Source organism: Pantherophis guttatus, chromosome 11, assembly GCF_059756535.1.
Source record: "Pantherophis guttatus breed Tessera chromosome 11, ASM5975653v1, whole genome shotgun sequence".
NCBI lineage: Eukaryota > Metazoa > Chordata > Lepidosauria > Squamata > Colubridae > Pantherophis > Pantherophis guttatus.
In genome coordinates this window covers 18,644,487-18,766,757 of record NC_142073.1, presented here as the reverse complement: position 1 = coordinate 18,766,757, position 122,271 = coordinate 18,644,487, and the positions used below count along the sequence as shown (strand labels likewise).

At 42.7% G+C, this 122,271-nt stretch overlaps 2 protein-coding genes across 2 annotated transcripts in view; both read left to right on the top strand.

Moving 5' to 3' along the window:
- The first annotated feature begins 35,248 nt into the window (after positions 1-35,248).
- PKD1L3 (polycystin 1 like 3, transient receptor potential channel interacting) lies at positions 35,249-113,075 on the top strand. The gene is made up of 44 exons (XM_087877318.1): positions 35,249-35,285; positions 42,042-42,290; positions 43,632-43,796; positions 47,843-48,028; positions 49,363-49,473; positions 51,333-51,480; positions 52,434-52,663; positions 53,784-54,188; positions 56,186-56,281; positions 57,497-57,546; positions 58,296-58,416; positions 59,957-60,164; positions 61,702-61,822; positions 64,642-64,783; positions 66,542-66,742; positions 68,271-68,416; positions 69,525-69,719; positions 70,598-70,723; positions 72,891-73,070; positions 73,895-74,019; positions 75,142-75,268; positions 75,519-75,722; positions 76,477-76,699; positions 77,665-77,858; positions 79,773-80,003; positions 81,013-81,114; positions 82,010-82,188; positions 84,750-84,896; positions 85,235-85,434; positions 86,447-86,667; positions 89,257-89,473; positions 90,647-90,875; positions 91,851-92,082; positions 92,665-92,761; positions 94,754-94,894; positions 97,032-97,217; positions 98,671-99,001; positions 101,123-101,256; positions 103,159-103,286; positions 105,474-105,634; positions 107,430-107,640; positions 109,755-109,856; positions 112,091-112,222; positions 112,660-113,075. The coding sequence occupies exons 1-44, from the start codon at positions 35,249-35,251 to the stop codon at positions 112,786-112,788; spliced, it is 7,500 nt and encodes a 2,499-aa protein (XP_087733444.1). The 3' UTR covers positions 112,789-113,075.
- Positions 113,076-115,607: 2,532 nt separating this feature from the next.
- Positions 115,608-122,271, top strand: part of GCSH (glycine cleavage system protein H) — an 11,022-nt gene continuing 4,358 nt past the window's right edge. Inside the window, exons 1-3 of the mRNA XM_034425424.3 lie at positions 115,608-116,072; positions 118,767-118,846; positions 121,506-121,569. Of these exons, the coding sequence (XP_034281315.2) occupies positions 115,901-116,072; positions 118,767-118,846; positions 121,506-121,569 (316 nt within the window). The 5' untranslated portion in view covers positions 115,608-115,900. The remainder of the gene's footprint in view (positions 116,073-118,766; positions 118,847-121,505; positions 121,570-122,271) is intronic.

Genomic DNA, 122,271 nt, shown 5'->3' with positions numbered 1-122,271 from the left:
CACCAGGCTTAAAGGAATTCTGGGAGTTGAAGTCCACCGGGCTTAAAGGAATTCTGGGAGTTGAAGTCCACAGGCTTAAATCAATTCTGGGAGTTGAAGTCCGCCAGGCTTAAAGGAATTCTGGGAGTTGAAGTCCGCCAGGCTTAAAGGAATTCTGGGAGTTGGAAGTCCACCAGGCTTGAAGGAATTCTGGGAGTTGAAGTCCGCCGGGCTTAAAGGAATTCTGGGAGTTGAAGTCCGCCGGGCTTAAAGGAGTTCTGGGAGTTGAAGTCCGCCAGGCTTAAAGTTGCCAAGGTTGGAGACCCCTGCTCTGGAGGACGCCCAATTAGGGAAGACTGACAGGGTGCAAAGGAGCAGCGATGTTCTGTGCGCAAGACAGATATGATAAATCACACCAAAATATGGATTTTTTTTCAGGCTAAAATGCCCAGTGTTGGAATTTTGTTAATCTTCTCAAGGAGGACCCAATGGCTCAGTGATTAAAGACCCTGAGCTTTTCAGCTTGGAGATCTGACAGCCTTGGGTTCAAGATCCCATCTCCATTTCTGCCCACCTAGCAAATTCGAAAGCAAGCAAAGTGCAAGGAGATAAATAGGTAGCACTTCCGATGGGAAGGTAACAGCGTTCCATGGGCCTTTGGGGAAATAACCATGATAGCTACATGACGATAGTCATTGTCTTCGGACAATGTTGACTCTGTTGGCTAAGAAACGGAGATGAGCACCATGCCCTAGAGTCGAATATGATGGGGACACCTTTAACCTTTTCATTCTTCTCAAGGAGTTCCTGTCCAGGAAGATGGGCATTATTACACCACCACTTAACTTACAGCAGGGACTTCTGGGAAGACTCTTTGGCCACAGGTGGAGAAGAAAATAATATGTCACAACACTAAACCCAAATTAAACATCCTCCTGGTTCGGATTTATTCCAGTATTTAGAACATTTGAACCAAGGGCAGTCTTGGGTAGCACCGACGCTTGCAAATGTCTTCACAAAAATCAGAATGAGCCCCATTACTCCATGCATTCCACAAAACGGGCACCAGGCCCAGAAATCTGTTATCGCTAAGTGTCACAAAAGTCTCTGGCAGCATAGTTGCAACAGACTATTGCAACAGACAATAATCAGCCTATATAAGATACTAAAGTTTCCAGATTTGCATTCTTGAGAAGAGTCCAATATCCAGAATTGGGCAATGCTTTTATTGGGGTCAAATTAGTTGGGTTTGGAGATTTCCAGATCTTTTCAGTAGTCATGTTTGGTGTGTACTGTTCATTCACCTACTTGATGAAATCTCAAAACTGAATGACATCTCGCTGAGTCAGCTCCCATCTATTTAAGCCAATCTCTTCTCCTGATAGCAGAAACTTGCAATCTTTTATTGCTTTTCCCTTTTTTGATGAAATTTATAGAGAGATCCCAAACACACTTTGTTCATCATCATCATCTTTTAATCACCCCATAATCCCTTGCGGGGTGGAGTTTGGGCAACTGATGGAGCCGAGTGTTTCCTGGCCAGATGCCTTTCCTGTCGCCAATGCGGAGTTATATTCAGCAGATATATTCTCATCGTGCCCAGATGTGTCTCTACCTAGGATTGAACTCACAGTCTCCTGATTGTTAGGTGAGAGTTCCACCACTAAGCCACTGCACCGTTCTCCCAAAAACACTTTGTTGCCCCTAAGAAAAGTATTGGCTGGTCATGGATATATATATATATTTAATGGAATAAACTTGACTACAGTTTCTGGTAATCTCCTCCAGCAAAGCTTTTGTTGTTGTACTCATTCATTAAATTTGTGTGACATCTATCTCACTATCAAGTGATTGGGTGGTTTACAGTGCTATGATAGCATAATAAAACAAAAAATTAAAAACACTAAATCATTGGGACCTTAAAGTTAAAACATTAATATTCAAGCGGATAAAAAGAATCAATGCATAGATGAGGTGGAGTTGAGATCTATTAACCAGCCCTCTAAAATGGGATTCCTCCAAGCCAGTTAGGGTAGTTGTATGCCAATCTTCCAACTTTCTATTTTATTCTCTCTAATTTTAGTTTGATAAGGCTCTCTTTTCGTGGGGGGGGGGGGGGGCGCGGAGGAAGCATTCAGAGTGGTTTAGAAGTAAACAAACAGAATGTCCTTAAATAAAACTGTCAACAATAATAAACCAATTTTTCTAAAATAAACGCAAAAGAAGACTGGCTATTTAAAAGAAAAAAAAACCAGTGTAATAAAAAAAAGAGAAAATCATCCTTGAGTTTAGTGCTTAAATGGACAGTATGATTTTCTTAGCAATCTCGTCTTGTCTTGTGGTCAGAAATGCAGGAACTACCGTAGAAAGGGGGGAAATATTAATTTAATTTTTAAGAAATTAAAAACTTTCATAAAAACATAAATGTATATAATTCTAGCCCAAAGCTGGGCCATATTGATGGCAGGGATATTTCTGATCAGCAAGTCATTGTGTCTGTGTGTTTGTCCCAGGGGACACTGTAAAATATGGATAATTGTTGGAATAGTGTCATATTTACAACAATATATTGGCAATAATATAATAGTTGGCCAGGATTCTCTTCTCCAGAAGATTTTTCAATTTCACATCTTGTTTACGCCCTGGGTTTGCCAATGGCCTCTCATAAGGTACAAGCATGTTTATGTTCCAAGCCCAAACAAAGCTGACATCATAAAAGTATTTATTTTATTAAACATGTAAGGCTTTCCAACTCTAGATTGACTCCAGGTGACATATATAATAAAACCATTACTAAAACACAGAAGCTATCTGAAAACAATATATTGCATAGAATCCATTGACCTTCAACTCGTGTTTTTCAAACGTGGCAACTTGAAGATGTGTGGATTTTAATTCCCACAATTCTCCAGCTAGCTATGTTTGAAAATGCTTGAACCAGGGTTTGAAAATAAAACACTAGTTTAAAGTGAAGCCGGAGAGATGAGCCTAATTTTCAGAATATAGACCGCTTCTGGACTGCTAAATCTTGAATAATTTTGAGAGATTGGATAGTTGCCTTTTTCCCCCTCGATTTATTTTTTCAATCTTACTTTTACTTGTTTTCTTCCTCTCCCTTATGTGTTTATGGCTTTGACTTACGTTTTTTTTTTAATGTGTATTATCTTAACTGGCCATCATTGTTATGTTGTTGTTAGTTGCAAAGTCGTGTCCGACCCATTGTGACCCCATGGACAACGTTCCTCCAGGCCTTCCTGTCCTCTACCATCCTCTGGAGTCCATTTAAGCTCACGCCGACTGCTTCAGTGACTCCATCCAGCCACCTCATTCTCTGTCGTCCCCTTCTTCTTTTGCCCTCAATCGTTCCCAGCATTAGGCTCTTCTCCAGTGAGTCCTTCCTTCTCATTAGGTGGCCAAAGTATTTGAGTTTCATCTTCAGGATCTGGCCTTCTAAAGAGCAGTCAGGGTTGATCTCCTCTAGGACTGACCGGTTTGATCGCCTTGCAGACCAAGGGACTCTCAGGAACATCATCTTATACCTTCTACATAAATTTGTGACCAGTTGTAAAGCCTTTACAAAACGAGTAATTTTAACAGCGGCTTCTTCGGAAAACCTCTGCCACCCGGAGCCTTGCAGAAAACAATATTCGGACAAAAACAATCTTGGAGGTGACAAACTGGCTTGTGAGATTTGTGAAGCTAAAAGCGCAAGCTCTGTTGATCAACACTATCTGAAAACATAGGCGTCTGTAGTGAATAGGGGAAAGTGTACCAGGTAAGCATGAAATAATTGCAGAGGACGTGAGTTATGCAAATGTTGTCAATCATCACACAATTTGCCTGATGATATCATGGCACATGTGACTTTATCTTGGCTTCTTTGCCCAGAAGCAAGACTCTGTATTCTTTCTTTGCTGTGTTATTAGTGTTCATTTGAGGTACGTTCTAGCAAATCTCGAATTACGAGGGAATGTCTGATTCAATGCTTGGCTTAGGAATTGTTTTCAGCATCAAAGGGGGAATTCACAATTGATCCAACACCACCTCCACATCCTCCTCCAGGTGTCCAGCTGTGGCTTCATAAGATAGGCTGACAACTTCTCCCACATCCCACTGCTATAATAAACTGCTGAGTCAGACAAGGCTCACTTGTATTATGCCAGAATGGGTGAAGCTTAGCACACTGGGTGAATGCAGCTACGGCTTACAGCTTATGGTTTCCTACCATAACTTGTTTGTTCAACCACGAGAAGCCCAACTCATGGCTTGGTGCAAAGCGAGAACCGTTCCTAGTCCTTCGGCCAATTTCTTAGCCTGAGATTTTTTTTTCAATAGTTCCATTTGTGACCAAGAATAGAATAAATTAATTCTTTAAAATGGTCCGAGATTAGTTTAGAGTGGTGTTTTCCCAACCGTAGCCATTTTAAGGTGTGTGGACTTCAAATCCCAGAATATCCCAGACAGTGTTGTTGGCTGAGGTATTCCTGGGAGTTGAAGTCAACGCATTTTAAAATGGTTCAGGCAGTGGTGAAATTCTCCAAGTTCGTTGTGCGCGCTTGTGCAGTGCATGCCAAACACATGCTGTGTGCACTGCCTGCTCAGTGCGTGCCAAATGCACGCTTTGCACGCATGTGTGGTGCATGCCAGATGCACACTGCACACTCAGATGCACCGCAGGCGCTACTGCGCAGCACGGAAAAAGGAGGCTTAAGTAGGTAAGTAGAACAGCGGATGGGAGAACAGCTGCGCCGCGCGATTTAGATTTCCTGCTTTCTAGCGAATCTAAATCGCGCGGCACAGCTGATAGTTGGAAAAACTGGTTTGGATGGACTGGTAGCATTTTTTTACTACCGGTTCGCTTGAACTGGTAGCTTTACTACCAGTTCGCCCGAACTGGTGAGAACCGGTAGCATTTCACCCCTGGGTTAAGGTAACATTGCTCTAGATTTTGTGGTATTTTGGAAGAAAAGAACCAGATGATGCAATCAGGACCAGCAATAAGCAAACATTGGGGTGGAGCATTATCATGGCCGCCATCTTGATTTTTTTTGACACACCTTTGTTGAAGAAAATGGGAATAGTCCAAGAATTTAGGGAGAATTCCTGAGGCATTCTGCCTTTCCATCTGTTCTCTCCCTCCCCCACCTTCATCAGCAATGGTTACAGATTCATCCTCTTCTCTGTCTAATGTTAGGGCCAACCTGGAAAATAACAGCCGGGAAAAAAGGAAAGACAAATAAGATTTGGTAATCCATTCTGCACCCCTGCTTCAGGCCTAAGAGTTACATGTTGATTTGACTTAAAGCTATACTCAAGCACTTAGCTTGGATTTGAGCTTCTCGCTTTAATAAAGAGGTGGCCGAACTGGAAAAGTTGCCTTGGTGTGAAAGAAGATTGTTCAGCTGGTGGAATATATCTGGATATATATATATCTGAATACACCGCAGCTTTAAATTGAGAAGCCTCCCAACTGATCGACTAGAACCGATCTGCTCCTTGTAAACCGCTCGGTGGTGGTAGATTGGCATTTGAGGCCAAGCTGCCTGAAAGCAGTTTCCAATGCTCTCGGTGGTGGCAGAGCGGCCAAAAACTGTTTAAACTCTTGCCACGGCGCTTCAAAGGGCTGCCCTACAGCTGATCAGCGGTAAAAGGCAGTGTGGTAGTAGACCAGTGCGCTCCAAAAACAAATGGGTAGACCGGTCCAGCTCTGCAAGCAGTTAAAAGCCTGGTAGATCAGTACCTCTGCTAAATCCTAAAGAATTGTTTGTCACATGACCATTAAACCACCCCCACAAAATAAGCCACGCCCATAGAACCAGTAGTAAAAAAAATTTAGAACCCACCCCTGGTCAAGGACTACCTGTATGTTGATAAAAACCATTTCATTGTTGCCAGTGGTGGGTTTCACATTATGCTACTACCAGTTCGCCGCATGTGCACGCTCCCTTCCACACATGCGCCCAGCCTCAAAAACGTGCCTAAATAAGATGCCATTGAGCTGGAGCAGGGGAGCGGGGGGGGGGCAGGCTCACCCACGATTTCTGCTACCGGTTCGGGTAAACCGGTTCAAACCAGCTGATTGTTGCCCTGGTCACTTCCTGTTTCACCCTGTGAAGTTATTTTGAACATCAGCAAGAAGAGAACAAAAACAGCGATGGTGAAAGATGGCTGGAATTCAGTCCAATGTGTCTGGATTTGCTAAGCAGAACCTGGTGTTTTTGATGTCGCAATTATTTGTTGCACGACCCATTTCTGTAAAAATATGGTTGGCCGCATCATTCTAGGTCAGTGTTTTTCACAACCTTGGCAAACTTTAAGACGTGTGGACTTCAATTCCCAGAATTCTCCAGCCAGCCTGACTGGCTAGGGAATTCTGGGATTTGAAATTCACACGTCTTACGGTTGTCAAAGTTGAGAAACACTGTTCTACGTGTTGATTATTGTCTAGACGAAGGATAGGGAGCCCAATGTATTTTTGTACGTACTTCCCTTGGCACAAATTGTAGTATTTTTTTAATTAATACACGGGGAAGTGCCATGTTGAAAAGTAAAGCACCAGTAATCAACATTGATTTTTGTCTCCAGCGATGCCTCTGGGCCTTGTGTAGGATCCATAGGCAATATTGCAAATTAAAATACCTGTGACTTGTTGCCTTCCAGTGCAGAAGACAAAATTTGGGGCTTTGCAACCAGCCATTGTGGCTATTTGTTTTAAGAATGAATTCAGCCCAGTGTCTGGAAACCTTTTGTGGACTTTGGGCTGAAGACACATACACAAAAAATAACTTGTGATTGATGAGTTCGGTGATTAGAAAAAGTAGAATAGGGCAGTGGTGGAATTCAATTTTTTTTACTACCGGTTCTGTGGGCGTGGCTTGGTGGACATGGCTTGGTGGGCATGGCAGGGGAACGATACTGCAAAATCTCCATTCCCACCCCACTCCAGGGGAAGGATACTGCAAAATCCCCATTCTCTTCCCATTCCTGGGGGAAGGACATTGCAAAATTTCCATTCCCACCCCACTCTGGGGCCAGCCAGTGGTGGTATTTGCTGGTTCTCTGAACTACTCAAAATTTCTGCTACCGGTTCTCCAGAATATGTCAGAACCGGCTGCATAGCACCCCTGGAATATGGGGGGGGGGGAAGGAATCAAAATGTAAGCCTAGAGTGAGAGGGGATAAAATAAAAGGATAAAAGCGAAACTAAGTACTACAAAATCTGGGAACAATTTTATGATTGGATAGATAACAAGAGGGTAGCCAAGAGAAATGTATAATGTTAGAACAAAAATATAGATGTTATTATAGATAAATGTATGTTTAAGAGATGAATAAATATACAGAAATAAGGGGAAAAGTATTAACATCATATTATGTTTAAAAAATGAACAAAGCTTAAGAACTATATGTTTATATGAGTACTAATATTATTGTAAAGTGACGCAAGATATTTGGAACCAGTGATGTCATATATATGTCCAATGTTTTTTTAATTTTGTATTATTAATAAAAAACTTTATATATATGTGTGTGTGTGTGTGTGTGTGTGTGTGTGTGTGTGTGTGTTTTTCTTCTAGCCAGGTTTTCCCTACGTAACCAAGGTTTTTCTGCAGCACCAGCTCAATAGAATCACATCCACTCGATTCTGGGCTTTTTTCTTTTCTAACACAAAAAGAAAAACACACATAAACCCTACGAAGAAGTAAGAAAATTGATACTGTACCTTTACAGGAAGGATACATAAGATATGGGTGTGTCCTACTGATGAAAGCAAACGAGCTAGAAATAGATCTATTTAGGTCTCCCACCTAGCAGGAAGAGCTTGCTGGCTGTTAGAAAAGAAAAAAGCCCAGAATCGAATGGATGTGATTCTACTGAGCTGGTGCTGCAGAAAAACCTTAGTTACGTAGGGATAACCTGGCTAGAAGAAAAACACACATAAACCCTACAAAGAAGTACTACTGGTTCTATAGAACCAGTGCGAACCGGGGACAACCCACCACTGAGCCAAAGCATATATCAGAGGACTGGCAATAACATATGTGGGAAATAAAAAGAAAAGGCAAGCTCATAAAAAACTAGAGGAGGAGTATAAGAAGTTAGAGATGGAATCGCAAAAAGATCCACAAAAAAAGAATATAAGAAATCAAATGGATTTGGGAAGGACTCAATATGTGGACAAAAGTGCTAAATCCGATCAGAACATCTACTGGTAGTTGACTTTATGACCAACTATAATAATAAACGAGGGACCCAAATTGCCCCATCCGTTCTGGCAGAAGGGGCAAACTCTGGGGTCCACCTACGAAAAAGTGTCATCAAGCAGGACCCAGGTCTTTTGGAATACCTTCCCACTCAAGTTTAGACTGTCCCCGACTCTATTGGTCTCCTGAAAAGTTCTCCCTGGCTTGGAGGTCAAGAGGTTAGCTGAGCAGAACTAGGAATTGGAACGATGAACAAGATGGGGAAAAATGAGTCTATCACAAAAGCAAGAACTATTTCTATGTGCTTTTACACATTCTGAACTTCTGAATAAAGGACAGGTATACAATTCTCAGAAAGAGACGTGGTGGCTCAGTGGCTAAGACGCTGAGCTTGTCAATCGAAAGGTCAGCAGTTCAGCGGTTCAAATCCCTAGTGCCGCTTAACGGGGTGAGCTCCCATTACTTGTCCCAGCTTCTGCCAACCTAGCAGTTCGAAAGCACGTATAAAAAAAATGCAAGTAGAAAAATAGGGACCACCTTTGGTGGGAAGGTCCCCCTAGAATCGGGAACGACTAGCACATATGTGCGAAGGGAACCTTTACCTTTACCTATACAGCTCTCAAGGTCAGCTCCAATAGGTGAAGTCTGCTAATCATACACAAGGAAAATTCTATTGCCCAGGATTGGGTAGACTCCAGCTATTATGATCTTTTAGAGATCCAATGACCAGTCAGTCTAGAATCTAGAAAGTTTGGTTAGAGGTCAATGTTGTGTAGCATAACCCAGAAAAATGGGTTCACTCCGTCATCAGATTGGGCGTGTTTGTGTCAACACAGACTTTCAGGATAGTCTATTTCCAGCTGATCCGAAGGAGTGAAAAAAGTAATTTTATAGCCAGAACTCTCTTGGTTGCTGAGAACGTGCAGCAAAAAAGCACTCAGTGCATTTGGCCTGTTCTTACAGTGGCTTCGTGGCCAAGGGAAATGCTCTTTAACTCTAAAAATCATGTGAAAACCAATAATTAAGTGACTCAATTATTTCAAGAGGAGTAATTGGCTTGCTTTTGCCGCCATCTGCGCATGGACACGGTGCAGAGAAAGAGAAATGTCATTTTAGTTTGGCCTTGCAAACAATGACTCCGTTTCCGCAAACAGCCTATTCAGGTCAATAGAAGCAGCAACAAATGATGTAATAGACCAAACCAGGAAGGGCAGGCTCGAACGCAGAAAAGTTGAAAGCCATCTGCTGAAACTAAAACAGGAAATGGCACCATCTCTCTTTTTCCCCGTCTGACTTCTGGCTCTTGTCCCAATGGGGAAAAACAGAATAGCAAGTCAATCTTCCTTAACCTTTTCCAACCTTATTTATCCCCCAATTTTAAACACAACAGAGTCTTTGTTGTTCAAACTTGATGACTTGAAGAGATGTGTGGATTTCAACTCCCAGGATTCCCCAGCCAACTGTGCTTCAACTTGTCAAGTTTGAAAAACACTGCAATAGAGCAGGAGTCTCCAACCTTGGCAACTTTACGACTTGTGGACTTCAACTCCCAGAATTCCTCAGCCAGTGCCAGTGAGGAATTCTGGGAGTTGAGGTCCACAAGTCGTAAAGTTGCCAAGGTTGGAGACCCCTGCAATAGACAATCCATCTTTGTTACCAAATCTCTATTTATCCCAAAGGAAGGTGAATTGAAAACAACCCCCCCCCCCACACACACACAATATTAGACTAATAAAATAGGGTTGTTTTATTAAAACAGACCCACACATGTAGTCTACATAATGTTTTTCTGCCTTATTAACAACATTGGCTAATTCCCACCGAAAACAATACTGGAGATTTTTGTTTTGTTTTCCTAAAATTGTGTGCATATGACAAGCAAAATTGCACAAATGCATTCTGTGTATTTATATATAGACGTACTGGCCAGAAGCTACATTCCACTAAAGGGCAGTGCCACAAGAAACACATAAATTAATATTAATTGCTTTTAATGACAACTGACTCAAATTGACTTTCCAAATTAGCACCCCATTTGCAAAATTAATTCCTCCTCCATTTGCATAGGTACACATACAAACCAGTCGTTCACACACAAGGACACAAACAGACTCCAGAGAAATCTAACCCCATTCCAGCTCAAGATGGGGATGCCTCCTCATTACGTGTGGCCCATTGAGTTCAATGGCTTTTACTTCTAAGAACGTATAAACAGCAGCTATCTTGGCTTGCCTGGTTTATCCTGTATAAGTCATGGTGGAACCTGCGAGGAGATCATTGGGACATTGAGCAGTTTGCAAAATGGGGTGTTTAACAGAGAATTTTTTTTGCTGGGTTAGAATCTATGGATGCTTCTAATGTCATAAGCCATACTCTTCCTACCAGGTAGGTATGCTTAGAACTTCTAGTCTTCTATGAAGATTCTGTCATCTAGGTAGAGTTGTCTGAAAGTTGACTCAAGTCAACTGGACCTCTTTTCTTTTTGGTTTGGGCAGAATATGCCTCAAGCCAAAAGGAAAAGAAGTCCAGTTGCCATGATTCAACTTCCAGACTACGTTAGCCTCAGTTTTCTCTTATTTTTTTTCTATACATCACTTGCGTTTAAGAAGGATCCTGGCTACTCATGGATTGAAGAACTGAATGAATGAACTGATGAATTGAAGGAGCATCTTAGATGGGAAGCAAATCGTTTTCAAAGGAAAAAAAACCAAGAAAGTCTGGTTGTCTTTTGGAAAAAGCACCTTTTGGGCAACCAATATCATCATCATCTTCATTTAACGACCCTTACGGGGGTGGAGTCTGGGCAACTGAGTGCAGCTAGCAGAATGTTTACTGGCCAGATGCCCTTCCTATCGCCAATGCGGAGTTTTGTTCAGCAGGCATATTCTCATTGTGCCCAGAGAGAGAAATATCTGCCTCTACCTAGGATCGAACTCACAGCCCCCTAATTGCGAGGCGAGAACTCCACCTCTAGGCCACCGCACCACTCACCTTTGGGGCAACCATGACTTGGATAATTGAGAATCTCCATAGATACTACTCACAGAGATTCCATAGATAGAAAAGGATTTCCAATGCAAACACCATAATTTTTTCAGCAAGATGGCAGCCCTACAAGGCAGACCAGACCAAGAAACAGACACCATGTAGACCTACGGCTACTTTTAGTAAAATGGTTACAAGTCTGGATGTGTCAGAACCTTTTAAGACCAAATGTGCTTTCCCACCCTTTCTGTCTTCATATGAACAGGGAGAGGAGAGGGGCATCTGAAGCATTTTCATTAGTCTCTTTTTCGGTTAGGACTCAAACCATGTTCATCTGATCATTGCCTTGTTAATGGATCTTCTCTCTGTCTTTTAAGGCCACCCGCTGAACTCCCCACTGTTGGATCAGATGGTTCAAATTCAAAGGAGGCATTTTGAGCTTGAAATGCTTCGAATTCAAAACATTTCAAACTCAGCCTGTTTGCAGACCTCTGGTAAATAGACCATCACATATCATATCCACATCAGCAGTGAAATGCACTTACCTTCGCTACCGGTTTGGGAGTGTGAGTGCATGTGCGCGCTATGCTTGCGTGCACCTTTTTTGCGCATGCGCGGAGGGTCAATAACGGGACGTAATGATGTCCTGGAGGGTGGGTGGAGGCTCCTGCTGCCGGCGCTACCAGTTCGCGCGACTCAGATTGATCCGGCCAGATTTTACCGCTGATCCACATATCCACATATCAAGACACCACATATCCAGTTCTGTCCTTATTGGGACTCCTTGGATTTGGGTAGCCAGATGTTGTTCTGTGAGGTTCAAGATACACCAAGGAATAAACTTTTTTTAAAAAATATCATTTTAGTTTAGTTCACATGTATATCCTGTTTTTCCTCCAGAGCTCTTAAGAATAGAATAGAATAGAATAGAATAGAATAGAATAGAATAGAATAGAATAGAATAGAATAGAATAGACGGAATGGAATGGAATGGAATGGAATGGAATGGAATGGAATGGAATAGAATAGAATAGAATAGAATAGAATAGAATAGAATAGAATAGAATAGAATAGAATAGAATAGAATAGAATTCTTTATTGGCCAAGTGTGATTGGACACACAAGGAATTTGTCTTTGGTGCATATGCTCTCAGTGTACATAAAAAGAGAAGATACATTCGTCAAGAATCATAAGGTACAACACTTAGTGATAGTCAAGGTTACTAATAAGCTATCAAATCGTACTAGGAAACAAAAACAATATAAATTGAAAAATACAAACAACGCGGTTATAATAATAAGTGGGAAGAGATAGGTACTAGTAAGGAAGAGAAGAATAATAGTAATACAGTCTTAGTAAATTATTTGACAATCTTGTGGGAATCAGTTGTTAAGCAGAGAGATGGCATTCGGGAAAAAACTGTCCTTGCGTCTAGTTGTTTTGGTGTTTATTATTAACATTTTGCAAAGTTTTAGCTGGCAGGGCCAAGAATTCCAGTTTACCATTACACACAAAACAGAGCCAATGTCCATTATAAACACAGGCATCACATGTGGAACAGGTTGTTGGTTGTGTTTTTGTTTTCACAGAACTGAAAAACATCACACATCAAATTACTTCTAATGGAAAGGCAGGCTGGTATTTGGGTCAGGAGGAGAATCAAATCTTCCTGTTTTATTCATGCAGGTTAATGGCTGTGTTACTGACTGGCTCAGTCATCACAATAGCACAGATGTGGGGTTAAGCAGATTAACCCAACAGGGAAATTAGAGAGGCTTGCCTTGCCTCACAAACACACCTACACCCTTTTATACAAGTGACAGTGCGTTGCCAACTTCACCCTGATTGTAATCTGCAGTCAATTTCTTCCAGGATATTGGTGTCTGGTACAACTTCATTGATTTGAATTCAGGCCACATCCTGACTTTGAAGCTTAAGGCACTTGGCCCCGAAACTTAGGAGGGGGCAATGGAAATGGAAACAACGTGCCAAAACTGATCCAAATCAAGATGGCCAGACATAAATGTCCAGGAGAAACAGGGTGTTCCTGAAAGAAGGCATTTTGACGTGACTCAGATGGTTGCTGGGAATTTCTTCAGGATAATCATAATCCCAGGACAGGATCTTGCACTGAATCTGTTTTATGTTAATAAGGTTGCCGGCGGAGAGCTGACATTGTAATTTCCCACAGTACACCACTATGTAGCACATTTGAGCATTAACTTTGTTGAACAGTGTTTCTCACACATGGCCACTTTAAGTTGGGTGGACTTCAGCATCCAGAATTCCCGGTTCAGAGTTGAGGTCTTAAAAGCGGCCAAATTGTGAGAAACACTGAAAACGTTCCCACCAAACCGATTCTAATGATGAAGGAAATGATTAAGCAGGTGGGAAAGCATGTTCAGTGAAATTAATGCCATCTTAATTAATGTTAAATCAAATGTATATTTATTCCTGAGCTTGCTGACTTTTTTAATCCAGCCCCATCTACTTTTTGAAGTTTATTTATTTATTTATTTATTATATTTCTATACCACCTTTCTCCCGTAGGACTCAAGGCGGTGTACAGTCAAGAAAAATATAGATACATAAACATCATAAAATTGCTAATTAAAATTATTATTAGAACATAGTTTGGCCCAATTAAATAGAACCTACAATTAGATAACATTTTTAAAACATTCACATGTTCATATGTTTAGCCCCGCCTGTTGGAACATCAGGGTTTGAGGGCACGGCGGAAAGCACGGAGATCAGGGATATTCCGTATCTCAACTGGTTCCCTTCTCAAAGGCCAAAGATGGTTGATTTGGAAAAAAAAAAGTTATGTATTCTTTGTTTATGGTTTACTTTTATTAGGGTTATACTAATCTAATTTTCTAACATTCAAAATAATGTCAAAATAAAGTAGAGTGTAGGGGCAATAAGCAAGTTTAGCCAACATGCTGCTATTGATAACCTTCATATTTAATGAACATGGTATTTAAGCAGTGATGAAATTCAGATTTTTTTTTTACTACCGGTTCTGTGGGCATGGCTTGGTGGGCGTGGTGTGGCTTGGTGGGCGTGGCTTGGTGGATGTGGCAGGGGAAGGATACTGCAAAATCTCCATTCCCTTCCCACTCCAGGGGAAGGATACTGCAAAATCTCCATTCCCACCCCACTCCTGGGGAAAGGATATTGCAAAATCTCCATTCCCACCCCACTCTGGGGCCAGCCAGAGGAGGTATTTACCGGTTCTCCGAACTACTCAAAATTTCCGCTACCGGTTCTCCAGAACCTGTCAGAACCTGCTGGATTTCACCCCTGTATTTAAGGATGAATATCTTTTCAACAATGTTACCATGGACAAGCTTTTAAAATACAACTCAGCATGTGTTGACCGGAGACTAAGTTGATTCTAGGTTGGTTGATCATCTCAAAGGCAAATCTGGTGCCTTTCAAGTGTATTCAGCTCCTGTAACCTCAACCAGCCTGGCCCAACTGGTTGAAGGATTTCTACTCCCAAACATCTGGAGATGATCAAGTTGAGGAGGCTGATCTAAAAGAAACAGGAAGGCTTGTGGTAAACCTAGATGGATTTTTATTCCACCCCACCCCTGAGAGTCTCTGTAGCAGATATATATTAGACGTTTTCAAATTCATCAAAATAATTGAGGAGGCAAATGAAAATTGATAAACATGACAGCAGTTTTCAAGACACTTTCCCTTCAAGCATTAAGTCAAAAATCATTTATGGAGTTCTAGATGAAGCAGAACACAAAGCAAAATTAAAATCAAAAGGAAGGATTAAGCTCTGACAGGCTGATTATAATCTCTTTGCATTATATCAAGTTCCTTGTCAAGGGAAAAACCAGGTATGATATCAAAATATTAGCTGAATTCAGACAGAGTCATAAAAGAGGCTTTTATATCACAATGAGCTATAAAAACAGGATTTATAAAGCATGATGACTGGCCTCACACACAACAGCAAGCAACATTCAAAATAAACAAACATTTAATATGAATCAGAACCATCCTTAGATTATTTTAGCAAACCCTTCTAAACTGTAACCACTGTAAACAGATCCATGCAACAGGTATAGGGCAGCCTACATCCTGGTTGAGTTCCTGTGAATCAAATCTTAGGATAAACCCCAAAATTTACAATTTACTTGCAATAGAAATGCAATGAATTTCAGTGGGTCTATTCATTGGTAAGAGATAAGCAATGATGATGCTTGTGAATACAGGATGCTACTCTAACCCATCCAATTTTTTTTTAAAATACAGGAAGTTGAAATGCTCTAAAGCAGTGTTTGTCAACCTTTGGCATGCTGGCTGGGGAATTGTGGGAATTAAAAGTCCACACAATTTAAAGTTGCTAGGGTTGTGAAACACCACTCTAAAGGAATTCACCATCATATATATATATATATATATATATATATATATATATATATATATGTATGTATGTATGTATGTATGTATGTATGTAAGTTTTCACGGGTATATATGTGTGTACAGTTAATATTTCGGGTTTCTTCCCGTGTAATTGTGAACATATCCCTAAAAGGGTAGAAGCGACGTTTCGACAGAATCTCATCTGCCATCATCAGGCTTATGTGAGGGGTCTTTTACAGTAACAGTTTTGCAGTTACTGCAAAAGACCCCTCACATAAGCCTGATGATGGCAGATGAGATTCTGTCGAAACGTCGCTTCTACCCTTTTAGGGATATGTTCACAATTACACGGGAAGAAACCCGAAATATTAACTGTACACACACACACACACACACACACACACACACACACATATATGCAAAAAAACTTTTAAAGTCACTGGTAGGATTTTAGCTGAGGTTTTAAAGGACCTTGCAGAGTGCTCTGTAAGGATTTTTAGAAGATTTTAAGCTGGGATTTTAACCAGGATTTTAAATATTTTAACCAACTTATTTATAATGACGCGGGAAAACACCCGAGATTTTAATTTCCACTCGATTCTGGGCTTTTTTTTCTTTTGGCAGCCAGCAGGCCTGATGCTGCCCTATACTGCCTAGTGAGAGACTTATATAGATCTATTTCTGGCTTGTTAGCCATCATCAGTAAGCCACACCCACATCTCATGTATCCTCCCTGTAAAGGTACAATATCTATTTTCTTACTTTTTCGTAGGTTTTATGTGTGTTTTTCTTTTAGCCAGGTTTTTCCTACGTAACCAAGATTTTTCTACAGCCCTAGCTCAGTGGAGTCACATCCACTCGATTCTGGGCTTTTTTTTCTTCTGGCAGCCAGTATATATATAAATATATATATAAAGTGTTTTTCTATCGAGGCACCTGGTCTACCTCAACATGTGGGAGGGAGCATCCTGCTTCCCTTTCGCCTTTCAACTCCAAGCCAGGAGCCCTCAAGCAGTCGCGTTCACAACAAACCATTTTTATATCAAATTTATATTTCGCTGATAAAGAAATAAAGGGAGACTAGTATAGATCTATTTCAAGCTATTTAGCTCTCATCAGCTAGCCATACCCTTATTCGGATTCGAACTATATCAAATTTATATTTGCTGATAAAGAAAGGCGAAAGGAGCTGAAAGGCGAAAGGGAAGCAGTATGCTCCCTCCCATATTGGGGTAGACCAGGTGCTTCGACAGAAAAACACTATATATATAAAAAAAAGGGAAGAGATGCTGAGAGTGCCTGCGTTTTATACCCTCTCTGGGCTTTTGAATGTGAGCTTGTATTCTGATTGGTTGTCAGACTCCTATGGGGCCACGCAGGGGCAACTCTGTAGGGTGTCCTGTGTCCCAGGCTTGGTTGAGCCTTGCCAGGTGATGTAATTTTCCCAGGTGCCATGTGGCGAGTTCTGTTGCTAGATGGGTAGAGGGCTAATCCTACCTTTGTTGGATCTTAGGTGAGAGCATTTGCCTATGGATAGATCTAGCTATCTCTTTATCTCTTAAGTGCGGACATCTGCTGTGGGCTATTGAGGAGGGTGGGGGTTATTAAGAGTGAGTCTGTTTCCTGCCTAAAAACATGTTTCTCCATTTCTCATCCATATTTATAAAATCCCATTATATCAGGGGTGAAATGCTTCTGGTTCGGACTGGCTCGGGTGAGTAGGTAGCGATTATGGCTGGTGGTTCAGAGAACCGGTAGCAATGGCAGCTGGAGGCTCCGCCCACCTGCCCCATTCCCCAGAGTTAGGGAATGCACCATTCCCCGACTCCGGCCTTGCCGCAGAGCTGCTGCCTGCTCGCCCTTCGCCACGCGGTGTATCCTACACCTCACCTTTCTCCCGCGGCTGGCTGTCAAAGAAGGCAAGCGCCCAAATGTTACTGGAGTCGCTTACTCTCCTTCTTGAATGAGCCGCTCTGGTCCACGCACCGGCTGCACAAGCGCACACCATTTATTTAATTCAGCCGCAGGTTGGGTATGCGCTTGCGAGCCTGTGCATGGACCAGAGTAGCTCATTCAAGAAGGAGAGTGAGCGACTCCGGTATCTTTCAGGCGCTTGCCTTCCCTGACAGCCAGCCGCGGGAGAAAGGTGAGCAGTAGGAGTCGGGGAATGGTGCATTGATGGAAGGGGATCTTGTGACTGAGTGGGCGTGGCTGTAAGTGACATCGAGTTGGCCACGCCCACTCAGTCACAGAACACCCCCCCACCAAGCCACGCCCATAGAACTGGTAGGGAAAAATTTTAGATTTCACCCCTTCATTTTATATATAATGGGATATTATATATATATATAATATCCCATTGAACCAATATTTGACATTCCTGAACATAGGTAGGTACAGTTGAAAGAAAACAAATTTGTTGGAAATAAGAAGAAAATAGCATTTGAAACAATGTACTGAATTCTACTGAATTTGAAATGATCGTTAACAATTCTGTTTAGAAAGAGAACAGACTTGGGGGAAAATGTGATGTCACGATTTTTTTTTTAAAAAAAATCTGTTGATAAATCTGTGTACGCATGTATTAAAAGTATTTCAATATTTTTAATGTTTCACTTTGGTTATCAGATTTAGGAAGTTAAGCACCAACATAATAAACAGATAACACGAATTGCAATTCTGACAGATCATATAAAGATACGGGTTGTTTGGCTGATTGCACACAGTTCTGTGATCATTTGTGTTGATTACATAAAGTGTTGTGCAAAGGCTGAGTGAACAGACTTGCTCAACACTACCTATTAACTCTCTCCAGTTCCTGGATGTTGTTGATGTTGGTTGTTGACTTCTGGCCACAAGAGAAGCAATTTGGCTGCAGCACACTTTTGAAAAGATACTTCATCAAACTCCTGTTGGGTTTTAAGTGCTTCTGATTGGAGGCTGTTTATGGGGCATTTGACTTCAACAACAGGATGCCATTATATGCTTTTTATTTTATTTTAACTCTTCCCCTCAAGTGCAGTTTAGAAGGGAAAACACTGTTCTAAAACCACGGAAGATCTTAGCGCTTCCTTAAGAGCTTCGGAGGAAAAACAGGATATACATCTGAACTAAACTAAAAAAAAATGTTTCTTCCTTGGCGTAGAGGCTAAACCCATAAGGGTGAACCGATGGCATGCGTGCCATAGGTGGCACATGGAGCCATATTGGTGGGCACATGAGCATTGCCCTAGCTCAGCTCCAGCACGCGCCAGCTGGTTTTTGGGCCTTCTGGGCCCACCGGAAGTCAGCAAATGGGCTGTTTCCGACCTTCAGAGGGCCTCCTGGGGGGTGGGGGGAAGGCTGTTTTCACCCTCCCCAGGCTCCTAGAAAGCCTCTGGAACCTGGGGAGGGCAAAAAACAGGCCTACTGTTTTTTATGAGCATGGGGGGGGGGTTGCGTATGGATGCATGGGAGGGCAGGGCGCATAGAATTATGGGTGTGGGCACGCATGCGCGCAACCACCCCGCACTCCCCCAGCTTTTGGCACGCGATGGCAAAAAGGTTAGCCATCACTGGGCTAAACCATACGATGAAAGGTTGTGGGTATTAGTGTTGGAAGAAACGTCCATCTGGGTTCAGTTCCAAGTGGGGAAAAAGACACTGGAAACATGGAGACGGCTTGGAAAGATGGTTTTTAATGGTGGGCAGGATCGCATGCCTTGGTGATGTTGGGTGAAGGAGAAAAAAAAGGGAAGAGATGCTGAGAGTGCCTGCGTTTTATACCCTCTCTGGGCTTTTGAATGTGAGCTTGTTTTCTGATTGGTTGTCAGACTCCCATGGGGCCAAGCAGGGTTAACTTTGTAGGTTGTCCTTTGAGTCCCAGGCTTGGTTGAGCCTTGCTGGGTGATGTAATCTTCCCAGGTGCCATGTGGCGAGTTCTGTTGCTAGATGGGTAGAGGGCTAATCCTACCTTTGTTGGATCTTGGGTGAGGGCTCTTGGGTGAGGGTGAGGGATCTTGGGTGAGGGATAGACCTAGCTATCTCTTTATCTCTTAAGTGCGGACATCTGCTGAAGGCTATTGAGGATGGTGGGGGCTATTAAGAGTGCGTCTGTTTCCTGCCTAAAAACATGTTTCTCCATTTCTCATCCAGAGAAATATAATATTCTGCCTTTTTAATATTTCCTAGAATATTTCATTTTCCTAGGGGAGAGATGGGTGCTAACTTCCTGCACTAGTATGTCTAGTCCAGGGGTCTCCAACCTTGGCAACTTTAAGACTTGTGGACTTCAACTCCCAGAATTCCTCAGCCAGCTTTGGGAGTTGAAGTCCACAAGTCTTAAAGTTGCCAAGGTTGGAGACCCCTGGACTAGTCTAATGGAGAGAAGGACTAGGGTTGGTACGATAGCTGTCTTCCAATATTTGAGGGAAGGTGATAGACAAGACAGAGTCCAAAGCACCAGATGGCAGAATCGGAAGTAACCGGTAGAAGATTGCTAAAGAGAGATCCAACTTAGAACTGAAGAGAAATTTCATGGTTTGTGATAATCCATAATATAAATGGCTTTAGCTTTAATTATATGTCAGCTCAATGAGATTTACTAAATCCCAATGATGCCAACGATTATTGGTTAGGGCAGTACCATGATCTCTTCTGCTGGCCTGTTTCATATTGCAAAATTGGTGCACCTGTTAGTGTTTCTATGCAGGTAGCTTTCGATAGAAACGAATCTTGATTTCTGTGGACTGTCCACTTTTCTAATATAACAAAATGTTATGTTGGTAAATTATATTTACCCTTATCCCAACGTAATTGTGATAAGTATGCCTTTATTATTTCATACACCCATGTCAGTTTGTATCTTTCACATAGTGTGATATTTTGACTCTATTGCTTACCACTTTTCTTTATAAACACAGGTAATAAATAGCAATTATAGCTAGGACCAGTGTTGGGATTCAAATAATTTAACAACCGCTTCTCTGCACAGAAGGCTCTTCTCCTTGACTCTGCTAGCCAAAATTCCTTGATCAACAGGATCTGAAGAAGGCCTCTTCTGCTTCAGCGAGTGGGAGAGGCCAATCTCATTGGAGCAAGGCTACGCCTTTGGTTTGGTGGACAGTCTTGGAATATTTATTCAACTTGCAGTTACCAAATCCCCAAAGATTATCAGCAACTAATGGTATTGTGCAGACCCAGGGTTAATTTCAATAACAAGAAACAGAACATCTCCACTATGGTTATGGCTTTCCCAGTTGCAATGTATGGCTGTGAAAGCTGGAACATAAGGAAGGCTGAGCATCAAAGTGAGCCTTGGTAGTACAGGGGTTTAAGGCACCCTGTTATTAAGCTTATTAAGACCAGCTGCCTGCAATTACTGCAGGGTTCGAATCTCGCCAAGGCTCAAGGTTGACTCAGCCTTCCATCCTTTCTAAGGTAGGTGAAATGAGGACCCAGTTTGTGGGGGCAATAAGCTGACTTTGTATAAATATACAAAAGGATGAAGGCTATTGCTGAGCACATTGTAAGCCGCCCTGAGTCTTCGGAGAAGGGTGGCATATAAATCAAATTTAAAAAAAAAAGAAAAAGAATTGAGGCCTTTGAACTCTGGTGCTGGAGAAGACTCCTGAAAATCCCTTGGACTGCAAGGCGATCAAACTGGTCGGTCCTAGAGGAGATCAACCCTGACTGCTCTTTAGAAGGCCAGATCCTGAAGATGGAACTCAAATGCTTTGGTCAACTAATGAGAAGGAAGGACTCACTGGAGAAGAGCCTAATGCAGGGAATGATTGAGGGCAAAAGAAGAAGGGGACGGCAGAGAACGAGGTGGCTGGATGGAGTCACTGAAGCAGTAGGCATGAGCTTAAATGGACTCTGGGGGATGGTAGAGGACAGGGAGGCCTGGAGGAACATTGTCCATGGGGTCGCGATGGGTCGGACATGACTTCACAACTAACAACAACAACAAAGATGGTGCTAATGGTTGGTGCTTAATTTTATGCACGTGCTCTTCCTTTTTTGAGAAAGGCATTACAAAGGATTATGTTAAGAGTCCTGTGCTGCATCAGCTATAATTGAGGAAACCGCCTACCTTCTCTTGCCTAAATCTTAGACATTCTTACTCTTCCTCGTCTAACTTACATCGCCCAAAGAATTGTTATAGCTGAGATAAAACATGAGTAACAACACCCAGATATTCTTTTCTTTTCTTTTTTCTTTTTTCAGAAGGAGATTAGGACACAGTTGTGGTAAATTGATGCAACAGGACTTCATGACAAAAGAAAGTGACACACGTCTAAAGATAAAATGTAAAGATGGCAACACCTCCAACCCACACTACTTAACAGGAGAAACAGTCACAGGTGTGCAAAGATTACGCGCATCCTGAGCTAAGAATGTGGCCTGGTCTATAAACAGATTCAGGACTTTCCCCTCATGTCAACAGCATACAAAAATGTCACAGCATCTATTGTTGTGTCCTTGTGATGTCTAACCTGCTTCATCTGTGAAGGCAGGCTAGATTCTGTAGTTGTTTTGCTGTTGAAATTGAGTTTTGCCTCTATACATCTTGCTGTATAGATGCTCTACGACATGGGTGTCAAACTGGCCGCATCACGTTGGTGTCACATGACGTTTTGTGATGTTTTCCCCATTCACGGAGTTGGGGTGGGCGTGGCCTGCGCATTGACGCATCCGGCCCGCAGGCCGCCAGATTGACACCCCTGCTCTATGACATCTTGTCAATGGCTGTCAGGAGCTGGGTGTTCCAATTAGCTACTTAATAGAGTAACAAAGTTGGAAGGGGATTTGGAGGTCTTCCAGTACAACCTCCTGCTCAAGATCCTCCGAAAAATGGCTGTCCAATGTCTCCTTAAAAATCTCCAGTGATGCATGCTGGCATTGTTTCCTTTAGTTCCTCTTCTTCCATTTTAATGCTCAATAGGTAGTTACACATTTTTTAAATTAGTTTTTCATCTGTCCCTGTTAATATCTGGTCCAGTTCTGTTGGTCCTTTATAGAAGCCATACATTTTAACATCTTTTTCATATCTTGATTGTATTTGCACATGTGGCCACCATGCCAAATCAGTCCCTTGACTATTCAGTTCTTGCTTAGTTTTAAGTTCCCCTTTTTCATTCAAGATGTCCTGATATCTTATAATGTTTTCCGTGTTAACCACATTCAGATGTCTCAGTTGCCTCCATTGTGGAGAGCCAGACTGGCATTTTCAAATAGTGTTTTTCTTTCATTTTTGCCCACATTAACAGTAATGCATTTCTAGCATAATGTCTTTGAAAATATCCATGTGTTTTATTTTTGCCATACCATAAAAAGGCGTGTCACCCCAGTTGCAGATCATGCCCCTCCAGGGTTAATAATCGTCTATGCCTCAAATTTATCCATTGTTTTCCTTAGTTCTAAGTTGGATCTCTCTTTGATTAGTTTCCATCCATTGCCTCTTGTCTGCCTTCAGGTGCTTCGGAGAAAAGGTTGATCCTGTCTTGTTTGTGGCAGCCACTCTAATATTGAAAGACTGCTATCATGTCACCCCTAGTCCTTCTTTTCATTAGATTAGGTAAAGGTAAAGGTTCCCCTCTCACATATGTGCTAGTTGTTCCCGATTCTAGGAAGCGGTGCTCATCTCCGTTTCAAAGCCGAAGAGCCAGCACTGTCCGAAGATGTCTCCGTGGTCGTGTGGCCGGCATGACTCAACACCAAAGGCGCCCGGAACGCTGTTACCTTTCCACCAAAGGTGGTCCCTATTTTTCTAATTGCATTTTTTATGTGCTTTCAAACTGCTAGGTTGGGCAGAAGCTGGGATAAGTAACGGGAGCTCACCCTGTTACGCGGTATTAGGGATTCAAACCTCTGAACTGCCGACCTTTCAACCGACAAACTCAGCGTCTTAGCCATTGAGCCACTACGTCCCTTTCATTAGACTACACATACCCAATTCCAGCAACTGTTCTTTTCACCTCCAGTCCTCTAATCATCTTTGTTTTTTCTTCTCTGCATTCTTTTTAGAGTCATATGTTTTTATATCACAGCAAAACTGGAGACATATTCCGAGTGTGGTTTTACCAATGCATTATAAAGCAGTACATTGTAAAGTAGTACTTCAGCGTGTTCAGGGACAAAAGAATAAGATCTTTTTTTAAAAAAAACTGGAAACTTTTTATGGACATTTTGCTGAAAATAGAGAGAAATGAAATGATATTTTCGATTTCCTTGAGGTTCTTAAGCTTCTGTTGTTTGAAGTTTGAAGTTTATTAGATTTCTATACCGCCCTTCTCCCGAAGGACTCAGGGCAGTGTACAGCCATATTAAAACACATAGATTTATAAAATTTAAAACCAATTAAAATCGAATATATAAAATTTGACCCACGAATTAAAACACACATACACCCATAATAAAATTCGTACTAGGCCAGTTGTGATTCTGCAATAATATTCTAAGAACTCCCAGCTGGCCTATCCTAAAATATTTTGTAGTTTACAATGAGCCAGAAAAAAACACCTTTTCTCCCAGCTGAGATACAAAGAACTTCCAAAAATTTCTTCCTGCAAGGAATGATAATTAAACTAACAATTTGTTGTCATTTTACAACATCTAAGGCATCTAAAAATCAGGGTTTTGTATATTAGCGTTGCTAGGACTACGGCATCTTATCTTATTTTCCAGCTCCTGAGGGCCATCGCGAAAACAGCCATGTCAAAAAAAATGACATCTTGTCACATTTTGGGTTTTTTTCCTCTGATTTTAAAATAATTTTCACATTAATAGAAACTTCACATGGGTGCCTTATTTATTCTAACTATGCAGATGGCATCTCGAAATCTTCCAACATGTTAAAATAATGCTAAAGTTGTAGAAGATCTTGAGATGCCATCAACATATTTGCAATTAAGAACACACCTGTGTCGAGGTTCTCTTAACGTAAAGATATTCATCAATAGGTTGAAAAGTAGTTATTAAATCAATTAAAATGCATCTCCTAAATTAAGTCCCAATCATACCACATACATCTTCATTTGACTTCTGTAGCTCTGCCAACTCTTAAAAAAAACCCAAAACAACAGGTGGCAAATCTTGAAATGTAGAGTGTGCTGATTCTGCATCTTTGCTTTGATAAAACTCTTCATCTCAAGGGCTCTATTAAACTTCTAGTACGGACTCTTTGAAGATAAGCAAAAGATCTAAAAAGCAGGAGTAGCTTTGCTTGGTTTTTGGCCTGGCATTGTCATTTACCAAACAGTGACGCCTGCATCTTTTCGTGCTGTTTCCAAAGGAAGCGTTACAGCAAGTTAGTCAATAAAAACCCAGCAGAAATTATCTTCCAACGCTGCTGATAATGGTTGGGTTTTGCATCTCAGCTAATAACAGAGCAGGGGTGGGTTCTACTTACCTTTACTACTGGTTCGCAACAGGGCCGCGCGCATTTGCTTTGTGCGCGCACTCGCTTCGTGCATGCGCAGAGGCATCCTGATAACATCGGGGTCGGTGGGTGGAGCCTCCCGCCGGTTTTACAACCGGTTCTATAGAACCGGTTCGAACCGAGGGCAGCCCACCACTGTAAGAGAGGCTGTAATCTAAACCCAGATGGTACAATTACAAATGCATGCTGACTTTAGACTAAGACCTCATCAAGTTTGCTGTGTCTGGTTTGAGTATGTACCTACCATTGGAGTTTGCAAACGGTGGTTGTTGGCTTAGGGCAGGGGTGTCAAACTCTATTTCATTGAGGGCCGAATCGGGATTGTGTTTGACCTCGGGGGCCGGGGAGAGCGTGGCCAGGGTGAGCGTGGCCAGCTTGATGTCACTTGTGTCGGGGGCACTTGTGGTGGCCCAAGCGCTCGGCCAGCGAAAACGGGCTCCTGGTCTCCATTTTCGGCCACAACAGCCTCCTGCAGCCCTCTGACAGTGAAAATAGCTGGCAGGAGGCCATCATAGCCAAAAACAGGGCCTGCGTCCGGCCCTCCCAAGCTCCATTTTCACTGGAGAGGCACCACAGGCCGATCTTTTGCTGTTTGCAGGGCAGCCCGATGGGCCAGATCTGGCCCATGGGTCTTGAATTTGATACCCCTGGCTTAGGGTGACATGGGCTATGAGCAGAGGTAGGTTTCAGCAGGTTCTGACCAGTTCTGTACAACCGGTAGCGGAAATTTTGAGTAGTTTGGAGAACCGGTAGTAAAAATTTTGACTGGCCCCACCCCCATCTATTCTCTGCCTCCCAAGTCCCAGCTGATTGGGAGGAAATGGGGATTTTGCAGTAACCTTCCCCTGTCACACCCACCAAGCCACGTCCACCAAGCCATGCCACACCCACCAAGCCACACCCACAGAACCGGTAGTAAAAAATTTTGAAACCCACCACTGGCTACGAGTGTCTTCATTAAACTATAGATTAGAGTACAAGAAACATGTCTTCAATAAAGCTAAACTGATTAATATTTCCAGTTTCCAGGCTTATCCCCCATGATGAAGTCCTTCAGATATTCAGCTTTTAAATTATACACAGCCAAAAGTTTGGATTGCAAATTGCAGGTCTAAATTTATTCCACCATGTTGTCTCTTATTTAAGAATAGGCAAATTTCTTTTCAGTTCAGAAAGTCCTATTTTCTCAGGGTCATCAACTCCATTGATAGGTGCGCCCCCTCTTAATTGCAACCCTCCCTTTGTGCCTCCCAGTAGTAAGCCACCAGAGAAGGTAATTAATTCTAACTTATCCCTGGTATGTTTCAAGGTATTGTTTGGGCCACACATAACTCTTGGGCTGAAAGCAACCACTCAACCTTAACATGAACCTAATAATACAAGAGATTATTTGTTGCTCAGGGTTGAACTGTAGGCTCCTTGGTGCTCTGTAAGCTTGGTTGCTTCCTTGTAGACGTTTCATTACCCACCTAGGTAACACCATCAATGCTAGAAGTTCCATTCCTTTCTAGCATGGATGGTGTTAACTAGTTGGGTAATGAAACATCTGCAAGAAAACGATTAAGCTCACAGAGCATCAAGGACCCCACATAAACCTAGTATGTTTACCTGGCCCACCCATCCTTCCCTCTAGGTCATGATTTGCTGAACAAGCCATAATAGGCCTTTTAAGCTAGAATTAGATAACACTGGAGAATCAACATCTGCAGCTTAGACTCCCATTCTTTTGAACAACTGTAGCAGGTTTCCAGAGGTGCAGCAACATCATTGAAAGAGATAGTATGGTTATTTTTTTTAAAAAAAATATATGGTTGGCAAGATGTTTATGAAGAAGGAAGAGCAGCATCCCCTCCCCTCCCCCAGGAAAACTGCTCCTATTCCCACACGGTGTATTCCCACATTGAGCGGTGGCTCAGTGGCTAAGATGCTGAGCTTGTCGATCGAAAGGTCAGCAGTTCAGCGGTTCGAGTCCCTAGTGCCGTGTAACGGGGTGAGCTCCTGTGACTTGTCCCAGCTTCTGCAAAGCTAGTAGTTCGAAAGCACGTAAAAAATGCAAGTAGAAAAATAGGGACCACCTTTGGTGGGAAGGTAACAACATTCCATGCGCCTTTGGTGTTGAGTCATGCCAGCCACATGACCATGGAGACGTCTTCAGACAGCGCTGGTTCTTCAGCTTTGAAACGGAGATGAGCACCGCCCCCTAGAGTCGGGAACGACTAGCACATTACCTTTACCTTTTTAAGCCGTCTAATCTCCGAAAAATAGGCTGATAATTTTCAGTCCTATGAACTTGGGGTATCAGAGGATTACAAATTGCTTGTGTTTAATTTAACCTATAAACACAAAGTTGGCATTCTTGTCCATAGCCTGTCTACCTCCTGTCTGAATGAGACTATTGGTTGGTCTGTAAATCAAACACCACTGAGTTGTTGATCTGCAGATGCAAATCCCTGGCACATACAGAATTATGTAAGGTTGTCACTGCACATCTTCTCAATTCTTATTTCGCTTGAGCACTCAGACAATAGAATCAGATTTTGCAGAATCCTATAATAAACCTGTCAAGCTTGTTGTGCCAGTGAGTAATATAATAAATGATGTACATCATAAACAATGCCTCTATTATGCTGCTTTTCAGTCTCGCAGACTGTAGTCTGCTTCTAAACTTAGTTAGCAGCCACTGCTGTGTTTTCTAGTTCGCTTCGCCAACCAGAATATGCTAATCACTTTCCTGTCTACAGGATGATGGTTCCTATCAGGATCTTCTTCTTGATGGAAGGGCTAGGAAAAAGAAACGATGCCAGCCGTTTCAGCTTTGCAATGAATTTTTTGTTCTTTTTATCAGAAACTCAAATTTAACAGCTAGGGAAAGTTTGCTTCCTATGTTTGCCCATACCATAGTCAGTGGAAGGGAGTTGTGGAATTGAAAAATGTATGTATGTGTACATATGGGCAGGGGTGGGGGTCTGCAGGGGTTTGGGAGAACCTCTAGCTAAGATTCTGTGGAGTTCGGAGAATCCCCAAATCCCACTCCTGGCTGGCCCCACCCCTCGCGCCCTTCCCAGGAGTCCCACACGGCCTGTTTTGGATGCAGGTAAATGCAGGGCGAGCATGGAAGCTTGGAGAGGGTGAAAAACAGGCCTACTGGAAGTTCAGAAAGCCAATTTCCGGACTCCAGAGGGCCTCTGGAGCCTGGGGAGGCTGTTTTCAAAGCCTCCAGAGCCCAGGGAGGGCAAAAACACCCCCCCCCGCCATGGTGCAGGAGGCCAACTAGGCCATGCCCACCATGGCCACGCTGTCCCAGCAACTGGGCAGAGAACCCCTTGCTAAAATTTTTGAAGCCCACCCGGACACAGACATATACACATACACACACACAGACACAACATACATCCAAATTTTTCAATTCCAGGAACAGAACTCCCTTCCACTGACTATGACAAGGGCAAATGAATATCTCATACACACACACCTTGGATGCAAAGAGACTAACAATAAATATGATTGACCAAATATTAATTTAAGTAGAATTATTGCCTATGGGATCCTTCTAAATTGAATAGAAGCTGCCCAAATGGAAGATTACATAGAAATTATGGTGTTCGGGGGATCCTGCTTCAATTGCTATTCAACCATAGACCCCACTGGTCTTGCTTTTATAACAAGTAGGAAAGTTCAGTGTAATGGGCATAAAAAGGGTTAAATGACTCAGCCTACTAATCCAATGCTGTTCTATTTAACCTCCAGGAAATCCATTCAGGGTTAAATTAACTCTACTCAACTATCTTGTAGGAAGGCTAAACTTAGTCATAACTAGGTTATGTAAACTTAAGTCAGCTATCATTCCTAGTCCTCTAAGTAAAAGGACTGAAATGGAAGGGTGACTGATCAGCAAGGAGATGTAAGACTGGGTTAATGGAAGACCGGGTTCTCCCAACACCCTACTTCCTCAACATAGTCTATATGTTCACATTACATTGCTTCACTACAAACTATCATGGATTAACATGATCAGATAGTAATTCACACTACATCTTAGGTCTAGAGCTGAATTCCTAGAATGTACTGCCCAATTCCACTGTAGCAGGGGTGGGTTCTACTTACCTTTGCTACCAGTTTGCAGCTGGGCCGCTCGCGCAGAAGCTTCTGCACATGCGCAGAAGCGTTTTGATGACGTCGGGGTCAGGGGACGGAGCCTCCTGCCGGTTTTACTACCGGTTCTATAGAACCGGTGCAAACCGGGGGCAACCCACCACTGCCCTGTAGCCTAGCTGGTTGTGTGAATCTAACCAGGTATTAGAAAGAGTAATCTGTAGTCTTTCCTATAACAAGTTGGTCCACAGAGTTTTTTCCTTCCTATAATAGTTCTGGCTATTTCTTTTATTTTGAAGGTCAGAGGGCAGCAAAGGACCCTGCAGATTTTAATCATTTAGATGCAAATATTAGTGAAACCAGTACAGAAAATTTCCAAGCAAAGAAAGTTAACTGTGAGCCAATGAAACAGAAAAATTTGGAGAAACACAATGACCAACAGGATAGAAAGCCATTTCTCTGCACTACCCTAAAAGTATCACACACGGAAGAGGAGCAAAACCTCAACGTTCTCCAGATGCCCAATAAGGCAAGACAGGCAGAGGTTTTGGCCTCGACAACATTGGCACCGCCTGTCTGCAAAATCCCATTGATTCCTCTTGGCAGTCGACAGAGATTTTTTTTTTTTCATTCTGCCAAGATCTTTAACAGCACTTTGATGTCATTTCTTCATGCCATTTATATTGTCAAATCGGGATGCTGCTCATAAATTTCCTCTGTTCTGTTGTGCTGTTCCCTATGTATGTTGCAAGGCCTCCCCCCCACCCCCAGTTCTACATCGCTTTTAGATAGCTGTATTTGTTTACAATTTTTTCCTGACTCTACACTGACCTGGAAAGCTTCTGTTAATGCCAAGACTAAAAGCACAGCGGGAGAAGTGGAAAATTGCCTTTGTCTCCTTGAAAATGCCTCCTGATTGTGCATCCCTGAACTCTTAAAACCGCTCAATCTGGAAAGGAGAAAATGAGACAGGAGGAGCCGGTCAGTGCAATTTCTGCAAATTCATTCCAAGCTACGTTACATTTAATGGATAAAACACCCAGACACAAACTGGGCAATATGATATACGCAGTACAGTGCAGTGAGACGTATGCAATAGCAATTGCACTTAGACTTATATACCACTTTACAGTGCTTTATAGCTCTCTCTAAGCGGTTTTACAGAATCAGCATATTGCCCCCAACAATTTGGGTCCTCATTTTGCCCACCTCAGAAGGATGGAGTCAACCTTGAGCCTGGTGAGATTGGAACTACCAAAATTGCAGGCAGCCGGCAGTCAGCAGAAGTAGCTTGCAGTACTGCACTCTAACCACTGCGCCACTGTGGCTCATGAAGATCTGTATATTGGAGAAACAAAACAACCACTTCACAAACGCATGGCGCAGCATAGGAGAACAAAACCCATCAGGAGAAGATTCAAGGGTCCATCTGCATTTGAAAGACAAAAGTCACTCTTTGGAAGACAGCAAAGTCCACATTTTGGTTTGAAAGAGGGGTAAAAGAGGCCATTTATGTTAACACTGAGCAGCCCTCTCTCAACAAAGGGGGGAAGGGATAAGACACCCCTATCTCCTATATACAATGCAGTCCTTTCAGCAGTTCCAAGAAGATTCCACTCCCATTTGCACTCTGATTCAGGTGACCCTGAGGACACAGATAAATCTCCAAGGGCCTCAATGGCCCTCAGACAGAGCACTAACGACAAGATGACTGCAAAGAAATACAATCTCTCCCATCCCATCCTTTCAGAAACCGCCCCCCCCAATCCAATTATAACTGATGAAACCCCTTGGATAAGAAGTGAAACATCTTCCCATTCTTTTTCAAATAAAAAACAGTCCAGTTGTTTTTTGAAAGACAAAAGAAAAGCATCTTTGAGATAACTATGACCTGAATAGTTTGTCATGCTTTCAAAATAATGATTTATGAATTCATTGAAGAGACGTTCAATGCATTCATAAATCATTATTTCGAAAGCATGGCAAACATCGCAGCATGGCAGGCTTAAACTTGTTAGACGGCTAAAAGGCCGAAATCTAGGTAAATAAATCCCACCCTTTTAACAACAATGTAAAATAAGCCAGAACAGGGCAACTTCGAAACCATAAATGTTTTCAACTTGCATCAGACACCTTTGTTAAAAGAGTCCCGCCCTACCAACCTTGTATAACAGTTGGCCTTTTTTATAGGATTGGATTGGAAAGTCCTTGGTTCAAAACTCAACTCGGGCCTAGACATCATATAATGGCTACTTCATCCTAGGATAGTGAGCAGGGGTGGATTGTTGGGAGTTTGCAGGGGTTCGGGAGAACCTCTAGCTAAGATTCTGTGCAGTTCGGAGAACCCCCAATCCCACTCCTGGCTGGCCCCTCCCACCCCACCCCTAAGCTTCCACGCGGCCCGTTTTTGGATCCAGGAAAGCGCAGGGCAAACAGGGAGGCTCGGAAAGGGCGAAAAACAGGCCTACCGGAAGTTCAGGAAGGGCCTCCAGAGCCTAGGGAGGCTGTTTTTGCCCTCCCTGAGGCTCAAGGAACGCCTCCGGAGCCTCCAGGAGGGCAAAAATGCCCCCCCACATTGGTGCAGGAAGCTGACTAGGCCACACCCAACATGGCCATGCCCACCCAACAATTGGGCAGAGAACCTCTTGCTAAAATTTTTGAAGCCTACTCCTGATGGTGAACCTCATTCTACTCCTGGGAACACATTTAAAATGGAAGAGGGGAAGGACCTCAGTAGGAGGATGCAAAGTTAAGGCAATACCATGAATGTAGACAGGGCTATGATTGTATGGTCCTCCAGTGTTTCCTAGAGTTGCCCAAATTTTTGTTCATTGCATCAGTGACACTATGTACCAATCTCACCCTCTGTTGTCCCCTTCTTCTTTTGCCTTCCATCTTTCCCAACATCAGGGTCACTTCCAATGAGCCCTCTCTTCTCATTAGGTAGCCAAATTATTTGAGCTTCAGCTTCAGGATCTGTCCTTCCAAAGGACAGTCAGGATTGATTTTTTTCCCCAGGATTGACTGATTGGATCTCCTTGCAGTCCAAAGGAATCTCATGATCTTCTCCAGCACCACAATTCGAAAGCATCAATTCTTTGGCATTCAGCCTTTCTTATGGTCCAAACTCTCACAGCCATACACGACTACTGGGAAAACCAAAGCTTTGACTATATGGACTTTTGTCAGCAGAAAAAGCAGAGACATCATCCTGCCAACAAAAGTGTGTATAGTCAAGGCGATGGTTTTCCCAGTTGCAATGTATGGCTGTGAAAGTTGGACCATAAGGCTGAGCACCAAAGAATTGAGGCCTTTGAACTCTGGTGCTGGAGAAGACTCCTGCGAGTCCCTTGGATTGCAAGGCGATCAAACCGGTCAGTCCTAGAGGAGATTAACCCTGACTGTTCTTTAGAAGTCCTGATCCTGAAGATGAAACTCAAATACTTTGGCCACCTAATGAGAAGCAAAGACTCACTGGAGAAGAGCCTAATGCTGGGAAAGATTGAGGGCAAAAGAAGAAGGGGACAACAGAGAACGAGGTGGCTGGATGGAGTCACTGAAGCAGTAGACGTGAGCTTAAATGGACTCCAGAGGATGGTAGAGGACAGGAAGGCCAGAAGGAACGTTGTCCATGGGGTCGCGGTGGGTCGGACATGACTTCGCAACTAACAACACTTTTGTCAGCAAGATGATGTCTGCTTTTTAATAGGCTTAGATTTGCAATAGCTTTCCTCCCAAGAAGCAAGCTTCTTTTAATTTCATGGCTGCAGTCATTGTCTGCAATTATCTTGGAGCTCAATAAAATAAAATGTGTCTCTGCTTCCATTTTCTTCTCTTTCTATTTGCCCCGAAGTGATGGGACCAAGATCTTACTGTATTCAAGTACATGAAGCCTATTTCCACTGCAGCTTTTGTAAGTTTCCTGCTGCAGTTTCCTGCTGCAAGATGGCGAGAAGCCATGCTGCTAACTCTACCATAGCTAAAGGATATTGGTGTCAACCCTGAAGCTGACCTGACCAAAGCCATCTTGACAGCTTTGGTGTTGCCACACTGGAGTTGAGGGATAGGGGATGGGGGGGGGATTTGAGATAGTTGGGATTTTGTAGCCAAAACAAAATACTTTCTCTTGGGAACCAAGGACATTCTCACACCTGGTCAGAGGAAGGCGGATTCATGTCACCAGGCAACCAGGCAGCAACGTGATTGGACCATGTTTTGAGAAAGTGACAAACTTTTACTTTTAATTAGGTGAAAACCGTAGGAACCTTCAGAGTCAGTTTTCACCAGATCTGTGCCAATATGATATGTCCAATAAAACTATTCTTTAAGGAATCTACCTGCCTTGGAATTTTGCTAGCTATGTGTCTATTACTTGGAATCCTGACATTTGGCCTTTGGGGCTCAGCCAAAGAGGTCTAGTCCCTACATCAGTAATGGCGAACATCACCGAGTGCCAAAAAGGTTGTGTGGAAACGTTGTGTGCATGTCTGTGCACTTGTCGGGACTGCGCTTCGGAAAAGCCGAATTTTGGGGTTCTCGCGCGCATGCGCGCCCAACGATCAGCTGGCTGGCATGCATGCACATACCGGTTTTCGGCACTGCCATGTGCGCAAAGGACAGCTGATCATTGCACGCGCATGCACGCCAGAAACCTGGAAGAGAAACAGGCAAGGCTGAGTGTGCCGGGCGACATGGCTTCGTGTACCATTTTGGGCACGCGTGATTTGCCATCACGGCCCTACATGTTGAGCTTGGATAGGATCACTTGTGATATGGGCATTCTTCTAGCACTTTCCATTTGGTGGAATTGTTGCATCCATTTCAAACTATTCCTAAGATACAGAAAGATCTTCGTTCAAAAGGAGTTGCCTACCTATCTGTGCATCACTCTCAAAAATAAAACAGAGTCCAGAAGAAATATTCATGCAGATATGCAGATATGCAGAAAATATGGGAGGCATTGTACAATTAAACCTTTGGCTGTATACATAGTGAATTTAAAATTCAATTTAAAGTCCAGATAACAAAGATCTTCTTAGTTAAATCCTATGGAGTTCCTGTGCAAGGAAGATAAAGCCATAAGTTGCAACCCACTTCAACGTTGCTTTTAACTTGTGCAAAGCTCCCAGTGAACTGGAGTTTGGTTGAAAAAGTGCTGAATTAGGGAATAAAGAGAAAGACCGGAGCAGTAGGAAGGATTTGAGGATCTGGTGTTAATCTTGCGATAGCCAGAAACAGTTTTTTAAAAAATCCATAATAGTAGAGTTGGATCTAATATACAGGAAGGTAAGCATCAGAGCAGTCAACCTGAGATACAGAAAGAAGTTCATTCAAGATCAAAGTGATCGAATTGTCTACCCAGTCCAATATGGAACTTACTTAAGAATGAGGGGAAAAAATGATGATTTAATGTACTTGGGTAGTGCCCAAGACATCCAGATAACCAGAATACAAAAACCAAGTTGGAAGAGACCTTGGAGGTCTTCTAGTCCAACCCCTTGCTCAAGCAGGAGACCCTATACCATTTCAGACAAATCATTGTCCCATCTTTTCTTTAAAATCTCAAGTGACGGAGCGCCCACCATCGTCTATCAGACTAGTTCTTGCTGGTAAATGCAAACATAAAAATACTCATCTGGGGGATTGAGCTAAAAAAACATAGCAAATCCATCACAGAAGCAGAATGAATAGCAAAGAGGTGTTTTTTTTTTTCCTGGTTCTATAACCGACTCGTAAAAATTTAGAGGCATCTATACCAAGAATTCGCTTGCAAAATCAGAACGTGCCATTTCTCCGTGTAATTTGCTCATACGAATATATTTTCCAGCAGAAAATCTCAGTTTTTCTTCTTCTTTTCCCTTCTGATCTTCATGAGGATGGGACAATGCAGAGCTTATCTTCAGCCCTAAGATTAGGTACAAGGCAGCAATGATCTTACGTGACTGGTCTTGATCATCACAGAAGGCCAGAAAGTCAATAAGTAGCTACAAATCCTTGTGATTTTTTTAGACCACAATGCTGCAGCTGCTATTGAAAAACTGAACCATATTGCTTTGGTTCTTTGATCACAACTATTGCTTCAGTGCAAACAAAAGATAAACTATATTTGTTCGGGCCAATAAAACAGACATGCAAACATTTCCATACCCTGCACAGTAAACATTTCATGTTTTGGTCAAAATGAACCTGCTTTGCCAGGAGTTCATTGGAGAGCATGGTAAAAACTACTAGCAAAGTCTTATGAACCAACCTTTAAATTATAAACAATCATATTTAGGTTAGACCAGAGGTGGGTTTCAGCAGGTTCTGACCAGTTCTGGGGAACCGGTAGCAGAAATTTTGAGTAGTTCGTAGAACCGGTAGTAAAAATTCTGACTGGCCCCGCCCCCATCTATTCTCTGCCTCCCGAGTCCCAGCTGATCAGGAGGAAATGGGGATTTTGCAGTATCCTTCCCCTGGAGTGGTAGTGGGAATGGAGAGTTTACAGTATCCTTCCCCTGCCGCGCCCACCAAGCCACGCCCACCAAGCCATGCCACGCCCACCAAGCCACACCCACAGAACCGGTAGTAAAAAAATTTGAAACCCACCCCTGGGTTAGACGCACGAAATTTAAATAGACGGTATGAAATTTGAAAGGAAATGATCAAGTAAATAATTATGTACACGGGGAACCAAATAAGAGTGCCATAATCAGCAGTTGCAGAAAATTCACAATACTTAGCCAAAATACCCTAGGCCAAGGGTGTCAAACTCAAGGCCTGCAGGCTGCATCCAGCGGGGCTGACCTGGAAACAGCGAAGGACCAGCCTGTGGTGCTTCTCTCAGCGAAGCTTGGAAGGGCCGCACGTGCTCCGTTTTTAATGGCAGAACATTCGGGCCACCACAGGTGCTCCCGACACGAGTGACATTGAGCTAGCCACACCCACCCACCCTCCAAGGTCAAACATAACCCTGATGAGGCCCTCAATGAAATGGAGTTTGATACCCCTGCCTCAGACCTATATCTTGCCATTTTTATAGAAGATGAGAGACAAAAGACCAGCTCATCCCATAGCTAGAGGCTACTGCCCTCTTGAGTATTTGCATTGTGGATGGATTTTTTTTTTTAAATTTATTTATAAGGATGCAATTTTTCAAACTGCTGCTGTGATAAAAGCTTGGATCATATCTCAGATCATCATATTTCCAAGCTTTCCGTGCACTTGGAGAGAGATAACGAGAAAAGTAGAGGTTACATCACTTTAAAATCGTTTTGGGCAAAAAAGATGGTTTCTGAAAAAAAAAGGGGGAAGAAAATTATTTGAGAGATTGTCAGGCTTCCAAGTAACACCCCCAATGAAAGAAGACTCCGAGGCTAGAAGTTCCTCAAAGTTCCATTTTATTAGAGATGTCCTATTGGCACATCTGGGGCAGGGGTAAAATGCACTTACTACTGGATCGGAAATGTGAGTGCGCACGCTCCTCTTCTGTGCATGCACAGAGGGTCAAAAACGGGACGTGATGACGTCCCGGCAGATGGGCAGAACCTCCCACCGCTGGCCCTACCGAAGAGGGGTGGGTTCTACTTACCTTTACTACCAGTTCGCATAGCGCCTGTGCACGCTCTCCTGTGAATGCGCAGAAGCTTCTTCGCATGTGCAGATTAACTTTGATGACGTCTGGGTCAGTGGGTGGAGCCGCTCGCCGGTTTTACTACCGGTTCTTGTGAACCGGTCCAAACCGGGGGCAACCCTCCACTGCTACCAGATCGCGCGAGCTGGATAGATCCGGCCGGATTTCACCGCTGATCTGGGAATACCTGAATCTGAAAGCTTCCAGATTTTCCCCACCCAAAAGAAAGTCCAAATCCCTTCCCCTGCACCCACATGTCCATCACATGGTCCAATCAAAGCCCCATCCCAACTGGAGATGTGTTCTGCCCCAACTACAGACCCCAAAGAATGCAGCACACACAAAGTCCATACAAATCTTAGTTTACTAATTAAGGACTACTAATGAGCTTCCTTAGTAGCTGTTCGAATACAAGTACAGTTTAAATCAGTCTTTTCTGAACAAGGGCTGTTAATTTAACTTCATTAACAGCCAACAAGAATCCAAAGAATAATAACTCAATTCTGAGGCACAGTATTTCAGATAACCGTAATCTTACTGTGGTTGGCAGAATACCCAGAAGCAATTTGCAGGAAAACTGATAAGAGAAACAAGAGCCAAATCAAATGTTTCTGGAATCAAGACACAAAGGAATATGAATGAAGTTGTTCCCTGCAAATTGCTTCAGTCGGCATTCCTCCTTAAATAGGCTAAGGGAGTGGCCAATTAGCCCCAAGCCTTACTCTCAAGGAGACCTCCTCCTGAGGAGCCACTCCTGCCTTTTAACAGCTCTGCGCGCTCGTGCATCGAGAAGAGGCTCCTCCTCTTCTTCCACCATACCAGCCTCCTTGCTGTCAGAATCAGCTACTAACTGCACAGGTCGCTGACGGGCCACAACAAGATGCCTCCCAGTCATGCCACTCCAGATGCAGGCGCGAATGTCCTTGACTCTCAGAGAAAGGAATGTTATTATGGCTTAACTATCTCCACTATGCAATCCCTATGCTCTATGCAATTCCCCCTTCCCAATTTCCCACAGCACTAAGTGTGGCAGCCCTGAAGACCCAAAGAAAAAGATAGCCTCCGGGGCTGACAGAGATGTTGAAGCAAAGAGCCAGGCCCAGGTTTTTCCAAGCATTTTAATCTATGGCAGGGGTCAGCAACCCGTGGCTCTGGAGCCGCAGGTGTCCCTTTCATCCCTCTGCTGCGGCTCCCTATCGCCAGTCGGCTCCACAATTGATAGGGCTTTCCATTAGGACAGGTAGAGGAAAAAGGATGCCGTGCTAGGAGGAGACTCTATGGTGGGGGAACCGGACTTCTGGTCAGCTCCAGAATTGAACAGGGGGCTTCCGGTTAGGACCTTTGTGGCTCTTTGAGTTTTTAAGGTTGCCGACCCCTGATCTATGGCAAAGTTCGGAAGTAAAGTATTGGAGGAAGCATCATATGAATTTTCTGCCCCAGGCGGATCCTGAAGCTGTTTATAGTCCTCAACTGAGGCCATTCCAAGAAACTGGGTAAAACCTGTTCCACAGGCCTACCCATCTCAGTGGCCTAGTTTTCATCCTGGCTTCAAACCGAAACCTTGGAGTCTTCCTTAGAGAAAAGGAGCGTTTGTTGAAATCAGTGCTGGGATTGATGCAAATGATCTCTTGTTAGGAAGAAATACCAAAGGAAAAGCAATAACGTCAATAACAAGCTGACATTCCCAAAATAAATGAAAAAAAAAACCCACCAATCCTGAGGATTAGTCTTCATTTATTTGGCTTCTTCTGGAAAAAAAAATGATTTAATTTTAATTCTTTCTGACAAATTTTTTTTTACAAATGGAGTTATTTTTATAAGTACAAAGTAAGGTGAATTTGAGAGAACGTTGGTGGGTTTATGGACTTCTCTAAGCCATAAATAGATCTGTTTTGCTCTGTCTTGGCATAACCAGCTCATTCTGGTCTTTAAGCCATCATTTATGACTTGGGAATAAACCTAGAACAGATGGGATGAAGCAGTGGTGAAATCCAAACTTTTTTACTACCGGTTCTACCCATAATTACTAGGTTAATAACTAATCTGGCTGAAGATGTTCTTTGGATACAGCTGGATGAATTGGAAGAAAATAGAACAGAATTCTTCATTGGCCAAATAAACATTGGATTGGACACCCAAGGAATTTGTCTCCGGTGCATAAGTTCTCAGTTTACATGCAAACATACACTGTATATACAAACATAAGTTCCCAGTGTACATACAAACAGCAAAGTGATAAATCATAAAATATAAACAACAAAGTGATAAATCATAAGGTACCAATAGGCGATGAGAATAGGAAAGACGAGAAGGATAGGAACAAAATCAATAATAGCAAAATTTGAAATGGTTTGACGGATAACTAAAATGGTTAAAAGAAACAAATGCCATAAAAAGAACTTTTTCCTGAACATTCAACAGTTGCCACCTTCAGTCATATCCAAAGCCAGACCTAAATCTTAATCCCAGATGAACCAAATCCAGACAGTCATATCTACAGCCAAGTATTTTGTCTCCAGTATTCAGGTGAGTGCCTTTGGCATAAACATAAAGACCAGAACAGAGATAGTAGTAAATAACACTAGCATGTAAATGCTTAGGTCAGCCACTCACAAACAGGTGCCATTAACTGGTGTTGAATTTCCACACACAAACCTACTAACCTGCCATCTAGTGGGAGTAAGTTTCTATTCTTTTTTTGAAGGCATGCTACTCAACCCATCCCTAATGATCTCTCTCCATCTTGTGGTCATTGAAGGTATTCCAAGCTTTCTCAACTATCATCCCTGTAGTCCGTACGCCCAACATTATCCAGATTTTACAACCTAGCAAAGCTCTTCAAGAATATTCAGACTAATAATCAAACTCACAATCATATTGCGAATAAAGCAGTAAGTCAAGAGCTGGTTTTTCTTGGGTTGAAGGAAGTCAGCAACAGCTGTTCATCAGCCTGAGAATCAACAACAATAGAATACTTTTATTGGCCAAGTGTGATTGGACACACAAGGAAGTTTTCTCCGGTTGCATAAGCTCTCAGTGTACATACAAACAACAAAGTAATATAAGATATTATATATATAAATCGCAATAAATAAATAAATAAATAAATAAATAAATAAATAAATAAATAAATAAATAAGATACCAATAAGAGAAGGTAGTAGAAAAGATAAGGATAATAGTAATATAACCTGGTAATACAAGGAGCCTTGGTAGTACAGTGGTTTAATGCACCCTGTTATTAACACAGCTGCCTGCAATTTCTGCAGGTTCGAATCTTACCAGGCTCAAGGTTGACTCAGCCTTCCATCCTTTCTAAGGTAGGTTAAATGAGGACCCAGTTTGTGAGGGCAATAAGCTGACTTTGTATAAATATACAAAAGTATGAAGGCTATTGCTTAACGCATTGTAAGCCGCCCTGAGTCTCTGGAGAAGAGCGGCATATAAATCAAATTAAAAAAAAAAAACCTACTACATGAGCAAATAGCCTTAGATATAAGACAATACTGTGATAATTTGGTGTTCAGGAGGGTGATGGCATGGAGGGAAAAACTGTCTTTGTGTCTAGTTAGAATATAATAGAATACAATTCTTTATTGGCCAAGTGTGATTGGACACACAAGGAATTTGTCTTTTGTGCATATGCTCTCAGTGTATATAAAAAGACAAGATACGTTCATCAAGAATCATAAGATACAACACTTAATGATAGTCAAAGGGCAGAAATAAGCAATCAAATCATACTAATTGTTTTGGCATGCAATGCTCAATAGTGCCATCCTGAGGGGAACAGTTGAAATAGTTTATGTTCAGGATGTGTGGGGTCTGTAGATACTTTCTCAGCCCTCTTTCTGATCCATGTAGTATATAGGTCCTCAATGAACTTGTTTACTGCGTGGGTCATAGCTGAGAATCTGTGTAATGCAGCGTATAGGTTTTCAAGTAAATGTTGTTGCTGTTGTTAGTTGCGAAGTTGTGTCTGACCCATTGCAACCTCATGGACAATGTTCCTCCAGGCCTTCCTGTCCTCTACCATCCTCTGGAGTTCATTTAAGCTCAAAATGATGTAGGCTTCAGTATTGGATAAAGGATCATTGCAGATACACACCACCATAGGAGACGTCTATCTTCAAGCTGTCTCAGAAAGGAAATACCTTTCCCCAGGAGCTTTATATAGCCAATCCAAGGCCCCTACTCCCTACCCACTATGTACAGCTGAAGCTAAACAGCTTTGGTTTGCTAAGGTCAGATTCTACCCCCTTCTGTCAAGGACTTCTTCTAAAGCTTGGTTCTTCAGCACCTGAATTGAGAGACGTACAAGCTCAGTCCTCTTCTGGATATGTCAGAAAGGCCACAAGCAAGATAGTTTGTAGTTTTCCTAGAGCAGGGCAATAGGACGATGATAGAATCAGAGAGGACCAGAATGGTCTTGGGTGAAAACTGTCATGTCACCCAAAATATCATGGTCATCACCTTTGACATATGTGTCATAGATTTACCACCACTGGACTAGATCTTACTGAAAGGTTTTTTTAACCAGTCTTGAGATAATACTCCTATTATTCAAAACGTCCATGTCTTTCACCCCAGCAATCCTTAGACTGGTTAATGCATTTGCTGCTTGAAGAGATGCAAGGAAGTGACAAAGAAGATTTCTTCTTATTCCTCAACTCTCCAGAAAGTTGATGTGTACTGTTTCTTTCTACGGATATACAACTAATTTCCACATACCTTCTTTGTTCACAGTTTATAAGGATTGCTGAAATTGTCACATATATCCCTCAGATGATACACATAATGTATCCCAACATGTCACTACGGATACTGAATTTTTGGCTGATTACCGTGATAAATCAAACGTTCAAGGTTTTTAAATTCTTATTTTGGAATAAAAGGGCCAACAGCTAAAAAATACAATAGCCCCTTTTACCGCCTCTTTTATCTGTGGTTCCCATACAGCTACGTGTGCTTATTTATCAATGTAATCTTCTCCGCTCACATGGAAATTTGTCCATTAAAGCTTGCTGTTTATTCTTCTTGATTTGTAACAGACATTTGCACAATGGCCCTTTTTCAAAAGCCATTGGTACATCAATAGCACCAGGTCGTGCTTTTTAAAAAAATGATGGTTCAAGAAGCTTCTTCTTCTTTTTTTTAATTGGAAGCAAAAGGTTTAGTAGGCTGTCACGGACAATAGGAGAAGAGGTAGAAAAGAGAAATAGGTTTACAAAACCAAGTCAGAAAGTGTAGAGAATTGGTGATGGGCTCACTGTCTCTCTCAATGTAGGAGCTGCATCAACTGTTGATCCAGTCATGCATTTCCTTAGTATAATTTTTATACTCCTAGTTTCCTGGTCTACAGAAGAGGACTTATCCTTGGCAGAAGAGATCCCATGTTCAAAGTATCAAGTGGCTTTCAATCACTCGTGCTATGAATTTGTGAAACTCCAACGCACATTCACGAGTGCCCAGAGTTGGTGTGAGAGAGGAGGGGGCCATTTGGCCTTTATTTGGAACGAAGAGACTCAAACGTTCTTGGAGGAACACATCTCTGAGGAGAAGGAGTGGTGGATCGGGATAACCTACACCTCTTCAAATGAAACTAACGAAGGTAAGAAAAATTGAGGACAGTTGTGTGAGCAGCAAGTTGTGATTAGAATCCTAGATACAAATGTGAGAGGTAAATTGTAAAGGGAATGAGAAGCTCAGCTTCTGGTGCATTTATGAACATATCTAGGTAATTTTCTTGACAGTGCTACAAAGGTTTGTCACTGCTCCCTTCCTTCCTTCCTTCCTTCCTTCCTTCCTTCCTTCCTTCCTTCCTTCCTTCCTTCCTTCCTTCCTCCCTCCCTCCCTCCCTCCCTCCCTCCCTCCCTCTCCATTTCTTCCCTTCCATCTCTATCTTTTCCTTCCTTCCTTCCTGCCTGCCTGTCTGCCTCCCTTTACTTCCTCCCTTCCATCTCTATCATTTCCTTCCCTCCTTCCTTCCTCCCTCCCTTCTCCCTCCATTTCTTCCTTTCCATCTCTATCTTTTCCTTCCTTCTTTCCTCCCTGCCTGCCTGCCTCCCCCTCTCTCTACTTCCTCCCTTCCATCTCTATCATTTCCTTCCTTCCTTCCTTCCTCCCTCCCTCCCTCCCTTATCCCTCCATTTCTTCCCTTCCATCTCTATATTTTCCTTCCTTCCTTCTTTCTTTCCTTCCTTCTTTCCTTCCTTCCTTCTTTCCTTCCTTCCTTCCTTCTCCCTCCCTCTACTTCCTCCCTTCCATCTCTATCTTTTCCTCCCTCCCTTCCATGTCTTCCATGTGTATAGGATGCCAATTCTCAATAAATTGTATTCAAATGTGCCATATAAACAGCACCCTTAGATATCAACTATAAGGCACGGGGGAGAAAGCAGTCATCGGCCTCTCTCCATGCCTACGAACTTCTTAAACATTCTCAGGTGGCCAATTAATGAGTGACCAGAATGCAGGAGAGGGCATGGCCCTTGAAGCAATTTACCGGGCATGTTCTGATCAACAGAATGCACCAAGAGCCACCTTTCTACTTACATAAGCACCTAAGATGACTCACAAGTTTAAAAGCAAAAATGCCAAGTTTAAAATATTGAAATGTCAATTACGGTCCATGAATGATTAAAAGATTGATGGAAGAGCATCTTAGTCATCTTGCTAAATTCTCTTCTTGGTGTTGTGGCATGCGGCAGCAACCCATTGAGTATACTTTGCCACGGAAGCCAGGAGAACAATAGTAGCTTGTTTGCTATCTGATCACCCACTACTTTCTGGGGGATAACCTGAGAGGTCCTCTGGTTGAAGAGATACGTATCCAACTTCACTGTGCTACTGCTGGCCAGTGGCCAAGCAAGGAAATCTTGATGGATACTTCTCTTTGTAGTTGTAAAATATTCTGTGGTGCATCCATACGCTATATCAATTTCTTTCCATGCAGGATCGATGATTTGGCTAGATACTTCGAACATCACCTTCACCAAGTGGTTCCAAGATCCACCCTCAGTCTTTGCATCGTCCTGCGGCTATATCCTGAAGAACGCTGAGTACCAGTGGGGAGTAACTGAGAATTGTAGCCAGGAGTTTGACTTTATTTGTGAATTTGGTAAGAAATGAAATCCATACCCATGCCTTTGAAATACACAGGTATAACCACCTAGACCAGTATTTCTTAACTATGTCAACTTAAAAGATGGGTGGACTCAGGGGTGAAATCTGGCGGGTTCTGACAAGTTCTGGAGAACCGGTAGCGGAAATTTTGAGTAGTTCGGAGAACTGGCAAATACCACCTCTGGCTGACCCCAGAGTGAGGTGGGAGTGGAGATTTTGCAATATCTTTCCCCCTAGAGTAGGGAGGGAATGGGGATTTTGCAGTATCCTTCCCCTGCCACGCCCACCAAGCCACACCATGCCCACCAAGCCATACCCACAGAACCGATAGTAAAAATAAAATAGATTGCACCACTGGGTGGACTTCAACTCCCAGAATTCCCCAGCTCTGCTGGCTAAGGAATTCTGAGAGCCGAAGTCCACCCATCTTCAGGTTGACAAAACTGACAAGTTTACAAGGTTGAGAAATACTAACCTAGATTATATTGGCCCAACTTTCGATTTCTAAGCTTTTGGTTAGAAAAGCGAGCAACAGGGCAAATGAGATGGAGCGGATTTCTGCCTACATCAATGGCCAATGCCAGTCTGAGAACGTTCAATCGCAGACTCCCAGGTTATTCCATTTTAATGTATAATGGTACCCATAGCAAGCTTCTAACGCCCCTCATTAGGCCATTGTCGAGACAACAGGACAGATGTCATGAAAAACTCCTGGCAGACAAAGATTCTAAAACAATGCAAACCTGTCACTAGATTTGCATTTGCAACCTACAGGACCTGCGTTTTGCCAATGGCACATCAATTGTGCAACTGAACGCTTGTTATATTGTGTAGATTATTAGAAGGGTTGTATTGTTCCCAATACAGTCCCCAACATTTTTGGCATTAGGAAGTGGTTTTGTGGAAGACAATTTTTCCATGTACCAGGGTGAGGGGGTGGGGGGAATGGTTTCACCCTGCAGCTGACAGACCATGGACCAGCACCAGTCCGTGGCTCCGGGGTTTGGGGAGGACCCCTGTTTTACAGTATTTCATTTTATTGTTTCTATTTTGATTTCCTTGATGGACCTCCGGCTTGTAATAAAGTTATTCATTCATTTAACGTTGCAACACCTTCAGCCTTTCCCATGTGGTTGAAAGATCATTCCCAGCCTTCTTTACCAACATCCATGCTTGTTAAGCATTGGTGGTATTTAGCTGGTTCTATCCGGTTTGAGAGAACCGGTAGCAGCTGCTGTGGGAGACTTCGCATTTGCAAACCGGTAGTGAAGGTAAGTGAATAGCACCCCTGTTGTTAAGGCTATGCTGCGTTGTTGAGAATGGGAGTTCACCAAATTAACAAAAGTGGCATCATACAAAGAAAATCAATATAAAATGTTATACCAATCTCACTTAGCGCCTGCAAGACTGGCAAAAATCTATCCGAAGTGTGGATAAGTGTGGGCATCACCAAGGTACCTTCTTCCATATGTGGTGGTCATGTCCTGAAGCGAAGAGGTATTGGAGTAAAATACAAAATTGGCTACAAGAATTAATTAATAATAAAATTGAATTGATTCCAGAAACTTTTCTCCTGGGAGTACTAAAGACTAAATATGACAAAAAAACCAGGATATTTAATCATACACATACTCACAGCAGCGAGAATAACATATGCACAACATTGGAAAGGAAACAATATACCACCAGAGGAAGCCATTATTCAAAAAATATTCGATTGTGCCGAAATGAATAAACTAACATTAGAACTAAATGAAAAAGAGGATTCAGAATACTATACGGTGTGGGATAATTGGTACAGGTAGATTGATAACCGAATTAAAAATGGATAAAGACTAGTATAAAGTTTAAGATATATATATATTTAGGAGTTATAGAATATATAGGAATAATTAATCTAACCTGTGGGAAAAGTAACACTGTCTGATCGATTATGTACTGGAATTCTGGAAAACGAAAAAAACCACAATAAAAAACTTTGAACGAGAATGGGAGTTCACAACATTTTTGGCCCTGATGTTTTCTGATTAGCCATTAGTTGTGGGAATCTGTGCCACTAAACAGCACAAAACGGGCACAGGCTTCATGTCTTCTAGCTTCTATTGCTCCCTATTGGAGCATGTAAGGAAAGCTTTCCCAGATTGTCCCACTAAATGTTCTGGAATTCAGCTCCCATAATTCCCAAGTAGTTTGCCTTTGGCTGTCTTTGGAAACTCTCATATTCAAGTCCAACATCTCTGGGGAGCACCTCATTAGAGAAGCTGCATTAAGAAGATAAAGACACTTGGAAGGAAGCTTTCAGGTGGCTCAGTGGCTAAGACACTGAGCTTGTTGATCAGAAAGGTCGGCAGTTGAATAATATAGGTTGGTGGCCTTATTTGCAATTTAAGTCACGATACTTAAAAGATAAAGAAGAATATGGTCTCACAACAATTGGTCTCACAACAATTAGACAAATTATTGATTGGCCCGGATGAAAAATGGATAACTATATTTTATAATTATTTATTAGAATTTGACAGAGCCGAGGATATAGTGAAGGGAGCAATGATAGCTTGGGCAAAAAATGTAGGACATAATATCGAATTAGAGGATTGGGAAATGATTTGGAACAGAAATTATAAAATAACAAAATCAGCAAAAGAAAATCAATAAAGAATGTTTTATCGCTGGTATTTGGCACCTTCAAGATTGGCAAAGATATATCCAAATTTAACCCCAAATTGTTGGAAATGTGGACAAAAGCAGGGTACCTTCTTTCATGCATGGTGGTGATGCCCAGAATCGAAAAAATATTGGAAAAAAAAATCCAAAATTGGTTACAGGAATTAACTGGCATCCAAATAGATTACACTCTGGAACTGTTTGTTTTGGGGATAATGAAAAAGAAATATGACAAAAAAACAATGTACATTATTCTACATATAATAACGGTGGCAAGACTAACCTTTGCACAGTGTTGGAGAAACACAAATATACCCTCGGAAGACTTAATAATTAAAAAAGTCTTGGACTGCGCTGAAATGGATTAAGATGACACTTGAGCTGAAAGGATTGATGGATCTGGAATATTATATAATATGGGAGAAGTGGTATAAATGGATTGAGAATAGAAAAAAAAATTAGATAAAGTAGGATTGAATTTAGTTAGAATCAGTGGTGGGTTGCCCTCGGTTCGGACCGGTTCGCAAGAACCGGTAGTAAAACCGGCGGGAGGCCCTGCCCACTGCCCCGGATGTCGTCATCAGCGATCTGCGCAGGTACAGAAGCTTCTGCACGATCCCACTGCGAATCGGTGGTAAAGGAAAGTAGAACCCACCCCTGGTTAGAATGTATAGAGTATAAGTGAAATATAGTAATATGTCATGTAAATGGTACACAAACTTTCTTCTTTTTGTATTTTAATTGTTGAAAATCAATAAAATGTTTATTAAAAAAAAAAGAAAGGTCGGCAGTTCGGTGGTTCAAATCCCTAGTACAGGTCTCCTGCGTGAGCAGGGGGGTTGGACTAGATGACCTCCAAGATCCTGTTGTGGCCCGCCAGCAGCCTGTACGGATCGTGGCTCATCCCAATGAAGAGGAGGCTGGTGTGGTGTCGCGCCAGCAGCCTGCACAGCCAGCGTTCACGTCGGACAGCGAGGAGGCTGAAGAAGATGTGATGCCAGTGGAGGAGCCTCTCCTCAATGCTCGGGCATGCAGGGTTGCCAAAAGGCAGGAGTGGCTACTCAGGAGGAGGAGGTCTACTCGAGAGTAGGGCTTGAGGATAATTGGCCACTCCCTTAGCCTATTTAAGTTGCACGCAGCTAGTGCATTATTGCTGGAAACAACTTGTATTATTATCAGAATATTTTGGTTTATCATATCTTGTTTTCTGGGCTGGTTGCCAACCTTTGCCAGTCTTGTTTATTCTTGCTACTTAATAAATTTGATAAGGACCGTTGGTGTGTGTCAATATCCTCAGAAATCCGGAGCTGGGGCAGAACAGGTCCCTTCCAATTCTGTTACTGTGAAAATACGGTTAAATTATTCCTTACTGTCCAGAATCGGGCCACAGCATTGCTTGTGACAACTTCAACGCCACCGTGCAGTGTGGATCGGGAGAAGTCATTCAGATCGGAGAGAGCTTCTATGGGAGGAAAACTCCTCACTACTGTGTCCTTGAGACCCCACTGCAGTTTGATGACGAAGAAGAGTGCAGTTGGATTAGCGTGAAAGATGAAGTTGCAGGTAAGCCTCAAAACCCATATTGCAAGTATTAGAAAGCCCCACCCTACGTGGCCCTCACTTTGGAAGCCTCCAAAGGCAATAATAAAGATGACCTTCAGTCAGGTTTGACTTACTGTGACCACATGGACATGTCCAGTTAGTTTTCTTGACAGCAATAGGCAAATTCCCTTATATTCAACCTGGCAGCTGCCTGGTTTATCATATGGGTCAAACATTTCTTAATGGTTTCTCACCATATCCAGATGCCAACAAATCCAATTCTGCTTAGCTTCTTGGATAGAGCCTCAACGGGCAATCCAGGCCAGACCAACCGATAATCACAACCAGATGAGCTAATTTATTTTGTTGTAAATCTACATGGACAGAGTCTTGCAATTCCTAAAGTACAATTCTGTCCTGTTTCTCCCCATTTCCTTTACAGTCCAAGAAACTAGGGAGGGTCCCTTCTGAGTCTCTTGCCCCACCCACTATTCAGCTGCAGACTATGCTGTTTTCCATCTGACTTTTCCCTTTGTAATGTCTCTTGGGCCAGTCTCCCAGTCTCCTCTTTCACATATGTCTGCCTGCCTGCCTATCTATGTATCTATGTATCTTCTTTCTATCTATATATCTATATATCTATATATCTATATATCTATGTATGTATGTATGTATGTATGTATGTATCTATCTATCTATCTATCTATCTATCTATCTATCTATCTATCTATCATCTATCTATCTATCTATCTATCTATCTTCTTTCTATCTATCATCTATCTATCTATCGTATATCTTCTTTCTATCTATCATCTATCTATCTATCGTCTATCTTCTTTCTATCTATCTTCTTTCTATCTATCTATCTATCTTTTTTCTATCTATCATCTATCTATCTATCTATCTATCTATCTATCTATCTATCTATGTTCGTTCTATCTATCATCTATCTATACCTATCTTCTTTCTATCTTTCTATCTTCTATCTATCTATCATCTATTTATCTATGTTCTTTCTATCTATCATCTATCTATACCTATCTATCATCTATCTATCTATCTATCTATCTATCTATCTATCTATCTATCTATCTATCTATCTATCTATCTATCTATCTTCTTTCTATCTATCATCTATCTATACCTATCTATCTATCTATCTATCTATCTATCTATCTATCTATCTATCTATCTATCTATCTATCTATCTATCTTCTTTCTATCTATCATCTATCTACCTACCTACCCATCCATCCATCCAGTCATTTATCTACCTATTCATCCATCCATCTACAAAAATGAGAAACTGAAACCAACTGAAATCATAACTCAGGCAGCCATCTTAACCTTTGCAGGGCAATGTCACGGGCTCCAGGCATGCCAAGTTGCAGCGGATGGAACCTTTTTCGGAGAACCTTGTCCAGGTTTGGGAAGCTACCTCTCCGTCCAATACCAGTGCATGGAAGGTAAGCAATACCATTTCTACACACCGTCCAGGGAGACCAAGAATGGTCAGTGACATCTGCGTAGAAACCAGAGGTGGGTTTCAGCAGGTTCTGACCAGTTCTGGAGAACTGGTAGCAGAAATTTTGAGTAGTTCGGAGAACCGGTAGTAAAAATTCTGACTGACCCCGCCCCCATCTATTCTCTGCCTCCCAAGTCCTAGCTGATCTGGAGGAAATGGGGATTTTGCAGTATCCTTCCCCTGGAGTGGGGTGGGAATGGTGATTTTACAGTATCCTTCCCCGGCCACGCCCACCAAGCCACACCCACAGAACCAGTAGTAAAAAAATTTGAAACCCACCACCGGTAGAAACCCTGTCTTGAAATTGCTAACCAGCAGTCTGATTATTTTTTTCCTGCAACAATAATGCGATGTCTGAGATTCAAAGACTTGTCAGCTTGGTGCCAGCCTATATAATAGTTTGTAGAATCATTTAGATTCTTGCAAATGCTACATTCCTAATGGAGGATTATTTTTAATGGTGAAGAAGCTGGATTTTAATTTTTTTTCAGAATCACCTTGATTAGACTCAGAAGCTACAAACAAACAAATAACTTTAGCAAAAATCCCTGTAGCCCTTGTGGCAAGATGGATGGCAAACACGTTTAATAAAACTAATAAATAAATAAATCTATTTCTTCTCTGACCTTCAGCTCTTTTTGAGCTGGAAATAATTCCAGCTGAAAATGGTAATTGTGCACTTTGCAATGTAGGGTTTATATTTTATTTCTACCTGATCTGTGATCATAAATAAACCAATTGTGTGTTAGATAAGAACATTTTTATATAATACTCAAATTATTTGAGCCTATACAAAAAATTTTAGTATTGCAATAAACGCATATTAAAATTAATCATTTGGCTGTTATGATTTTCTATTTCATATTCTATTATAGTTTTGCTGTTTTCTCACAAGCTCGGTCTTAACACCGAGGACTCTTCTGTAAGGATCTTTGAGCCTTCAATATGAGAGTATTATGTCGATAATATTAGCTTTTGTTTTCCAGTTTCCATGGTGATGATTTAAATGGTTGTAATTTTTATGGAGGATATTTTGTGAAAGAAAGATTTGAGGAGGCTCAGAATTGTCTCTGGATGCAAAAGAGGATGGCATTCTCTCTACGTCAACTTTGAAGTGAACCTGGCTGAAGCCATCATAGCTGCCACAAAGCGAGAAAGGGGGAAGGGAGGGAGGAAGTAGATAGCTAGGCTCTGGCCAAAACAAAATGCTGTCTTGTGAGAACCAAGGTCATTAAAACAGGTGGCCTTTGAAAGTGGAGAAGAGCCTGCCTTCCAGGGGTGGGCTGCTGTGGAGTCCCCACGCGGCCCATTTTGGATGTAGATAAGTGCAGGGCGCGCATGTAGGCTTGGGGAGGATGAAAAACGGGCCTACCGGACGTTTGGGAAGGCCAGAAATGGATCCGTTTCTGGCCTCCAGAGGGTCTCTGGAGCCCGGGGAGGCTGTTTTCGCCGTCCTGGAGGCTCAAGGAAAGCCTCCAGGAGGGCAAAAATGCCCCCCCTACCGAGGTGCAGGAGGCCGACTAGGCCACGCCCACCCAGCAACCAGGCAGAGAACCCCTTGCTAAAATTTTTGAAGCCCACCCCTGCTGCCTTCCATCTTCATTGGACAATGTGACTGGTGACACTTGGGAGGGGGAAGTTAATTAGGTGAAAACCGTGCGAACTGTCGGTGTTTTGTTTTCACTGACTGTGCCGATATGATGTATCCAATAAACATATCCTTTGAGGAATCTACCTGCCTTGGAGTCCTGTTTTCAATGGGTGCGTTACTCGGAGCACTGACACTCTACTCTTTTACAGGCTTGAGTTTGACGGTAACGGAAACCACGTTCGTATCGGAAAATGTCACCATCTCCTTGAAATGGCTGCTCTCACCATACACTGGAAACCTTTCCTGCATAATCAGCACCGGAGATGGAAACACGGTGGACCCCTACTATCCTCCAAGGTCAGAGGAAGCTTGGGGAGAAAATGAGGCAGGGGCCTTCAAGAGACTGCAGTTGCATCTAAGAGTCAGCGAGATTCAAGAGTGGGCTTTGCCAGACTTACGACTTCTGGATATGTTTCGATAACTATCCTCATCTTCCTCACCAATGCACCACCATGTCCCATATAAAAAAGGGGCAGAGCTTTGATTACAGAGTCACAGTCACTGTCTTATCCTTTTTGACCCCTACCTCATCCCTAAATGTAATGTCCTCTAAGAAGGGATGCTTGGCCAATTTGAACCTACAGCCAATATCTTACACTTTTCAATGCCTTGCTGTAGATCAGTGGTGGTGGGATTCTCCTGGTTTAACAACAGGTTCGATGATTGCGCGATTTGCGTGTGCCCGGGCCTGACGCACGCTGCGTGTGTATGCACGGTTTGAAGAAATCTTCATTTCTGGGTTTCTTTGGAGGAGTAACACAGCTGATTCGCGTGGCAATCCGCTCTGCCGCACAAATCAGCTGAGAAGATAAAGGTAGGAAAATAGCATGGGCAGGCGGGTGGGCCCATCTGATCATCGGGATGAACCGGTTCGCTCCCAGCTGATCATCGGACCTACCGGTTCACTCAAACCAGACTGAACTGGTAGAATCCCACCCCTGCTGTAGCTGCTGTAGATCTTGGGATGGACTGTAGGAAGGAGGTGGATTTCCAGGAGGGAGGGATGCATTCCAGAGAATAAGAGGCAACTCCATCTGGATACTTGTGACAGAAAGAGAGTGAGGACAGCCTCTCCTTCATAGTTCCTAGAATATATTATAGTTGCCAGATAGGACAGTCTTCCATCTGGCAAGATTTTGTCTATAAGTGTCAAGCAATAAAGATCTCAGCTTGGAAGAATTACCAAGTGTTATTCTTGGTTTGGGGCTTGACAGATCTGCCGATAATTTGTCCTAGTTTTGTGTTTACAGCTTGCATAGCAATGTGACTCATTGCTTCACCAAACCAGGCGAGTTCACCGTTTTTGTGGAGTGTACTACTAGCGAGTGGCACGTGACGGCTCAAAAACTCGTCACTGTTCGAGATAAAATGGATAAGCTCACCGTGACCGGGTGCTTCAGCAAATACGAAGTGGGGAACAGCTCTCATTGCAGGAGCCTTTATGAGGAAACCTTGTGGATTCAAGTAGAACTTGATGGAGGTTAGTGTAGTCTCTACACTAACTTAACACTTAACACTGTCAAATAATTTACTATGACTGTATTACTATTATTCTTCTCTTCCTTACTAGGATCTCTCTTCCCACTTATGACTATAACCATGTTGCTTGTATCTTTCAATTTACATTGTTTTTATTTGTTTCCTAGTACGACTTGATAGCTTATTAGTAACCTTGACTATCACTAAGTGTTGTATCTTTTTATTCTTGATGAATGTATTTTATTCTCCTTATGTACACTGAGAGCATATGCACCAAAGACAAATTCCTTGTGTGTCCAATCACACTTGGCCAATAAAGAATTCTATTCTATTCTATTCTATTCTATTCTATTCTATTCTATTCTATTCTATTCTATTCTATTCTATTCTATTCTATTCTATTCTATTCTATTCTATTCTATTCTATTCTATTCTACTCTACTCTACTCTACTCTATTCGGCATGTCAGCTGGCGACCCCCAGGGGGAGGGCCTTCTCTGTGGCAGCACCTGCCCTCTGGAACGACCTGCCCTGGGAGATACGTAGGATACCAGATCTCCGGGCTTTTCGCCATGCCCTCAAAACTTTTCTATTTCACCAAGCTGGGCTGGCGTAACCCCCCCCCCCCACCCTTAGATATTTTAATTGTAACGGATTTTAGTTGGGATGTTTTAAATTTGGGCCAAAATTTGTTTAATTCTTTTAATAATTTTAAATTTTGTATTGGATGTTTTTTATTCTTGGCTGTTCACCGCCCTGAGTCCAGCAGGAGAAGGGTGGTATAAAAATTTAATAAAATAAAATAAATAAATAAATAATAATAAATAATGTTAGAATCCCTATCTTAGCTTGTAAAGCTGTTTTTCTAGAAGACAGGCCTCTAGGTATATTGCAATTCCCTTTATCTTCAACTAGCACAGCTATTGTCTGTCCATCCATCCAAGTGCATTTGTTTATTTAATGTATATTGCATTCTATTTGTGTATGTGTATAACAAACACTGGATAAATACATTTAGTAAACAAATACATTTATAATAAGGAAGGCATATGGCGTTTGTTATAACTCATATCACCTTTAAGCCATTTTGGATATTTTTTGTTGGTTTTTTTTTGTTGCAGGGACTGGAGTAACCTATACTGTATTAAATGATAACAAGACTGTGATGGAGACCAGCACAAAAATAGGAACTGTTCCTCATAATCTGACCTTGGATGGGGTCCTTCAACGGCTGATTGGCCCTGGGGTCCATTCTCTTGAAATAGTTGCCACCAGCAACACCACAGATTCAGAGGTCGTAGAAATCCTGACTGTTCATTTAGTAGAGCCGATTTCTGGACTCCAAGCCATGTTAACCTCCGACTCCTTGGAATTAGGAGAAGACCTGGAAATCAAAGTCTCCGTACGTCGTGGCGCCCCTGAAAAAGTGAGATTCGAAGTGACCGGGATGAACGAAACATTTTCCCACCGGAAGGATTTCGTTGAAGGAAAGTCTGAAATTTATACCATCCCAATGAATTCTGAAGGTATTGTAACACAAAGATTCTAATTATTTATATCTAGCTCGTTTACGCGCTATCTTTCCTCCAAGTATTAACCCAAGACACCAAACACAATACTCCAAATTTTTCTCTCTGAAAGATCTGGATCTAGCAGTGAGGAGATTTCATGAATGAAGACTAACCTACCCTGTTTCCCCTAAAATAAGACATCCCATGATAATAAGCCCAATTGGGCTTTTGAGCGTATGCACTAAAATAAGCCCCCCCAAATAAGCCCTCCCCGAAAATATTTAACTGCATGTGCAGCCAGTCCCTGTCATTTCCTCTGGTTAGGGTTAGGGAGACAGAGCTGGAAATCAGGTTAGATGGCAAGAGGATCCCTGTCTTGCTCCACATGCCCCAAAGTAATAAGACATCCTTGAAAATAAGGCCAAGCACTTATTTCGGGGTTCAAAAAAATATAAGACAGGGTCTTATTTTGGGGGAAACATGGTAGATTTCTCCATTTCTAAACCCAACCCTGTAAATAATGTATACAAAGATGTAACAGATTAAGTGAAGGTTAGGATTAAAAGAGGAAGCAAACACTGAAGTATCTAAATCAAAATATGAAAATCTTATTTTGTTTTCCCTTGGGCACATCCAACTAATCAGCATTTTACCAGATTTATAGTATTTTCAGGAAAAAAAAATAGACTCCTGGCTTGGCATTGTTGGCCAACTGCCAAAGCTCACACTTGGCAAAGAGGACATTACCAAATACTAATGCTTTTGAGTTTTGTTAATGCTTCCCTCTCTCTCTCTCTCTCTCTCTCTCTCTCTCTCTCTCTCTCTCTCTCCCTCTCTCTCTCTCCCTCTCTCTCTCTCCCCCCCTCTCTCTCTTTTGCTGATTGCTGAACCATGAGATGGAACTGAAAAGAAGAAGCAGAAAATATCAGGAATTCAGTAATGACAGGAGGAAAAGGGTGGCTTCCTGACAGTAGAGAGGAAAGATTGCCCAAAATAGGCAGTCTGCTTGGTTGTCAGATCATCAGTATCAGGGATGAAAAGTTCATCCATTTGAGTTCTTCCAAGCCATACCATCATCTCAAACTTTTGCTGTCAGATTAAACTTTTTATTCATCAGGCTTTACTTGCCTTGCCATGGTCACTGCCATCCATCCCCTCTAGTTCTCTGAAATTCTAACACCAAGATTGTCAGGCCTGGAACCATCTTTTACATTGGGCCTTTAGGCCTGCCATATTTCCTACTGTGGGAAACTGGGTGGGGGGATTATATGGAGCAAGGGTGATATATAGTCATAATAACATTCCTTTCTCAGAAAGTCAAGGACATCTTGCTCTGCCTTTGGAGGGCTTGAACTGGGAGGCATCTCCAGTTGGAATGATGCTGTGATTGGACCAGGGGTGGGATTCAGCCTATTCATCCGGTTTGGGTGAGCCGGTTGCTCCAACGATCAGCTGAGAGCGAACCGGTTCGCTCCGACTGTCAGCTGGGCCTGCCCGCCTACCCCTGCGCTATACTTACCTATATTTCACTTTTTTGAAGCCCAGCTGATCGGCGCGGCAGAGCGGATTGCTGCGCCTCAGCTGTTTCACTCACTGGGACTAGTGGAAGGTAACTGTTAATGGTGTTTTGAAATGGACTGGAAAAGTGATTGGCGAAGCGCATACTCAGCGAACCGGTTGTTACACCGGCTGAATCCCACCACTGGATTGGACAATGTGATGGACCTGTGGGTGCTGGGCAGGGACTTGGACTTTCTGTTGGGTGGGGAAAACCTGAAAACTTTCAGATTCGGGTTTTTCCAGATGTGCCAATGTGATATTTCTAATAAGGAGGAACATTGAGGAACGTCTAGCCTCGGAGTCTTCTTTCATTGGGGTGTTACTTGGAACCCTGACAAAGACCTTCTACCCAGCCAACCTCACCTATGATAATTCAAGATTCATTTTTAATTGTGACTCTGTTTCACTTATTCTATTTCATATTGGGTTTTTTTGCCATGTACTCTTCTCAGGTACTTTTCTGGTCAAAGTGTTTGTGATGAACGCCTTCTCGAACATGAGTGTTGATGTTGGAACTGTCACAGTGTCTAACAGTTCTCACAAAAAAGGTAATCATGGGACATTGATTGTACGGTGCAGGAAATGGGTAGGATTAAAACTCACAAATGAAAGCAAATATATGTGTCCTAGGATAATGTTGCAGGATCCAATCTGGGTCATTCACTGCGACAGGGGTGAAATCCAGCAGGTTCTGACAGGTTCTGGAGAACCGGTAGCAGAAATTTTGAGTAGTTCAGAGAACTGGCAAATACCACTTCTGGCTGGTCCCAGAGTGGGGTGGGAATGGGGATTTTGCAATATCCTTCCCCCAGGAGTGGGGAGGGAATGGAGATTTACAGTATCCTTCCCCTGCCACGCCCACCAAGCCACGCCCACCAAGCCACATCACGCCCACCAAGCCACGCCCACAGAACCGGTAGTAAAAAATTTTGAATTTCACCACTGCACTGCGACCAGAAGTTCAATCTTCTGAACTTTTGGATTTGTGCTGGAGCCCATCATCAGGGTACTTCTCGCTTCACATTTTGGTAAGGGATGAGGATAGGCTCCAGCACGAGTCCAAAAGCTTGGAAGATTACACCGGACGTTCTGGTGAGAGAGAAGTTCCCATCCAGATGGGCTCCAGCATGTGTCCAAAAGCTCAGAAGACAGACTAAACGCCTGGTCTTGGTGGCCGACTCAGATTGGATCCTAGGATAAAACCGTGTAACAAAGCAATGTGACCTTTCAGGATCAATGTCAGTGGGTAGAGTGCTGTAATATATACTGTTCTGTGATCCCAAGGCCAGTGATGAAAAATGTTCAGGGCAGAAGAAGTCCAGATTTAGCAACGGTGGAACCAAAACTCTTCTAAATGAAACTTCCCTTCCTTTTTAACTTATACCCAAGCCAGTCTTTCTAGAAACCATTTTTAGCCATCTTTCGTATAAAAAGAGTGGGTAGAGAAAAGGAGAAACATCCCTGTTTTGTAGAGAGAAAATTCAAGCCTATTTTGAATGATGAATTGTACCCTATGCTTATTGTACCCTATGACTATCACTAAGTGTTGTACCGTATGATTCTTGACAAACGTATCTTCTCTTTTTATGTACACTGAGAGCGTATGCACCAAAGACAAATTCCTTGTGTGTCCAATCACACTTGGCCAATAAAGAATTCTGTTCTGTTCTGTTCTGTTCTGTTCTGTTCTGTTCTGTTTGATTCGATTCGATTCGATTTGATTCTGAAGTTTAAATCTTCTATTGTGTTCTTGGCCCTAACAGATCCTGTGGAGAATGAAGAACAATCCAACACAAATGGGAAAAGAAGACTTGTGAGTACTGGAAAAATGTGGAAGAAAAGGAAGTGCATAAGACAGTGGATAGAGGGGATAGATTGCTGAGAAATTTTATTTATTTATTTATTAAATTTTTATACCGCCCCCTCCCCCCTCTCCAATTGCTGCCTGGGGAATTCTGGGAGTTGGTCCACATATTTTAAAGTTGCTAAGATCTAACAAGTCTTAAAGTTGCCAAGTTTGGAGATCCCTGCAAAAATCCCATTGGCCTATTGAAATAATTTGTAGACATTCACAATTTTTTAAAATTGTGATGAATCTGAATCCTTCAAGTGATTTAAATCAGATATGCAGTCCTCTATCCTCTACTGGTTTATTTAGAAAAAACGTAATCCAATTTATCCAAACTTATTCCTCTATGAGACATCGTATATGAGATATGATGGAATCTTAGACACATAAAGGCAACAGGTAGGAGAAGTACTTGTTAGTCAACAAGAGCTGAAGAAGCTTCTTGGATGAGAAGCGAAACGTCTTCAAAGAAAAACCAGAAAGTCCAGTTGCCTCTTGAAAAAGTACCTTTGAGACTATTTGTAAGCCATTTAACTCATAGAGGCAGTTCAATCCAGGTTGCAAAAAAATTGATATTTATAAATCTATGCTATTTATGTTATTCGGTTATGCCTATTAAGTAAGAAAGTTTGGAAGCATCTGTCTACTGCCAGAGCTAAAATACTTTGCAGAGATATATTTATGCCTAATTCCTCACATTTCTGTGGCTTTAGGATGACAAGGGGAAAAATAGGATATACATTTCACCCAGCCGCCATGCTGGTGTCTTTGCCACAGTTATCTTGGGTTGGCCTGAGACTGACAGCAACAATTCACTCTACACTTGGTCTTGTGGTAAGTGTGTGTCTCTCAGTGTGCTTCCATAATGTAGCCCAGTGGTAGGTTTCACATTTTGTTACTACTGGTTCGCAGCGCCCGCCTGCCTTCCGCATATGCGCCCTACCTTCCGTGCATGAGCTTTACTCGTGCACGTGCCTTCCGCGTATACAACCGGCCTCAAAAATGTGCCTAAATAGAATGGCATAGAGCCAGGGCAGGTGAGCAGGCCCCCCTGCGATTTCCGCTACCAGTTTTCCCGAACCGGTCTGAACCAGCTGTATACCACCTCCGATGTAGCCTTACAATAAAGTAGAATTAGCTCAGCTGATTGTGTTTCCTTCTGCTCTACCTGTGAATGCTGACAATCAATCTTGCGAGTTTCATAGTACAAATCTCACATCATCTCCTTTACAACCTGAGAAGTTAGGGAGGGTCCTTTCTGATCCTCTTTTTCTGCCCATTATGCAGCTGTGGGCTACGCCCTCTCTTATCTAACCGTGCCCTGGGCAGCATCTTTTTGCTGTGTTTCTCAAGGTCTTCCTCATAAACTGTTGCAAGTATCTGAAGGAAAGAAAAGCTAGAAAAGTGGAGATCTGTAAAGAGCTGAGCGTGAAGCTCTGGGAAGTGGAATAGTGGTGTGTGATGCTTTACAGTTTTTGCAGGTAGAACGCTCTGAATCCTGAAAGGAGAAATCCATCCTTCTCCAGCCCTGAACAAGAGAAGCCCATGTCTTGGGAACCAAAGTAAGGGAGAACCCTAGAATGTTTTCCCTCAGCGATCATACCCGTAACTCTTTCACTGCCACGCAAGACTTTTCAGCAGCTATGGAGTCTTAAAGTCTTGTCAATTAAGTGACAGGAGGGCCAAGAGACACCATTGTTGGACTGTGCTTAGGGAATCAGGTGGCCTTCATCTGGCCTTGTCCATCTCTTAGTTTTGTCAAGCTCAAGCCCAGAAATGAAACAGCAAGATCCGATAGTGACCAATCCTTTATTTGCTTACACCTGGACAGAATCGTGCCAGACTAAAGCTATAAGTTTCTAAGCTGCTAGATACATGCTATGAGATTCTAGGGTATGCTTACCCTGAACCAGGGATGAAATGCTCCCAGTTCAGACCAGTTTGGACGAACTGGTAGCGATGGTGGCCGGTGGTTCGGAGAATCGGAGAACCGGTAGTGATGGCAGTGCAAGGCTCTGCCCACCTGCCCGGTCGTCATTACTTCCTGGTTTTAACCAGTTTAACCGGTTGGGAAGGTAAGTAGATTTCACCCCTGCCCTGAACATCTTCTTTCCTTCCATATCCAGCGATCCCTTAATCCTAGTTTCCTTTTGGGACAGCATTTTGTTGTCAAAAAACTCTCCCTCTGCTTCTATAGGTGCACATTCCATCACAAATTGTGTTGGGAAAATTCTATCTTTTTCAAAATAATCACACACAAAATAATGACTTCAATTCCGAGATAACTCACGATGCTCAGGACCATAACATTTATCCTGGTTCTGGGGTAGAAGAGAAAGCACAAATAAACTTGGCTGAAAAACTGCCTTTTCAGGGTCCTGCTGGCCTCAGTGGGATGAATGTGTCCAGCAACAATCTATCGACACTGTACAAAGAGAGATCCGGATACCCCCCAACTGCCTGCCTCCTCCCAGCTCCGCAGTGACAGTGAAGGTTGCGGTGAAAACCCCAGAGAAAGAGGAGAAGCAGGACGAACAATGTTTGTACATCACCGCAAAACAAGATTTGAGCCTGAGGATCAGGTGTGGCAATCTTGCATTATTGTTCTTTAAGATAGATGGGGAGAAACCTCTTTAGAAGGTTAAATCAGTTTGACTGTAAAAAAAAAAAACAACCAACGGGACACCTTTCTTGTCCTACAATTATTGTTGTGAATACAGATCAGTGGTGAAATCCAGCCGGATCTATCCGGCTTGCGCGAACTGGTAGTGCCGGCAGCGGGAGGCTCTGCCCACCCGCTGGGATGTTATTACGTCCCGTTTTTGACCCTCTGCGCATGCACAGAAGGCTCTGCACATGCGCAGAAGAGGCGCACGTGCTCCCATTCCCGAACTGGTAGCGAAGGTAAGTGGATTTTACCGCTGATACAGGCCCTGATATTCATGAATTATGTTGTCTCCCTTTCGCTTCACAAATGTCTCTAAGGCATATTATTTGTTTGCTGTTCTGTTGGACAAGACCTAAATGTTATACCGAAACACATGGCTGATGTACCAATCTGGAATTGAGCATCCCTTATTGTTCCTTTATTTTATTTTATTTTACTTTATTTTATTTTATTTTATTTTATTTTATTTTATTTTATTTTATTATTTTATTTTATTATTTTATTTTATTTTATTTTATTTTATTATTTTATTGTATTTATTTTATTTATTTATTTATTTTATTATTTTATTTTATTTTATTATTTTTTATTTTATTTTATTATTTTATTTTATTATTTTATTTTATTTATTTATTTATTTATTTATTTATTTTATTATTTTTATTTTATTTTATTTTATTTTATTATTTTATTTTATCATTTTATTTTATTTTTTAATTTTTTAATTTTATTATTTTATTTTATTTATTATTCTATTCTATTCTATTTTTTATTTTAATCATTCAATCAATTAATTTCCATAGCCTCTCAACTCAAGCAAGTGACTGGATGGCTTACAATTTTAAAGTTTATGATTGAATGTGATTCATGGATCTAGCCACTGGGAATTATTCAACAAACCATGGTTATGAAAAATTATAGATGAACAAGGTGTCTAAATCAATGTTTGAATTGAATATGGTTTGTGACTGTCAAATAAATATTGTAGCAGTGAGTTAAAATGCCTTTGTATTAAGGATGGTGTGAATCACTCTCTGAACTGACAACTTTAGTAAATAAATCAATAAATATTGTATTTACTAAAGTTATATGCTGTTCATCTCATTATCAAGTGACTCAGCATATTGATTAGCATTCTCTGCTGCTGTGTGTCCAGTCAGACTATTAACATACCAGCTCCAATATTTTTTTCTTGTATGTTTATTAAACCAAACCATATTTAGGTTGTGAACCACTAAAAGTTAGTTATATTGAAAAATTGAATTTGTATATTGCTAAGAGAGATCAGCTATATGCTCCCTCCGGGAAAACACTGCTCAGCAGAAAAACAGCTTGAAGACCCAGTTGTCATCTTGAGGTTAACCTCATGTCATTTTGGTAGAAACAGTTGATTTTCTCAGCAGGCACTTATTTTTATTTTACTAAATGCCATTTTCTTTGGCTCTTCCTAGTTGTGAGAAGAATTGCCATCCTGTGAATAACAGTGAAGATGTTACGCTGAGAGTCTCAATGAGGGAAGATGCAAAGTCTGTACTTTACAAGTGGTATTTAGACCACACCTTTGAAAGAAAGGTAAGGCTATTATGACCACCTCAGAAATTCCATATGCCCCTACACACTCTGAAAAAGAATATTTTGTAGAGTTTGTAACGTTCCCTCTGAGAACAAACAACATTGAAGAGATATGGCTATATTGGATGATCAAAATAGGGTTATAAAGAACTATGGTATGTAATTTTTCAGGGAGTAGATTCCAGATTTTCACTTCTAGCAAATTCACGATGATGTGACTATGAATAGGAAGATAAATTCTACGTAGAACCGTGATGGAGAACCTATGGCATGGGTGCCACCTGTGGCATGTGGAGCCATATCTGTGGGCACGCGAGCGCTGCTTTAGCTCAGCTCCAGCTGATTTTCGGACCTTCTGGGCCCACCAGAAGTCAGGAAATAGGCTGTTTCCGGCCTCTGGAGGCCCTCCGGGGAGGGGGGGGAAGGCAGTTTTCACCCTCGCCAGGCTCCTAGAAAGCCTCTGGAGTCTGGGGAGGACAAAAAACAGGCCTTCCGGTCCCACCGGAAGTCGGGAAACAGCCCGTTTCCAGCCTCTGGAGGGCCTCGGGGGGGGAGGCCATTTTCACCCTCCCCTGGCTCCAAGAAAGCCTCTGGAGCCTGGGGAGAGTGAAAATGGGCCTTCCGGTCCCACCGTACCATCGCGTGTCAAAAGTGGGGGTCGTGGGGAGTGGGAGTGTTGCGTGCACATGCACAGGGGGGGGCATTGAATTATGGGTGTGGACACGCATGCACGCGACCATCCATGTGCGACACCATTCCCCGGCTTTTGGCACGCGACGGCAAAAAGGTTAGCCATCACTGACCTAGAACTAAGGAGAAATTTGCTGACAGTGAAAATGTTAACCATTGGAAGAGTTTGCCTCCAGAAGTTGTGGATGCTACATCATTGGAGATTTTCAAGAAGAGTTTGGGCCATGGTATAGGGCAGTGATGGTTAACCTTTTTGGGGTTGAGTGCCCAAAGCGTGCACCTGCGAATCCCCAAAATGCAATGCGAGTGCCCCGCCCCCGTGCATGCACTTCACTCACCCCCATCCCCCATTTTGCCTTCCAGGTTGGTGCAGGAGGCCTTTCAGACCCAAAACGGGCCACGGGGTGTGTATGTGCACGCATACCCCCAAAATGCAATGCAAGCAGCCCCGCATGCATGCACCCCCCTTCCCATGCATATGCACGCGTGTCCTCCACATGTGCCCCCACCCACCGTGCATGCGTGGCAGAGACCCAAAGACCAGCGTGTCAGGGTGGCAATTAATCCAATTCTGCTTTTTTGGGTAATTGCACCTTGATTAGAGAATGGATCGTGACCTTTCCTTGAAGTATACTTTAAGAAAATAAACCGAGATATATTCTAATAAACACATTTTATTATAAAACAGTAAAAACATCTTACTAGCTATTAATTACATCTTGGCAGCGTTCCTGCCGGACCTCTTGGCAGGCGAACAAAAAAAGATAGAAGAAAGTGACAAGAATGTGGACATGCGCAGTTAGCTTACTGATAAGAACTTGGCAAGCTACGGTAAGTCTGAAAGTTCAAAAATAAGAGCTCATCTGGTAAATACAAAAACGCAGTGACACAGCTGGCTGGCGGGAAGCGCATGTGCATGCGCGGTGGAGCTGAGCTGGGGCAACGGCTGGCATACCCACAGAGAGGGAGCTGTGTGCCACCTGTGGTACGCATGCCATAGGTTTGCCATCACGGATATAGCGTCTCCTGCTTGAGCCCTTCCAACTCTATTATTCTGAAAGAGTGTGTCTAGTTTTCACCCTTTCTAGAAAATTATCAATCTAGTTTTGGAAAATTTACACGCAGAATAGGGTGGGCTCTTAGTTTACCCTCCCCCTTTCTCTCAACAAAAATGAAACATGTGTTCACGGGTGTGTGGAAAGTTCCTTGAAGGCAGCTACTTCTTGGCAGCACTTCCTGTTATGATCTGGATGTATGTGATTTCCTTTTAACTCAATGTTTTTCTTCCTCTTGAGGCTTCATTTTTGTTGAAGTCAACTTGGTCTTCTAATTAAACAAAGCGGCCCCTCTTTTAGAAACCCAAAGCTATTGTTCCTAAACATAGTTGCAATTCAAATATATCCCATGTAAATACAAAGACTTAACAGAAAGATACATGAGCCAAAGAAATGCTGATTACCGTATTTTTCAGAGTATAAGATGCACCTTCCCCCCCCTAAAAGGGGGTGAAAATTTAGGTGCATCTTATACACCGAATGTAGCCCTGCCCACCCACTAGCCCCCACCCTTTGGCCTCTGCCTCCCAGTAGTTACCTCCTTGCAGCAAGCAGCAAGCAGAAACAGCTCCTTTCAGCTTCAGCACAACCTAATTAACACTAGTTGATTGGATCGGCCTCCCGACTCTCAGCTGTTTTGCTCTCAGCTGTTTTGCACAGGGCTCTGCTGCTTGCTGCAAGGAGGTAAATTGTTGGAGCGGATTTTTTTTCCCCTTGAACTAATCAAGCTATGCTGAAAACGAAAACGAAAGTAAAGCAGGCTGTTTGCTGTTTGCTGCAATGAGGTAAAATTGCTGTGAGGCAGAGGCAGATTTCTTTTTCTTGTTTTCCTCACCAAAAAAGGTAGGTGCGTCTTATAGTCCGGTGCGTCTTATACTCCGAAAAATACGGTATATTCTTTCCAAAAGAATATTTAAGAAGGAAGAGTTTAATCCCACCATGTAAGGATGAGATGAAGCAAATAGTCCTACCTAGTGGACCTAGCATATTTGGAAGAGATGATGGCTAACTAAAAAAAATGGATATTTTTTAATTCCTGTTTTTCTTCGACTTTCATTTGATTTCCTTCCTCAGTCTAATCTGCTTCCTCCAGGATGCAACTTAAATGGTTTCCCACAAAGCTCACTCACTTTTCTTCAGAATGATACTGAAGTTCTTGTCCTGAACAGCTCCTTCTTGCAATCTCATGGCGAAGCCTTTCAAATCAAAGCAACAGGTACTGGCCACTAAAATTTGGATATTTGGTTTGAAGCAATTTATTGCCTGATTTAGTGTTTTTTTAAAAAAACTGGCAGTTTTTAGTGTTACGCTGATAATTGTTAATTGTTATGTTAATGGCTTATTTTAGACTTATGGACTCTCAAAGTACTTACAGGTGCTCCTTGACATGCAACCAGTTGCTTAGTGACTATTCAGAGTTAGGATGGACCCCTAAAAAAGTTACTCATAACCCAATTTTGATTTACTTTTTTGCCCATTGGATTTGCTTAACAACTGCCACAAAAAAAAAAACCTCATAAAATCGGTCACAGTTATACTTAATGACTGAAAGAACTTAGAACCATAATTCTGGGATCAATTACAGTCACAGGTCAAGAACTACTTATATTGTCTTGCTCTTATTATTAATTCAATTTCAATCCAGTTTACTGTAGTCATAGACCAGTACAAGCAGAGTGCTCTGTGAATATATATACCGTATATATAAAATCTATCTTGGGAGACGATAAATAAAGTTTAAGGCAACGTTTAAATATGTTTATAAAACAACCCAACCAACATCTATAAGTGAGGTCCAGTCTATATTAAATTGTAAAGTAGACACTAAAATTATATTAAACTTTTATTATTGAAATACCATATTTCAAACTCCTCCTTGGAATAGACAATAGTTAACATTTGTTTTGTGTAAAAATCATATGTTCATCTGAAGGCAACTCCAACTGATGAAATAAAAACTGAATTATTGGATTTCTGACTTCCCCCTTTTTATAGCAATATTTGTAGACATTTAGCCTCCCTTACAAATGAGATTGTAAGTGATTATATTTACTATGCTGTGTAACATGTAGTATGTATGGGAACCATATTTGCTTAAATCTGATTAAACATCTCTTGTGTACGTATACTGTTAGTTTTGCCATTGTTGCAAATTCTCCAAGTTTAAGTTCCCAATCAGATACTGTCGGAATTGTATCGTTCTTCCAATTCCGAGCAAAAATTGATTTTTTTCCCCTGCTAACTTGGAGACTATCTTCTAAAGGTACTTTCAAATCCCAAATTCCTTTTTCAACATTTTAAGTAGCTTTATGTTAACTCAATAAATGCTGCAATTCAGCTGAAAAATGTCATAACATGCTAAATCAATAAAATTTCTATTCTGTTCTAAGTAATAACAGGTAAAAAAGATTAAGAAAGGAATACTAGTAGATAGGAATAGTAATAGTAATCAGTGGTGGGTTCTCCGAACTACTCAAAATTTCCGCTACTGGTTCTCCAGAACTGTTCAGAACCTGCTGAAACCCACCTCTGATAGTAATAAAATTACCTGTTCTTTAGCAAAGACAGTTGTATTTGATTTAAAAAGAGCTAGGGTACATTTTAATGCCTATTCCTCATGATGTACATCTGAGGTGGGTCTCAGGAGGTTCTGATCAGTTCTGGAGAACTGGTAGCAGAAATTTTGAGTAGTTCGGAGAACTGGTAGTAAAAATTCTGACTGGCCCCGCCCCCATGTATTCTCTGCCTCCCAAGTCCCAGCTGATTTAAAGGAAATGGGGATTTTGCAGTATCCTTTCCCTGGAGTGAGAATGAAGATTTTACAATATCCTTCCTCTGCCACGCCCACCAAGCTATGCTACGTCCACCAAGCCACCACACCCACAGAACCGGTAATAAAAATTTTTGAAACCCACCACTGATGTACATCACAGTAAACCAATTTTTGACCGCTTCTTGTTTCCAAAATTTGCAGCTGTGAGTGAGAACAAATACGGAGAAGAAACCTACATTGTCAGCTCGGTGCCTCCTCCAATAGTTCCAGAATGTTCTGTGTCTCCTCCTCAAGGATCAGTGCTCACCAGCTTCTCCATCTCCTGCCAGTCTTCCTGCCGATTGGGCCAGTGCCCTCCAATTGAGAGCTCTTCATTCACATACTGCTTCTACCTGGAATCAAGTGAGACTCAGTGATTAGGTTGATGCCTTCAAGGTCCTTCTTTAACTAATGGACTGTGATGGAATGTAGTCTGGATTCCCAGGAGGGAGGGGAGTGGATTCCAGAGGAACAAGAGACAGCAAAGTTTAGATAATTTGTGTGGGAGGGAAGAAGAGAGTTAAGTGGTATTCAGCAGGTTCTGACCAGTTCTGGAGAACCGGTAGCAGAAATTTTGAGTAGTTCAGAGAACCAGTAAATACTACCTCTGACTGGCCCCACCACCATCTATTCTCTGCCTCCCGAGTCCCAGCTGATTGGGAGGAAATGGGGATTTTTCAGTAACCTTTCCCTGGAGTGGAGTAGGAATGGGGATTTTACAGTATCCTTCCCCTGCCACACCCACCAAGCCACACCCACCAAGTCATGCCACACCCACCAAGCCACGCCCACAGAACTGGTAGTAAAAAAAATTGAATCCCACCACTGGTTGAGACAGCTTCTCCCTTACATTTCTCAGAATATAGGTTTAATGATAATAGAATAGAATAGAATAGAATAGAATAGAATAGAATAGAATAGAATAGAATAGAATAGAATAGAATAGAATAGAATAGAATAGAATAGAATTTTATTGGCCAAATGTGATTGGACACACAAGGAATTTGTCTTTGGTGCATATGCTCTCAGTGTACATAAAAAGAAAAGATCAATTCATCAAGAATCGTAAGTTACAACACTTAATGATAGTCATAGGGTACAAATAAGCAATCAAATCATATTGGGAAACAGTCAATATAAATCATAATGATACAAGCAACAAAGTTACCGTCATATGATGCAAGCTTTAGATTAGGAATATTTTGGTCTATAGGTGAGGAATAATAAAGGAAACTGCTCAGAAGAATCTCAACATGTCTTCCTTGGTTTCTGGGTCTTGACAAGGATAGCACTAAGAGCCCTTTTGCAACTTCTGAATTCTTTCTTTATCTCATGTCCCCATGTTTCGGGGTTGGCAATTTATGCTTTTTGAACGCCACAAGAACCCCACAACTCTCCTAGATATTGTCTGTGGAATTCAAACATTTTAAACAGCCTAATATCTCATGAGGAACATTTGATCATGCATGATTTTTATCGCCCTCTCAGGAAACATCGTAAGATTTCAAATGACAAGGCATGAAAATCACAAAAGCTTCCACAAGGGCTTGCAGATGAGATTTCGCAATCTCACAAGATTTCAGCTATATTTTCACGATTGGAATTTGGTGTTCCCTTCTGGCTTAATAGTGTTATGGTTTAGCACAATTGTGCAAATCTCACAAAAGGCTCTAACTGGGAAGTTCTGTATGCTAACTGCTGTTTTCTTAGATGAATCAATGACGTGCGTTTCCATTCAATGATAAGGCATTGAGAATAGCCAATAAATTATAACATCAAGGCAATTTAAGGGCACATAGATTGGTTCATTAGCCCTTCTTTAATTGCTTAAGGAAACATCCTTTTTCGTTTGGTGAGTTCCATCTGATTCCTTTTTTCTTGTTCTTTTCAGATTCACTCCTTCACTGTGGACAAGATCCAGCCCTACCCTTGGTCTACCTTCCTTTGGGAGAAGAAGACAATGACTTTATTCTTCAGATTAAAATCTCAGTGACCAATAATTATGGCCATATTGTTTATTCAAATGCCACCGTCAGGGTGAGTGATGGACTTGCTTGTTTTTTGTTTTTTGCCCTCCCCAAGCCTCCATGCTCGTCCTGAACTTATCTGCATCCAAAACAGGCCTCATGGGGACCCCTGGGAGGGGCAGGGGAGGGTGGGCGTGGCTAGCCAGGAGTGGGATTTGGGGTTTCTCCAAACTGTACAGAATCTTAGCTAGAGGTTCTCCCGAACCCCTGCAAACCCCCAGTAGCCCACTCCTGGACAGAGGTCAACTAGACTTGGGACAGTGAACGGATTGGACCATGTGACGGACATGTGGATTAGGGGACAGAACTTTGACTTTAATTTGGGTGGAGAAAACGTGGGGCTTTCAGAATAGGGTTTCCCCCAGATGTGCCAATATGACATTCCTGTTGTGGCCCATGCGTGGCCTGTGCGGCTGGTAGCTGATTCGGACAGTGAGGAGGCTGGTGTGGTGCTGCGCCAGCAGCCTGTGCAGCTGGCACTCGAGTCAGACAATGAGGCTGGAGAAGATGTGGTGCCAGAGGCAGGGATTCAGCCAGAGCCTTCAGAACCTCCAGAAGCTCCCTTAAGTGAAGAGGATGAAGAGGAAGAGCCTCTTCTCGATGCACGGACGCGCAGAGCTGCCAAAAGGCAGGAGTGGCTTCTCAGGAGAAGATCTCCTTGAGAGTAAACCTTGGGGCTAATTGGCCACTCCCTTAGCCTATTTAAGGAGGAATGCCGACTGAAGCAATTTGCAGGGAACAACTTCGTTCACTCTCCTTCGTGCCTCAATCTTAGTTCTTTGCAAATTGCTTCTGGGCTTTCTGCCAACCATAGTAAGATTAAGATTATTTATTCTTTGGATTCTTGTAGGCTGTTAAGAAAGTTAATTAACAACCTTTGTTTGGAAAAAAAAACTTATTTAATTTAGTAAAACTAAGGTTTGTACAGACTTTGTGTGTGCTGCGTTCTTTGGGGTCTGTAAGTGGGGCAGAACAATTCCTAATAAATCTATACTTTGAGGAATACGCCTGCCTTGGAGTTTTGATTCTGGTGGGGGGAGTGGGTGTTACTTGGAACCCTGACAGATGGACAGACAACTCTGTTTTTCCCTCCCTCCTAAACCATCTTGTTTTGCCAGGTTCAACCTGAAGATATAAACAGTGGGAACCAAACTTTGCAGGCCATGATTTTGGAAAAATCAAACAGCATCCTAAAAGGAGAGAATAACAGCATGTCCCTCTTTCAGCTGTATAAGTCGGTTTCTTCTGTTCTTAACCAAGAAAGGAAAGAATCTAATTTTAATTCATCTCTGCAGACAGATACGCGGAAAGAGGTTCGTCTTTTGAGCTTCTCTCTCAAAACCATTTGCTCCAGTTGTGGTTGAATTTGGAACCAATAGTTCAAGAAACAATATCTGTACAGTTCAGTTATGAAAAGCAATTTCGGGGTCATAATAATTTGTTGCCATACTGGAAAGACCATGAAGTGAACTGAAATATCATATTATTATTATTATTATTATTATTATTATTATTATTATTATTATTATTATTATTATTATTATTATTATTATTATTATTATTAAATCTTTAGTGAGATTCACAGCCTTGGAGGCTGGTTAATAGCTCAGCAGCTCGAGTCCTAACCAAGGACCTAGGAACTGTTAAGGTATCGTCGGAGGATGTAAACTGTTCCGAGTAAGGTTGTTTTTTGTAGAGTCAAAATGTTCAAGTCCGGCAAATTTAGAATTTCTAAATAGCGGAATATTAATTATATATATATATATATATATATATATATATATATATATATATATATATATATATATATATATATAATATTCTAATATTATTTCAATTTATATGCCGCCTTTCTCCGAAGACTCAGGGCGGCTATAGCCATGATTGCGAACCTATGGCACGCGTGCCCAAAGTGGCACATGGAACCATGTTGCCTGGCATGCGCGGGGTAGCCCGTTCCTCTTCCGCGACAATCCATTGGCCTTTGTGCGTGTGGCAGTGCCGAAAACCAGAACAGCTGGTCTTCCGTTTTCCAGCGTGAGCATGAGCACTGGCCAGCTGATCGGCGTGTGCGCATGCGCGGCAGTAACTGGAAGATTTGCTGGAAACCGGAAGTACCTTATCTGGCACGCACATGCCTCCTTGTTATTCTATGCGTCCTTCCTTTCACGGTCTCTCCTTGTCTCTCAAGCTTAGAGAGCTAATGCTGACAACCCTTTCCGTGGTTAATGTCACATCGATGCAGACAGCCCTCAAAATGTCAGAAGTCCTCAAGGAAATCACCTACAGGAGCGATGAACTCTCTTCTTCTGCACAGGTGAGTGGGCAGCCCAGCAAGTGTTGTAACAGTAACAGAGTTGGAAGGGACCTTGGAGGTCATCTAGTCCAACCCCCTGCTCACGCAGGAGATCTATACTAGGGATTCAAACCGCCAAACTACGGACCTTTCTGATCGACAAGCTCAGCGTCTTAGCCACTGAGCCGCCTGGCCAGTCTGTAAGAAATAAAGCGAGACTAGTATAGATCTATTTCAAGCTATTTAGCTCTCATCAGCTAGCCGTACTCTTCGGGGATTCGAACCTGGGTTACTTGCATATTAGGTAGATGTATTAACCTAAGCCATTCGGGTTTTCCTCGTGTTTTCTGTCCTCTGGATAAAGCAACCCAGAATGTAAGAAGGATGTCAGAAGCGGAATGTGGGTCATTTCAGAAAATATTCCACAGCGTGTAAAAGGGGGGAAATTTGTTTTTTTTTTTTTTTTAAAAGGTGGGGGAAACAAAGAGGGAATGGGTCAGAACAATTTCATTTATTTATTTTTTTTAGAAGGAGAGCAAAGCAATAACCTGCAACATGGCAAGATTGGACAATAATAATAGCCAGGCCCAAAATTTCTGTGTGTTAAGTGAGACATTTGTTAAGTGAGTTTGACCCCGTTTTATGACCTTTCTCGCCACTGTTGTTAAGTGAATCACTGCAGTTAACAACCCAGGTTGTTAAATCAATCTGGCTTTCCCCTTGACTTTGCTTGTGAGAAGGTCGCAAAAAGGGGATTTATTTATTCATTCATTTATTGGTTCGATTTATATGCCGCCCTTCTCCGGAGACTCAGGGCGGCTTACAATGCGTTAAGCAATAGCCTTCATACTTTTGTATATACCTGCTTAGCTTTCGGGCCCCCCTAAGTGGTGTTCTTTTTTATACAAAGTCAGCTTATTGCCCCCACAATCCGGGTCCTCATTTTACCTACCTCGGAAGGATGGAAGGCTGAGTCAACCTTGAGCCTGGTGAGATTTGAACTTGCAGTAATTGCAGGCAGCTGGTGTTACTCAACAGTGCTTTAGTCTGCTGCACCACCAAGGCTCTTGGTAATTCCGGAACATTTTCAGCCGTCATAAATATGAGTTGGTTGCCAAGCATCAACATTTTGATCACATGATCATGGGGATGCTGTAAAAAGATCGTAACTGTGAAAAACAATCGTAAGTCACATTTTTTAGTGCTGTTGAAACATTGAATGGTCATTAAATAAACTGCTATAAGTGGAGGACTTTCTGTATAAGAATCTGAACTATTAAGGAGGGGTCCTTGGTGCTCTCTGAGATTGGTTGTTTTGTTGCAGATGTTTCATTATCCAAACTAGGTAATTTCATTTTTTTCATTTTTCATTTTATTAAATTTGTATACCACCCTACTCCCGAAGGACTCAGGGCGGTGAACAGGCACAAAATAAAACACATGAATACAAAAGTTAAAAAACATGATTAAAACCAAATTAAATAATTTTTGCCCGAGACAATTAAAATTCCCAATGATTTAAAACGAATTAAAATTTCAATTTAAAATTTAAAAGAAGGGGAGAAAATTAGGCCAGGCTGGCCTGCTGGAATAGGAGTGTCTTCAAAGCACGGTGGAAAGTGCGCAGATCCAGGATCCTCCGTATCTCCGGGGGGAGCTCGTTCCAGATAGTAGGTGCCCCCACAGAGAAGGCCCTCCCCCTAGGAGCCGCCAGTCAACATTGTTTGGCTGACGGCACCTGGAGGAGCCCCTCTCTATGGGAGCGTACTGGCCGGTGGGAGGCTGTTTGTGGTAGTAGGCGGTCCCGTAAGTAGCCAGGTCCTAAGCCATGGAGCGCTCTAAAGGTGGTAACCAGAACCTTGAAGCGCACCCGGAAGACCACCGGGAGCCAGTGCAGCTCGCGCAGGAGAGGTGTCACACGGGAGCGCCATGTTGCTCCCATAACCACTTTTATTATCAGTGCTTTGGAGACCCCCCCATTTCAATCCTAAACTACAAATATTTTTCTTTATTGGGAACTATTAGCAGTCAAAGCATATTGGCACTAGATAAGAGTCAATAGAATTCAAGGTGTGCTGGACTTAAAATCTCTTCTAGGAGTGAAGGGACTTGAGACTGATGACATGCTTGACCCCTCCCTCAGGATCAGCCTGGTCATCTCCTGCGGACCTCTTCTTCTCCTCTCTAGGTGGAAGCTAGTCATACTCTGAAGAGTGTTAGTAAATCCTTACTGGTGTTGGACACAGAAGATGGAGATCATCTAAAGCGCAAGGAAGCTGCCAGCTACCTTTTCAGCGCAGTAAGCAATGTCCTGGAAGCTACTGTGCAGAATGGAACAGAAGAAGTCTCTGTCCCTGAGATGGCACAGGTGAGGGTGTGGTAAAGCAGGTGTGTTGCCTTGCAATTTGCGTGCCTCTGCAAATCTTGTTGGTATCCTTGTTCACTATTTATGGTCCCATGTGATGCTGGTCCCGAGCATGTTCTGGATACTCTCATATAATCGGTGCTTGTCTTTTCACCCACCGTTATCATTAGCAGGTTGCATGTAATTTCTAACACATCTTCATATTCAAGTCACATTGGAGGGTAGCAATTTATGGTGTGGTTTTCCCATTTCCTACTTTGTAAATGGTTAGAGGCATCCAAAACAGGGGTGAAATGCTACTGGTTCGGACCGGTTCACCCAAACCGGTAGTAATAAAAGCTAGCGGGCGAACTGGTAGTAAAAAAAATGCTACCAGTTCGGACAAACCGGTATTTCCGACGATCAGCTGTGCCGCACGAGTTATATTGGCTAGAAGGCAGGATTTCCTGCTTTCTAGTGAATCTAAATCGTGTGGCACAGCTGTTTTTCCCCTCCTCACTGTTCTACTTACCTTAGAAAAGGCTTCCTAATCCTCCTTTTTCAGCGCTGCGCGGTAGCGCCTGCAGTACGCATGCACACAAAATGAGCATTTGGCGCACACCGCACATGCGCACACTCAGTGAACCAGTAGCGAAGAACACCAGTAGCAGACTTTGGAGCATTTCACCCCTGATCCAAAATATAAAACAATGTTCCGTTAGATAACAGTTTGATGGATGTCATAGAAGGTGGAGACACTGGTATCCCATTGGAATATCTTTAGGGGACTTCCGTTCTACCTGACATAAAGGACTCTTACAGAATCTGGTTTATTTCTTCTGCCATAGAATTCAGTCTCACAAGAACTCATAACCACGGTTGAAAACCTTCAGAGTGCTCTCCTTTTTGGAAAATTGCCCGACAATGAGCCTTTGGTGCTAACAGCTCCTTCTGCAGCTATGTATATCAACAGGTAACCCATCTCAACTGACTTCCATTTCTGTTTAGGAAAGACATATTATACCATGGGTACCCTATCTGGGCTGCAAACTTTCTTACGACCCTAGGGAAAAGAAGGGAGGGAGGGAAGGAGGGAGGGAGGATTTCCAGCCCTCTCCAAATGGTTTACAGAGTCAGCACATTGCCCCCAACAATCTGGCTCCTTGTTTTACTGACCTTAGAAGGATGAAAGGCTCAGTCAACCTTGAGCTGGTCAGGATCGAACTGATGGCAGTCGGCAGAGTTAGCCTGCAATACTGCATTCTAACCGGAAGGAAGGAAGGAAGGAAGGAAGGAAGGAAGGAAGGACGGAAGAAAGGATGGAAGGATCCTAGTTTGTTTCCTAAAGTGCATTTCTGAGTTTATGCATTGTATTAAACCCAAAATAAACTGATTTCACTTAGCATTTTTTATTTTCCTAGAAGTAGCTTCTCAGAATGATTTCCTAGATCTTCTGTTTAGGCTCCTTAAGCTGGAGATGCTAGGAACAAACTAAGGTTTACCTAATACTTGTCCTTTCTGCTCATCTCTGGTCTCACCTAACAGTAACAGAGTTGGAAGGGAGCTTGGAGGTCATCTAGTCCAACTGCCTGCTCACACAGGAGACCTGTACTAGGGATTTGAACTGCCGAACTGCCGACCTTTCTGATCGACAAGCTCAGTGTCTTAGTCACTGAGCCAACTAGTCAGGCTAGTCAGGCCTGATAGCCTTTCCCTTCCTTTCCCTTCCTTTCCCTTCCTTTCCCTTCCTTTCCCTTCCCTTCCCTTCCCTTCCCTTCCCTTTCCTTCCCTTCCATCATTGCAGGACATGTTAAATCATAAACCATGATTAATAACATTATCCAGATCCCTATAATGTACTAAACAAAACCCCTAAGTCAAATAGCCACATTCTATCTTACAGAGTGTTATGAACCCAGTTTCTTACTTGTTTCTTATTTCTCCTCTTAAGAGCGCATAAGAGAAGATCAAGGGAGGAGACATTCCTCATAAATTGAGCCCTTTCACCCAATGCAGCCTGCGACTTAGGATCTGTGTCTTTGCTTTTCTGCCTTGTCTTCTCACCTGTCTTGTTTTCTCTTCCTTTTGTGTAAAGGTTGCAGACCGAAAATGTCAACAGCACGGCCATTAAAATCTCCAACTCCAGTTCCGCTGCCTTCACGCTCCCTTCTGCTTCTTCTCTCAGCATCTCGGGAGACAGCGATGAGATGGTGGACATTAGGGCAAGCCTGCACTTTTATTGGGGTTTTCTTTGTTCTTAGAATGGGTTTCCTTCTGGTCTTGAAATATCTTTTCGTTTTTAGTCAGAATTTAAATGTTGAAACAGCAACGAGGGTCCATATGACCGTCTCTCCTTCTTTTTCTTTTTTTACTTTGGTGCGTTCAAATCAAGATTGACTTCCGGTGACTGTTCGGGAAAAGTTTCTGCAGGTTTCCCTGGCAAGATTTCAGAAGTGATTTGCCATTGCATCCTTCCAAGGGCTGAGAGACAGGGACTGGCCCTTAACTGAAGAAATGTTGACCATTAAGTATCCCTTCTTGCAGATGGTGAGCTTCTCGGTGAATCCCTTTTCCTCAAGTGACTCATTTGATATCCATGGAAGCGTTGGAGGCCTGACTCTCACCAGCCTAGATGGACTGGTCATTCCAGTGTATGACCTGTCAGAAGATATTGAGGTAATTTTTCTTCTATGTGTGCTTTCCACTCCTGAGGGCAGGGGTGTCGAACTCAAGGTCCATGGGATGCTTAGATCTGGCCCACAAGCCTGCTCTGGAAACAGCAAAGGACCGGCCCATGGTGCCTCTGCCAGCGAAAACGGAGCTTGGGAAGGCCACGTGTGGCCCACCTGGGCTCCATTTTTGCTGGCAGGGGGCTGCAGGAGGCTGTCATGATCAAAAAGGAGCCCCAATGAGTGATGTTGAGTAGGCCACGCCCACCTTGGCCACACCGATTCTGGCCATGCCCTCCCCATGGCCCCCCGAGGTCAAACACAACCCTGATGCGGCCCTCAATAAAATCGAGTTTGACACCCCTGTCTTATAGGGGGTTTGCTGAAGACAAATTTGTCCTATATCCTGATGGTTCTGCTCTTTTCTTCTTCTTCATTTGTAGTTCCTCTATTAAATGGGTAGTAATACCAGAGTTGAGAATGATCAGAGCAGAAAAGACTAAATATTCTACCAGCATTCTACATCTCTCCACATCCCTCCATTTTCTCTTCCTCAAGTTATTCACTCTCTCCTCCATTCTTCAATATTTAGGAGACAGAAGCACCTTCTTATTTGTCCCATTATCCTTAAATTTATAAAAAGTTGGCGTAAATTACAAAGACTATAGTTACTGCGATCATGTAAATGCTTGTGATTTATTTTTTAAGGCTCTCAAGGTATGAATGGATTTCCAGAGCTAATTGGTTAACTTTAACCATAGATAAGGTTACCCAGTCCCGCAACTCAAGAGGATAAGAATATATTGAATCTGGGAAATTTCACAGCTGTCCAAGTCAACGTGACTTCAGCAGATTCATCTCTAGTGATCTACCTGGAGGTGGATCAAAATATTCCACTTATCCTTTATTTGGGATACGATTACCTTCCCAACGAGACTGATCATGAACTGATGGCACGTCTTCCTCAGAACAGAAATACCAGAGGTAAAATAAAATACTCTCAAGAGGTTGCACATTTTTAAAGCTCAATCAGTCATGCTTTGTTGACTAAGCCATAATGATTACCCATAATGGCTTGGATCAGACCTAAAACTATATCTTTAACTACATTATGACATAGTTCTGTGGTCCTTAGCATGGGGTTTAACAGTGTCATTGTGTCCTTTGAATCCACTTGTCTTCCTAATCTGCCTATTTTTTAATGTTTAATTCAAAATAGAAAATTAGCATTCTGAAAATGAAATGGTTAACTTTCAGTGTCATTTTCTTTTTAAGAATTCCCCCAGCCTAAAATCGCACCCTTAACTTTCATTAGAAAATAAAGATGATGGTTAGATGAGTGTTACAATTCAAACTGCTAAATAATAAAATATAATAGGGTAAAGAGTGAACATTTTGGGGCAAAAGGATCTATAGAGGATGGCAGATCAGTGCTTTGCATTTCATTATCTCCTCCTAGCATCCATTTTGTCATTCACAAATTCCAAACACGTCTACCAGCCTGAAAAGGTTGGAAACTCCTTTTGAAGTAACGTAAAAACATTTTTTTTAAATCCTTTTTGGTATAAATACAAAAGACTCTTCAAAAACAATTCTGTATGTTCTAAGACTGGTTTCCTAACCAGGCAACGCTCTTGTATTGCTGTGCTAAAACTGATCTGCATTTATAAACTGGTGATTGTATTTATTCACTGTTTAAATCCCAGATTTATTCAACTTTTTATCTGATCTCTACATGGCTTTATCTGATTTTGATGAAGTCTACTCAAAGGGCATCAAATTTGATCTCTGTAGAATCCAAAAACTGGTAAATTATTTTGTAATGAGCATCAATTATTTTGTAACTGTTGTGTGGCCATAATGATATTTTATGTAGAATCTGAATTTGTGGGGGGAAAAAAACCACCTAACAAATACTTGTTGTTTTTTGTTTTATTTTTGCAACTCAGACGAGGTATATTCCTGGGTGCTTCACTCAGAAGATCTGATATTTGGAGAAGGAATGTATTATTTTGTAGTGAGACCAGACACAGAACTGGACTTCCTTGCTTCCAATGAAATGAACTTCTCCATCACTTGTTTTGTGTCCCAATGCGTATTCTGGGATGAGCACCAAAAGAGCTGGAATAGCTATGGATGCCGCGTAAGTAGAGAGAAGTAGAAATATTGGAATACATATTGAAGATTTATTGCTAGGCAACATTTTTCCCTGCTATGAGACCTTTTAGATATACTGGGACTGCAAGTTTTGAATGCTGGGAGTTACAGTATATTGCTAACATTTCTGGAGAATGCAGGCTATGGACTGTCAAGTTTCAAGGTCGTCTCAAATAAATTGCATTTCAAACAAAGTCTTTGATGAAAAAAACTCCCATTTATTAAGCACGACATTCTAAATCCGACTCCATCGTAGCCAACACTGACTTCCAGACCCAAAACCCTCCCTTTCCCCACTCCCCTGCACTCATTGGTTCCCCACTCCCCTGCACTCATTGGCTATCTTCCAAGTCACTCTACCCCTAATCTACTGCTCCAGCTCAAAGGAATTTCCCCCCTCCCATCCCATCTCCTAGGGGTTATTATCTCCAGGGAAAATAAGTAGGTGAAAAGTCAAACATCCCTTTCCAGACGCCTCTGCTTCTCCTTCTTACGTCAGCACTAGAGTAAATGCAGCTTGAAGTGCTGACATGGATAACTGCTGTATTGTAAGACTTAGTTCCCCCTCAGTCAAAAGTAAACAACCTGATTTTAAATGAAGATGTTATTGAAACTAGGACTACATGGGAAGTGTTTCTCTTGCCTAAAAGAGAAACATGTGTAGCCCTTTATAGTTAGACACAAAGGATCAGGACCATAAGTTGAACTATAGCTCAGAAAGATTTATTGCTCTAGCAATAAAAGTGCGTATAGTCAAGGCTATGGTTTTTCCAGTTGTAATGTATGGCTGTGAAAGTTGGACCATAAGAAAGGCTGAGCACCAAAGAATTGAGGCCTTTAAACTCTGGTGCTGGAGAAGACTCCTGCGAGTCCCTTGGACTGCGAGGCGATCCAACCAGTCAGTCCTAGAGGAGACCAACCCTGACTGCTCTTTAGAAGGCTAGATCCTGAAGAGGAAACTCAAAGACTTTGGCCACCTAATGAGAAGGAAGGACTCACTGGAGAAGAGCCTAATGCAGGGAATGATTGAGGGCAAAAGAAGAAGGGGACGGCAGAGAACGAGGTGGCTGGATGGAGTCACTGAAGCCGTCGGCGTGAGCTTAAATGGACTCCAGAGGATGGTAGAGGACAGGAAGGCCTGGAGGAACGTTGTCCATGGGGTCGCGATGGGTCAGACACGACTTTGCAACTAACAATGACAACAAATACAAGAATCTAGTCAACAAATGGCCAGCACTACATAGGTGCTAGATAAGGGCCAACTGAATTCAAGGAGGGCTGGACTTAAGTCTTTTGTGGCAATGCAAGGATTCTAAACTGATGGCACCTTTTATTCCACCCTCAAGGTCTGCCTGCTTTCTATAATAGAAGGTAAAAGCAAGAAAACAAAAGAATGAAAAAGACTCCTGCCTTGGGCAGGGAATTGGACTGGAAAACCGCCCAGGTCCCTTCCAGCCCTATGATTCTGTGAAATCAAATCTTAACCTAATGAGGTTTTCTCCACATAACGTCTCTTTCCCTGCATAATAAGCAATTTATGATTTATTTATTTATTTATTTATTTATTTATTTATTTATTTATTTATTTATTTATTTTGTCGCATTTCTATGCCGCCCCACTCCCAAGGGACTCTGGGCGGCTTACAACAGAGAATAAAACAATGCAACAATATCCCATACAAAAATTAAAAGAAAACATTAAAACATTAAAACATTAAAACGTTAAAACACATACACTCCAATTCATGGCCGGGTCTCGCAAGATCACTATAACGAGATCACTTTACCTACCACAATGACAGATGTGGAAACAAAGACCCCAAACATCTGTGTGAAGTCTGTGATTGTACAGATGGGACAGAGATAGAGATCAAAATGACACCTCTTCTTTGGCTTCTAGGTCGGTCCCAAAACTACTCCTGGGGATACTCAGTGTCTATGTAACCACCTGACCTTCTTTGGTAGCTCTTTCTTTGTCATGCCGAACACCATCGATGTCAGCAAAACTGTGGAGCTGTTTGCCACTTTTGTGGACAACCCTGTTGTGGTGACAACGGTAGGATGCATCTTCCTCATCTACCTTCTGGTTTTGATTTGGGCCAGAAGAAAAGACATCCAAGATGATGCCAAAGTAAGTTGTACATAGTGTCTGTCTGGCTTTTCCCCCCACCTTCTTTTGCAATACAAAGAGTTCTCTTTTGCTTGTAAAGAGGGGCTGAGCCATTATGGAACCTACAAGACAGTACCATGGTTTATTTATCACTAGCTGATAACGGGGCATTGCCCAGGTATTTATTTATCCCAATCCTGTATTAAGATTTTCCTCTTACCAGAGGGAGCCCCCTTGTGGTGTACTGTGAAGCTGTTACCATAGCAACTCCACTGTGTTGCACAGTAGAAGCCATTTTAAGGTAGTACAGTAGACACTATTTTAAGGCACAACAGTATCTTAACAAAACAACCCCCCCCCGAGGAGTGTTAGGGTTGTCTTACCCCCACGGTATTTGTTTCCAGAGAGTAAGTTATCTGTATACCAAGTTTGGTTGAAATTGCTTGAGACATTCCAGAGTTATGCTGGAACATACATACATACATACATACATACATACATACATACACACACACACACACACACACACACACACACACACACACACAGAGCCATTTTTATATATATAGAAAATTCATGAAGTCTATGAAGATTCTCAGTCATCCAGGTTTACGGTTGTCCCAAAAGTGCTTTGGGACCAGAAAGTCCGAGAGGCAACTTGCTTTTTGCTTATCCAATCTTCCACCATGGAAGATTGTCCCATTTTCAATTCTGTAGATCTTGAACAGTGTACATTTTTTAAACCTCTCAACACTGATCTAACAAGGAATCTTTCCTTGTTTATTTACATGTCCACAAATTAGAATAACAGAGTTGGAAGGGACCTTGGAGGTCTTCTAGTCCAACCCCCTGCTTAGCCAGGAAACCCTACACCACTTCAGACAAATGGTTATCTAATCTCTTCGTAAAAACTTCTAGTGTTGGAGCATTCATAACCTCTGGAGGCAAGTTGTTCCACTGATTAATTGTTCTATCATATTTCTATTCAACATCTCCTGGTTGTTTCTGAAATTGCATTACTTCTCTCTAGGTGAAGATAATCCTCCTGGAAGACAATGATCCTTTTGCTCAATATCGTTATCTAGTGACAGTTTATACCGGACATCGCCGAGGTGCAGCTACGACCTCTAAGGTAGCCATGGAGTCCCAGATCTTGTGGCTTAAAAGAGCCACAGCACTTATTTCATCCCGAGTCTAAATAAGCGCCAAAGAGAATGTTCTCTTAAATCACCAAGCCATAAACCCTCCTTATTACATTCCCCACTTAGCATGGCATGCGCATGGCCTAATCTTTAATTAATAAAAACAGAAATTAAAAAAACCTATCTGCACAGTGTACTCTTGTCTGATCCTCAGACACTCATGCCTTGTCATTTGCTAGAGGGAAGACGAACAGTGATATACAAATAGGAACCCTGCATACAGTACAAGTAGTCCTCAACTTACAACGATTTGTTTAGCGACCATTCGAAGTTACGACAAGATGGGAAAAAGTTACTTACGAATGTTGTTCAAACTTGGCAGCATTCCCCCATGGTTACAGCATCAAAATTTAGGCACTTGACAACTGGCATGTACAGATAGTTCTCGACATAAAACAGTTCATTTAGTGACCATTGAAATTTACAATGTCACTGTAAAAAAAGTGACTTAGGGCCACTTTTCATACCTTTGTAGCATCCCCACGGTCATGTGATCAAAATTCAGATGCTTGGCAACGGGTTCATACTTACGACCGTCGCTGTGTCCCAAGGTCACGTGATCCCATTTTGCAACGTTTTGACGAGCAAAATCAACGGGAAGGCCAGATTCACCTAACAATCGTGTAACAGACGTATCAACTGCAGTGATTCACTGAACAACGGTGGCAAAGAAAGGTCGTGAAATGAGGCAAAACCCACTTAACAAACGTCTCACTTTGCAACACAAATTTGGGGTGCAACTGTGGTCCTAAATTGAGGACTACCCGTAGGCAAATGAAATACACGAGGAAGTGAAGCAATCCTTATGCATCCTTTCTATTCCAGGTGACTCTCACCTTGTACGGCCAGGAAGGAGAGAGTGAGCCGCATCATTTGATGGACCCCGACACCCCCGTTTTTGAGCGAGGGGGTGTGGATATCTTTGTCTTATGCACCCTCTTTCCTCTTGGGGAACTACAGAGTATCAGACTGTGGCATGACAATTCAGGAACAAGCCCTGCCTGGTACGTAAGAGAAGGAACATGTTCTGACCTAGGCTTCCCCAGCAACACGAAGCCGAGTCCTCGTCCTGATAAACCCCTTTTATTTAATTTACAGTGTATTCCTCTCCAGCAAAGTCTTTCCTCTCCCACAGTCTTTCAAGATAGGTCACAATTGCTGACCTTTATCAGGCTTGGAGAGTGGCCAGGCCGATATCTTTCAGACGCCGCAATACTTGGCAAGAATGCAGGAATGAACTAATTGTCTCCTGCAAACTCCACTCCCCTTTCGCTCCTCTTTTATTCCCTCTGGGAGGGACCATTCACCACCACCTGTGGCTTTACTCCTGAGTCGACCCTTGTTCCTTAGCTGTTCCCTTCTCCTGGCAGCTCTGTGCATGCGCACACTGGGAACAGGCTCCAGCTGTTCGTCTGCCTCACTGATGTCGGATTCCGAAGGCAACTGAAAACTGGCATACAGCCCTGACCCCCTCTCTGCCTCTGACGCAGAGCCCTTGTCAGAGCCTTCCCCAGACTCCAGGACTGGCTCATGTTCCTCCCCAACCTCCTCACTGTCCAAATCTGCTGCCAGCTGGCGGGCCCCAACAGAACAGAACTAGAGATGTCCTTTTATCCTCCTTTTGCAAAGAGGGCATCTTCTGAAATACTTCTTTATTGTTTGCATTTACATTTCTGGTTAATTTTTTTTTTTGCATGGTTTTGCATTGAAGTAACTAGCAGTCATGGATGTGAACTGGGCAGCCATACCAAATTAACAAATGAAGACATGAATAAAGAAATAAAATTGTTCTTTTTCCTGAAAGTTCAAGGAAGGGATCTTCTATTTTAATTTTAATAGAAAGACTCTTCTATTTTAATTTAATGAACTCCAATTTAAAGGGGCCCTCAAATACGTTGGGTTACAATTCTAGCCTTGTTAGATTAACCTTTATAGATTGTTTAACTCCTTGGGAGTGGTAGACCATGACTTCTGAAAGGCGCCCAGTTGAAAAATTAATGTTGTTTGGTGTCAAGAGCGTCCTTAGTGTGAGACGTGAAATATTATTGCTTTCTACTAAGTGAGTCTAAAAATAGCTTGCGGCCAGAACATCTACTCCATCAAGAATAAGACTGCCAGACAGCTTCAAGTGATTTTATTGGGGATTGGGTAAGTAAGCTAGGTTCACACATTCTACTGAATCAACCTAGCTATTCTATGACTAAGGCGGGACTAGAACTCACTGTCACCCAGTTTCTAGTCCCGTGATGACGAACCTATGGCACACGGAGCCATATCTATGGACACGCAAGCGTTACCCTAGCTCAGCTCCAGTGTGCATGTGTGCATCGGCCAGCTGATTTTCGGGGCCTTCCGGTCCCACCGGGAGTCGGGAAACAAGCTGTTTTCGGCCTCCAGAGGGCCTCTGGGGGGGTGGGGAAGGCAGTTTTCACCCTCCCCAGACTCCAAGGAAGCCTCTGGAGCCTGGGGAGGGTGAAAAACGGGCCCATCGGGCCATTGCGTGCCAAGTGGGGGTTGCACGGGGGGTCACGGACACATGTGCGGGGAGCGGAGTGCATTGAATTATAGGTATGGGCATACACACGCATGACCCCCACTTTTGGCACACGATGGCAAAAAGGTTAGCCATCACTGTTCTAGTCTGATGCCTTAACTGCTAGGGCTGGGCTGCTGGGGGTTCTGTGCAGTTCGGAGAACCCCCAAATCCTGCTCCTGGCTGGCCCTGCCCTGCCCACCCTGCCCCTCCCAGGAGTCCTCACACAGCCCGTTTTGGATGCAGGTAAGTGCATGCGGAGGCTCGGGGAGGGCAAAAAACAGGCCTACTGGAAGTTCCAGAAGGCCAGAAATGGGCCTCCAAAGCAGGGGTGAAATGCTACCAATGCACTCTGGTTCAGGCGAACTGATAGTGACAAAAACTACCAGTTCGGGCGAACCGGTAATAAAAAAAGCTACCGGTTCGGTTGAACTGGTGGTTTAAAAAAGCAACCGGTTCCTCTGAACCAATTTCTGACAATCAGCTGTGCAGCGCGGTTTAGCTTTGCTAGAAAGCAGAAAAACCTGCTTTCTAGTGAAGATAAATCGCGCGCCACAGCTGATCCCCCCTTTGCTGTTCTACTTACCTTCCCAAGCGTCCTTTTGGTGTGTACTGTGCCTGTGCATGTGCGCACAAAGTGCACGTTTGGCACACAGTATGCATGCAGCGTGTGTTTGGCACACAGTGTGCATGCGCATGCAGCATGTTTTTGGCACACAGTGTGCGTGTGCATGCAGTGCACATTTGGCACGCAGTGCACATGCGCAGCCAGCAAACCGGTTTGGATTTCACCACTGCTCCAGAGGGCCTCCAAAGCCTAGGGAGGCTGTTTGTGCCCTCCTGGAAGCTCGAGGAAAGCCTCCACAGCCTGGGGAGGGCAAAAACACCCTCCGTGGTGCAGGAGGCCGACTAGGCCACACCCACCATGGCCCGCCCAACCAGCAACTGGGCAGACTGTTATCTAACTATGCCATTGCTTAATATAATGCATGAACCTCACCGTGTCCTTTCTTTTATATTTTTCATTCACAGGTATGTGAATCGCATTCTCGTCCATGATGTGGCCACTGATCAGAAGTGGTATTTTCTTTGTAACTCTTGGCTGGCCATTGACGTTGGTGATTGCGTCCTAGATAAAGTCTTCCCTGTGGCCACTGAACAAGACATGAAGCAGTTCAGGTGTGTGTTTTTGTTTGTTTTGGAAAGTGGTGTGCCTAACATATGGTATATATTTTTTTTATTTCCAACGAAGGCTCAAAAAAATAAAAAGTTTGGTCAAGTTTCCAGAATTCTACTTGTATTTTTTTTTAAATGGCTCTAGATCAGGGGACTCCAATCTTGGCAACTTTAAGACTTGTGGATTTCAACTCCCAGAATTCCTCAGTCAGAAGTCCACAATTCTTAAAGTTGCCAAGGTTGGAGACTCCTGCTTTAGAGTAATTAATTGGTGAGCAAAAAGCAACAGTTTTTGTTTTGGTTCCTCATAGTTTCATCTGGTCTCTTTCTCTTCTCTTCAGCAATCTCTTTTTCATGAAGACCTCCAGAGGTTTTCGCGACAGCCATATCTGGTACTCCATTTTCAACCGTTGTCCACGCAGCTCTTTTACACGAGCCCAGAGAGTGTCCTGTTGCTTCTCGCTTCTTCTGTGCACCATGTTGACCAGCATCATGTTTTGGGGGATACCCAAGGATCCAGCAGACCAAAAAATGGATTTAGGTAATAGCCTTACGGCTTTATTACTTTAGAGTACAGTAGGAAGGACAACTAAGAGGAGTTAAGAGGACTATCTGAATATGAAATCTAGGCACGGAGAACAAATTCTAGATTTGATGCTTCTTCTTGCTTTGAAGTTGGTGGCACTTTGAAAACATTTTCTTGATTCCTCCCCTTACCAAAAACTATACTGACCTACAGTATGCTAAATGACTGTTATGAAGATGTTGGAGAAAAACTTACAAAATGTTTAATCTTTTTGAAACCTGCTGCATAAATGCTTTGCCGAGACAGATGTTAGAGTAAGAACTATGGAGTCTGTCATTTGTAGGTGAAATATATTGTATTGAATCCTCTTTGTGGTTTGTATTTGGAGATGGCCAAGAGGAGATATGGAATCTGGCATATGAAAAGCAAAAGAAAAGGAGGAATAGAAGAGAACAAGGAATGACAGTTAGGGAAGATGGTGAGATGGATGTTCCCAATGATTATTGAAAAAAAAGCAGAGCGAGAGAAGAGTAGGGGGTGATGGGTTGGGAGCATTCATCCCAAATCTTGTACCTTCCAGATAGATTGGACTACAATTCCCCAATTATCAAGCATTACAATCAAAAGTCAAGGTAGCTGGAGTCTCAACGTAGCTAAGTATCTCATTCACCTTCAAAGGAACTTTTGTTAACCTCAAACGTTTGTCAGTAGAATCCTTGTTTAAAGACTCAAAGCCACACCCTTCTGTTGGAACAATACTCTAGTTTTCTGTCAACCATCTACTTGTGTTGATTGTAACTCATATGACTTCTGTGCAGCATGGCCAAATGCTCCATTAATGTCAATATTAGTCATAATCTGGTGCACTTGAATGGGATTAAGCTGGTGTCTTATTGGCATTATTAAAGTAGGATTCACACATTATGTTAAACCATGGCTTCCAATTCACTAAAATTGGCTTTACAAAAATAGATTAAGTCAAAACTGGTCAAGCACGTGACCCTTCTTTTTCGCTTGCTCTTCCCAGGCAAGATAGAGTTCACGTGGCAAGAAGTGATGATTGGTTTTGAAAGCTCCATCCTGATGTTCCCCATCAACTTGCTCATCGTCCAGATCTTCAGGAATATCCGTTCTCAGTTTAAGAAAGAACAGAAACCAGGAAAAAGTGGGCGTGTATCCCCTGACTTCCCTTCTCTTCCCCAACAATCTCCCCCAAATGTGTCCCTCACTGCTGAGGCTGTGATCAAGGCAAGTGATTGGAATTATTTATGGCGAGTGAGACAGATGGTTTGACTCATGTAAGAGATCCCATCTCAGATAGGACGCTCAAGTAGCAAATGAGGAGCAAGAACAGTCTAAGACAGTCGTCTGCAACCTTAAGCACTCAAAGAGACATTTGGACCCGTTTCCTACAGAAAAGAAAACACCGGGAGCCACAAAACCTGGGTGGGCGTGGCCATCTCGATGTCACTCACTTCCACCAGTCATATGACCCCCCCTAGCCACGCCTACCCAGCCGGTCATTAGGGCAGAGAACCAGTTGTTAAAAAACACCAGGAACCACAAAGCCCTTTTGACATATCTCTCTCTCCCCTCCCTCCCTCCCTCCTCCCTCTCTCTCCCTCTCTCTCTATGTCTCTCTCTCTCCCCCCTCTCTCTGTATCTCTCTGTCTCTGCCCTGGCCACTTCTCCATCCCCCGTCGCCCTTACCTTCTCAGGCCAGGCGAGGAGTGACTCAGACGGGAGGGCGAGGGGCAGTGGTGGGATCACCCAACAGGGAGCCACAGCAGAGGGCCCAAAGAGCCGCATGTGGTTTCAGAGCCGCAGGTTGCTGACCCCTGGCCTAAGACATATTGTTTTCTATGGCAAAACAGAAAATGATGCTCAGGTGCATCTTAAGTACCCAACCCCAGGAAGGTATCCATCCCACAAGTATCTTTCCCTATTGTTAGATGTTCAAATATGATAATAACTTAATCAAATGAAACAAGAAGCTGAATGCCCATATGACTCGATTAGAACTTAGACATCTGTTTTATAGTCTTCTCAAAAGTAGGGCAGCGCTATTGAAGAGCAAGACTTCTGTCTGGAAATCTCTGCCAGTCAGAGCAGACAGTGCTGAACTCAATGGACACTCAACCATAGAGAACTCAAGAGAGTCCATAACTCAGATAGTCAAATTTAGGGGAGCCTCCTATACCCAGTGGTGAAATCCAGTTGTTTTTATCACTGGTTCGGTGGGCGTGGCTTGGTGGGTGTGGTTTGGTAGGCATGGCAGGGGAAGGATACTGCAAAATCTCCATTCCCTCCCCACTCCTGGGTGAAGGATATTACAAAATCTCCATTCCCACCCCACTCTGGGTCCAATCAGAGGTGGTATTTGCCGGTTCTCTGAACTACTCAAAATTTCCACTACCGGTTCTCCAGAACCTGTCAGAACCTGTTGGATTTCACCCCTGCCTGTGCCCCTGTTGCCTATCTGGATCCAGTGACACAATTTCTAAGTGGCAGCGTCTCAGGTAGCTCTTTCTCTGCATTTTTCAACTTGCATTTCTTTCCATTGGAGGAAAGTGGAATTTGGTATTAGATGAGGACCTTTGAAACCCAGGTTCAAATCCACCTTGTCTATAGAAGTTCATCAGGTGACTTTGGGCTAGTCACCTGATGAACCTCTTTCAGCCCAACCTGCCCTTCGGAATTTTGGGGAGAAAAACTGAAAGAAAGAGCACTATATATGGTCTCTTGAGCTTCTGGGGGGGGGGGGGAAAGCAGGCTATACATCTAATACATTAATTAAAAAAAAAAAACAGGAAAAGGCCCTAAATTATTTTCATGAGAATAAGTTTTGCTTAGGTCAGATTAGACAATCTGGGATGGAGATGCTGTCCATTTCTCCTTATACCAACAGAGCTCGGGGTTGAAATGAAGGATTCTCAGTGCTCCCTGTGACAGTATTTGTTACAGAAATCAAATCCAAAAAGCACACACAGGTAACTGATTCAGCAGGATTCATTAACTTCTCTTCATATCCATAATAACACATGAAATAAATATACAATACCAATGGCAGATTTTCCAAGGTGGTAATAGTTACAAGCAAAACACAAGCAGAGGAGAGAACAGTTTCAGTTTCAATTCAGCAGACAGACCTCAGAGCTAAGCCACGCCCAGACTCCAAACTGTTTCAGCTCCCATTGGCTGATCTGTTGCTATGGCTATTCATTGGCTGACCTTGTTACCATGTCTCCCCAGTCATGAACTCACTGACACTCTGAGCTTAGTTGTTTTCCTGCAGATGTTTCATTATTCAAACTAGGTAGCATTATCAGTGATATTACCTAGTTGGGTAATGAAACGCCTGCAAAAAACAATCAAGTTCAGAGAGCATCAAGACCCTTCATTTCTCCTTGTCTTCTCCTTCTCTTGTGTGACTCCTTGATCTTCCATTTCCATTCCCACCTCAAAATGTGATGGTCTCCTTTGGCCCAGGAAAACTGTGGTTTTAGAAAGATTGCCCTTCTGAAAGATTGATATATTTTTTTTAAGCCCCTGAATAATTTTAGGAAAAAGTTAGATTTCTTTTTTTCCCCTCACAAATTGAATTTTGGAGAGTTTTGGGATTTTTCCTCCTGTCTGCCTTCTATTCCTGGAGGAAGTCCTCCCAACACAAACACTGAAGGATCAAAGCTCTCATCCGGAATAAATGGTCTAATCTTGCTTTAGAAGACAACAATAAAAGTGTGGTTTGCTATCTGTGTGGAAGGAGCATCATCCCCATGATTCTGACCAAACTCTTTTTCTTTTTTTAACTACCATTCTTTTAACAATTTTATCCAGGATATTAGGCGGATTGCCAATTCCCTGTTCAAAACCCTAAAGGCCCCTTTACCTTCCTCGGATCCAGATTTCAGTAAATCGACTGATATCAACAAGCTGCTGGCCTTGGTGGAGGACATCATCTGTCAGCAGAACAGGGTGGGGGAGGAATTTTACGATGAGAGCAAAAAGAAAGATGACCCAATTATCATTAGCCTCGGGCTGGTGGATCTAGAAGGTAAGTCATACGTGGCAGGATTCCCACAAGTGAAGGAGAGGGTGACCTCTCAAAACGGAATCTTAATTAGCCAGTTAAAATCTCCTTCCGTTGTGGTGATAATTAAGCTGGTTATTCTTCCCGCTTGTCTCACAGGCAGGTGTGTTTAAAATGACTTTTAGCACTATCTCCTCTCTCTCAATGAATTGAGATTTTCACACTTCTGGACCATATTATACGTGTTGGATGCAAAATTTAAGTTTGTCCCTGAGCACATTTTATATAGAATTTCAGAACAGTGATATGGTTTTTATAATTCTCAAATAACTTCCTTCCTTCCTCCCTCCTTCCCTCCCCTGACATATATATCTACATTTCTTTCCTTCCTTCCTTCCTGCCTGCCTGCCTCACCTCTTCCCTCTTGCCCTCATCTGACATATATATCTTCCTTCCTTCCTTCCTCCTCTCCTCCTCTCCCCTCCTTCTCTCATCTGACATATATATCTACATTATTTCCTTCCTTCCTTCCTTCCTTCCTTCCTTCCTTCCTTCCTTTCTTCCTTCCTTCCTTCCTTTTTCCTCTCCTCCTCTCCTCCTCTCCCCTCCTTCCCTCATCTGACATATATATCTTCCTTCCTTCCTTCCATCCCTCCCTCCTTCTCCTCTCTTCTTCCCTCCTTCTCTCATCTGACATATATATCTACATTATTTCCTTCCTTCCTTCCTCCTCTCCCCTCCTTCCCTTGTCTGACATATATATCTTCCTTCCTTCCCTCCCTCCCTCCTTCTCCTCTCTTCTTCCCTCCTTCTCTTGTCTGACATATATATCTACATTATTTCCTTCCTTCCTTCCTTCCTTCCTTCCTTCCTTCCTTCCTTCCTTCCTTCCTTCCTTCCTTCCTTCCTTCTTTCCTTCCTTCCTCCTCTCCTCCTCTTCCCTCCTTCTCTCATCTGACATATATATCTACATTATTTCCTTCCTTCCTTTCTCCCTCCCTTCCTCCCTCCCTTCCTTCCTCCTCTCCTCTCCTCCTCTTCCCTCCTTCTCTCATCTGACATATATATCTACATTATTTCCTTCCTTCCTTCCTTCCTTCCTTCCTTCCTTCCTTCCTTCCTTCCTTCCTTCCTTCCTTCCTTCCTTCCTTCTTTCCTTCCTTCCTTCTCCCCCTGCCTCTTTCCTCCCTCCCTCAGAAAAGAGACGGACCCCAACGCCAGAGAGAGGGATGGGGGAAAGGCTGAAGCATCGGGATTACAAGCGTTGCCTCCATGCGCAGCTGCAGCACGTGGAGCTTGAACTGGAGCTGCTGGGACCTCATCGCTTCCAGGACCCGCAGAGCTACACCCAGGCAGTTCGACAGGTTCAGCACATGAAATGCTTTTTGGAAAGTCAGCTCTGCTCTGCGATGCCTGACAGCGAAAGGTAAAAACAGGCCACTTCCATCCAGAATTTTAGCACGGCTCCTGGTTCATAGGAAATCGCATAAAAGAGCCAGAGTGGCTTTAGCAGCAGAGATGCTGGATGAAGAAGAGGGAGACCCAGCTTCTGATGCCCCTCCCCCCCAACAGCCATGAAAACTTCCTGGAGGACTTTGAGCCAGTTGCCTCTTCTTAGTTCAGCCTACTTCCAGAGTTGTTACTGGACAAATGTAAAAAAAAAAATCCTTGACAACCTAAATAAAAATGTGGAATACACATCTAATAAATAGCAATAGCACTAAGACTTATATACCACTTCACAGTGCTTTACAGCCCTCTCTAAGCGGTTTACAGAGTCAGCCCCTTGCCCCAACAATCTGGGTTCTCATTTTACCCACCTTGGAAGGATGGGAAGGCTGAGTCAACCTTGAGCCTGGTGAGATTCGAACTGCCAAACTGCTGGCAGCCAGTGATCAGCAGAAATAGCCTGCAGGACTGCACTCTAACCACTGCGCCACAGCGGCTCTAACCACTGCGCCACCGTGGCTCAATAAAACCAATAACTGGTCCTTGAAGTACCATAGAACGCTGCTTCACATCAGACTCATCCATAAGAACAATAGAGAGGAACGGCTGAAGTTCAAGCCTGACTAGGTGGCTCAAGTGGCTAAGATGCTGAGCTTGTCGATCAGAAAGGTCGGCAGTTCGGTGGTTCAAATCCCTAGTACAGGTCTCCTGCATGAGCAGAGGGTTGGGCTAGATGACCTCCAAGCTCCCTTCCAACTCTGTTACTGTTAGCCAAGTTCTCATTATACAATAATCTTCTCCTTGGTCTGCCTTCCTTCCTTCTGGCTCAGCTCCTTCTCTATTTTTTGTTCTTCTCTATTTTTTGTTCCTTCTCTACTTTTTTCAACGTCTGGATTTGATTGCTTGCAAACCGTGCTCAGCCCTGGTGCTACCCATTTCTTTATTACTCTAGGAACTCACCAACTCCAAGCCTTCCTGGAGATAACAAGAAAGAATTGACACCTAAAGGTTTACCTTGGTGGTTCGTGTTTGTCGGCTGGTTTTTGGTGGTCCTGACCAGCGGAGTCTCTGGTTTCTTCACCATGCTGTATGGACTGCATTATGGCAAAGATAACTCCATCAAGTGGCTGATTTCTATGGCCATCTCTTTCTTTGAGAGCCTCTTCATCACCCAGCCATTAAAGGTATCTCTTTTTTTTTCTCTTATGGACAACTATGTCTCCTCTGTGAAGTATGACATGGCTCCAACCCTAGTTAAGACGATGCAATTTGATTTGAAAGTTGCTGCCAACCCTGAAGCTGGCCTGACGGAGGCCATTGCTGACATCCTGGAGAAAAGGGATGGGGAGGGGGGGAATAGAGATAGTTGGTGTGTTGTAGTTAAAACAAAATACTTTCTCTTGGGAACCAAGGACATCCCTGCAGGTGCTAGGAAGGAGGGGACTGAAGCAGAGGTCTCAGAGTCACAGATTCTGTGCTCCATTTGGCCTTGCAAAACTAATGGACAATTAGGTCTCTGGCAGCATTTCAAGGGAGATGAAGGTGGGTGCTTATCAACATTACCCTGAAAGACGGTGTCCACTTGAGCAGACGTCTGTCGGAATCTTCACAGGCTGTTTGTGAATCGTTACGGGCTGTGAATGACCATAATTCACAGCCTCTCAATAAAAGGGACTAAGATTGTGATATATGCTTTCTCAGGAAGCCTAGGTCAGAACAGGCCCAAGCATCTCAGTCAAAGTTGTGTATGTACTGCTTTTTTCTAGGTTCTTGGGTTTGCTGCTTTCTTTGCTCTGGTTCTGAAAAAGGTGGAACAGGAAGACGAGGAGAACACACATATTCACGGTCCTTTGTCGGTCACAGGTAATCTATTTAATTCATTGAGATCTGGAGCAGAGTATCTGTGTCTTTCCAGGTTGAGCTGACTATAGCAGGCCCTGGTGAGGGATGCTGGAAATTCTAGTTTAGTAAGGGTAATCCTTGGCTTACAACCACAATTGAACCCAAAACTTCTGTTGCTAAGTGAGACAGTTGTTAAGTGAGATTTGTCCCATTTTTTCCCCAGTAGTGGTAAACAGCTGGATAGAAAGGACGATTCCGTCAGTTTTAGCTTCTATCATCTCATTTTTCTAAATTTATCAATTTTGAGTCCTTCGTTTTTTCATTATTCCATTTACTGATTTGGCTGTCACACTGAACAATGGAAACAGATTTTTTTTAAAAAAGCACAAAATTGTTACAAATTCTCTTGTATGGTTCTCCAAATACTGCACCCAACACTTCTGTTTGAATTTTTGTATCTGTGCAGTTTTCAACCATTTCTTACCAGAATGAATAATCACATATTAAATGCATGAATAAACATGTCTTTGTGCAGAGTTTCCCCCATGTCCATATTATGGGGTTAGCGCAAACTTCCACAGAGCCCACATGGAAAGGATAACTGAGTTTAAACAGTGCATCAAAAAGATGTAATTAAATCAGTTCGCAGCCAGATGAAAACTTACTAAAGATCTCTTCCAACCTTAGTACCACAACAATTATTCTAAGACTAAGATTATTCCTTGGGTGAGCACATCCTAAAAATATGATTCTGGAAAGTCTCTTTTTCCACGAGAAGCTGGGTTTTTTTTAAAACTTTGGTTTCATTAGAAAATGAGTACATTTACAACCATCTTGGACATATGCCAGTTCTCCTCATGTCTTTGAAGAGCAAGTACTGCACCATTTAGGCCTCTTTTCTTCCTGATTATCTATTTTTATCTCCTCTTAAATTGGACGTTTTCTCTCTTCTTATCCCTTTTGATAGCCATGACGAGCGCAGGATTACTTGTTTTGCTTGGTATCTATTTTTCTATCTAGCTATCTATCTTTCTTCTCTCTTGTTTTTTTGGCCTGTAATCTGAGCATTCGGTAAGTCTCATTATTTCGCATATCTAAACATTGAGCTTTTCTGTTGAGCTTTGAACTCTCCTATGAACGTGTATTTTAATACTGCTGTCCTTTTCAATAAGAGCATAAAACAAGCTGCATGCAAACTGAATTCAGCACCAAATACGGGCATCAAAGGAAGCACTTGGCTCCAAACAATTAGGCAGTCAAAGAGAAGAAGAATTAAAATCAGTGGTTGATTAATATTGTTTCAAATATTAGAGATCCAGGTCAATGATGTATTAGTTCAAAAGAATATCTTGTACATTTTGATGATAAACCCTGCTGCGTTAAGTAGAAATTATTCCATTGTATGTACTGTATATTTATGAATAATCTACATATTTACGGGAAAATAGTTCCATTCGGTTTAGTAACTGAAATGAATGAAGTCTGTAATTATCAATACATGTAAAGTTTTGATATACTTTTTGGTAAGTTTTGATATGATAAAGAAGAGGGGGTCAACTTATTTTCCAAAGCATCAGAAGGCAGGATAAGAAACAATGGATTGGAAGTAACCAAGGAGGGAAACAACCTGGAATTAAGGAGAAACTGCCTAACAGTGAGAAAAATTAACCAGTGGAACAAATTGCCTTCAGAAATTATGGGCGCTCCATCACTGGAGGTTTTTAAGAAGAGATTGGATAACCATTTGTCTGAAATAGTATAGGGTCTCCTGCTTGAGTAGGGGGCTGGACTAGAAGACCTCCAAGGTCCCTTCCAACTCTATTCCAAAATTCCATTCTATTCAATACTATTAAGTGAAATTGCAAAGTTTGCCCTTCAAGAATCCTGTGACTGGATGTCTCTCCGTGTCTACATACGCTATTTATATATAGGGCTTTTTAAAATAAACTTCATGGCCCCAACTAGTATATTTTATAACGGTTAATAGTCCTGTTTGGTCGTTTTGTGGGGCAGGTGATCCAACTCCTATCTTTGGGGCGCGCAGAGATAGTGGAAATAACATCTACCAGCCTCCTCCTGCTACTGACATTGAGAAAATGAAGATGGACCACATCAAGGAGCAGAAAGCTTTTGCCCTAATTCGGGAAATATTGGGTATGTTTTGTGCCTGTATTCTGAAAAACTGGTGGAGGAAAGGAAGCTACAGACTGAAGCTTGACTTTGTAAGGCTAGCAAGCCTTTGGCCTCTTGTATGCCATCCGCTTAATTTCCCATTTATTTTGAAAATTCCCATCAGGAGCTGTGATTCTATTTGCTGTCTAACTGTCAGGCACAAGAAATCAGGAACCAAGGTTATTCAAATGAGTACAAGGTTAATCCATGCTAGCTCTCTACAAGACTCTGACAGTCGAGTCAAATTGGTGGTAGATAAGAGACAAAGGAATTCAAGGAGGGTTGGACTTAGATTGTTTGTGAGCGTGAAGGGACTCCAAACTAAAGACATGCTTGACTCCTCCCTCGGGTTCAATCTGGCCATCTCCTGAACTATCTTTGACATCTGGTTGGCCAAGTGTTTGGGGTGTCGGAGGGTGCATAAAAGATTAGGAAGTAAATTAGAAAGTAATAGGTATATTAGGGATGCAGTGGCTAAGACGCTAAGCTTGTCGATCAAAAGGTCAGCAGTTTAGCGGTTCGAATCCCTAGTACCGCGTAACGGGATGAGCTCCCGTTACCTTTCCCAGCTTCTGCCAACCTAGCAGTTCGAAAGCACGTAAAAAATGCAAGTAGAAAAATAGGGACCACCTTTGGTGGGAAGGTTACAGCGTTCCATGCGCCTTTGGCATTTAGTCATGCCGGCCACATGACCACGGAGACGTCTTCAGACAGCGCTGGCTCTTCGGCTTTGAAATGGAGATGAGCACCGCCCCCTAGAGTCAGGAACGACTAGCACATATGTGCGAGGGGAACCTTTACATTTAGCTTTTAATAGGTATATTACCGGGAAAATATAATAAAAGAATTACATATTTAATATTACATGTGATAACAGCAGCAAGAATTATGTAGGCACAAAATTGGAAAAATGAAAATATACCCATAGATGAAAATGTAATAAAGAAAATATTAGACTGTGCTGAAATGGACAGGTTAACAATGAAAATTAAGGATAAAGAGGAAACAGAGTACTATTTAACTTGGGACCTATTTTATAAATGATTAGAAAATAGAAGCAGAAGTTAGTAATTTATAATTAAGGATGATTAATAAAATAAAAGCAAAGACACACAAACATATATATATATATAAGCAATAATACCATAAACAATATTATCACTGGATTATAGTTGATTATAGATTAAATTGTATAGGGCAATTAGAAGGGAAGATTATATTGTCAGTATTATGAGAATAATGGTTATAATTATGGTGTGTAAAAAATTATGTGTACTCAAAAGAGAGTTGGTACAGACAGCACACTGCCGTTGCAGAAATGGAAACGTTATAACAAAGGAAAATGAATAATAAAAATAATAGAAAAATAGAAAAAAAAAAGATTAGGAAGTAAAATTGGTCAGAATCCCTGATTTGAATGCGTTAGCAAGTCTTAGGCAACTACACCGTGATAAAAATCATAGAAATGGTTCTCCCAGCATCAGTCTGTGACTGTTGTGGCCCGTCAGCGGCCTGTGCAGCTAGTAGTTGATTCCGACAGCGAGGAGGCTGGTGTGGTGCTGCACCAGCATCCTGTGCAGCTGGCACTTGAGTCAGACAATGAGGAGGCTAGAGACGATGTGGTGCCAGAGGCCTTCAGAACCTCCAGAAGCTCCCATAAGTGAAGAGGACGAAGAGGAGGAGCCTCTTCTCGATGCACGGGCGCGCAGAGCTGCCAAAAGGCAGGAGTGGCTCCTCAGGAGGAGGTCTCCTTGAGAGTAAGGCTTGGGGCTAATTGGCCACTCCCTTAGCCTATTTAAGGAAGGACGATGACTGAGGCAATTTGCAGGGAAAACTTCGTTCACTCTTCTTTGTGTCCTGATCTTAGTTCTCTTATCTGTTTCCTGCAAATTGCTTCTGGGCTTTCTGCCAAGTATAGTAAAATTACGATTATTTATTCTTTGGATTCTTGTAGGCTGTTAAGAAAGTTAATTAACAGCTTTTATTTGAAAAAGACTGATTTAATTTAGTAAACTAAGGTTTGTACAGACTTTGTGTGTGCTGCGTTCTTTGGGGTCTGTAGCTGGGGCAGAACAGTGACAATATAACTTGTTTTCCATGCTTGGCATCTTTTCCTCAGCCTACTTGGGATTCTTATGGATGTTGCTCTTGGTTGCCTACGGACAGCGTGATCCAAACTCCTATTATCTTAACAAGCATATTGAGAACAGTTTCACAGAAGGATTTGAAGAGGTTTTAAGTTACCAGGACTTCTTCAAGTGGGCAAGAACCGTCTTAATCGGCAATTTATACGGGCCGTATGAAGGTATGGCGCAACTATCTCAAACCAAACTGAATGTAGTATCACTCTCACAGAGTTCTTCGTTAAGAAGATATATTGAGATGAATGGGTTGGAGTTACAAAATTTATAATAACTGAATTATTTGTTCATTTATATCCTGCCTTTCCTTTCCTACATATCCACATCTTTCCTACATATCCATATCTTCCTCCTCCTATTTTCTCCACATCAATAACCCTGTGAAATGAATTTGGGCTGAGAGCGATTGGGCCAAAGTCACCCAGCCAGCTTTTATACCTAAGGCACGACTAGAACTCACCATCACCCAGTTTCTAGCCGGGTGCCTTAACCACTGCACCAACCTTTATCTTCATGTACCTTTAAATGGATTTTCTCTCTAACCATCATCATATAATATACAGCAAGGAGGCAGGACTCTTTAGTAGTAAGGGTGTCTTGAATTATTTTGCAGATACTTTTTGTTGGTAGGGTAACTCATTGTTTATGCTACAGTGCTTATGCTACACATCACCAAACTTTTGGGGTGCTGGGAATTATCATTCAATAATGGAGGAAGGAAGGAAGGAAGGAAGGAAGGAAGGAAGGAAGGAAGGAAGGAAGGAAGGAAGGAAGGAAGGAAGGGAGGGAGGGAGGGAGGGAGGGAGCCAAAATACATTTAAAGGGCCAAAATGCGGTTCAAACTCTAATAACTGAGTTCAATTAATAGTTGTTTGTCTAACTTGCTTTGGCTGAACTGGAAATCAGCAGCCTTTTTGTACCCATAAATCCTGGGATATCTAGAATAGTTTCTACAAGCAGCCAAACAACCTAAGCCTTGAGAAATCATCAGACAGATCTCAGAAGATTTGGGGGATTTCATTCCCAAGGGCTTCAATGATCTTATGCAAGAACACCCACATCTTCTGAAATTCGATGAGTTTGCAAGATTTCAGAAAAACACACAGAGGCATACACGGATCCACAGACACACACCGTATTATCTCCACATACAATTGGGGAAATCATGAACCATGTTTTCCAGTACTGGGTTTCATTTACTTTTGCTACCGGTTCGCAAATGTGAGTGCATGCGCCATGTCTGTGCATGCACGGATGCTTCCGGTTTGCCCGAACTGGGTAGAACCGGTAGAAACCCACCACTGAATGTTTTCAGTCCTTGGTTTTAAGATAAAGGAACTGACAAGAAAGAAAATTACTTTGAAGCTCTGCAAGTGCGTAGGAGCTGAATCAGGGGTGGGTTCTACTTACCTTTACTACCGGTTTGCAATGGGATCGTGCGCATGTGTGCCTTCCTTCTGCACATGCGCAGATCTCTGATGATGACATCCGGGGCGATGGGCGGGGCCTCCTGCCGATTTTACTACTGGTTCTTGCGAACCGGTCCGAACCGGGGGCAACCCACCACTGGACTGAATGGCATATTCAAACCCTCCTTCCTTCTCAAATCCTCCCAAGGTTTCATCACAGATGGCAACTCCAAACTGGTGGGAAGTGCTCGGATTCGGCAAGTGAGGGTCAAGGGCAACTCCTGCCCCATTGATCCGAGCTTAGATAGGACGGTCAGAGAGTGTCACGCCGCCTATTCCTTTGACACCGAGGACATGGGAGATTATGGCATCAACTGGAACGGCTCTTCTTCCTTGGACAACTCTTCAGAGTTCTATTCGGCTTGGCAATATCAGAGCCAGGCAAGGCTGAGGGGACATCCCATCTGGGGCAAACTGGCTGTTTACAGAGGCGGAGGCTACATTGTTCACCTCGGGATGGATTCCACCAATGCCTCCAGGTAACCTCTTGCTGTAACGTGAGTTTGGGTTGGCTCCGTGGTTCTTAAGGGCAAAGCAGCGATCTGGATTTGAAGGGGAAAGGATGAATTGGCAGTGAATGTACATTTATGGTTCTTTCCATACTAGGGCTGTAGCTTCTGACATCTTCCTTCTATCGCTGTCACATCCCACTGGTTCAAATGTCGCTATTCTAGATTTTTATCCCATTTTTTTTTTATTCATTGGTAAATCCTTTTCTTTATGCATGAGGGCGACTTCTTGCAGAAAGTGCATGATCCAGCAAAGGGGTTATTGTCACAAGGCCCAATGCTGATTTGGGCTAAGAAGGGCATAGCTGGTCCAAGATCACCCAGATGGCTTCCAGGTCTAAGGGAGATCTCGAACCTGGTTGCTCGAATCTCTAGTCCAGCACTTCAACCAGTAGACTACACTGGCTTTCAAATAAAACCATAATATCTTCATCAAAACATACTACTTTACTATAGCTTCAGTAGTTAACTATATCTGTATTTGAGTAACATAAGCTTAGATACTTGATCCACTATTGTTCCAAAAACAGCTTTTCTGAAACGTTTTTATCTTCTTGCTTGGGCCGATCTTCTCTTAGTGCTGCACAAACCCAGACTTTGTCTCCAGAATCAGGCACAAGTGTGCGCTAAATCATCTTTTTTTATTCAAATCCATATCTCTGCATCACCGAGGCTACAACTGCCTCTCTTTTGACCTAAATGGCAAAGTTTAACCAACTAAATCAGATCGATTGATTTAAACATGTTGACTAAAAGGACTCACTTGGCAGTTGCTTTTAAAATGAGCAGGTTAGTAATCTCGGAGTTTATTTGCTTTTGTTTAACTCATTTTGAGCATTATCAAATTTGGTAACTTTTTAAGATGTGTGGGACTTCAACTCCCAGAATTCCCCTGCCAGAGTAGTCATTACTGAGTATTTGGGGAACTGAAGTTCTCACACCTGGAAGCAGTCAAAATCTGAGAAATATTGGACATTGGCAGTGGTGAAATGTAAAATTGATTACTACCAGTTCTGTGGGCGTGGCTTGGTGGGGTAATGTGACTGGGTGGGCGTGGCCAACTTTTTTTTTTTTTTTACTTTTAAAAGCATTTTTTTAGCAACCTCTTCAGCTGAAGAGGTTGTGGGAAAATGCTTTTAAAAGGCTCTGACGATCCCAGCTGAGCCGCGCGATCATCAGAGGCTTTTTTCCCTTACTTTTAAAAGCATTTTTTCGGCCGAAGAGGTTGTAGAAAAAATGCTTTTAAAATTAAAAAAAAAAAGCCTTCGATGATCGCATGGCTCAGCTGGGCATGGGGGGGGGGCGCAGGGATTTTTGCTCCCGGTTCTTCGAACCACCTGCCACAATCACTACCGGATCGGGCGATGTGGTCCAAACCGGAAGCATTTCACCCCTGGACATTGGGTATTTGTCTCTCACATTTAGAGTAGGCTGAGAGGCATGTTGTTGTTAGTTGCGAAGTCATGTCCGACCCATCGCGACCCCATGGACAATGTTCCTCCAGGCCTTCCTGTCCTCTGGAGTCCATTTAAGCTCACGCCAACTGCTTCAGTGACTCCATCCAGCCACCTTGTTCTCTGCCGTCCCCTTCTTCTTTTGCCCTCAATCTTTCCCAGCATTCGGCTCTTCTCCAGTGAGAATCTTTCCCAGCATTCGGCTCTTCTCCTTCCTCCTCATTAGGTGGCCAAAGTATTTGAGTTTCATCTTCAGGATCTGGCCTTCTAAAAAGCAGTCAGGCATAGTAATTGCTTACTGTTATTTTTCTGAGTTTTTTATGCAGCTGTCCCAAACTGGGTACTGTAGATCTGTGTGCAGACAGGAAAATGTATACAATTGATTTTTTTGTAAAAAAAAAAATCAATCAGTCTTCTAAATAAATCATAAAAAATAAATTCTGCGGCCTTAACTGGGTAAAAGAACCATGAATGGGCTGGATAGAATGTATTTATGGAATTACTGGGGGAAGGGTTTGGATGTGCCTTGGATTGGGCATTGCTAATTCTTGCCCCACATGGTCAAGTCTTAACATGAGTAAGGTCTCGATGTCATAGGAGCAACTAATTGTTCGTTCATTGATTTATACCTTGCCAGAATTCTCCAATACTTGTTCGATAACACCTGGCTGGATAGCTTTACGAGAGCTGTGTTTGTCGAGTTCACCGTCTACAATGCAAATGTGAACCTGTTCTGCATTGTGAGCCTGATGTTCGAAACCAACGCCTTAGGTGAGAGCTGGAGGTCTTAGACCAGAATCTACATAGCTCATGCGATAATTTAGGAGACCTCCTAATGCTGCCAGATTGCAACACATACAAACCACGGTTTGCAGGTTCAATGAAATGGTTTCCAACTCTAGCAAAATGGTAGAATAAGCCTCTTAAGACTAAAGGAATGATGTACATTCACCCCAAAATGCATGCTTTGATACTTTGATACTTTAATCAACCTCGTGCAGAAACCAAACAGCCTGGATGCCACTTTTTATTTTCTAACACTTCAGCTCATTGTGAGTTCTCATATCCTTGCTTTGAATCCCACAAGGAGTAGACACATTTTTTTTTAAATAGCTGCTAAGGCAGCTGGGGAATTCCCTCTGAGTTGTCATTGCTATGGCATGTCATCACACCTTTAAAAAAAATACTGCAGTTTCAGGAGGGGGGGCAGCTAAAGAAAGAGTTGTAATAATAATAATAATAACTTTATTGTCATTGTACGTGTATACACAGTATACCCATACAACAAAATTCACTTAACACCCAAAGACCAGGTCCAACACACATAACAATCCCCAAACACACTCCCACCCACCACAAATTCCCCACCCCTAAACCACCCAAACATCTACACAACAGACCAAGTAATGCTGTCCAACAGCTCACTGATGGTGGCCCTTTAGTTCATTGTTGAGTGCAACTATAGCTCTGGGATAAAAACTACTGTATTTTCCAGAGTATAAGACGCACCTACCTTTTTTGGTAAAGAAAAGAAGAAAAAGAAATCTCCCTCTGCCTCTTCCTCTGAGCAATTTTGCCTTGTTGCAGCAAACAGCAAACAGCCTGCTTTACTTTCATTTTCGTTTTCAGCATAGCTTGATTAGCACAAGGGAAAAAAAAATCTGCTCCAGCAATTTACCTCCTTGCAGCAATCAGCAGAGCCCTGTGCAAAACAGCTGAGAGCAAATCAGCTGAGAGTCGAAAGGCCGATCCAATCAACTTGTGCTAATTAAGCTGTGCTGAAGCTGAAGGGAGCTGTTTTTTCTTGCTGTTTGCTTGCAAGGAGGTAACTGCTGCGAGGCACAGGCAAAAGGGTGGGGGCCAGTGGGTGGGCAGGGCTATATTCGGTGTATAAGACTCACCTAAATTTTCACCCCCTTTTAGGGGGGAAAAAGGTGTGTCTTATACTCCAAAAAATACGGTATTCAGAAAATGTGTGGTCTGAGTTTTAATTGTTCTGTATCTTCTGCCAGAAGACAACAGTCCAAAAAGATTATAAACAGTATATCTGAGAGTTAGGTTTGATTTGTTTGTTTGGTCAGCTGCAAAGGGCGTGGAAGTTAGCTGTAGCCATGTAAATTCTCCATCCTAAAGGACAAAATATGATGAAGCAGGCAAGGGAGGCCACTTGGAATAATATTTTCAGTAACTACAAGTGCTTTTGATTCATGTTTCTAGTTCTTTGAAGAAAGAAGCAAGAATGTGACATTTGGATAAGAACTGGTTCAAACTGGCCGGAGACCAGAATTTCTCCCAAAGTTGAAAACTTTAAAACTCATTCTAATATGGGAACCACACCTATTGAATATGCAATTGGGTATTAACAAGATCAAGCTAAGAATATTATGGGATAATGTGAAATGTTACATAGTACATACAGAGCTACTGAGCATGTTTACTAGATGACAGATGAGTCAATTGATGCTAACCAATGAAAGAACACATTTCAAACACAGTATGTTTGAACGGCATATAAAGTGATTCCCAATCTTTATAAGGAGCTTCTCAACTTGTATCTGTGGGATATGTTTATGCATCAATAAAGAGATTTTAATCCAGCTTTCCAGCTCTTGCCATTGTTTACAGATAAGAAATATTTCTGTGCAACTAACTCCTGCTTTGATTTTTTTTTAGGAGCTTTTTTCCCACGGGCAGAATTGCAAAGTATCCGCCTTTATCCATACACCGATGGTCTGCATATCTTTGTTGTTGCAGCAGAAATAATTTATTTTCTCTTTGTTATCTACTACATGGTGGAACAGGTAAGAAGAACTCTGCTGAGTTGAATAGAAGGCCTGCAAATTGTTTTATTATCAAACTGACCAGTTCCAGATCCTGGGTGTCTAGTGTACAGAGAGGAAAGCCAATGGGCACAAACTAATTTCCAAAAAAGTTATTAAAAAATTCAAGCAGAGGTACGATGGCAATCCATTAATTAATGATACTTTGCAAGGAAAACAAGCTGTAGCCAGTCTGATCTTGGGTGTCCTCCTGGACACGCGGCTGTCTTTAGAAGAGCATATGACAGCCGTGGCCAGGGGAGCTTTCTATCAGGTTCGCCTGATTCGCCAGTTACGACCCTTTCTAGATCGGGACTCCTTACGCACAGTCACTCATGCCCTCATCACTTCCCGTCTGGACTACTGTAATGCTCTCTACATGGGGCTCCCCTTGAGGTGCACGCGGAGGCTCCAACTGGTCCAGAATGCAGCTGCGCGGGTGATATTGGGAGCGACATGGTGCTCACATGTAACACCTCTCCTACGTGAGCTGCACTGGCTCCCGGTGGTCTTCCGAGTGCGCTTCAAGGTGTTGGTTCTTACCTTTAAAGTGCTCCATGGCTCAGGACCTGGGTACTTACGAGACCACCTTCTGCAACCAATAACCTCCCACCAACCAGCACGCTCCCACAGGGTGGGTCTCCTCAGGGTGCCATCACTAAAGCAATGTCGACTGGTCGACTTCCCAGAGAAAGAGCCTTTTCTGTGGGGGCACCTACCCTTTGGAACAGGTTACCCCCAGGGATACGAATGATCCCAGATCTTCGTACTTTCCGTTGTGCACTTAAGACCTTTCTATTTCACCAAGCCGGGCTGGCATAAATCTCTTCTAATTGTTCTAAATCTTTATGCTGCAAATTCTTAACCAATGAACCAAATTGGCTTAATCATCTTATATTCACATTTTATATGTATGTTATTTTAACTGTTCACCACCCTGAGTCCTTCAGGAGAAGGGCGGTATAGAAATTGAATAAATAAATAAATAAATAAATAAATAAATAAATAAATAAATAAATAAATAAATAAATAAATAAATAAATCAATCTTGGCTGGTATTTGCCAATTATGGGCAGAAAACAAGCCGAATGGATTGGCTGGTCAGATTTTTGCCAGCAAGCAAGAGATAAGATGTGCTTTTGCGACATCTGGTCATGTGCAGTGATATCACTATGCAGGGCTTCTTCTACAACGGCATTGTTAAGTCCGGACACGAAAAGAGAGGCAGGATGATCGTAGTGAAGTAAAACAACCATTTATTGTAGGCAACAGGGAACAACAACAAACTAACTGCGAACTGAGAACTGCGCGAGGCTGCAGCTCCTTTTACCGGGAGCTGTCCAGCCTGTCAGCCACTGACACTTGTTCATTTTCCCACCAGCAGGAAAATGAACCAATGAGTGAAGGCTGATGTAAGACTCTCTCCTACTTGCATATTCAACAGGCATCATAGCATACTCATCTAAAGAAGATCTGAGCTAAGAATTTGAACTGATAAATAGTCATGGATTTAAATTCAGGGCTATCTGGCAAAGGACGAATGTGGTTTCCTGGTTGCCAGTTGTCACAAGCTGTGCTTGTATTCCCCATCTATCTTCTCATCTAGTCCCAGCCCTTTAACTGTTTTGCAAAAACGGCATGATAATCGTTTCTGTTTGCAAAAAATGAAGATAACATCTAGGTGTACTAAAAATCTCAGGTCTGCTTCAAAACATCGCGGACAACAGCTTTTGAATCAATGTACTTCGAATGAGCCAACTTACACAATCTGCCCCAAATCTGGCATTCATGACTCCCATGGAATTGAAATTTGTGGCTGATTCAGTGCTGCCGAGATCAGCTATGGTCATTTCTGACATTCCCTGCCAGCTTCCTACATGGAAAGTTAGTGGGGAAGCCAGCAGGAAGTCAGAAGTTACTCCTTCCCCTTCTGCTTTTTTTTGCCTGCCTCTTTGTCTGTTTAGGTAAAGAAATATCTCTGAAACAATGATTCAACTGGCCATGGGTTGCCTAGTGTATAAATAAAATTGATCAAGACATCCGCACTTGTCTGCAATCATCTAAATGAAACTGCATTGCACTCTAGTGAGTTATATACAGTAAATGCTGCCTTTTCTCCCCACTGCTCACAGATTGTACTACCGAAAACTGAATATCTTGTTCCAACAGGGAAAAATCCTGCGGGCTCTGAAATGGAATTACTTCCACAGCAAATGGAACCTCCTGGAGTTGGCCATCATCTTGATCAGCTGGAGTGCCCTGTCTGTTTTTGTTCGGCGGATGATCTTGGGCTTAAGAGACATCTGTTACTACCAGGAACATAAGGATGAGTATGTTTGATGCTCTGGCATTTATTTGTTCTAGTCTCTGGTCTTTTGACTGTAATAAACTTGATTTGGTGCACTGGCGCTTTCTAAATACACTGTCCCGCCAAAGATAGAAAAGAGGATAATTTGCTAATAGCAAGACTTTTCCTTTTAAGAGTCAAGATTGTTATGATTTACAACTTTCATTCAATAAGCATTTGTATGCATGTGGTTTATACACACAAGCTAAACCAGGGGTGTCAAACTTAAGGCCTAGTGGCCAAATCTGGCCTGTGGGGTGCTTAGATCTGCCCCATGGGGCCACCCTGGAAACAGCGAAGGACTGTCCTGTGGTGCCTCTGCCAATGAAAACTGAGTTTGTGAGAGCCACGAGCAGCCCTCCCAAGCTCCATTTTCGCTGGCAGAGAGTTGCAGGAGGCTATCACAGCCGAAAATGGAGTTCGGGAGCCCATTTTCGCTGGCAGAGTGCTCAGGCCGCCATAGGCACCCCGACACAAGTGACATCAAGGTGGCCATGCCCACCATGGCCATACCCACCCCGGCCCACTGAAGTCAAACACAACTCTGATGCGGCCCTCAATGAAATCAAGTTTGACACCCTGAGCTAAACTATTTCATCTGGCTTCTTTCTTTTGCAAAAGAGGTGGCAGAGAAGATTTTTCTTGGTGATTTTTGTTTTGTTTTGATTGTTTGCTGGTGTCTTTCTACCATGTGCATCCTCCTTGTGTCAGCGTCTCAGCACTGACATAGAAAAGGGAGATAAAGCCTGAACTTTTGCCTGCTAAATCCCTTTGAAACTTGGTCTCCTTGGAAATGAAGAGGGGGGAAACATTCCTGTGAACTGACGAGAAAAGAAGTCAGGAGAGTGACTTGGAAGATAGCCAATGAGAAGCAGAGAATTGGGGATCGGAAAGGGAGGGATTGGGGGCAAAGGTCAGTCCTGACCGCACGAGCCATGATCCGGTTGCTGTACTCGAATAAAGAGAAAATTTCCTTAAAGATTGGCAGTTTGGAAATTCATTTATTTTGAGATAGCATCGAAGTCTAACAGACGGTCAGGACTGCCTGTCTATTCTCGCCTCCTGGCTGGGGAAAAAAAAAACTCGGAGAAACTATTTCCAAATGTCTGCCATGATGATTTGATTGAAGAGCGAGAAACTGGGGAGGTTGCAGAGAATTTAGTTATTGAAGGCAGGATGAATGAGAATGTCTTTAAGGTAAAGGCAGGGAAATTTTTCTTTGCAGCACTTATGTAGGTGACCCAAACATAAGTCAATAATCAAGTGAGTTTTTCTTTTATTAGAAAGATGTAGGATAGTTTGAGGTGCAGTGGCTGAGCGGTTAAGATACTGGGCTTGTTGACCTGAAGGTTGGCAGTTCGAGACCCAAGCACTGTGTGATAGAGCGAGCGCCTGTTACTCGCCTCAGCTTTTGACAACATTGCAGTTGGAAAGCATGCAAATGTGAGTAGATAAATAGGTACCACTTTGGTAGGAAGGTAACACATTGTCTGCCTTAAGTGTATAGTCATGCTGGCCACATGACCACAAAAGCATCTTTGGACAACACTGGCTTCCTCTTCTAGGAGACAGAGATGAGCACCACCCCTCAGGATCATCTAAGGTGGCTTGTGACTGACAGAGAAGCTGAACCTAGGTTCCTCCAATCGTGGTTCAATCCTCCAGTTTCCATGCTCTGACCGATGGATTGGGATGGCAGTTCCCACAAGCAAGGCACCAAGGCTTCCCTCCCCACTGCTGCATGCCAGCTGATTACAATCTCTGAATCTCCTTCTTAGGTTTGTGAGCTTCAATCAAACCGCTACGGTGGATGCAGTTTTGGGCTACCTGATTGCGTTCCTGGTGCTCCTTTCCACCGTGAAACTTTGGCATTTGTTGAGACTCAACCCCAAGTTGAACATGATCACCTCCACCTTGCGGAGAGCCTGGGGGGACATATCAGGATTTGCCACCGTGATTATCATCATGTTCCTAGCTTATTCCATCGCTGTGAGTAGTCCGGAAGGCTGGGCTCAGGCCTTCTGGTATGTTTGTTTATTCAATTTAGGTAGCATCTGCTACATGGGTTATTCATAAAAGCAGAGAACTCTAGAACAAAACGGACACTTTTTCACCAAACCGCAAATCCTGAGCGAACTGGATATTAGAGAGATATTATCTCTTCCCTTTTTTTTTCCTTTTAGGTGGATGACATGATTAGAAGTTAGGATAGACAAAAATAGTTTTTTTTTTTTGTTTTTTTAACCAAATGTGATATGATTAAATTTTATTTATTTATTTATTTATTTGCAAGTATTTATATGCCGCCCTTCTCCCGAAAGGACTCAGGGCGGCGAACACAGGTAAAAACAAATAAACAGATAAAAACATACAATAAAAACCCAATTAAGTTAAGTTAAGAACTTAAACCAGTTAAGATCGAATGATAATAAATAATAACACCCAAGAATCTAAAAGCTAGAATAAGTGATAGAAAGGAATGTTATTATGGCTAACTATCTCCACTATGCTCTATGTAATTCCCCCTTCTCAGTTTCCCACAGCACTAAGTGTGGCAGCCCTGAAGACCCAAAGAAAAAGATGGCCTCCAGGGTTGAAGCAAAGAGCCAGGCCCAGGTTTTTCCAAGCATTTTAATCTATGGCAGGGGTCAGCAACCCGCGGCTCTGGAGCCGCAGGTGTCCCTTTCATCCCTCTGCTGCGGCTCCCTATCGCCAGTCGGCTCCACAATTGATAGGGCTTTCCATTAGGACAGGTAGAGGAAAAAGGATGCCGTGCTAGGAGGAGACTCTATGGTGGGGGAACCGGACTTTCGGTTCACTCCAGAATTGAATGGGGGGCTTCCGATTAGGACCTTTGTGGCTCTTTGAGTGTTTAAGGTTGCCGACCCCTGCCCTACACCATCCCAGTCAGATGGCTGCGCAATCTCTTCTTGAAAAACCTTCAGTTATGGAGCGCCCACAACTTCTGGAGACAAGTCGTTGCGCTGTTTGTTCAATTTTATCCATACCGGATGAAATTTGAGCAACAGGAGGGCCTGCGTAAGCTGCTTAATGGCAGCAGCGATCTTACTTGGCTTTCTTGTTCAGCGGCCTGCTGACAGTTCTTTTTTTCATTATTCATTAATTTCATCCATTCATTAGTTTCATGACCTTCCTCCAGGAGCTCAAGATGTCATACGTAGCATTCCCCAGCCCCAAAAATGTTTTTTCCCCCTGCAACTATGAGGTTGTTTGTACTCTTAAAGACAGGGCAGCTGGCTCAAAGTTCACTGAGGAGCTTCAATAGCTGAGGGAAGGCTGGTTAAACACTTTATCTACTATTTATTCTACGGCAGTGATGGCGAACGTTTTTGCTGTCACGTGCCAAAAGTGGGGGGCGTCGCACACATGGCCACACCCATAATTCAATGCATCCTGCCCCCCCACGCGCATACACCTGCAACTCCCCCGCACGACCCCCGCTTTTGGTATGTGATGGCAGGGTGGGCCCGGTAGGCCCGTTTTTCGCCCTCCCCAGGCTCCAGAGGCTTTCTTGGAGCCTGGGGAGGGCGAAAATAGCCTTCTCCACCCCCACCCCCGGGAGTCCCTCTGGATGCTGGAAACGTCCCGTTTCCTGACTTCCGGTCCCACCGGAAGTAGGCAAACGGGCCATTTCCAGCCTCCGGAGGGCCTCTGGGGGGATGGGGAGGCTCCTAGAAAAGCTCTGGAGCCTGGGGAGAGCGAAAAACAGGCCTCCCCACCCCCCCGGAGGCCGGAAACAGCTTGTTTTCTGACTTCTGGTGAGCCTGTAAGGCCCGAAAATCAGCTGGTCGGCATGCAGATGCGCACCGGAGCTGAACTAGGGCAACGCTTGCATGTCCACTGATATGGCTCCGCGTGCCACCTGTGGCCCGTGTGCCATAGGTTCGCCATGGGGTTATATTTGCCTTGACCATCAATTAATCAGAAGTGTTTCCCATCAAAGTGGCTCAAACGTATTCCGTCTCCTCAGAATATCTTCCTGTCAGAATAAAAAAAAATGAGCAGTAGATATTATGGAGAAAAAAAATAAAATCCCTGGCATCTAAGATTATTATTATTTTTTTGGTTTGTTTTAAATGCAGACAAATCTAATATATGGCTGGAAACTGAATTCATACAAGACTCTCTTTGATTCTGCTGAGACTATGGTCAGTCTTCAGTTAGGAATCTTCAACTATGAAGAGGTATGATATTTTCTAAATAAGGCAGTAGTGGGTTTCAAATCCTGGTACTACCGGTTTGCTATCGGTAGCATGAGCGTGTGGCGCTTCTGCGCATGTGCAGAACAGGGGTGTAAAATCTGTTACTACCGGTTCTGTGGGCGTGGCTTGGGGGGGGGTAATGTGACTGGGTGGGCGTGGCCAACTTCTTTTTTTTTTTTTAACTTTTCAAAGCATTTTTTCTAATGCTTTGAAAAATCTCTCTGCCGATCAGAAACTCAGCTGGGATCGTCAGAGACTTTTCAAAGCATTTTTTTTTACCGCCTCTTCAGCCAAGAGGTTGCAGAAAAAAATGCTTTGAAAAGTCTCTGATGATCCCAGCTGAGCCATGTGATCATCAGAGGCTTTTTTTTTTTTACTTTTAAAAGCATTTTTTCATCGGAAGAGGTTATAGAAAAAATGCTTTTTCTACATCTAAAAATGGTGGGGGGGGGGCAGGGATTTTTGCTACCCGCCGCCATCGCTACTGGATCAGGCGATCCGGTCCGAACCGGGAGCATTTCACCCCTGGCACAGAGCGTTTTTGATGATGTCTGGGCAGGTGGGCGAACCGGGGGGAACCAGGAGCAACCCACCACTGAAATAAATGAAATGAAAAGATCAAATGAAAAGATCAAACAGCGTTTATTTAGAGCATGGAGAAATTTGGACTGATCTTGTGATGAGAAACGTGATTTAGATCGAGAGAGAGAAAAACATCTCACCAGGAAAAAAAAAATCAAAACTGAAATATAGACTAACTTGGGGTGCAAATCTATGCATCCTTATCATACACAACAAAGCTTATTTTTGCATATACATGCAAAGGATTGTACCTAGCGTACCATTAAGTCTCTCCAACTTGATACTCTTCAACTATCTGGTGTCAGAGTTACTCAGTCATATTAGCCCCTGTTGAGAATTTTGGGAGCTGAAATCCATAAATGGAAAATAATTTGGTTACAGGAAGTTGGGTTAGCTTCTTCTTGTTATTAGAATGGGTTTTATGCAGTGGTGAAATCCATTTTTTTTACTACCGGTTCGGTGGGCGTGGCTTGGAGGCGTAGTGTGGCTTGGTGGGCATGACAGGGGAAGGATACTGCAAAATCTCCATTCCCACCCCACTCCTGGGAGAAGGATATTGCAAAATCTCCATTCCCACCCCACTCCAGGGGAAGAATACTGCAAAATCCCCATTCCCTCCCCACTCCTGGGGGAAGGATATTGCAAAATCTCCATTCCCACCCCACTCTGGAGCCAGCCAGAGCTGGTATTTGCCGGTTCTCTGAACTGCTCAAAATTTCCGCTACCGGTTCTCCAGAACCTGCTGGATTTCACCCTTGGTTTTATGGATGGATGGATGGATGAGAGAACAAACAAAAGTATACAGTAACATCAAGAGAGTAAAAGAATTGAAATGAAAATGGACTGGACACATAGCAAGAAGAACTGATGGCAGGTGGACCAAGGCAGTCATAGAATGGATCCCACTTGATAAAAAGAATCCATGAAACAGGCCTAAAACAAAATGGATAGAAGATATTAGCGAGGATTGCTGGGCCAATTGGCAAAAGAAAGCTCAGGACCGTATAGGTTGGAAATATGCAGAAGAGGCCTTCATCCTGCAGTAGACAATGGCTAAAATGAAGACAATGGTGGTGATGTATGTATGTATCAGAGGTAGCTTTCAACAGGTTCTGACCAGTTCTGAAGAACCGGTAGTGGAAATTTTGAGTAGTTCGGAGAACCAGTAGTAAAAATTCTTACTGGCCCCGCCCCCATCAATTCTCTGCCTCCCAAGTCCCAGCTGATTGGGAGGAAATGGGGATTTTGCAGTAATCTTCCCCTGCCATGCCTACCAAGCCACACCCACCAAGCCATGCCATGCCCACCAAGCCACACCCATAGAACCAGTAGTAAAAAAAATTTGAAACCTACCACTGGTATGTATGTATGTATGTATTGGATTTAAAAAAAACAGATTTTACTTATTGCTATGCCAATTAAAACATACTTATGTCAAAAGTAATAACTGTACAAGTAAATAAAATCATAAGCATTGAAATAGGTCTGTTCTATGTACACAGGATAGTTGGATTCCTGTTCAGGCAACATAGCAGCTACTGCCCTGCTCAAAAGTTTTTAAGCAGCTTTATAAAAACATTTTTTTTTCTTCTATTTTTTTCCCCGTAGACTTAATAATATCTCTCGAATTACAGGTCTTGGATTACAATCCTATCTTGGGGTCCTTCTTAATCGGTTCCTGTATCATCTTTATGACATTTGTGGTGTTGAACCTCTTCATTTCGGTCATCCTGGTGGCTTTTAGCGAGGAGCAGAAACATTATCAGGTTTGTTCATCGGATCTCAGCGTTTAAAGGGGGACCTGAGAAAGTCCCAAAGGGTATCCTGAGGGCCTCTGGAGTCCTCTGCAACTCTACCACCACCAAGTGTGGTTGATGGAACTGTTTTAAGATTGGCAGAATACTTTTCTGCCATTTTGTTGGAGGAAATAATGAAACTTGCAATTTTAACATACCTAGAGATTATCAGGGTAGGATACTCTGTGTTAAATAATAGGTTTTGATTTGCAAGATGAATTTCTTTCTCTTTTCTTGATTTTTGTGGCATCAATTCACTGTCAATTCAGCCAGCTGGCTGGGGAATTCTGGGAGTCCAAGTCAGTGCCTCTTAAATTTTCCTAAGGTTGAGAAACACGGTTTTCTATCTAGGAATCCAGCATTGTAACACTGATAACATTTCTCTCTCTCCCTCTTTCTTTTTTAAGGCTTCAGAAGAAGAAGAGATAGTGGACCTCCTGCTGAAGAAAATGTGCAGTTTTCTTGGAATTAAATATAAAAATGACCGTACTCCAGTTTGTGGCAAGCAGCTACAAGCATCTGGGAATGACATCTAATGGCTCAGCCAAGATTTTGCTTCTCATGCGAATTTGTAGCTGTTGCGTTACTTGTAAAGATTGTGATTTCTGGGTTTGTAAAATGCTGTGGTAGAAAACGGGAGCCCATTTTTAGGAATCAAAAGCTTCATTTGATCTCTTAATAATTGAATGTGTATCTTGCTATAGATATACTGTGAAAATACTTTAAGCTATATAGAGCAGATTTCCCTTTTAGGATGTGCATGGCTATCTGATGTTTCCGGTCATTATTTCTCAGTGTGGTGTAATAAATGTTAAGTGTTAAAGCATAATTGTGGCTCAGTTTATTTAAAATTAGAAACCTGCATCAATTTGCAACTGACATGTCTCATATTCCTGTAAAAATTTTCCCCGTGGAAATGTTTGACTCTCCTTCAAAAGTCATCATGTATGAGTGGAAGGCCCTAGAACCGTGATGGCGAACCTATGGCATGCGTGCCACAGGTGGCACGCCTAGCCATATCGGTGGGCACGCGAGCTCAGCTCCAGCGTGTATGTGCGCGCCGGCCAGCTGATTTTCAGGCCTTCTGGGCCGACTGGAAGTAGGGAAACAGGCTGTTTCCTGCCTTCCGAGGGCCTTGGGGAGTGGTTGGGAAGGCCCATTTTTTTCTCTCCCCAGCCTCCAGAGCCTTTCTAGGAGCCTGGGGAGGGCAAAAACAACCCTACCGAGGCCAGAAATGGCCCATTTGCCTAAGGAGAGAGAAAAACGGGCATACTGGGCCCACCATGCCATCGCGTGCCAGGAGCGGGGGTGGGAGTGTGGGAGGGTCACGTGCATGCACAGGGCCCATAGAATTATGGGTGTGGGCACGCGTGCGTGCGACCCCCCCCCCTGCTCCTGGCACACGATGGCAAAAAGATTAGCCATCACTGCCCTAGAAATTGAAATGATTTAGAAGAAAAGCTGAATGTCCTTTTGCTATGACATTTTCCACTACAGGCCTAGTAAATATAATTACAAAATGTAAAAGGTTAAAAACAAAACACCCCTTCTTGGGGAATGGATTTGCAATATTGCAAACGAGCATAAGAAGTGCTTCACAAATCTCTCACCCATTTTTTTTTCTCTAGCCAAAATTATTCCTCAAAACAAAATTCCTTTGTCTGGGGATTCCAACCTACATTCCAGAGAACAAAAGAGGATGTTTATTCGGGTTTTCTAAGGAAAACAGACTTGTTGCAATCTACTGGGGACAAATGCTTTAAAAAACAAAAACTGATAAAGAGATACAATTTAAGTAAAAAAAAAAAAAAGGTTTTTCAACACTGAAGACTAACTAGCAGAGTATCCTCAGATCCAGCTTGACTGCTGGCATCTGTATCCGTGCACAGTTTTCTGAAGGGGCTTCGGACTTGGCTGGCCATAAACTCCCAGATGTTTGGCCAAATCCATATCAAATCCATCCCAGTCCATAAACCAGATCTGACTTGGCCCAGCTTAGGGGCGGTCACCATCCCCTAAAAATGGGGAGCTTTTGCAGTTTTGCAGCTGCCTCTCTCTCCTTTGTTGCTCTTCTTTGAAGCAGCAGAAAGCCTCTCTGGTCAGAGGTTCAATTCTGGCGCTTTCTCCAATTTCACATACACCGCCCCAGATGCTCCCTGGATTTTTCTGAAGGAGTATATGAATCAAACTAATGTTGGCTATTTGCTTTTATTGTGAATTGCCTCATAATATAATTGTTACTGATTAAACCAATATTTGCTGTTTGCTTCTGATATGATATACTGCTAGATATCATTTATTAGGAATTAAGCTTTGTTATTGGCTTCTGCTTGTATTATTGTATACTGACAGAAATTAGTTGTTAGGAACTAATTCTAGCTTAAATTGTAACCTTAATACTGGTTGGCATTAGTGTGCAGTTTGTTATTTCACTGCTGTGTCTCCCTTCTATTTTATTTTATTTTATTTTATTTTATTTTATTTTATTTATTATTTTATTTTATTTTATTTTATTTTTTTATTTTATTATAAATAAATAAATAAATAAATAAATAAATAAATAAATAAATAAATAAATAAATAAATAAATAAATAAATAAATATTTTACCGCCCCCTCTCCCAAAGGACTCGGGGCGGTGAACAGCCAAAATTAAAAACACACAATACAAACATTAAAATACTATAAAACGAAATTAAATTTATCTTTGGCTTCCCCAATTTAAAACCCCTTACCCATAAAATTCCCCAATTAAAAGATTTTTAACCCAGCTTATTCTTGGCTTCAAAGCTAGGCACATCCTTGAAAATATAGAAGAGACTTTTACCCAGGAATATCAGGCCCCATAGATAAAGGAACCAGAGTAGGGAGTTTTCCTGCCTCATAAATTCAGAATCCTGAAAGCATTCTGCCGAATAGACAACTTGGCCAAAGTGGGGGACGTAGACTGTCCCTACACAAGGCTATAGGAATACTCCATAGATAAGATGGACAGAGACAGGGGCCTGAACAAAGAACGCTTTGGTAAACTTTTGTTTCTATCTGCCTAAAATGTACATAATATTCTGAGCCATTCTCGCAGGGGGGTGGCTACTCCTTACATACATTTTGTTTGTATGTTTTGGATATCTTTTCTTTTATGTACACTGAGAGCGTATGCACCAAGACAAATTCCTTGGGTGTCCAACCACACTTGGCCAATAATAAAAAAAAATCTATATAGTTTTGTCACCCAGCTTTTGCTACAGCCATAAATAAAAGATGGTTGGTTTTTTTTTGCAAGCCTAGTCTGGAGTCTCACTTTCTTTGGCATCTCAAGAGGCTCGGGGAAACCTCTGGGACCTTACACTTCCTTTATGCAGGCCGGGGAAGAGGGGCATTGTAGTCCCTCCACTCCCGAGCGCACCGCGTGGGACAAAGGAGAGAGAAAAACACACAAAAGAGACACACACAATCTCTCCGCAGCGGCGCGCAGCGACTCCGCCCGGCGCGGCGGCTCTTCCCTTCCCTTCGCCCGGCCAAGGAGCCAGGCCAGGCCCTCCTTCGGGCCGGGAAGGCCCGCCTCCTCCCTCCCTTCCCCTCCCCTCCTCTTCCCCGGCTGCTTTTGCCCTCCGGCCCGGGCCGCCTCCTTCGCGGAGCGGCCCCCGCGATGGCAGTGGCGGCGACGGCTTGGCGAGCCTTGCGGAGGGTCGGGCTTGGCGCAGCGGCCGGGCCGCGCGGATCCTTGCTGGGTTGGCCCAGCGGCAGCAGCAGCGGGAGCAGAATCGTCCGCAGCCCCGAGGCCCGGCGGCTCAGCACCAGCCCTGCGTTGCTGCTCGCCGGTAAGGGTGGGCAAGCGGGCGGGGAGCCGGAGCTCTCTTTTGCGCCATTGCAATGGAGAGGTAGGCGTGCGCCAAAGCGCGCGGCGGGAGCCACCCGGCCCTTTGGCTCGCTCTTTGCTCCCGATCCAAGCGCGCCGAGGGATCGCAGCCAAAGCCCCGAGCACCGATTGCGCTTAGCCGGAGGCCTCTCCGCTTCCCGGGCAGCGCGCTTGCCGCCCTGCACGGCTCGGTGCCCCGGATTTTGGCTGAGTCGGCCGCGCAAACCGGGCAGGTCGCATAATCCGTGCAGCTCAGCCAAGGCGAGGGCTGAGTTGGAGGCTTCGGGGAGAGCGGGGGATGGGGATGCCAAGCGTTTGCATTTCGGCTTCCCGGGAATCCGTCCTGGAAGTCACAGGCCCTTTTGCTTCCACGCGTGGGCAGCGCACCCAGGAAGTTGGGCTTCCTGGATAGGACCGTCGTGCAATGCAGGGTGGAAAAAAACAAAAACAAATAAATTTGATCTCCAAGCAAGGCTAAGATCCTAAATGAATAGAATAGAATTTTTTTAAAAAATAATAATTGTTATTGTTATTTCTCTTTTTAAAAAACAAAACACAAACATAAAACGTCTGTTTCCTTTTTACAACAGTTTCAAGTCGGTCTTCTTCTATCATTTGTATTTTCCCCTAACTCTTCTTTTGCATATATTTGTCTTTATAGTCTCCTTATTCCTCTAGGCAATCCTTCCCATATAATATTGTAACTATATATTATTTTTCTAACATCCTCCGCTTTATGAACACTTTCCCAGTCGTTCGTATTTACTGTTTCTACTTCCCAACCAATCGTACCATTTGTTCCATCCTAAATAATATCCTGTTTCCTCCTTTTCTTTTATCTCTTTCGTTAATTTGTCCATCCCTGCACATTCCAAGATTTTTCTTATCAGTTCTTCCTCTTTTTTTTTTTATAATATATTTTTATTATGGTTTTCTTTTTTCAAAATTCCAATACATAATCGAACCGACAGTGTCATTTCCCCAAAAGACAGATTGGATTAGTTGTTCAGGCAAATTCTACATTTTATATATATAAAAAATTCTGCGCGAATACTATCCTCGCTGCCCTTATTATGAGAATAGAATAGAATTCTTTATTGGCCAAGTGTGATTAGACACACAGGGAATTTGTCTTTGGTGCATACGCTCTCAGTGTACATAAAAAGGAAAAAAATACATTCATCAAGAATCATAAGATACAACACATAGTGATAGTCAAGGTTACTAATAAGCTATCAAATCGTACTAGGAAACAAATAAAAACAATATAAATCGAAAGATACAAGCAACATGGTTATAGTCATAAGTGGGAAGAGATAGATACTAGGAAGGAAGAGAAGAATAATAGTCTTTCAAGCAGCTAAATGTTACTATGAAGTGCATTGTAGCATAGTACCCCCCTTTCCAATACATAATTCTGAATTCTAGGCCACCTCTCATCCCTTCCCAGGAGTGCAGAGAAATGTGTTGGAGAAATTGGGCAGGAGAGCTGGTTTGGATGACTTTGGGCCAGTTCCAGTTTCTCAGCCCAACCCACCTCACAGGGTTGTTGTTGTTGTTGGGGGTGGAAATAGGAGGAGGAAGGAGTATTAGGTATATTTGCGGCCCTGAGTTGCTTATAAAGTATTAAAGGCTGGCTAACAATCAATCAAACTGCAAACAATTTCTTTGGATTTGGGACATTGGCATGCATTGGGATATTGAAAAGCAAACGGGAGACTGGTTGCGGACCCTGAGGCATTAACTGGGTTTTGCAAACAATGTTGGCTTGCTCTTGTGCAAGATCTAAGCACATAAACTACCGTATCTTTATACTTTTTGATACGTGCAGTAACGTGTGGGATTAAAGGAGACAGAGAATTGGAAATATTCAGCTTTTAGCCGTGAGACTTGTTAGGGTTTTCCAAGTTTTGAAGAGAGTTTCCTGTTCAAAGTTTGGAAAAACATTCCCAGCAATAAGGCCAATTTGATAGTGATTATGGCTCAATTTGATAGTGATTATGGCTGTTGACTCGTAGCAATCATATAGATAATCTGAAATGAGGATTTGTCCCTTACCTGGTCTTTCAACCATTTCTTAAGGAAAGTGGTGGTCTCTCCATCTCTACACAAGTTCAAAGAGAGGTTGGGTTGCAATTTCTTCGGGACGATTTCGTTTGAATTCCAGCCTTGATGGAGTTGAGTTTAATCACCAAAATGGCCCCCACTCAACTCTGCGATTCTATAAAGACAAACATATTGTGTGGATGGTTAGCTAGATGGAGTGTTATGTTATTATTTTTGCAATAAAACGTACCCGGAGATGCCCTTGATATCTCCTGCACATTGGTTCAGAAGAACACGGAATAGTCGTTGTGGAATTGTGTCAGCAGAAGGGGAAGCAAAGTATGAGTATTGTAGAAAGAGAAAGCTGCGTCTAGCAGAGGTTGAATGTTTGACAAAGTTTGATTTTGATCAGACAGGGAGTATAAGCTAAGCCGATATGAATACATAAACAATAATTCTTAAATATCATTTACCAGTTACGCCACACATAAAGGGTTTCCTAGCTCAAGTTTAAGTTTCGGGGTTTATGCTAGAAGAACATAAGTAGGATTGCAGAGGGCTATGCAAATACAGAGCCTTAAAATTGACCCATTGTTGTTTTTTGTTTTAGCTCGTCGGTTTACAGACAAGCACGAATGGATCGCCGTCGAAAACGGAATTGGAACGATAGGAATTAGCAACTTTGCACAGGTACTGTTTTCTGCCCTCCCGGGAGATCTTGGCATTGTCGGTTGGCCTTGCTCTTTGATTTCTCGATTGTCCCGAGTGCCGTTTCTGCTTGCAAGGCCAATTTGTGGACTTGGACCTCGGAGGCGCCTGCCTGGAAAACAGGATTGAAATGCCCTGGCTGTGCCTCATTGGCTTGGCCTCATCCCAAAAAAAACCCTTAGAACCTGAGATGGGATTGTGCCTGAAAGTTTCTATTGGTTTCTGATTGGTTCATTGGAGAAAATGCATTCATAATGTAAGAGAGGGCCAGGCAGCCTTTAGATCAGGGGTCTCCAACCTTGGCAACTTTAAGACTTGTGGACTTCAACTCCCAGAAGGACTACCTGTAACTTAATATTTTAGTGGAGAGGATGAAGGCTTCAGTTGGCTGGACAGTAGCCCCAAAAATGGGTAAGACTGTCCCAAATCCATGGATAGGGGGCCAAGATATCCTACTTATCGTATTTTTCGGAGTATAAGACGCATCTTTTTCCCCCTAAAAGGGGGTGAAAATTTAGGTGCATCTTATACACCAAATGTAGCCGCGCCCACCCACTGGCCCCCACCCTTTGGCCTCTGCCTCGCAGCAGTTACCTCCTTGCAAGCAAACAGCAAGAAAAAACAGCTCCTTTCAGCTTCAGCACAGCCTAATTAGCACAAGTTGATTGGATCGGCCTCCTGATTCTCATTTGCTGATTTGCTGTCAGCTGTTTTGGGCAGGGCTCTGCTGTTTGCTGCAAAGAGGTAAATTGCTGGAGCAGATTTTTCTTTCCTTGTGCTAATCAAGCTATGCTGAAAACGAAAATGAAAGTAAAGCAGGCTGTTTGCTGTTTGCTGCAAGGAGGCAAAATTGCTCAGAGGCAGAGGGAGATTTTTTTTCCTTCTTTTTCTCACCAAAAAAAGTAGGTGCGTCTTATGCTCCGAAAAATATGGTATTTCCCTCAAATCTCATTTTAGGGTTTTCTGGGCAGATTTTTTTTTTTTTTTGACATGCTTTCATCTTAAACTGGTTGACAGTGACGCCGATAATTTCTGACAAATGTGATCAAAGGAGCGAGTGTCTGGGAGGTGTGAAAGATGTACTTGTGGGGTCCATGCAGCCACCAAGAAGGAACCTAAGGCTGTTTTATTATGTCAGCATTTCAAAGTCAACCTGACATTGTCCCAAGTGGGAAAGCAGCACTTCCTTAATGTCAATGGCTGTTCTTATGTTTGTGAAACACAACACAACAGGATCTGCTTGCTTTGAGCACCCTCGGCTGGAGACCACTGGATTGGTGAGGAATTTTGCAAGTTGCAGTTCTTGAAGCTGTTTCAAAGCTTTATTTATCTTTGTTTGTTTGTTTGTTTGCATCCCGCCTTTATTATTTTTACAAATAAGGTGGCAACAATATCCAACACAACTCCCTCCTCCTGTTTTCCCCACAACAACAACAACAACAACAATCCAGTGAGGTGAGTTGGCCTGAGAGAGAGAGAGTGACTGGTACAAAATCATCCACCAGCTGGCTTTTGAGGCTAAGATAGAACTCGAACTCACAGTCTCCTGGTGATTGGCCCAAAGTCACTCAGCTGGCTTTCGTGGCTAAGACAAATGTAGCCCCGCCCACTCACTGGCCCCCACCCTTTGGCCTGTGCCTTGCAGCAATTACCTGCTTGCAAGCAAACAATAAGAAAAAACAGCTCCTTTCAGCTTCAGCACAGCCTAATTAGCACAAGTTGATTGGATCGGCCTCCTGACTCTTAGCTGATTTGCTCTCAGCTGTTTTGCACAGGGCTCTGCTGCTTGCCGCAAAGAGGTAAATTGCTGGAGCAGATTCTCCTACTCTCTCTCCTGCTCTCTCTAGCATGAACTCTCCTATTCTCTCTAGCATGGAGCCTTAGCCATTAAACCAGGGGTGAAATGCTCCCAGTTCGGACTGGATCGCCTGATCCGGTAGCGATGGCGGTGGGTGGTTTGGAGAACTGGTAGCAAAAATCCCTGTCCCCACCCCCATGCCCAGCTGAGCCGCGCAATCATCAGAGGCTTTTTTAAAAAAAATTTAAAAGCATTTTTTCTACAACTTCTTCGGCCGAAAAAATGCTTTTAAAAGTGTAAAAAAAAAAAAAAAAGCCTCTGATAATCGTGCGGCTCAGCTGGGATCGTCAGAGGCTTTTAAAAGCATTTTTTCTACAACCTCTTCAGCCGAAAATGTTGTAGGGGGAAAAAAATGCTTTTAAAAGCCTCTGACGATCCCAGCTGAGTTGCTGATCCTCAGCTGAGTTGCTGATCTGAATAGGTTGTAGAAAAAATGGTTTTAAAAGTTAAAAAAAAAAAAAAGTTGGCCACACCCACCCAGTCACATTTCCCCCCCTCCCACCAAGCCACGCCCACAGAACAAATTTTATATTTCACCACTGTCCCAAAGGTGCTTTTTCAAGAGGCAACTGGACTGCCTGGTTTTTCTTCGAAAAGGTTTTGCTTCTCATCCAAGAAGCTGGAAAATAAAAACACTTTTGGGACAACCATGGCCTGGAGGACTGAGAATCTCCATAGACGTTTGTTTTCTGCTTAAATTCCACCAAGAAGATGCTCAACTTTCTTTCCACAGCGGTTTCCACTTCTTTAAATCATGGCTGATGCAGGAACTTTTCATTTCAGGAAGCATTAGGAGATGTTGTTTATTGCAGCCTTCCAGAAATTGGAACAAAGCTGAACAAACAAGGTAAGCATTATTCTTTTTTTAAAAAAAATCTTGTCTCCCCCCCCCCCAAACATAAATGTAACATTAGACAGCAATCTCAACTTTGGAGGAATAAAGTTACTTTAGGCTTTTTTTTTAAGGAGACAGCTGCGCCCCAAAGATTTCTTTTTCTTTACATTAAATAACAGACCTCTCCCCATCCCAGCCCCCAGTTCCTTGCCTTACAAGGTGTCAAAAGGAGAAACAAGTTATGTGTTGTGGCCCGCCCAGATTCGGACAGTGAGAAGGTTGGGGAGGAACATGGGCCAGTCCTGAAGAGCCTTGGTAGCACAGTGGACTAAAGCACTGTTGTTATTTTTTTTTAAAATTTGATTTATATGCCGCCCTTCTCCGGAGACTCAGGGCAGCTTACAATGCACTAAGCAATAGCCTTCATCCTTTTGTATACTTATACAAAGTCAGCTTATTGCCCCCACAAACTGGGTCCTCATTTCACCTACCTTAGAAAGGATGGAAGGCTGAGTCAACCTTGAGCCTTGGCGAGATTCGAACCTGCAGTAATTGCAGGCAGCTGGTCTTAATAACAGGGTGCTTTAGACCACTGTACTACCAAGGCTCTATTACTTGCAATTACTGCAAGTTCAAATCTCACCAGGCTCAAGGTGGACTCAGCCTTCCATCCTTTCTAAGGTAGGTAAATTGAGGACCCAATTGTGGGGGCAA

Coding starts and splice junctions, on each gene's coding strand:
- PKD1L3 (XM_087877318.1), top strand. CDS start 35,249: ATGAACCTGCTTTGCCAGGAGTTCATTGGAGAGCATG. Junction 49,474..51,332: donor CCAATACCAGTGCATGGAAG/GTAAGCAATACC, acceptor ACTCTTTTACAG/GCTTGAGTTTGACGGTAACG. Junction 73,071..73,894: donor CTGTCCCTGAGATGGCACAG/GTGAGGGTGTGG, acceptor CTTCTGCCATAG/AATTCAGTCTCACAAGAACT.